Raw genomic sequence first — 121,896 nt, forward strand, 5'->3', positions numbered from 1 at the left:
GCCCCATCAAGTTGGCTCTGAGCTGATACACGGGACCAGACTGAAACATCCACTTGCGTGTGTACGGACATGCTGCCTATGCATCTGGCGCTCTTTGCGTCTTCCTTCCGCATTGCAATGAAAGCAGGATTTGGTCACATTCGTAATATCAACTTGTTGCAGCTTTACAGCTGCTGCAAGAGTACTAAACCAATACCGGCACAACGGAAGGAAACATGTGCCCCTCTCGAAGAACTCTCCTGTCTCACTTGGGTCACTCCAAATTCCAAACCCTTCACTGTCTCAGACAGCAGCTCTTGACAAACCAGAATTTCACATGGCACACACCAGGCCTCTTTCTACCCCTGTGCCCACCCAAGTGCATGAGTCATCCCTTGCTGCCTCCAGGGTACACCTCAACAGGACGATGGGTCGGAAACAGCCCAGGCGGGAATACGTGGTTCTCCAACCTTCCGGGCGAGCAGAAGTCTCGGCTGACCACGTCTGTGCCCATGGCCACAGCCCGGCTCTCACCCAGAGTGACCGAGGATGCTCTCCTGAGCGGGGCAGGCCAGCTGGGCACCAGGAGGACTTGCTTAGGGCTGGGGCTATTCAAAACAGTAGCACTGCCGCTTCATCTCTGAGTGACAGCTGTCAGGTGGGAGTCAGGCAAGGTGCCACTGACGGGATGTCAGCTGTCCTTCCCAGACATCGGCGGCATGCCAATCCTCTGGGACACTCGAGTTGCCATCATCCCAGGCTTGGAACCTCAACCTTCCGAATCTCCCTCTTTTCGTCTGTAGGCTCAGTATAATCACAGTGGCTACATCAGGGGGCTCTTAAAGCAGGAACGGAACGGATGACATCACATGTCAACGGGCAGACAGAGGGCTGCCACCTCCTACCCACAAGCACGCACAGGCAACGCACACACACACACACACACACACACACACACACACACACAGAGCTGCCACTGCGGCTACTCACGGCAAAACGTTTCGTTCCTCCAGGGGTACACGGTGGCCCCGGCAGCCTGGCACGCGGCAGCGTATGCCACCAATGTGTCACACGCCAGATCAGGTTGGTCTGGTACCAGGCAGAGGTCATAGACACAGTCGTGCACAGCGCCCTGGGGATCCAGGTGTTGGTGACACTCCCGGAAGGGACCGTCGGGGTCGGCCAGGATTCCACACTTCTCCTTCTTCTCCACCTGGTCGTTCACCATCTGGTCCAGGTTGGGACATTCCGGGGATCCAGTCGCTTCACAGCCCGGGCCCGTCTCCTCCTCCTGCCAGCTGTTCCCAAAGTCTGTGGCATCAGTCGTTTGGCTGCCATTCCGCAGAGTCAAGTCGTCGTTGGGGTCCTCGTTGAAGTTCCCGCACAGACCACACATGGCATCTGTGTAGCTGCTGGGCACCTTGACAGTCACTAGAGCATCCCAGTTGAAGGTGACAGTCAGGCCAAAGTCGGTGTGGACCACGGCGTTGTTGCCCAGGCGGTTCACCTGCACGCGCCCTCCAGCGGCCTCAAACGGAGGGTACTGAAGCACGCCATCCACCTGGGAGACAGGGGAGGAGACCAGAAGGATGAGGAGGGTCAGCTAGCTGGTCTTCCTGCATGCGCGGGTGGCTACCATGTGTCCGGGCTGTGCTCAGCCCCACCATGCACCTTGGCACCTGCTGCTGCTCCTGCCTGGAACCCCTGCCATCCAACCCCTCACTCTCCAGGCAGCACCTGAAACCCACACCTCTCAGCCAGCATGCTCTGCGCCTGCCTCCCACCACCCCACAGCTCGGCTCGCCCCGCACCTCCCCTTCCTCTGCTGCAGCCCTGCTACTTTCCTCACCAGCAGCAACTCTCCCAGCTCAGCCCGACCCAGGACCTTCACACCAAAATCCTTCTCCTTTCCCATTCCCTCACCCTTTCCTCAAACGCAGCGACACCCACTCACTGCCCCTGCAAGCCTGAGGGATTTGCCTGCCTTTGCCCTTAGCTTACCATCACTTGTCCTGGCTTCTGCCGGCTCATGACCAACTCCACGCCGTACACCTCCACCCGCACGGCGCCCGTGTAGCTCACGGCCTGGCTGCCCCGATGCTCATTCTCCACCAGCACCCGGAACTCGGGCAGCGTCATGTTTGAGCCGCACGTGCCCGCCAGCAGGTACACACAGGCGCCCATGAAGTCGTAGCGGCGGCCGTCGAAGGTCACGTAGTGTGGGTCTCCAGAGGCCTGGCAGGTGGCAGAACTCACGGGCACGCAGCCCAAGACACCATCAGACACCTGGCAGATCTCCTGTGGGCCACAGGAGGAGGGCTCGCAGGACAGCTGGCCTCCCGCCTGGCAGGTGCAGAGGGAGTCACACTCGGGGCCAGGGTAGAAGGTCTGGCCTGGCGGGTGGTAGATGCCATCGTGAACACAGCCACAGGATTCTGGGGCCACGCACGAGTTGCCGCTGAGCACAAAACCATCGTCGCACACACAACTCTCGTAGCACGCAGAGCCACAGGCTCCGGTCACCGTGAGGTTCCCGCAGGTGGGCTGGCAGCCTTGGGCACACACCTCGTAGTGGCTGTGTTCTGGGCACTTGGATGCTGTAGCAGAGACAGGGAGGCCATCCGTCAACACTTCCCGTTCCGACGTACACTCTGGGACCCTCACACCTCCGTGTGCACTCACACGCGCTCACACACGCAGAAACACTCACACCACGAGCCGCCCCATGGCCCAGTGCGGCCTGGGGAACACGCTTGACCGCTGGGACACTGATGATGACCGTTCGTTTCAGTCCAACAGCACTTTGGACTAACATCGTAGGCCCCATCAAGTTGGCTCTGAGCTGATACACGGGACCAGACTGAAACATCCACTTGCGTGTGTACGGACATGCTGCCTATGCATCTGGCGCTCTTTGCGTCTTCCTTCCGCATTGCAATGAAAGCAGGATTTGGTCACATTCGTAATATCAACTTGTTGCAGCTTTACAGCTGCTGCAAGAGTACTAAACCAATACCGGCACAACGGAAGGAAACATGTGCCCCTCTCGAAGAACTCTCCTGTCTCACTTGGGTCACTCCAAATTCCAAACCCTTCACTGTCTCAGACAGCAGCTCTTGACAAACCAGAATTTCACATGGCACACACCAGGCCTCTTTCTACCCCTGTGCCCACCCAAGTGCATGAGTCATCCCTTGCTGCCTCCAGGGTACACCTCAACAGGACGATGGGTCGGAAACAGCCCAGGCGGGAATACGTGGTTCTCCAACCTTCCGGGCGAGCAGAAGTCTCGGCTGACCACGTCTGTGCCCATGGCCACAGCCCGGCTCTCACCCAGAGTGACCGAGGATGCTCTCCTGAGCGGGGCAGGCCAGCTGGGCACCAGGAGGACTTGCTTAGGGCTGGGGCTATTCAAAACAGTAGCACTGCCGCTTCATCTCTGAGTGACAGCTGTCAGGTGGGAGTCAGGCAAGGTGCCACTGACGGGATGTCAGCTGTCCTTCCCAGACATCGGCGGCATGCCAATCCTCTGGGACACTCGAGTTGCCATCATCCCAGGCTTGGAACCTCAACCTTCCGAATCTCCCTCTTTTCGTCTGTAGGCTCAGTATAATCACAGTGGCTACATCAGGGGGCTCTTAAAGCAGGAACGGAACGGATGACATCACATGTCAACGGGCAGACAGAGGGCTGCCACCTCCTACCCACAAGCACGCACAGGCAACGCACACACACACACACACACACACACACACACACACACACAGAGCTGCCACTGCGGCTACTCACGGCAAAACGTTTCGTTCCTCCAGGGGTACACGGTGGCCCCGGCAGCCTGGCACGCGGCAGCGTATGCCACCAATGTGTCACACGCCAGATCAGGTTGGTCTGGTACCAGGCAGAGGTCATAGACACAGTCGTGCACAGCGCCCTGGGGATCCAGGTGTTGGTGACACTCCCGGAAGGGACCGTCGGGGTCGGCCAGGATTCCACACTTCTCCTTCTTCTCCACCTGGTCGTTCACCATCTGGTCCAGGTTGGGACATTCCGGGGATCCAGTCGCTTCACAGCCCGGGCCCGTCTCCTCCTCCTGCCAGCTGTTCCCAAAGTCTGTGGCATCAGTCGTTTGGCTGCCATTCCGCAGAGTCAAGTCGTCGTTGGGGTCCTCGTTGAAGTTCCCGCACAGACCACACATGGCATCTGTGTAGCTGCTGGGCACCTTGACAGTCACTAGAGCATCCCAGTTGAAGGTGACAGTCAGGCCAAAGTCGGTGTGGACCACGGCGTTGTTGCCCAGGCGGTTCACCTGCACGCGCCCTCCAGCGGCCTCAAACGGAGGGTACTGAAGCACGCCATCCACCTGGGAGACAGGGGAGGAGACCAGAAGGATGAGGAGGGTCAGCTAGCTGGTCTTCCTGCATGCGCGGGTGGCTACCATGTGTCCGGGCTGTGCTCAGCCCCACCATGCACCTTGGCACCTGCTGCTGCTCCTGCCTGGAACCCCTGCCATCCAACCCCTCACTCTCCAGGCAGCACCTGAAACCCACACCTCTCAGCCAGCATGCTCTGCGCCTGCCTCCCACCACCCCACAGCTCGGCTCGCCCCGCACCTCCCCTTCCTCTGCTGCAGCCCTGCTACTTTCCTCACCAGCAGCAACTCTCCCAGCTCAGCCCGACCCAGGACCTTCACACCAAAATCCTTCTCCTTTCCCATTCCCTCACCCTTTCCTCAAACGCAGCGACACCCACTCACTGCCCCTGCAAGCCTGAGGGATTTGCCTGCCTTTGCCCTTAGCTTACCATCACTTGTCCTGGCTTCTGCCGGCTCATGACCAACTCCACGCCGTACACCTCCACCCGCACGGCGCCCGTGTAGCTCACGGCCTGGCTGCCCCGATGCTCATTCTCCACCAGCACCCGGAACTCGGGCAGCGTCATGTTTGAGCCGCACGTGCCCGCCAGCAGGTACACACAGGCGCCCATGAAGTCGTAGCGGCGGCCGTCGAAGGTCACGTAGTGTGGGTCTCCAGAGGCCTGGCAGGTGGCAGAACTCACGGGCACGCAGCCCAAGACACCATCAGACACCTGGCAGATCTCCTGTGGGCCACAGGAGGAGGGCTCGCAGGACAGCTGGCCTCCCGCCTGGCAGGTGCAGAGGGAGTCACACTCGGGGCCAGGGTAGAAGGTCTGGCCTGGCGGGTGGTAGATGCCATCGTGAACACAGCCACAGGATTCTGGGGCCACGCACGAGTTGCCGCTGAGCACAAAACCATCGTCGCACACACAACTCTCGTAGCACGCAGAGCCACAGGCTCCGGTCACCGTGAGGTTCCCGCAGGTGGGCTGGCAGCCTTGGGCACACACCTCGTAGTGGCTGTGTTCTGGGCACTTGGATGCTGTAGCAGAGACAGGGAGGCCATCCGTCAACACTTCCCGTTCCGACGTACACTCTGGGACCCTCACACCTCCGTGTGCACTCACACGCGCTCACACACGCAGAAACACTCACACCACGAGCCGCCCCATGGCCCAGTGCGGCCTGGGGAACACGCTTGACCGCTGGGACACTGATGATGACTGTTCGTTTCAGTCCAACAGCACTTTGGACTAACATCGTAGGCCCCATCAAGTTGGCTCTGAGCTGATACACGGGACCAGACTGAAACATCCACTTGCGTGTGTACGGACATGCTGCCTATGCATCTGGCGCTCTTTGCGTCTTCCTTCCGCATTGCAATGAAAGCAGGATTTGGTCACATTCGTAATATCAACTTGTTGCAGCTTAACAGCTGCTGCAAGAGTACTAAACCAATACCGGCACAACGGAAGGAAACATGTGCCCCTCTCGAAGAACTCTCCTGTCTCACTCGGGTCAATCCAAATTCCAAACCCTTCACTGTCTCAGACAGCAGCTCTTGACAAACCAGAATTTCACATGGCACACACCAGGCCTCTTTCTACCCCTGTGCCCACCCAAGTGCATGAGTCATCCCTTGCTGCCTCCAGGGTGCACCTCAACAGGACGATGGGTCGGAAACAGAGCCCAGGCGGGAACACGTGGTTCTCCAACCTTCCGGGCGAGCAGAAGTCTCGGCTGACCACGTCTGTGCCCATGGCCACAGCCCGTCTCTCACCCAGAGTGACCGAGGATGCTCTCCTGAGCGGGGCAGGCCAGCTGGGCACCAGGAGGACTTGCTTAGGGCTGGGGCTATTCAAAACAGTAGCACTGCCGCTTCATCTCTGAGTGACAGCTGTCAGGTGGGAGTCAGGCAAGGTGCCACTGATGGGATGTCAGCTGTCCTTCCCAGACATCAGCGGCATGCCAATCCTCTGGGACACTCGAGTTGCCATCATCCCAGGCTTGGAACCTCAACCTTCCGAATCTCCCTCTTTTCGTCTGTAGGCTCAGTATAATCACAGTGGCTACATCAGGGGGCTCTTAAAGCAGGAAGGGAACGGATGACATCACATGTCAACGGGCAGACAGAAGGCTGCCACCTCCTACCCACAAGCACGCACAGGCAACGCACACACACACAGAGCTGCCACTGCGGCTACTCACGGCAAAACGTTTCGTTCCTCCAGGGGTACACGGTGGCCCCGGCAGCCTGGCACGCGGCAGCGTATGCCACCAATGTGTCACACGCCAGATCAGGTTGGTCTGGTACCAGGCAGAGGTCATAGACACAGTCGCGCACAGCGCCCTGGGGATCCAGGTGTTGGTGACACTCCCGGAAGGGACCGTCGGGGTCGGCCAGGATTCCACACTTCTCCTTCTTCTCCACCTGGTCGTTCACCATCTGGTCCAGGTTGGGACATTCCGGGGATCCAGTCGCTTCACAGCCCGGGCCCGTCTCCTCCTCCTGCCAGCTGTTCCCAAAGTCTGTGGCATCAGTCGTTTGGCTGCCATTCCGCAGAGTCAAGTCGTCGTTGGGGTCCTCGTTGAAGTTCCCGCACAGACCACACATGGCATCTGTGTAGCTGCTGGGCACCTTGACAGTCACTAGAGCATCCCAGTTGAAGGTGACAGTCAGGCCAAAGTCGGTGTGGACCACGGCGTTGTTGCCCAGGCGGTTCACCTGCACGCGCCCTCCAGCGGCCTCAAACGGAGGGTACTGAAGCACGCCATCCACCTGGGAGACAGGGGAGGAGACCAGAAGGATGAGGAGGGTCAGCTAGCTGGTCTTCCTGCATGCGCGGGTGGCTACCATGTGTCCGGGCTGTGCTCAGCCCCACCATGCACCTTGGCACCTGCTGCTGCTCCTGCCTGGAACCCCTGCCATCCAACCCCTCACTCTCCAGGCAGCACCTGAAACCCACACCTCTCAGCCAGCATGCTCTGCGCCTGCCTCCCACCACCCCACAGCTCGGCTCGCCCCGCACCTCCCCTTCCTCTGCTGCAGCCCTGCTACTTTCCTCACCAGCAGCAACTCTCCCAGCTCAGCCCGACCCAGGACCTTCACACCAAAATCCTTCTCCTTTCCCATTCCCTCACCCTTTCCTCAAACGCAGCGACACCCACTCACTGCCCCTGCAAGCCTGAGGGATTTGCCTGCCTTTGCCCTTAGCTTACCATCACTTGTCCTGGCTTCTGCCGGCTCATGACCAACTCCACGCCGTACACCTCCACCCGCACGGCGCCCGTGTAGCTCACGGCCTGGCTGCCCCGATGCTCATTCTCCACCAGCACCCGGAACTCGGGCAGCGTCATGTTTGAGCCGCACGTGCCCGCCAGCAGGTACACACAGGCGCCCATGAAGTCGTAGCGGCGGCCGTCGAAGGTCACGTAGTGTGGGTCTCCAGAGGCCTGGCAGGTGGCAGAACTCACGGGCACGCAGCCCAAGACACCATCAGACACCTGGCAGATCTCCTGTGGGCCACAGGAGGAGGGCTCGCAGGACAGCTGGCCTCCCGCCTGGCAGGTGCAGAGGGAGTCACACTCGGGGCCAGGGTAGAAGGTCTGGCCTGGCGGGTGGTAGATGCCATCGTGAACACAGCCACAGGATTCTGGGGCCACGCACGAGTTGCCGCTGAGCACAAAACCATCGTCGCACACACAACTCTCGTAGCACGCAGAGCCACAGGCTCCGGTCACCGTGAGGTTCCCGCAGGTGGGCTGGCAGCCTTGGGCACACACCTCGTAGTGGCTGTGTTCTGGGCACTTGGATGCTGTAGCAGAGACAGGGAGGCCATCCGTCAACACTTCCCGTTCCGACGTACACTCTGGGACCCTCACACCTCCGTGTGCACTCACACGCGCTCACACACGCAGAAACACTCACACCACGAGCCGCCCCATGGCCCAGTGCGGCCTGGGGAACACGCTTGACCGCTGGGACACTGATGATGACCGTTCGTTTCAGTCCAACAGCACTTTGGACTAACATCGTAGGCCCCATCAAGTTGGCTCTGAGCTGATACACGGGACCAGACTGAAACATCCACTTGCGTGTGTACGGACATGCTGCCTATGCATCTGGCGCTCTTTGCGTCTTCCTTCCGCATTGCAATGAAAGCAGGATTTGGTCACATTCGTAATATCAACTTGTTGCAGCTTTACAGCTGCTGCAAGAGTACTAAACCAATACCGGCACAACGGAAGGAAACATGTGCCCCTCTCGAAGAACTCTCCTGTCTCACTCGGGTCACTCCAAATTCCAAACCCTTCACTGTCTCAGACAGCAGCTCTTGACAAACCAGAATTTCACATGGCACACACCAGGCCTCTTTCTACCCCTGTGCCCACCCAAGTGCATGAGTCATCCCTTGCTGCCTCCAGGGTACACCTCAACAGGACGATGGGTCGGAAACAGAGCCCAGGCGGGAATACGTGGTTCTCCAACCTTCCGGGCGAGCAGAAGTCTCGGCTGACCACGTCTGTGCCCATGGCCACAGCCCGGCTCTCACCCAGAGTGACCGAGGATGCTCTCCTGAGCGGGGCAGGCCAGCTGGGCACCAGGAGGACTTGCTTAGGGCTGGGGCTATTCAAAACAGTAGCACTGCCGCTTCATCTCTGAGTGACAGCTGTCAGGTGGGAGTCAGGCAAGGTGCCACTGACGGGATGTCAGCTGTCCTTCCCAGACATCGGCGGCATGCCAATCCTCTGGGACACTCGAGTTGCCATCATCCCAGGCTTGGAACCTCAACCTTCCGAATCTCCCTCTTTTCGTCTGTAGGCTCAGTATAATCACAGTGGCTACATCAGGGGGCTCTTAAAGCAGGAACGGAACGGATGACATCACATGTCAACGGGCAGACAGAGGGCTGCCACCTCCTACCCACAAGCACGCACAGGCAACGCACACACACACACACACACACACACACACACACACACAGAGCTGCCACTGCGGCTACTCACGGCAAAACGTTTCGTTCCTCCAGGGGTACACGGTGGCCCCGGCAGCCTGGCACGCGGCAGCGTATGCCACCAATGTGTCACACGCCAGATCAGGTTGGTCTGGTACCAGGCAGAGGTCATAGACACAGTCGTGCACAGCGCCCTGGGGATCCAGGTGTTGGTGACACTCCCGGAAGGGACCGTCGGGGTCGGCCAGGATTCCACACTTCTCCTTCTTCTCCACCTGGTCGTTCACCATCTGGTCCAGGTTGGGACATTCCGGGGATCCAGTCGCTTCACAGCCCGGGCCCGTCTCCTCCTCCTGCCAGCTGTTCCCAAAGTCTGTGGCATCAGTCGTTTGGCTGCCATTCCGCAGAGTCAAGTCGTCGTTGGGGTCCTCGTTGAAGTTCCCGCACAGACCACACATGGCATCTGTGTAGCTGCTGGGCACCTTGACAGTCACTAGAGCATCCCAGTTGAAGGTGACAGTCAGGCCAAAGTCGGTGTGGACCACGGCGTTGTTGCCCAGGCGGTTCACCTGCACGCGCCCTCCAGCGGCCTCAAACGGAGGGTACTGAAGCACGCCATCCACCTGGGAGACAGGGGAGGAGACCAGAAGGATGAGGAGGGTCAGCTAGCTGGTCTTCCTGCATGCGCGGGTGGCTACCATGTGTCCGGGCTGTGCTCAGCCCCACCATGCACCTTGGCACCTGCTGCTGCTCCTGCCTGGAACCCCTGCCATCCAACCCCTCACTCTCCAGGCAGCACCTGAAACCCACACCTCTCAGCCAGCATGCTCTGCGCCTGCCTCCCACCACCCCACAGCTCGGCTCGCCCCGCACCTCCCCTTCCTCTGCTGCAGCCCTGCTACTTTCCTCACCAGCAGCAACTCTCCCAGCTCAGCCCGACCCAGGACCTTCACACCAAAATCCTTCTCCTTTCCCATTCCCTCACCCTTTCCTCAAACGCAGCGACACCCACTCACTGCCCCTGCAAGCCTGAGGGATTTGCCTGCCTTTGCCCTTAGCTTACCATCACTTGTCCTGGCTTCTGCCGGCTCATGACCAACTCCACGCCGTACACCTCCACCCGCACGGCGCCCGTGTAGCTCACGGCCTGGCTGCCCCGATGCTCATTCTCCACCAGCACCCGGAACTCGGGCAGCGTCATGTTTGAGCCGCACGTGCCCGCCAGCAGGTACACACAGGCGCCCATGAAGTCGTAGCGGCGGCCGTCGAAGGTCACGTAGTGTGGATCTCCAGAGGCCTGGCAGGTGGCAGAACTCACGGGCACGCAGCCCAAGACACCATCAGACACCTGGCAGATCTCCTGTGGGCCACAGGAGGAGGGCTCGCAGGACAGCTGGCCTCCCGCCTGGCAGGTGCAGAGGGAGTCACACTCGGGGCCAGGGTAGAAGGTCTGGCCTGGCGGGTGGTAGATGCCATCGTGAACACAGCCACAGGATTCTGGGGCCACGCACGAGTTGCCGCTGAGCACAAAACCATCGTCGCACACACAACTCTCGTAGCACGCAGAGCCACAGGCTCCGGTCACCGTGAGGTTCCCGCAGGTGGGCTGGCAGCCTTGGGCACACACCTCGTAGTGGCTGTGTTCTGGGCACTTGGATGCTGTAGCAGAGACAGGGAGGCCATCCGTCAACACTTCCCGTTCCGACGTACACTCTGGGACCCTCACACCTCCGTGTGCACTCACACGCGCTCACACACGCAGAAACACTCACACCACGAGCCGCCCCATGGCCCAGTGCGGCCTGGGGAACACGCTTGACCGCTGGGACACTGATGATGACTGTTCGTTTCAGTCCAACAGCACTTTGGACTAACATCGTAGGCCCCATCAAGTTGGCTCTGAGCTGATACACGGGACCAGACTGAAACATCCACTTGCGTGTGTACGGACATGCTGCCTATGCATCTGGCGCTCTTTGCGTCTTCCTTCCGCATTGCAATGAAAGCAGGATTTGGTCACATTCGTAATATCAACTTGTTGCAGCTTAACAGCTGCTGCAAGAGTACTAAACCAATACCGGCACAACGGAAGGAAACATGTGCCCCTCTCGAAGAACTCTCCTGTCTCACTCGGGTCACTCCAAATTCCAAACCCTTCACTGTCTCAGACAGCAGCTCTTGACAAACCAGAATTTCACATGGCACACACCAGGCCTCTTTCTACCCCTGTGCCCACCCAAGTGCATGAGTCATCCCTTGCTGCCTCCAGGGTGCACCTCAACGGGACGATGGGTCGGAAACAGAGCCCAGGCGGGAACACGTGGTTCTCCAACCTTCCGGGCGAGCAGAAGTCTCGGCTGACCACGTCTGTGCCCATGGCCACAGCCCGTCTCTCACCCAGAGTGACCGAGGATGCTCTCCTGAGCGGGGCAGGCCAGCTGGGCACCAGGAGGACTTGCTTAGGGCTGGGGCTATTCAAAACAGTAGCACTGCCGCTTCATCTCTGAGTGACAGCTGTCAGGTGGGAGTCAGGCAAGGTGCCACTGACGGGATGTCAGCTGTCCTTCCCAGACATCGGCGGCATGCCAATCCTCTGGGACACTCGAGTTGCCATCATCCCAGGCTTGGAACCTCAACCTTCCGAATCTCCCTCTTTTCGTCTGTAGGCTCAGTATAATCACAGTGGCTACATCAGGGGGCTCTTAAAGCAGGAAGGGAACGGATGACATCACATGTCAACGGGCAGACAGAAGGCTGCCACCTCCTACCCACAAGCACGCACAGGCAACGCACACACACACACAGCTGCCACTGCGGCTACTCACGGCAAAACGTTTCGTTCCTCCAGGGGTACACGGTGGCCCCGGCAGCCTGGCACGCGGCAGCGTATGCCACCAATGTGTCACACGCCAGATCAGGTTGGTCTGGTACCAGGCAGAGGTCATAGACACAGTCGCGCACAGCGCCCTGGGGATCCAGGTGTTGGTGACACTCCCGGAAGGGACCGTCGGGGTCGGCCAGGATTCCACACTTCTCCTTCTTCTCCACCTGGTCGTTCACCATCTGGTCCAGGTTGGGACATTCCGGGGATCCAGTCGCTTCACAGCCCGGGCCCGTCTCCTCCTCCTGCCAGCTGTTCCCAAAGTCTGTGGCATCAGTCGTTTGGCTGCCATTCCGCAGAGTCAAGTCGTCGTTGGGGTCCTCGTTGAAGTTCCCGCACAGACCACACATGGCATCTGTGTAGCTGCTGGGCACCTTGACAGTCACTAGAGCATCCCAGTTGAAGGTGACAGTCAGGCCAAAGTCGGTGTGGACCACGGCGTTGTTGCCCAGGCGGTTCACCTGCACGCGCCCTCCAGCGGCCTCAAACGGAGGGTACTGAAGCACGCCATCCACCTGGGAGACAGGGGAGGAGACCAGAAGGATGAGGAGGGTCAGCTAGCTGGTCTTCCTGCATGCGCGGGTGGCTACCATGTGTCCGGGCTGTGCTCAGCCCCACCATGCACCTTGGCACCTGCTGCTGCTCCTGCCTGGAACCCCTGCCATCCAACCCCTCACTCTCCAGGCAGCACCTGAAACCCACACCTCTCAGCCAGCATGCTCTGCGCCTGCCTCCCACCACCCCACAGCTCGGCTCGCCCCGCACCTCCCCTTCCTCTGCTGCAGCCCTGCTACTTTCCTCACCAGCAGCAACTCTCCCAGCTCAGCCCGACCCAGGACCTTCACACCAAAATCCTTCTCCTTTCCCATTCCCTCACCCTTTCCTCAAACGCAGCGACACCCACTCACTGCCCCTGCAAGCCTGAGGGATTTGCCTGCCTTTGCCCTTAGCTTACCATCACTTGTCCTGGCTTCTGCCGGCTCATGACCAACTCCACGCCGTACACCTCCACCCGCACGGCGCCCGTGTAGCTCACGGCCTGGCTGCCCCGATGCTCATTCTCCACCAGCACCCGGAACTCGGGCAGCGTCATGTTTGAGCCGCACGTGCCCGCCAGCAGGTACACACAGGCGCCCATGAAGTCGTAGCGGCGGCCGTCGAAGGTCACGTAGTGTGGGTCTCCAGAGGCCTGGCAGGTGGCAGAACTCACGGGCACGCAGCCCAAGACACCATCAGACACCTGGCAGATCTCCTGTGGGCCACAGGAGGAGGGCTCGCAGGACAGCTGGCCTCCCGCCTGGCAGGTGCAGAGGGAGTCACACTCGGGGCCAGGGTAGAAGGTCTGGCCTGGCGGGTGGTAGATGCCATCGTGAACACAGCCACAGGATTCTGGGGCCACGCACGAGTTGCCGCTGAGCACAAAACCATCGTCGCACACACAACTCTCGTAGCACGCAGAGCCACAGGCTCCGGTCACCGTGAGGTTCCCGCAGGTGGGCTGGCAGCCTTGGGCACACACCTCGTAGTGGCTGTGTTCTGGGCACTTGGATGCTGTAGCAGAGACAGGGAGGCCATCCGTCAACACTTCCCGTTCCGACGTACACTCTGGGACCCTCACACCTCCGTGTGCACTCACACGCGCTCACACACGCAGAAACACTCACACCACGAGCCGCCCCATGGCCCAGTGCGGCCTGGGGAACACGCTTGACCGCTGGGACACTGATGATGACCGTTCGTTTCAGTCCAACAGCACTTTGGACTAACATCGTAGGCCCCATCAAGTTGGCTCTGAGCTGATACACGGGACCAGACTGAAACATCCACTTGCGTGTGTACGGACATGCTGCCTATGCATCTGGCGCTCTTTGCGTCTTCCTTCCGCATTGCAATGAAAGCAGGATTTGGTCACATTCGTAATATCAACTTGTTGCAGCTTTACAGCTGCTGCAAGAGTACTAAACCAATACCGGCACAACGGAAGGAAACATGTGCCCCTCTCGAAGAACTCTCCTGTCTCACTCGGGTCACTCCAAATTCCAAACCCTTCACTGTCTCAGACAGCAGCTCTTGACAAACCAGAATTTCACATGGCACACACCAGGCCTCTTTCTACCCCTGTGCCCACCCAAGTGCATGAGTCATCCCTTGCTGCCTCCAGGGTACACCTCAACAGGACGATGGGTCGGAAACAGAGCCCAGGCGGGAATACGTGGTTCTCCAACCTTCCGGGCGAGCAGAAGTCTCGGCTGACCACGTCTGTGCCCATGGCCACAGCCCGGCTCTCACCCAGAGTGACCGAGGATGCTCTCCTGAGCGGGGCAGGCCAGCTGGGCACCAGGAGGACTTGCTTAGGGCTGGGGCTATTCAAAACAGTAGCACTGCCGCTTCATCTCTGAGTGACAGCTGTCAGGTGGGAGTCAGGCAAGGTGCCACTGACGGGATGTCAGCTGTCCTTCCCAGACATCGGCGGCATGCCAATCCTCTGGGACACTCGAGTTGCCATCATCCCAGGCTTGGAACCTCAACCTTCCGAATCTCCCTCTTTTCGTCTGTAGGCTCAGTATAATCACAGTGGCTACATCAGGGGGCTCTTAAAGCAGGAACGGAACGGATGACATCACATGTCAACGGGCAGACAGAGGGCTGCCACCTCCTACCCACAAGCACGCACAGGCAACGCACACACACACACACACACACACACACACACACACACACAGAGCTGCCACTGCGGCTACTCACGGCAAAACGTTTCGTTCCTCCAGGGGTACACGGTGGCCCCGGCAGCCTGGCACGCGGCAGCGTATGCCACCAATGTGTCACAAGCCAGATCAGGTTGGTCTGGTACCAGGCAGAGGTCATAGACACAGTCGCGCACAGCGCCCTGGGGATCCAGGTGTTGGTGACACTCCCGGAAGGGACCGTCGGGGTCGGCCAGGATTCCACACTTCTCCTTCTTCTCCACCTGGTCGTTCACCATCTGGTCCAGGTTGGGACATTCCGGGGATCCAGTCGCTTCACAGCCCGGGCCCGTCTCCTCCTCCTGCCAGCTGTTCCCAAAGTCTGTGGCATCAGTCGTTTGGCTGCCATTCCGCAGAGTCAAGTCGTCGTTGGGGTCCTCGTTGAAGTTCCCGCACAGACCACACATGGCATCTGTGTAGCTGCTGGGCACCTTGACAGTCACTAGAGCATCCCAGTTGAAGGTGACAGTCAGGCCAAAGTCGGTGTGGACCACGGCGTTGTTGCCCAGGCGGTTCACCTGCACGCGCCCTCCAGCGGCCTCAAACGGAGGGTACTGAAGCACGCCATCCACCTGGGAGACAGGGGAGGAGACCAGAAGGATGAGGAGGGTCAGCTAGCTGGTCTTCCTGCATGCGCGGGTGGCTACCATGTGTCCGGGCTGTGCTCAGCCCCACCATGCACCTTGGCACCTGCTGCTGCTCCTGCCTGGAACCCCTGCCATCCAACCCCTCACTCTCCAGGCAGCACCTGAAACCCACACCTCTCAGCCAGCATGCTCTGCGCCTGCCTCCCACCACCCCACAGCTCGGCTCGCCCCGCACCTCCCCTTCCTCTGCTGCAGCCCTGCTACTTTCCTCACCAGCAGCAACTCTCCCAGCTCAGCCCGACCCAGGACCTTCACACCAAAATCCTTCTCCTTTCCCATTCCCTCACCCTTTCCTCAAACGCAGCGACACCCACTCACTGCCCCTGCAAGCCTGAGGGATTTGCCTGCCTTTGCCCTTAGCTTACCATCACTTGTCCTGGCTTCTGCCGGCTCATGACCAACTCCACGCCGTACACCTCCACCCGCACGGCGCCCGTGTAGCTCACGGCCTGGCTGCCCCGATGCTCATTCTCCACCAGCACCCGGAACTCGGGCAGCGTCATGTTTGAGCCGCACGTGCCCGCCAGCAGGTACACACAGGCGCCCATGAAGTCGTAGCGGCGGCCGTCGAAGGTCACGTAGTGTGGGTCTCCAGAGGCCTGGCAGGTGGCAGAACTCACGGGCACGCAGCCCAAGACACCATCAGACACCTGGCAGATCTCCTGTGGGCCACAGGAGGAGGGCTCGCAGGACAGCTGGCCTCCCGCCTGGCAGGTGCAGAGGGAGTCACACTCGGGGCCAGGGTAGAAGGTCTGGCCTGGCGGGTGGTAGATGCCATCGTGAACACAGCCACAGGATTCTGGGGCCACGCACGAGTTGCCGCTGAGCACAAAACCATCGTCGCACACACAACTCTCGTAGCACGCAGAGCCACAGGCTCCGGTCACCGTGAGGTTCCCGCAGGTGGGCTGGCAGCCTTGGGCACACACCTCGTAGTGGCTGTGTTCTGGGCACTTGGATGCTGTAGCAGAGACAGGGAGGCCATCCGTCAACACTTCCCGTTCCGACGTACACTCTGGGACCCTCACACCTCCGTGTGCACTCACACGCGCTCACACACGCAGAAACACTCACACCACGAGCCGCCCCATGGCCCAGTGCGGCCTGGGGAACACGCTTGACCGCTGGGACACTGATGATGACTGTTCGTTTCAGTCCAACAGCACTTTGGACTAACATCGTAGGCCCCATCAAGTTGGCTCTGAGCTGATACACGGGACCAGACTGAAACATCCACTTGCGTGTGTACGGACATGCTGCCTATGCATCTGGCGCTCTTTGCGTCTTCCTTCCGCATTGCAATGAAAGCAGGATTTGGTCACATTCGTAATATCAACTTGTTGCAGCTTAACAGCTGCTGCAAGAGTACTAAACCAATACCGGCACAACGGAAGGAAACATGTGCCCCTCTCGAAGAACTCTCCTGTCTCACTCGGGTCAATCCAAATTCCAAACCCTTCACTGTCTCAGACAGCAGCTCTTGACAAACCAGAATTTCACATGGCACACACCAGGCCTCTTTCTACCCCTGTGCCCACCCAAGTGCATGAGTCATCCCTTGCTGCCTCCAGGGTGCACCTCAACGGGACGATGGGTCGGAAACAGAGCCCAGGCGGGAACACGTGGTTCTCCAACCTTCCGGGCGAGCAGAAGTCTCGGCTGACCACGTCTGTGCCCATGGCCACAGCCCGGCTCTCACCCAGAGTGACCGAGGATGCTCTCCTGAGCGGGGCAGGCCAGCTGGGCACCAGGAGGACTTGCTTAGGGCTGGGGCTATTCAAAACAGTAGCACTGCCGCTTCATCTCTGAGTGACAGCTGTCAGGTGGGAGTCAGGCAAGGTGCCACTGACGGGATGTCAGCTGTCCTTCCCAGACATCGGCGGCATGCCAATCCTCTGGGACACTCGAGTTGCCATCATCCCAGGCTTGGAACCTCAACCTTCCGAATCTCCCTCTTTTCGTCTGTAGGCTCAGTATAATCACAGTGGCTACATCAGGGGGCTCTTAAAGCAGGAAGGGAACGGATGACATCACATGTCAACGGGCAGACAGAAGGCTGCCACCTCCTACCCACAAGCACGCACAGGCAACGCACACACACACACAGCTGCCACTGCGGCTACTCACGGCAAAACGTTTCGTTCCTCCAGGGGTACACGGTGGCCCCGGCAGCCTGGCACGCGGCAGCGTATGCCACCAATGTGTCACACGCCAGATCAGGTTGGTCTGGTACCAGGCAGAGGTCATAGACACAGTCGTGCACAGCGCCCTGGGGATCCAGGTGTTGGTGACACTCCCGGAAGGGACCGTCGGGGTCGGCCAGGATTCCACACTTCTCCTTCTTCTCCACCTGGTCGTTCACCATCTGGTCCAGGTTGGGACATTCCGGGGATCCAGTCGCTTCACAGCCCGGGCCCGTCTCCTCCTCCTGCCAGCTGTTCCCAAAGTCTGTGGCATCAGTCGTTTGGCTGCCATTCCGCAGAGTCAAGTCGTCGTTGGGGTCCTCGTTGAAGTTCCCGCACAGACCACACATGGCATCTGTGTAGCTGCTGGGCACCTTGACAGTCACTAGAGCATCCCAGTTGAAGGTGACAGTCAGGCCAAAGTCGGTGTGGACCACGGCGTTGTTGCCCAGGCGGTTCACCTGCACGCGCCCTCCAGCGGCCTCAAACGGAGGGTACTGAAGCACGCCATCCACCTGGGAGACAGGGGAGGAGACCAGAAGGATGAGGAGGGTCAGCTAGCTGGTCTTCCTGCATGCGCGGGTGGCTACCATGTGTCCGGGCTGTGCTCAGCCCCACCATGCACCTTGGCACCTGCTGCTGCTCCTGCCTGGAACCCCTGCCATCCAACCCCTCACTCTCCAGGCAGCACCTGAAACCCACACCTCTCAGCCAGCATGCTCTGCGCCTGCCTCCCACCACCCCACAGCTCGGCTCGCCCCGCACCTCCCCTTCCTCTGCTGCAGCCCTGCTACTTTCCTCACCAGCAGCAACTCTCCCAGCTCAGCCCGACCCAGGACCTTCACACCAAAATCCTTCTCCTTTCCCATTCCCTCACCCTTTCCTCAAACGCAGCGACACCCACTCACTGCCCCTGCAAGCCTGAGGGATTTGCCTGCCTTTGCCCTTAGCTTACCATCACTTGTCCTGGCTTCTGCCGGCTCATGACCAACTCCACGCCGTACACCTCCACCCGCACGGCGCCCGTGTAGCTCACGGCCTGGCTGCCCCGATGCTCATTCTCCACCAGCACCCGGAACTCGGGCAGCGTCATGTTTGAGCCGCACGTGCCCGCCAGCAGGTACACACAGGCGCCCATGAAGTCGTAGCGGCGGCCGTCGAAGGTCACGTAGTGTGGGTCTCCAGAGGCCTGGCAGGTGGCAGAACTCACGGGCACGCAGCCCAAGACACCATCAGACACCTGGCAGATCTCCTGTGGGCCACAGGAGGAGGGCTCGCAGGACAGCTGGCCTCCCGCCTGGCAGGTGCAGAGGGAGTCACACTCGGGGCCAGGGTAGAAGGTCTGGCCTGGCGGGTGGTAGATGCCATCGTGAACACAGCCACAGGATTCTGGGGCCACGCACGAGTTGCCGCTGAGCACAAAACCATCGTCGCACACACAACTCTCGTAGCACGCAGAGCCACAGGCTCCGGTCACCGTGAGGTTCCCGCAGGTGGGCTGGCAGCCTTGGGCACACACCTCGTAGTGGCTGTGTTCTGGGCACTTGGATGCTGTAGCAGAGACAGGGAGGCCATCCGTCAACACTTCCCGTTCCGACGTACACTCTGGGACCCTCACACCTCCGTGTGCACTCACACGCGCTCACACACGCAGAAACACTCACACCACGAGCCGCCCCATGGCCCAGTGCGGCCTGGGGAACACGCTTGACCGCTGGGACACTGATGATGACCGTTCGTTTCAGTCCAACAGCACTTTGGACTAACATCGTAGGCCCCATCAAGTTGGCTCTGAGCTGATACACGGGACCAGACTGAAACATCCACTTGCGTGTGTACGGACATGCTGCCTATGCATCTGGCGCTCTTTGCGTCTTCCTTCCGCATTGCAATGAAAGCAGGATTTGGTCACATTCGTAATATCAACTTGTTGCAGCTTAACAGCTGCTGCAAGAGTACTAAACCAATACCGGCACAACGGAAGGAAACATGTGCCCCTCTCGAAGAACTCTCCTGTCTCACTCGGGTCACTCCAAATTCCAAACCCTTCACTGTCTCAGACAGCAGCTCTTGACAAACCAGAATTTCACATGGCACACACCAGGCCTCTTTCTACCCCTGTGCCCACCCAAGTGCATGAGTCATCCCTTGCTGCCTCCAGGGTACACCTCAACAGGACGATGGGTCGGAAACAGAGTCCAGGCGGGAATACGTGGTTCTCCAACCTTCCGGGCGAGCAGAAGTCTCGGCTGACCACGTCTGTGCCCATGGCCACAGCCCGGCTCTCACCCAGAGTGACCGAGGATGCTCTCCTGAGCGGGGCAGGCCAGCTGGGCACCAGGAGGACTTGCTTAGGGCTGGGGCTATTCAAAACAGTAGCACTGCCGCTTCATCTCTGAGTGACAGCTGTCAGGTGGGAGTCAGGCAAGGTGCCACTGACGGGATGTCAGCTGTCCTTCCCAGACATCGGCGGCATGCCAATCCTCTGGGACACTCGAGTTGCCATCATCCCAGGCTTGGAACCTCAACCTTCCGAATCTCCCTCTTTTCGTCTGTAGGCTCAGTATAATCACAGTGGCTACATCAGGGGGCTCTTAAAGCAGGAACGGAACGGATGACATCACATGTCAACGGGCAGACAGAGGGCTGCCACCTCCTACCCACAAGCACGCACAGGCAACGCACACACACACACACACACACACACACACAGAGCTGCCACTGCGGCTACTCACGGCAAAACGTTTCGTTCCTCCAGGGGTACACGGTGGCCCCGGCAGCCTGGCACGCGGCAGCGTATGCCACCAATGTGTCACACGCCAGATCAGGTTGGTCTGGTACCAGGCAGAGGTCATAGACACAGTCGTGCACAGCGCCCTGGGGATCCAGGTGTTGGTGACACTCCCGGAAGGGACCGTCGGGGTCGGCCAGGATTCCACACTTCTCCTTCTTCTCCACCTGGTCGTTCACCATCTGGTCCAGGTTGGGACATTCCGGGGATCCAGTCGCTTCACAGCCCGGGCCCGTCTCCTCCTCCTGCCAGCTGTTCCCAAAGTCTGTGGCATCAGTCGTTTGGCTGCCATTCCGCAGAGTCAAGTCGTCGTTGGGGTCCTCGTTGAAGTTCCCGCACAGACCACACATGGCATCTGTGTAGCTGCTGGGCACCTTGACAGTCACTAGAGCATCCCAGTTGAAGGTGACAGTCAGGCCAAAGTCGGTGTGGACCACGGCGTTGTTGCCCAGGCGGTTCACCTGCACGCGCCCTCCAGCGGCCTCAAACGGAGGGTACTGAAGCACGCCATCCACCTGGGAGACAGGGGAGGAGACCAGAAGGATGAGGAGGGTCAGCTAGCCGGTCTTCCTGCATGCGCGGGTGGCTACCATGTGTCCGGGCTGTGCTCAGCCCCACCATGCACCTTGGCACCTGCTGCTGCTCCTGCCTGGAACCCCTGCCATCCAACCCCTCACTCTCCAGGCAGCACCTGAAACCCACACCTCTCAGCCAGCATGCTCTGCGCCTGCCTCCCACCACCCCACAGCTCGGCTCGCCCCGCACCTCCCCTTCCTCTGCTGCAGCCCTGCTACTTTCCTCACCAGCAGCAACTCTCCCAGCTCAGCCCGACCCAGGACCTTCACACCAAAATCCTTCTCCTTTCCCATTCCCTCACCCTTTCCTCAAACGCAGCGACACCCACTCACTGCCCCTGCAAGCCTGAGGGATTTGCCTGCCTTTGCCCTTAGCTTACCATCACTTGTCCTGGCTTCTGCCGGCTCATGACCAACTCCACGCCGTACACCTCCACCCGCACGGCGCCCGTGTAGCTCACGGCCTGGCTGCCCCGATGCTCATTCTCCACCAGCACCCGGAACTCGGGCAGCGTCATGTTTGAGCCGCACGTGCCCGCCAGCAGGTACACACAGGCGCCCATGAAGTCGTAGCGGCGGCCGTCGAAGGTCACGTAGTGTGGGTCTCCAGAGGCCTGGCAGGTGGCAGAACTCACGGGCACGCAGCCCAAGACACCATCAGACACCTGGCAGATCTCCTGTGGGCCACAGGAGGAGGGCTCGCAGGACAGCTGGCCTCCCGCCTGGCAGGTGCAGAGGGAGTCACACTCGGGGCCAGGGTAGAAGGTCTGGCCTGGCGGGTGGTAGATGCCATCGTGAACACAGCCACAGGATTCTGGGGCCACGCACGAGTTGCCGCTGAGCACAAAACCATCGTCGCACACACAACTCTCGTAGCACGCAGAGCCACAGGCTCCGGTCACCGTGAGGTTCCCGCAGGTGGGCTGGCAGCCTTGGGCACACACCTCGTAGTGGCTGTGTTCTGGGCACTTGGATGCTGTAGCAGAGACAGGGAGGCCATCCGTCAACACTTCCCGTTCCGACGTACACTCTGGGACCCTCACACCTCCGTGTGCACTCACACGCGCTCACACACGCAGAAACACTCACACCACGAGCCGCCCCATGGCCCAGTGCGGCCTGGGGAACACGCTTGACCGCTGGGACACTGATGATGACCGTTCGTTTCAGTCCAACAGCACTTTGGACTAACATCGTAGGCCCCATCAAGCTGGCTCTGAGCTGATACACGGGACCAGACTGAAACATCCACTTGCGTGTGTACGGACATGCTGCCTATGCATCTGGCGCTCTTTGCGTCTTCCTTCCGCATTGCAATGAAAGCAGGATTTGGTCACATTCGTAATATCAACTTGTTGCAGCTTTACAGCTGCTGCAAGAGTACTAAACCAATACCGGCACAACGGAAGGAAACATGTGCCCCTCTCGAAGAACTCTCCTGTCTCACTCGGGTCACTCCAAATTCCAAACCCTTCACTGTCTCAGACAGCAGCTCTTGACAAACCAGAATTTCACATGGCACACACCAGGCCTCTTTCTACCCCTGTGCCCACCCAAGTGCATGAGTCATCCCTTGCTGCCTCCAGGGTGCACCTCAACGGGACGATGGGTCGGAAACAGAGCCCAGGCGGGAACACGTGGTTCTCTAACCTTCCGGGCGAGCAGAAGTCTCGGCTGACCACGTCTGTGCCCATGGCCACAGCCCGGCTCTCACCCAGAGTGACCGAGGATGCTCTCCTGAGCGGGGCAGGCCAGCTGGGCACCAGGAGGACTTGCTTAGGGCTGGGGCTATTCAAAACAGTAGCACTGCCGCTTCATCTCTGAGTGACAGCTGTCAGGTGGGAGTCAGGCAAGGTGCCACTGACGGGATGTCAGCTGTCCTTCCCAGACATCGGCGGCATGCCAATCCTCTGGGACACTCGAGTTGCCATCATCCCAGGCTTGGAACCTCAACCTTCCGAATCTCCCTCTTTTCGTCTGTAGGCTCAGTATAATCACAGTGGCTACATCAGGGGGCTCTTAAAGCAGGAAGGGAACGGATGACATGACATGTCAACGGGCAGACAGAAGGCTGCCACCTCCTACCCACAAGCACGCACAGGCAACGCACACACACACACACACACACACACACACACACACAGCTGCCACTGCGGCTACTCACGGCAAAACGTTTCGTTCCTCCAGGGGTACACGGTGGCCCCGGCAGCCTGGCACGCGGCAGCGTATGCCACCAATGTGTCACACGCCAGATCAGGTTGGTCTGGTACCAGGCAGAGGTCATAGACACAGTCGTGCACAGCGCCCTGGGGATCCAGGTGTTGGTGACACTCCCGGAAGGGACCGTCGGGGTCGGCCAGGATTCCACACTTCTCCTTCTTCTCCACCTGGTCGTTCACCATCTGGTCCAGGTTGGGACATTCCGGGGATCCAGTCGCTTCACAGCCCGGGCCCGTCTCCTCCTCCTGCCAGCTGTTCCCAAAGTCTGTGGCATCAGTCGTTTGGCTGCCATTCCGCAGAGTCAAGTCGTCGTTGGGGTCCTCGTTGAAGTTCCCGCACAGACCACACATGGCATCTGTGTAGCTGCTGGGCACCTTGACAGTCACTAGAGCATCCCAGTTGAAGGTGACAGTCAGGCCAAAGTCGGTGTGGACCACGGCGTTGTTGCCCAGGCGGTTCACCTGCACGCGCCCTCCAGCGGCCTCAAACGGAGGGTACTGAAGCACGCCATCCACCTGGGAGACAGGGGAGGAGACCAGAAGGATGAGGAGGGTCAGCTAGCTGGTCTTCCTGCATGCGCGGGTGGCTACCATGTGTCCGGGCTGTGCTCAGCCCCACCATGCACCTTGGCACCTGCTGCTGCTCCTGCCTGGAACCCCTGCCATCCAACCCCTCACTCTCCAGGCAGCACCTGAAACCCACACCTCTCAGCCAGCATGCTCTGCGCCTGCCTCCCACCACCCCACAGCTCGGCTCGCCCCGCACCTCCCCTTCCTCTGCTGCAGCCCTGCTACTTTCCTCACCAGCAGCAACTCTCCCAGCTCAGCCCGACCCAGGACCTTCACACCAAAATCCTTCTCCTTTCCCATTCCCTCACCCTTTCCTCAAACGCAGCGACACCCACTCACTGCCCCTGCAAGCCTGAGGGATTTGCCTGCCTTTGCCCTTAGCTTACCATCACTTGTCCTGGCTTCTGCCGGCTCATGACCAACTCCACGCCGTACACCTCCACCCGCACGGCGCCCGTGTAGCTCACGGCCTGGCTGCCCCGATGCTCATTCTCCACCAGCACCCGGAACTCGGGCAGCGTCATGTTTGAGCCGCACGTGCCCGCCAGCAGGTACACACAGGCGCCCATGAAGTCGTAGCGGCGGCCGTCGAAGGTCACGTAGTGTGGGTCTCCAGAGGCCTGGCAGGTGGCAGAACTCACGGGCACGCAGCCCAAGACACCATCAGACACCTGGCAGATCTCCTGTGGGCCACAGGAGGAGGGCTCGCAGGACAGCTGGCCTCCCGCCTGGCAGGTGCAGAGGGAGTCACACTCGGGGCCAGGGTAGAAGGTCTGGCCTGGCGGGTGGTAGATGCCATCGTGAACACAGCCACAGGATTCTGGGGCCACGCACGAGTTGCCGCTGAGCACAAAACCATCGTCGCACACACAACTCTCGTAGCACGCAGAGCCACAGGCTCCGGTCACCGTGAGGTTCCCGCAGGTGGGCTGGCAGCCTTGGGCACACACCTCGTAGTGGCTGTGTTCTGGGCACTTGGATGCTGTAGCAGAGACAGGGAGGCCATCCGTCAACACTTCCCGTTCCGACGTACACTCTGGGACCCTCACACCTCCGTGTGCACTCACACGCGCTCACACACGCAGAAACACTCACACCACGAGCCGCCCCATGGCCCAGTGCGGCCTGGGGAACACGCTTGACCGCTGGGACACTGATGATGACCGTTCGTTTCAGTCCAACAGCACTTTGGACTAACATCGTAGGCCCCATCAAGTTGGCTCTGAGCTGATACACGGGACCAGACTGAAACATCCACTTGCGTGTGTACGGACATGCTGCCTATGCATCTGGCGCTCTTTGCGTCTTCCTTCCGCATTGCAATGAAAGCAGGATTTGGTCACATTCGTAATATCAACTTGTTGCAGCTTTACAGCTGCTGCAAGAGTACTAAACCAATACCGGCACAACGGAAGGAAACATGTGCCCCTCTCGAAGAACTCTCCTGTCTCACTTGGGTCACTCCAAATTCCAAACCCTTCACTGTCTCAGACAGCAGCTCTTGACAAACCAGAATTTCACATGGCACACACCAGGCCTCTTTCTACCCCTGTGCCCACCCAAGTGCATGAGTCATCCCTTGCTGCCTCCAGGGTACACCTCAACAGGACGATGGGTCGGAAACAGCCCAGGCGGGAATACGTGGTTCTCCAACCTTCCGGGCGAGCAGAAGTCTCGGCTGACCACGTCTGTGCCCATGGCCACAGCCCGGCTCTCACCCAGAGTGACCGAGGATGCTCTCCTGAGCGGGGCAGGCCAGCTGGGCACCAGGAGGACTTGCTTAGGGCTGGGGCTATTCAAAACAGTAGCACTGCCGCTTCATCTCTGAGTGACAGCTGTCAGGTGGGAGTCAGGCAAGGTGCCACTGACGGGATGTCAGCTGTCCTTCCCAGACATCGGCGGCATGCCAATCCTCTGGGACACTCGAGTTGCCATCATCCCAGGCTTGGAACCTCAACCTTCCGAATCTCCCTCTTTTCGTCTGTAGGCTCAGTATAATCACAGTGGCTACATCAGGGGGCTCTTAAAGCAGGAACGGAACGGATGACATCACATGTCAACGGGCAGACAGAGGGCTGCCACCTCCTACCCACAAGCACGCACAGGCAACGCACACACACACACACACACACACACACACAGAGCTGCCACTGCGGCTACTCACGGCAAAACGTTTCGTTCCTCCAGGGGTACACGGTGGCCCCGGCAGCCTGGCACGCGGCAGCGTATGCCACCAATGTGTCACACGCCAGATCAGGTTGGTCTGGTACCAGGCAGAGGTCATAGACACAGTCGTGCACAGCGCCCTGGGGATCCAGGTGTTGGTGACACTCCCGGAAGGGACCGTCGGGGTCGGCCAGGATTCCACACTTCTCCTTCTTCTCCACCTGGTCGTTCACCATCTGGTCCAGGTTGGGACATTCCGGGGATCCAGTCGCTTCACAGCCCGGGCCCGTCTCCTCCTCCTGCCAGCTGTTCCCAAAGTCTGTGGCATCAGTCGTTTGGCTGCCATTCCGCAGAGTCAAGTCGTCGTTGGGGTCCTCGTTGAAGTTCCCGCACAGACCACACATGGCATCTGTGTAGCTGCTGGGCACCTTGACAGTCACTAGAGCATCCCAGTTGAAGGTGACAGTCAGGCCAAAGTCGGTGTGGACCACGGCGTTGTTGCCCAGGCGGTTCACCTGCACGCGCCCTCCAGCGGCCTCAAACGGAGGGTACTGAAGCACGCCATCCACCTGGGAGACAGGGGAGGAGACCAGAAGGATGAGGAGGGTCAGCTAGCCGGTCTTCCTGCATGCGCGGGTGGCTACCATGTGTCCGGGCTGTGCTCAGCCCCACCATGGACCTTGGCACCTGCTGCTGCTCCTGCCTGGAACCCCTGCCATCCAACCCCTCACTCTCCAGGCAGCACCTGAAACCCACACCTCTCAGCCAGCATGCTCTGCGCCTGCCTCCCACCACCCCACAGCTCGGCTCGCCCCGCACCTCCCCTTCCTCTGCTGCAGCCCTGCTACTTTCCTCACCAGCAGCAACTCTCCCAGCTCAGCCCGACCCAGGACCTTCACACCAAAATCCTTCTCCTTTCCCATTCCCTCACCCTTTCCTCAAACGCAGCGACACCCACTCACTGCCCCTGCAAGCCTGAGGGATTTGCCTGCCTTTGCCCTTAGCTTACCATCACTTGTCCTGGCTTCTGCCGGCTCATGACCAACTCCACGCCGTACACCTCCACCCGCACGGCGCCCGTGTAGCTCACGGCCTGGCTGCCCCGATGCTCATTCTCCACCAGCACCCGGAACTCGGGCAGCGTCATGTTTGAGCCGCACGTGCCCGCCAGCAGGTACACACAGGCGCCCATGAAGTCGTAGCGGCGGCCGTCGAAGGTCACGTAGTGTGGGTCTCCAGAGGCCTGGCAGGTGGCAGAACTCACGGGCACGCAGCCCAAGACACCATCAGACACCTGGCAGATCTCCTGTGGGCCACAGGAGGAGGGCTCGCAGGACAGCTGGCCTCCCGCCTGGCAGGTGCAGAGGGAGTCACACTCGGGGCCAGGGTAGAAGGTCTGGCCTGGCGGGTGGTAGATGCCATCGTGAACACAGCCACAGGATTCTGGGGCCACGCACGAGTTGCCGCTGAGCACAAAACCATCGTCGCACACACAACTCTCGTAGCACGCAGAGCCACAGGCTCCGGTCACCGTGAGGTTCCCGCAGGTGGGCTGGCAGCCTTGGGCACACACCTCGTAGTGGCTGTGTTCTGGGCACTTGGATGCTGTAGCAGAGACAGGGAGGCCATCCGTCAACACTTCCCGTTCCGACGTACACTCTGGGACCCTCACACCTCCGTGTGCACTCACACGCGCTCACACACGCAGAAACACTCACACCACGAGCCGCCCCATGGCCCAGTGCGGCCTGGGGAACACGCTTGACCGCTGGGACACTGATGATGACCGTTCGTTTCAGTCCAACAGCACTTTGGACTAACATCGTAGGCCCCATCAAGCTGGCTCTGAGCTGATACACGGGACCAGACTGAAACATCCACTTGCGTGTGTACGGACATGCTGCCTATGCATCTGGCGCTCTTTGCGTCTTCCTTCCGCATTGCAATGAAAGCAGGATTTGGTCACATTCGTAATATCAACTTGTTGCAGCTTTACAGCTGCTGCAAGAGTACTAAACCAATACCGGCACAACGGAAGGAAACATGTGCCCCTCTCGAAGAACTCTCCTGTCTCACTCGGGTCACTCCAAATTCCAAACCCTTCACTGTCTCAGACAGCAGCTCTTGACAAACCAGAATTTCACATGGCACACACCAGGCCTCTTTCTACCCCTGTGCCCACCCAAGTGCATGAGTCATCCCTTGCTGCCTCCAGGGTGCACCTCAACGGGACGATGGGTCGGAAACAGAGCCCAGGCGGGAACACGTGGTTCTCTAACCTTCCGGGCGAGCAGAAGTCTCGGCTGACCACGTCTGTGCCCACGGCCACAGCCCGGTTCTCACCCAGAGTGACCGAGGATGCTCTCCTGAGCGGGGCAGGCCAGCTGGGCACCAGGAGGACTTGCTTAGGGCTGGGGCTATTCAAAACAGTAGCACTGCCGCTTCATCTCTGAGTGACAGCTGTCAGGTGGGAGTCAGGCAAGGTGCCACTGACGGGATGTCAGCTGTCCTTCCCAGACATCGGCGGCATGCCAATCCTCTGGGACACTCGAGTTGCCATCATCCCAGGCTTGGAACCTCAACCTTCCGAATCTCCCTCTTTTCGTCTGTAGGCTCAGTATAATCACAGTGGCTACATCAGGGGGCTCTTAAAGCAGGAAGGGAACGGATGACATCACATGTCAACGGGCAGACAGAAGGCTGCCACCTCCTACCCACAAGCACGCACAGGCAACGCACACACACACACACACACACACACACACACACACACAGCTGCCACTGCGGCTACTCACGGCAAAACGTTTCGTTCCTCCAGGGGTACACGGTGGCCCCGGCAGCCTGGCACGCGGCAGCGTATGCCACCAATGTGTCACACGCCAGATCAGGTTGGTCTGGTACCAGGCAGAGGTCATAGACACAGTCGTGCACAGCGCCCTGGGGATCCAGGTGTTGGTGACACTCCCGGAAGGGACCGTCGGGGTCGGCCAGGATTCCACACTTCTCCTTCTTCTCCACCTGGTCGTTCACCATCTGGTCCAGGTTGGGACATTCCGGGGATCCAGTCGCTTCACAGCCCGGGCCCGTCTCCTCCTCCTGCCAGCTGTTCCCAAAGTCTGTGGCATCAGTCGTTTGGCTGCCATTCCGCAGAGTCAAGTCGTCGTTGGGGTCCTCGTTGAAGTTCCCGCACAGACCACACATGGCATCTGTGTAGCTGCTGGGCACCTTGACAGTCACTAGAGCATCCCAGTTGAAGGTGACAGTCAGGCCAAAGTCGGTGTGGACCACGGCGTTGTTGCCCAGGCGGTTCACCTGCACGCGCCCTCCAGCGGCCTCAAACGGAGGGTACTGAAGCACGCCATCCACCTGGGAGACAGGGGAGGAGACCAGAAGGATGAGGAGGGTCAGCTAGCTGGTCTTCCTGCATGCGCGGGTGGCTACCATGTGTCCGGGCTGTGCTCAGCCCCACCATGGACCTTGGCACCTGCTGCTGCTCCTGCCTGGAACCCCTGCCATCCAACCCCTCACTCTCCAGGCAGCACCTGAAACCCACACCTCTCAGCCAGCATGCTCTGCGCCTGCCTCCCACCACCCCACAGCTCGGCTCGCCCCGCACCTCCCCTTCCTCTGCTGCAGCCCTGCTACTTTCCTCACCAGCAGCAACTCTCCCAGCTCAGCCCGACCCAGGACCTTCACACCAAAATCCTTCTCCTTTCCCATTCCCTCACCCTTTCCTCAAACGCAGCGACACCCACTCACTGCCCCTGCAAGCCTGAGGGATTTGCCTGCCTTTGCCCTTAGCTTACCATCACTTGTCCTGGCTTCTGCCGGCTCATGACCAACTCCACGCCGTACACCTCCACCCGCACGGCGCCCGTGTAGCTCACGGCCTGGCTGCCCCGATGCTCATTCTCCACCAGCACCCGGAACTCGGGCAGCGTCATGTTTGAGCCGCACGTGCCCGCCAGCAGGTACACACAGGCGCCCATGAAGTCGTAGCGGCGGCCGTCGAAGGTCACGTAGTGTGGGTCTCCAGAGGCCTGGCAGGTGGCAGAACTCACGGGCACGCAGCCCAAGACACCATCAGACACCTGGCAGATCTCCTGTGGGCCACAGGAGGAGGGCTCGCAGGACAGCTGGCCTCCCGCCTGGCAGGTGCAGAGGGAGTCACACTCGGGGCCAGGGTAGAAGGTCTGGCCTGGCGGGTGGTAGATGCCATCGTGAACACAGCCACAGGATTCTGGGGCCACGCACGAGTTGCCGCTGAGCACAAAACCATCGTCGCACACACAACTCTCGTAGCACGCAGAGCCACAGGCTCCGGTCACCGTGAGGTTCCCGCAGGTGGGCTGGCAGCCTTGGGCACACACCTCGTAGTGGCTGTGTTCTGGGCACTTGGATGCTGTAGCAGAGACAGGGAGGCCATCCGTCAACACTTCCCGTTCCGACGTACACTCTGGGACCCTCACACCTCCGTGTGCACTCACACGCGCTCACACACGCAGAAACACTCACACCACGAGCCGCCCCATGGCCCAGTGCGGCCTGGGGAACACGCTTGACCGCTGGGACACTGATGATGACCGTTCGTTTCAGTCCAACAGCACTTTGGACTAACATCGTAGGCCCCATCAAGTTGGCTCTGAGCTGATACACGGGACCAGACTGAAACATCCACTTGCGTGTGTACGGACATGCTGCCTATGCATCTGGCGCTCTTTGCGTCTTCCTTCCGCATTGCAATGAAAGCAGGATTTGGTCACATTCGTAATATCAACTTGTTGCAGCTTTACAGCTGCTGCAAGAGTACTAAACCAATACCGGCACAACGGAAGGAAACATGTGCCCCTCTCGAAGAACTCTCCTGTCTCACTCGGGTCAATCCAAATTCCAAACCCTTCACTGTCTCAGACAGCAGCTCTTGACAAATCAGAATTTCACATGGCACACACCAGGCCTCTTTCTACCCCTGTGCCCACCCAAGTGCATGAGTCATCCCTTGCTGCCTCCAGGGTGCACCTCAACGGGACGATGGGTCGGAAACAGAGCCCAGGCGGGAACACGTGGTTCTCCAACCTTCCGGGCGAGCAGAAGTCTCGGCTGACCACGTCTGTGCCCACGGCCACAGCCCGGTTCTCACCCAGAGTGACCGAGGATGCTGTCCTGAGCGGGGCAGGCCAGCTGGGCACCAGGAGGACTTGCTTAGGGCTGGGGCTATTCAAAACAGTAGCACTGCCGCTTCATCTCTGAGTGACAGCTGTCAGGTGGGAGTCAGGCAAGGTGCCACTGACGGGATGTCAGCTGTCCTTCCCAGACATCGGCGGCATGCCAATCCTCTGGGACACTCGAGTTGCCATCATCCCAGGCTTGGAACCTCAACCTTCCGAATCTCCCTCTTTTCGTCTGTAGGCTCAGTATAATCACAGTGGCTACATCAGGGGGCTCTTAAAGCAGGAAGGGAACGGATGACATCACATGTCAACGGGCAGACAGAAGGCTGCCACCTCCTACCCACAAGCACGCACAGGCAACGCACACACACACACACACACACACACACACACACACACACAGAGCTGCCCCTGCGGCTACTCACGGCAAAATGTTTCGTTCCTCCAGGGGTACACGGTGGCCCCGGCAGCCTGGCACGCGGCAGCGTATGCCACCAATGTGTCACACGCCAGATCAGGTTGGTCTGGTACCAGGCAGAGGTCATAGACACAGTCACGCACAGCGTCCTGGGGATCCAGATGTTGGTGACAATCCCGGAAGGGACCGTCGGGGTCGGCCAGGATTCCACACTTCTCCTTCTTCTCCACCTGGTCCTTCACCATCTGGTCCAGGTTGGGACATTCCGGGGATCCAGTCGCTTCACAGCCCGGGCCCGTCTCCTCCTCCTGCCAGCTGTTCCCAAATTCAGGTGCGTTGGTAGCTTGGCTGCCATTCCGCAGAGTCAAGTCGTCGTTGGGGTCCCCATTGAAGTTCCCGCACAGACCACACATGGCATCTGTGTAGCTGCTGGGCACCTTGACAGTCACTAGAGCATCCCAGTTGAAGGTGACAGTCAGGCCAAAGTCGGTGTGGACCACGGCGTTGTTACCCAGGCGGTTCACCTGCACGCGCCCTCCAGCGGCCTCAAACGGAGGGTACTGAAGCACGCCATCCACCTGGGAGACAGGGGAGGAGACCAGAAGGATGAGGAGGGTCAGCTAGCTGGTCTTCCTGCATGCGCGGGTGGCTACCATGTGTCCGGGCTGTGCTCAGCCCCACCATGCACCTTGGCACCTGCTGCTGCTCCTGCCTGGAACCCCTGCCATCCAACCCCTCACTCTCCAGGCAGCACCTGAAACCCACACCTCTCAGCCAGCATGCTCTGCACCTGCCTCCCACCACCCCACAGCTCGGCTCGCCCCGCACCTCCCCTTCCTCTGCTGCAGCCCTGCTACTTTCCTCACCAGCAGCAACTCTCCCAGCTCAGCCCGACCCAGGACCTTCACACCAAAATCCTTCTCCTTTCCCATTCCCTCACCCTTTCCTCAAACGCAGCGACACCCACTCACTGCCCCTGCAAGCCTGAGGGATTTGCCTGCCTTTGCCCTTAGCTTACCATCACTTGTCCTGGCTTCTGCCGGCTCATGACCAACTCCACGCCGTACACCTCCACCCGCACGGCGCCCGTGTAGCTCACGGCCTGGCTGCCCCGATGCTCATTCTCCACCAGCACCCGGAACTCGGGCAGCGTCATGTTTGAGCCGCACGTGCCCGCCAGCAGGTACACACAGGCGCCCATGAAGTCGTAGCGGCGGCCGTCGAAGGTCACGTAGTGTGGGTCTCCAGAGGCCTGGCAGGTGGCAGAACTCACGGGCACGCAGCCCAAGACACCATCAGACACCTGGCAGATCTCCTGTGGGCCACAGGAGGAGGGCTCGCAGGACAGCTGGCCTCCCGCCTGGCAGGTGCAGAGGGAGTCACACTCGGGGCCAGGGTAGAAGGTCTGGCCTGGCGGGTGGTAGATGCCATCGTGAACACAGCCACAGGATTCTGGGGCCACGCACGAGTTGCCGCTGAGCACAAAACCATCGTCGCACACACAACTCTCGTAGCACGCAGAGCCACAGGCTCCGGTCACCGTGAGGTTCCCGCAGGTGGGCTGGCAGCCTTGGGCACACACCTCGTAGTGGCTGTGTTCTGGGCACTTGGATGCTGTAGCAGAGACAGGGAGGCCATCCGTCAACACTTCCTGTTCCGACGTACACTCTGGGACCCTCACACCTCCGTGTGCACTCACACGCGCTCACACACGCAGAAACACTCACACCACGAGCCGCCCCATGGCCCAGTGCGGCCTGGGGAACACGCTTGACCGCTGGGACACTGATGATGACCGTTCGTTTCAGTCCAACAGCACTTTGGACTAACATCGTAGGCCCCATCAAGTTGGCTCTGAGCTGATACACGGAACCAGACTGAAACATCCACTTGCGTGTGTACGGACATGCTGCCTATGCATCTGGCGCTCTTTGCGTCTTCCTTCCGCATTGCAATGAAAGCAGGATTTGGTCACATTCGTAATATCAACTTGTTGCAGCTTTACAGCTGCTGCAAGAGTACTAAACCAATACCGGCACAACGGAAGGAAACATGTGCCCCTCTCGAAGAACTCTCCTGTCTCACTCGGGTCAATCCAAATTCCAAACCCTTCACTGTCTCAGACAGCAGCTCTTGACAAATCAGAATTTCACATGGCACACACCAGGCCTCTTTCTACCCCTGTGCCCACCCAAGTGCATGAGTCATCCCTTGCTGCCTCCAGGGTACACCTCAACGGGACGATGGGTCGGAAACAGAGCCCAGGCGGGAACACGTGGTTCTCCAACATTCCGGGCGAGCAGAAGTCTCGGCTGACCACGTCTGTGCCCACGGCCACAGCCCGGTTCTCACCCAGAGTGACCGAGGATGCTCTCCTGAGCGGGGCAGGCCAGCTGGGCACCAGGAGGACTTGCTTAGGGCTGGGGCTATTCAAAACAGTAGCACTGCCGCTTCATCTCTGAGTGACAGCTGTCAGGTGGGAGTCAGGCAAGGTGCCACTGACGGGATGTCAGCTGTCCTTCCCAGACATCGGCGGCATGCCAATCCTCTGGGACACTCGAGTTGCCATCATCCCAGGCTTGGAACCTCAACCTTCCGAATCTCCCTCTTTTCGTCTGTAGGCTCAGTATAATCACAGTGGCTACATCAGGGGGCTCTTAAAGCAGGAAGGGAACGGATGACATCACATGTCAACGGGCAGACAGAAGGCTGCCACCTCCTACCCACAAGCACGCACAGGCAACGCACACACACACACACACACACACACACACACACACACACACACACAGAGCTGCCACTGCGGCTACTCACGGCAAAATGTTTCGTTCCTCCAGGGGTACACGGTGGCCCCGGCAGCCTGGCACGCGGCAGCGTATGCCACCAATGTGTCACACGCCAGATCAGGTTGGTCTGGTACCAGGCAGAGGTCATAGACACAGTCACGCACAGCGTCCTGGGGATCCAGATGTTGGTGACAATCCCGGAAGGGACCGTCGGGGTCGGCCAGGATTCCACACTTCTCCTTCTTCTCCACCTGGTCCTTCACCATCTGGTCCAGGTTGGGACATTCACCATCCGTGACGACATCACAGCCCGGGCCCGTCTCCTCCTCCTGCCAGCTGTTCCCAAATTCAGGTGCGTTGGTAGCTTGGCTGCCATTCCGCAGAGTCAAGTCGTCGTTGGGGTCCCCATTGAAGTTCCCGCACAGACCACACATGGCATCTGTGTAGCTGCTGGGCACCTTGACAGTCACTAGAGCATCCCAGTTGAAGGTGACAGTCAGGCCAAAGTCGGTGTGGACCACGGCGTTGTTACCCAGGCGGTTCACCTGCACGCGCCCTCCAGCGGCCTCAAACGGAGGGTACTGAAGCACGCCATCCACCTGGGAGACAGGGGAGGAGACCAGAAGGATGAGGAGGGTCAGCTAGCTGGTCTTCCTGCATGCGCGGGTGGCTACCATGTGTCCGGGCTGTGCTCAGCCCCACCATGCACCTTGGCACCTGCTGCTGCTCCTGCCTGGAACCCCTGCCATCCAACCCCTCACTCTCCAGGCAGCACCTGAAACCCACACCTCTCAGCCAGCATGCTCTGCACCTGCCTCCCACCACCCCACAGCTCGGCTCGCCCCGCACCTCCCCTTCCTCTGCTGCAGCCCTGCTACTTTCCTCACCAGCAGCAACTCTCCCAGCTCAGCCCGACCCAGGACCTTCACACCAAAATCCTTCTCCTTTCCCATTCCCTCACCCTTTCCTCAAACGCAGCGACACCCACTCACTGCCCCTGCAAGCCTGAGGGATTTGCCTGCCTTTGCCCTTAGCTTACCATCACTTGTCCTGGCTTCTGCCGGCTCATGACCAACTCCACGCCGTACACCTCCACCCGCACGGCGCCCGTGTAGCTCACGGCCTGGCTGCCCCGATGCTCATTCTCCACCAGCACCCGGAACTCGGGCAGCGTCATGTTTGAGCCGCACGTGCCCGCCAGCAGGTACACACAGGCGCCCATGAAGTCGTAGCGGCGGCCGTCAAAGGTCACGTAGTGTGGGTCTCCAGAGGCCTGGCAGGTGGCAGAACTCACGGGCACGCAGCCCAAGACACCATCAGACACCTGGCAGATCTCCTGTGGGCCACAGGAGGAGGGCTCGCAGGACAGCTGGCCTCCCGCCTGGCAGGTGCAGAGGGAGTCACACTTGGGGCCAGGGTAGAAGGTCTGGCCTGGCGGGTAGTAGGCACCATTCTGTACGCAGCCACATGAGGCAATGGGCACACAGGTGTTTCCGCTGAGCAAATATCCATCATCACACACGCAACTCTCGTAGCACTCAGAGCCACATCCCCCGGACCTTAGGACTTCTCCACACGTTAGCGGGCAGCCTTGGGCACATGCCTCGTAGTGGCTGTGTTCTGTGCAGTTGAACGCTGCAGAGAGAGGGAGGCCATTTTCTCAAAACTTCCTTTTTAGGGTGACCCATAGACCCTCACACCTCCGTGTGCATTCACATGTGTTCACACACACTGACACATTCACAGCAGGGGTATCCCCAGTGTTCAATACGGCCTTTGGACACACTTGACCGTTGGAACACTATTAATGACAGCTCATTTCAGTCTGGCTGCAATTGGAGTGATTTATCATATCTGTAAGTGCCCCGTTAGGTTAGTTGTAAGGTGTTAGCTGGGACATGATTTAATCATTCCCTTTCATGTACCTGCATGCTTCCTATGCATGTGGTACAGTTCTAGTTTTCTTAGCTTCATTTTCCACATGATAGTCAAAGTAGAATCTTAGTAATTTTAAATTCAATAATGTTAAAAGGATTATTGGATGAGTGATAAATAGCATGGTAAAGTGGAACAAACACCTGTCCTACACCTAAGACCTCTCGTCTTCCTTTTTTTCACTCCAAACTTCAATGGCTTCTATGCATCAGACAGGAAGTTCTGCAAAAGTAAAATAAACGCAGAATAAACCAGGCCTCTCTCCACCCCTGTGCCTACCCTTGCTTCTGCCTGGGGTGCATCTGAACAGGAAACATGTCAAACCAGAGCTGAGGCGGGAACATATGGTTTTTCAAACTTCTGGGTGAAAACTCCTGCACCAACAGCTGGATCCTGGCAGCTCTCATTAACGGAGCAGGCCACAAGTAGACCAGGACAGCTTGATCAGGGGATGGGGCTATTCATAAAAGTACCCCCGGAACCAGTGTGATAGTTCAATTGGCTTATTCTCCCCTTACCATGGCCAGAATTCCATACTGGTACTGGTTCCTGTTCTAGCTGTTGCACTTTCCATCCAGCTCTCTACCTGTGGCCTGCGAAAGCTATAGAGAATGGCCCAAAGTCGTGGGCCCCTGCACTCACTTCAAAGACTGGGAAGAAACTCCCAGCTTCAGATCGACTCAGCACCAACTTGTGGCCATTTGAGGAGTGAACCAGAGGCTAGATAGCTTTCTGTCTCTCATTTGCTCTGTAAGTTTGCCATCGAATAAAATAAAGTAAATCTTAAGAAAATAAGAAAGGAAGGAAGGTAGAAAAGAACAAGACAAAGTAGCACTGCCGCTTCCTCTCTGAGTGACAGCTGTCAGGTGGGAGTCAGGCAAGGTGCCACTGACGGGATGTCAGCTGTCCTTTCCCAGACATCGGCGGCATGTCCATCCTCTGGGACACTCGAGTTCCCATGATCCCAAGAGTGCCTCAATTTTCTGACCCTCACTTTCCTCATCTCTCAAAAGCGGATCCACAGTCCCTTTGTCATAGGACCACTGTAACAATGAACTGAATAGATGATATTTAAGTGTTAATGCATCCGCATAATGCTGGCCCCTCCTCCTCATAGTCACAGGCACACACATGTACACCTACTAATGCACACACAGACACACACACACACACACACGCCACGGCCAGTACTCACGGCAAAGTGTATCACTCCTCCATGGGTCGAGGGTGACCCCAGCAGTCTGGCACATAGCTGCATACGCGGCCAATGCATCACACAACAGATCAGGTTGGTCTGGTACCAGGCAGAGGTCATAGACACAATCACGAACAACAGCCTGGGGATCCAGCTTTTTGTGACACTTCTCAAAGGGACCGTCGGGGTCGGCCAGGATTCCACACTTCTCCTTCTTCTCCACCTGGTCGTTCACCATCTGGTCCAGGTTGGGACATTCCGGGGATCCAGTCGCTTCACAGCCCGGGCCCGTCTCCTCCTCCTGCCAGCTGTTCCCAAAGTCTGTGGCATCAGTCGTTTGGCTGCCATTCCGCAGAGTCAAGTCGTCATTGGGGTCCTCGTTGAAGTTCCCGCACAGACCACACATGGCATCTGTGTAACTGCTGGGCACCTTGACAGTCACTAGAGCATCCCAGTTGAAGGTGACAGTTAGGCTGAAGTCGGTGCGGATGGCAGCATTGTTACCGAGGAGGTTCACCTGCACGCGCCCATCAGCAGCATCAAATGGAGGGTACTGAAGCACGCCATCCACCTGGGGGAGAGAAGGGAGGTGACTAGGGTGGTTAGGAGGGCTGGGCATTCCTGCCTCCATGGCTCCCTGCCCTCAGCTCTCCTGGTCTCCACACTGTGCCATTGAACAAATCATGCTCAGTCCCACCATGGGCCTTGTACCTACTGACCCCCTGGCTGAACGCTTGCCATCCATTCCAGACATTGGCTTAAATTCACATCTCTCAGCGTGGGTGCTCCACCTTCCTTCCACCTCCAAAGTTCAGCTCACTCCACTCCGCAAAACCCCTTACAAGGACCTGAAAGCCCCTGGATGAAATGAGCCCTCACAAATGAGATATTAAATACCTCAGCACTGCCCCACCCACAGTTCTACAACTCCAGACATGGAGTAATCTCTGTCTCCCGAAGTTCTACCTGTTTCACTGAAGCTTCTCCCAGAATCACTGAAGCCCCGCCCAATCCTACAGAGGCCCCGCCCAATCTCAAGACCAGCAACTTCCCAGGTTGTGGTGCAAAGTCAGAGAATTGATACATGTGGATATAGCACATGTTGGTTAGTATGTGTTGGTTATTGTGTTTCCAGTCTCAGGCTAACTGTCCTCTGAGAGAGGAGTTAGTAAGAATACAAACTGATGATTCTGTCCTCTGTTTATCTGGAGTATTCTCTAAGATCAGAATTTCTTTTTTTTTTTCCCTATGTGTTTGCCAGGGTTACAAGTTTGCTGTCTCCCATTTCCCACTCTCCTGCTCAACCCTGATCCACATGCTATGCATCACTGCCCACAACTTCTCACTAATAAACACCAGCTATTGTGTCTCCCAACACTGTCCTTCTCCATTCTTACCTTTCTACTCAAAGTCATTGTTCTCTGCTTTCAAAGGAAAGAGACCCCCTAGACTGAATCCTTGGACCACTAGGCACCCCAGGAGGGTGAGAACCCCTGTGATGCATTCCCCTCTAGCTCCCCACATATCACTTGTCACCTGACAGGTTATACTGCTCCCAGCCCCACCCCCCCCAAAAAAAAACAGTGATCTACAAAAATGTACACATCTGAGATTCTGAGTCCTCATTACAACCACAATCACTGGCAACACTGACCAAGTGCTGGGCACTGCGGTGTCTTGCAAACCTCCCTCAAGTCCCCACCCCTGCCTGTGAAATGTCAGCTGCTCAGGGACCCCTTTCTCTTTTTATACCCTTGAGGAAGACAAGCCTAAGGCAGTGACCAAGTCACACAGGCAAGAAGAGGGAACCCCAGTTCGCTTGGGGACATGTCCCCAACCACCTACAATCATTTCTTCTAACAGGGACATCGAACTCCACTGGGAGCCTTAACGTTTTTCCTTTTCCTGCCCCTGCCCCCAGCACGGGGCCCAAATTGCTCACCATGACTTGTCCTGGGTAGTCCTTGCTAATGACCAACTCCAGGCCGTACACCTCTACCCGCACAGCACGCGTGTAGCTCACGGCCTGGCTGCCCCGATGCTCATTCTCCACCAGCACCCGGAACTCAGGTAGCGCTGAATTCTGGTTGCACGAGCCCGCCAGCAGGTACACACAGGCACCCATGAAGTCATAGCGGCGGCCGTCAAAGGTCACATAGTGTGGGTCGCCAGAGGCCTGGCAGGTGGCAAAGCTGCCTGGGTAGCAACCCAAGAGCTCATTCTCCACACGGCAGCTCTCGCCAGGTGGGCAGCCTTGCGTGTTGATGCAGCTGACTTCTTGGGTGGTGCTGTTGCAGGTGCAGCGCTGTCTGCATCTGTCGTCGGTCCACATCTCCTGGCCTGGTGCCAGCAGGTGGCCCTCAAACGAACAACCACATGATGACTGGGGGATGCAGGCGCCACCACTGGCCACAAAGCCTGGGAGGCACTCACAGCTCTCCACACAAGGGCGCTCAGAGCAGTTGGAAGGCGTAAAATCCGGGTTGCAGGTTTCAGGGCAGGCAGGCCCACAGGAATTATATTTGCTGTTTTCTGGGCATGACATGGCTGTGGGTGGAGGGCACGAGAGAGTAGGTCAGTGCTGTTGTGATGAACAGGGGAGCCTTCCCCTAGCCCTCCTGCCTACTCTGCATATACTGCCATTCAGGGACCGACATGTCCAACCTGCTCCTCCCCGAGGGCCCTACACCTCAGTACTGCCCTGATCAGCTTCCTTCTCACTTGCCAATGTGTCCCAGAAGCTTGCAGGTTCAACATCTATCCAGAATCTGCCTCTTGCCAGGACTCACACCTGCTCCCCCTGAGCAGCCAGAAGATCCAGGACACACCTGAATCGCAGGAGAGCTGACCCCTCTCAGTATTCTCCTGAGCTCTGGTCAGTGGCCCCGGAGGCCCGGCATCCTCTGCCTCTATCACTTCTCTTCCCTCATTTTCTCTCTGTCTCCCTTTGTACCTGCTTCCACTCCTGCCCAGGACCTCTGCACTGGTTGTTCTCTCAGAAGGTCGGTATGATATCCATACAATAAGAGTCCTGGAGCCCCAAAAGCCCAGGTTCAGACCCAAGCTTTGACTGCTTCCTAGTGTGTGATCATGAGCAAATGCCCCATATCCCCACTGTGACTCAGTTTCCCTTTTGATGAAGGGGATAGCCCAGCACTGGCCTCACAGGGTTGATGCAAGGGTAAAGAGGGTTCATCTACATTGAGGTCTTCCAGGAACATCAGCTGACTGCCTCGCCTGACCCTGCTCTCGGCACCTAAGACATGTGCCCAGAAAAGCCATTCCTGTTGTAGGCATCCCCCAGTTACTTCCACAGCGTAAAACCTTCCTTTCCATCACTCTCTGAAGACATTCAGCACTTGGACTGTGCACCACCTGTCTGTCCCTCAGCCCCCTGGGATGTAAGTGTCTTGGGAATCTCTCCAAGTGCCCATCTCTATCATCGCTGAGCCTTCAGCACCATGGACAGGGCCTGGCACACAGGGCATGCTCAGAAATAAAGCAAAGGCAAAAACACACCTGCTGTGGATAAATGGGGGCGGGGAGAGAATCGATGAAACCTCCACTTCCTCTTGGTGCTGGATACTGGAGGTATAGGGTGGGGGTAACAGCAGTGACCCAGACAAGCCCCATATACCCTCTGTGTTTCCCCTGGATTTAGTGACTCCTTCTCCTCTGCCCTCCCCCTATCCTTTCCGTCTCCTAAACATTTCTCTGGTGCAAGGGAAGATCTGTCATCGGCCCTCACTGTGTTAACATCACCAGTATCAGTCAGGGCCAGGCAGGGAGTCCAAGCAATGCTTGCTTAATGAAGGAGGCTAGAGGACTGGAACATTAACAGCAAGTCACAAAAGGGTGCTAAGTGGGGAGGGGACCTGCAAGTTTCTCCCCCTACCCCCCATCTGTAACCCCAGCCTGACCGCTCTGGGGTATCCCTGTCCAGTGTGCTATGTATGCTTGCCCTGACCTTGGACTCACTGTGGGACACAGCCCAGCGGGCTTGGCCATCCTTGCGTCCCCACTTGGCTCAGCCAAATGCTCAGATCCAAGAGGCACCTCATCTGTCCCTGCGTGCTCCCAGCATTCCCCACACCCCGTTCTTTTCCCCCACCCCCACAGCAGCATCACTCACGGCAGCTGGCATATGATCTCCAGTTCCCAAGTGTAAAGCCCAGGTCCATGCAGGCCTGGGCATAGGCACTCAGGGCACGGCACAGGCTGTTCTGATCCCCGCTGGCTGCACACAGGTCATACACACAGTCGCTCATAAAGGATGTGGGGTCCAGGGCTTCGTGACACGTGGAGAAGGGACCTTCGGTTGTGGTCAGCAGGCCACACATGAATTCGCCCTCATAGAAGTCAGTCTCATCTTTGGAGCAGGAAGGACAGTTGTTTAGGCAACCATCATCACACAGATAATCCCCGTCGTCCAGTTTCCAGCTGTTAGCCAACTCCACGGCATTCGCGGCCTCCACGCCGTCAAACGTGAGGAAGTCATCATCGGGGTTGCCATTGTAGTTGCCGCACAGCCCACACACCTGGTCTTTGAACTTGTCAGGCAGGGTCACGGTCATCACAGAGTCCCAATCATAGGTGACCACCAGTCCGAAGTCGAGCTCCACCACAGCCCGGGTCCCACTCTGATACACGCGCAGGCGGTTCTCATTCAGGGAGACCGGCAGGAGGGAGTGCTGGTTGTTGATCTGCAAAGAGGGTGAAATGTGGGTGGTCAGAGCCCTGCACTGGCTGGTCACTTGCACCTCATCTGCTCTTTCCAGCTCCTTCCACACTGAGCCTTCAGAGCTCTGGTCTTCCACTCCTGTGGCCTGAAACCATCTCACCCATCTTGCTCATCATGCACACGTGGCTCTCATCCTTGCCTTGATTCAAACATTTGCTCAGATGTCCTGTGATGCCACCCTCTTTTATTAATGTTACTGTTGCTTTAAAAAAAAAACTTATTTGAAGAAAAAGAGAGATCCCGTTTGCTGATTCCCTTCCAAAATGTCTACAACAGTCAGGGTTGGGCTGGAAGCCAGGAGCTCCCTCTGGGTCTCCCACATACACGGCAGAGATCATCAGTGCTTCCCAAGATCTTCAGGAACAGAAAGTTAAGATCGGGATCCGGATCTGGGGATTGAACCCAGGCACTTGAACACAGGGAGTGAGGATCTGGCTTGGCTTCTAAAACACTAGGCCCAACTCCCTCTCACAACCCTATTTCACACAGTCACACCTCTCCATTCTTTATACCCCTCCCCTATTGTCTTTCAGGAACAACTTCTAGCTTTCTTGACAATAACTTGCACATTCATGGTGTCCATCATTGGGCTGTGCTGCCATTGCTCCATGGAAGAACCTTGATCACTGCCCCTGGCCCAAGCAGCAGGTGCACCCTCAGTCACCACTGGATTACATCCACCTGCCCTGGACACTCACCTGGCACTGGGCCCTGGCCTTAGAGATCCAGTGTGGACCAAGACAAAGCTCCAGGCCCTAGCCTCTTAGGGCTCTCCGTCCCAGTGAGGACAGCCCCAGCAATAGTCAAGGGACAGTGCAGAGTTCAGAGAGGAAGCAATGGCTGTAGAAACTTAGAAAAAAGAGGGGAAAAATAGAAAAAAAAGTGGGGGGCCAAGGCCAACACAGGCTCACCAGAGGAGGGAACAGCTGAGCCTAGCCTTAAGGCACAAGGAAGCTGCAGGGACAGAGTGGGAAGTGTCTTCCAGCACCAACGTCCTGAGTACAGACAGATAGCGGCCTGTCCTTCCAGCCAGGTATTAAAGATGGGATGCTAGTGGCCTCTCAAAATTCAAGTGTCGACTTCCTAACCCATGACGTGGTGTTGGCAGCAGGCAGTGGGGAACTCGTGAGGTCGACCAGTGCTCTTACACAAGGGATCCCAGAGAGCTCTCACGTCCTCATTCCGTAACACTAGGACAAGCCCCTAATCATACTGCCTCCTCCCAGAGTCACTGTGAGTGTTAAGTGCACCCAGGCAAGGGGAGGTGTGGGTGCTAAGAACCAGATGGGGCACTTAACAGGTGCTCACCAAACTCTGTGGTTTATTCATCTTTTTTTTTTACTGCTCTAAAACCATATTAGCATATTTATTTTCCTAATTACCTATCTCAGCATCTTTAGAATTCCTAGGAATGGCTTCAAACCCTGCTAGTGGTTTTCTACCCCCTCTTCCTAATCTCCCATTCCCCACCCCATGGCAAAGACAGACACTGTGGACACGGATGCCCACAGCCTCCTGACACTCACCCGGGCGAAGCCAGTCTCCCCGCGGGCCAGCATCACAACCTGGCTGTAAGCGCGCACAGTGACCAAGCCCACGTAGGAGACAAGGCGGCTGGTCCGGTGCTCGTTCTTGGCTTCCACCGCAAAGGCAGGCAGAGTCGGGTCCATGCCGCACAGCTCCACCATGGAGTATGTGCAGGTGCCCATCATATTGTAGTGACGGCCATCGAAGGTGGTGTAGTGGGGGTCTCCTTGGGCACGGCACACAGCTTTGGACTCTGCCTCACCCAGGGCCACCGCAGCTAGGCAAGGAAGAAGAAGCAGAAAGTCAGATGCTGCCAGAAGTGGAGCAGGAGTTGGCCTACATGAGTGCCTGGTGAGATTGCCAGTGTGGGCTCCTGGCTCCACTCCTGGCCTGTACCCTGGGAAGTGGCAGAGTTGGGCTACCCCTCTCCCAGGTAGGACCCCGGCATGGAGTTGGGCCTCCTGGCTCCCTCGGGGCTCAGCCCCTGCCGTGTTGGGCTCTTATAAAGGGAACAAACTAGTAGATGGAATTTCTGCTCTCTTTGTTGCTCAGTCGCTTGTTCTCTCTCTCTCTCTCTCTCTCTCTCTCTCTCTCTCTCTCTCTCTTCTCTCTCTCTCTTGTTGCTATTCAGATAAAATAAAAAGTGTCCACAGGGAGCAGGGCCAAGAAGCCCATGTCTCTCTTGTCCTGGGGGTTGATTCACAACTGCCTATGCCCCGTTTTAGAAATGGAGAAGTTGAGGTCTGGGCTTTCACAGAGAGAGCTGCTCAGTCCTGGTTGTTGGATTCTTCAGTTTAACATGGGGCAGCCCAGAAGAATAGAAGGGAGTGAAGAAGGACTGAGGGAGCTGTCATTTTCATCATTCTTTCTCCCCTTCTCCCTCTTCCCCACCATCCTACCAGGCTCGAAAGGATAAGACTTTGTTTTTAGGAGCAGGAAACAGAAGGCAGAGCTTGCTCAGCCTGCTGGAGACGACTGGCGTGGGTCAGATTGTTTGGGCGGCAAGCCTGGTTCAATCATTGGGCTCAGTAACACAGACAAATGATTTCTCCATCTCTTTGTCTCTCAATTTCCTCATTTGAAAGATGAGAATGTATTAAGATAATGATCCCTTGTTCATCATAAGGAAATCTGGCAAATGTGCCAACATGATTTTTTTATTTGCTTTCTTAAAAAAAAAATAATAAAAGCTTTAGTTATTTTTGTCTGTTTAAAAAGCAGAGAGAGAAAGAGAAAGAGCTTTCATTCACTGGTTCATTCCCTAAGTGCCTATAATAGCCAGCGCTGGACCTGTTCAAAGCAGGAGCCCAGTGCTACATCGGGGCAGGGACCCGGGGGCTTGAGCCATTATCTACCCTCTCCAAGGGTGCATTAGCAGGAAGCTGGGGAGAAGTGGAGGTGTCGGGGCTCCAACAGATCCTCTGGTTTGGGAAGTGGGCACCCCAAGTCTCAGTTCCAACTCACACACCACACCGCAATGTCTGAAGAAACCAAAACCTCAAAAAGATTGGGAATGGAGCCCAGTGTTAAAGCTGATGTCAGCTACCCCAAGTGATCCTCGATTCCTCCTCTCCATGATTATTCAAGCCCCAGAGAGGCCCCTCGAAGTTGGGGTGGTTTCTGTGTCCTGAGAAGACTCAAGAAAAGAATGTCAAGGAAGATGGAGCCGCATAGCCCAGTGGAGCCACAGAGCCCCACGGGAGCGGCAGCAGGCAGCTGAGAAAAGGGTCGCCAGGGGTACAGAGGGTCACTTCCTGTCACTCACTGTGACTGCAGGCAGCTGCTGTCCCAAAGCCCAGTCTGACCCAGCCTGAAGGCAAGCAGCTCGATGCTGGTGTTGGCACTAACTGTGTGAGTCCTGTTAGCTATGCCTAGGTCCACTTCAGCATATGAGAACTCACTGCCTGGCACAGCCACCCAGTCAAGCCTGGCCTTTGGTGTGTCCCCATCCACGGTTAGCCCACTGACTAGCTTGGTCTAGGCCATCACTGCAGCCACACCCAGAGTGCCCGGAACACTCTGGACCATGTGAGTGTGACAGTAAGTTACCACATCTGGGACTAGGGCCAGGTAGGGGCCATAGGTCATATCATTCTTTATCACCATTGTGCCAAAGAGCAGGACCTGAATGCCCACATCTGCAGGCAGGTAGCGATGCCGGGACGGCCACACCTCAAACTGTACCATGTCCCCCATCTGGAGGCCCCAAGAGCCAGTGGTACTCCCGTGGTTATAGGTCAGCTTTGTGGCCTGGCTGACCACAACCACATAGGCTAGATCAAGGCAGCTCTGAGAGACCAGCAGGGGGACCACATACTGCATGCTCCAAGCAGACATGGGCAGCAGCTGCTCCACCACATGGTTGCAGCTGGTGCGCTTCTGGGCACAGCTGTGGCCAGAGAGGACAGCCACGAGGCTGCTGGCCATGACCTTGGATCCCAAGAGATCTACAGGGCTCTGTACCTGGGCCACCTCACAGGGCTGTAGCGTCATGCTCGGGACACCACTGGCTGGATGAATCTTGTGCTGGAACATCACTGCCCCCTCCAGGTTGATAGTGACCGACGCCCCGGCTGAGCCTGCCACTGCAGCAAACTTGAGGTGGAGCTGCCCAGGAGCGCCAGCACAAAGTGCTCCTTGCCCAAGGTGTTGACAGGCTACAGTAACCAGCAGCAAGACCTCACGGTCAGAGCGGACCACCATCGCGTGCTGGAAAGCAGTGCTGCCAATCATCTCAGCCGTGGCATTGCTGTTGACCACGGCTGACTGCCCAAGCCTGGCTATGACCTTCTGTAAGGTTTTGTCCACCTGGCTGACCACAGAGACCGTAGCAGGGCTCTCCAACAGGCAGGAAATGAGCAGGTGGAGGGAGGCGGCACTGTCCCCTGGCTGGTAGTTCTGCAGAAAAGTCATCAGAAATCCCTGTCCCCTTTGCGCTGCCGGGATCCACGGGATCCCCTGCAGCCTCCTGGGTCCATCCTTGAGAAAACGCAGCTGCGGGTGCACTGATCAATTCTGCCCCATCACTGAGCCAAACCCTTGTCCTGTGCCAGCAAGTGGGTTGACCAATGCGGGTTTGGTAGTGGTATTTTTTTTTCTTTTTTTCTCTTGGCTTTGTTCTTATTTGTGCACTACTTACTTTAAACCTTTCTGGCTTTCGTTTTCTAAAAGCCCACTCTTTGGACAGGGCAGGCAAGTCAGGCCAACGTGCCACACTGTTCGGATGGGACTGCGGGAGCTGGAGCCTGCCCACACCGCAGTGAGTGGGCAGTGGCTGCTGCCAGCTTTCTCTGCACACTCTTTTTAAATGCTAGATATTCCTGTATTCCAAGACACTGGCTCTCTGCATTTTGCTGTCACATCTTCAACCCAAAATTTGATTGCAGGACTATGGGGTCCACACTGCCTACACTTGGCTGCCAGCAGGTGATTTGTCTTAATATGACTCCAGGTGGGAGGGGGCCGGGGGTGTGGGAGGGGTAAAGGAAGGAGAAGGGTGATGGGGAGGTGAGAGCTGCTCAACACCCGCAACTAGGAAGACACTCCCCAGTGCCGAGAGAGAGAGAGAGAGAAGGGAAAGAGAGAGAATTGGGGGTGCCAGAAGGACAACTTGTCCAGTAAGGGGAGCCTGCAACAGTGTCCCCAGTGTCCTTCAGGGCCAGAGGTTCAAGGTCAAGGAGCCCTGAAACCCCAGCTTCCCCCAGTCCTTAGGGGCTTATCTAAAACTCTTGGCCACAACCCGGGGAGAACCGGAGACCCAAAGCCCTCCAGGAGCATCTTTGGTGATATCACCCATCACCTGGGCAGAAACAGACCCCCAGCCAAGCCTTGGCTGAGTGGCGCACCCCTCCCCCCACCTTGACTCTGGGGCTCCAGGGGTTTAGCCGTGTCGTCTCTCCAGAGAAGTGAGAATGGGCAGACCCCACCAGATTTTTCTGCAGAAACGTCAATTCTCTGTTCCATCCCTGCCGGCATGGGCTGGCTCTGGGAGATGCATGTGTGGACACATGCGCAAGAACAGGTGCTGACCCAGAAGGGCTTGGACCAGGAAAAGGGGAAGGGAGTGGGTGAGACTTACCCCATAGGAGGGCTGCTCCGGCCCAGAGTGACCACCAGCTCCTCAGGGAACCCATGGCTGCAAGTGGAAAAGAGAAAGAAAGGATTCTGGGGTGCTGGATTGTCACCTCCAGCCCAGGAGGAGAGAAGCAGCCAGACCTCGGTACCAGGCCCCCCGAGGTGTCAGGAAGGCTGAAAGACTGAGAGAAGCTAGCTGAGACAGGGTGGGCTGCATCCGGGGCCAGGGAGTATGCCGAGGAGATGGGTTCTGTAGCAGGTGTGGGGGCCAAGGTGGAGGACCTGCTGTTGCTCCCATCCCACCCCCGCCGCCCCTTGCAAAGAAGCCCCAGCCTTTCTCACCGGCAGGTCCCTGGAGCTGCTGGGTGAGAGCCCCACAGGCCAGGCTTTATAGTGGAGTCTGCCCCGAGGCCACACCCTGGGCCAGCTGCCAGGCAGAAGGAGTCTACTTCCTGGACGGCTGATCTGCCAGATGGGGAAGGGGAACCCCCGACAGCCTGGGAAGGGAGAGGAGCAGAAATCTCTGGACTCCTGGGTCCTGTGAGGGGAGTGTGAGCAGCTGGTGGCTACACCCCGGGGGCCTGCTGGTAAACTCACTCTTGGAGGGGCAGTGTTCCTGGAAGACAGCTGGGGAGCAGGGTGCCGGAAGCCTGGGTTCCCCTGGGGTGGGTAAAAAGGAGGAGGGGCGGGGTGGGGCACAGGCAGCATGGGCACCGGTCCTGTTGGCTGGCCCACTGGCCGAGTTCCGTCCTTCAACTTGTGCCAGGAACCACACAGCAAATGATCCACATCCAGCTCCTGGCTCCTCCCCAGTCCCCCCAACCTCAAGCTGACCCCCGTGTCCATGGCCACGCACAGTCTATTTCCCCTGGTGTTGGGGGGGCTGGACACAGGCTTCTGGGTACCAATAGGAGTGTGAGGCTTTGGTGCATGGATGGCACCCCTGAAGTGAGGACTAACCCCACCACCACTTCCCAGGGCTGCAGGTGGGCAGGCTGCTCCTCTCTGCTCCCAGGCTGGGGACCACAGTGGGTGCTTGGAGTCCCAGGCTGAGCATGAACAAGGATCCCACCTTTTCCTGGTTCCTGGAGATCTATTTGGTTTGGCAGGATTTTTGTTGTTGTTATGTTTTTGTGGTTTTTTCTGCCTTTTTTTTTTTCCTGCCCCACAGAAGGGACTGGATGAACAGGTTTTTGGTGACTCCCCAATGCCTGAGATGAGAAATGATGAGCGTTGAGGGGCATTCTGAGTCCAACAGGGGGAACAGAAGAGGAGCTGAGTGACTGAGTGACCAGTGCTATGGGTTTTCTGGGTGGAGTTGCATCCCTCACTCTTTACCGAGGAGTCACCTCTGGCAACAGCAGCTGTTGAGCCTGGGTCCCTCAGCACCCTGCAGCTGCTGCCCTTGAGCCAGTTTCCCTTATCTCAGGGGAGCCCTGGACATTGGGCAGTTGAGGAGGGTGGGGACCCTCCCCTCCCTGGAGCTCTGGCCACCCCATCCCCAGTCCCCCCTAACACACCCTAGTGTCAACTAGAAAATGAAGTGAGTCAACAGCAGACGGGAGAGATGAGCGGAGTCGGGGACGGGCCCTCGGGAACCGCAGATCAGCGGTGAGCAAGGACTGGGGGTGGGGAGGCTCCAGGGAAACGAGGGACCCCTGACATTGATGTGCAGTCAGTGCTTGGGGGCAGGGACCCCTCTCAGGGCCTGGGAAATGGACACAGACAAATAAGGGATGACAGGACAGAGCTGTGGGGTGAGTTTCCAGGAGTGACTCTGGAAGGCTCTAGAGGGTTCCTGCTTGACCCTGGAGATGTACCTGCCCTCTTGGAAAGGCCAGGGTCACATTGTACAGCCGGAGCCCCGAGAAGGCACACTTGTTGTAGCTCTAGGGGGTAACACCCCACTCTGTTCTGCCAGCCAAGTCAAACCTCTCACCCACTTGCTGACCACGAGTGGACATGTGTGGATTTTTTTTTTTAAGATCTAAATATTTTTATTACAAAGTCAGACATACAGAGAGGAGGAGATATAGAAAGGAAGATCTTTCATCCGATGATTCATTCCCCAAGTGAGCACAATGAGCGGTGCTGTGCCGATCCAAAACCAGGAGCCAGGAACTTCTTCCAGGTCTCCCACATGGGTGCAGGGTCCCAAGGCTTTTTGGGCCATCCTCGACTGCTTTCCCAGGCCATAAGCAGGGAGCTGGATGGGAAGTGGAGCTGCCAGGATTAGAACCGGTGCCCATATGGGATCCCAGCACGTTCAAGGCAAGGACTTTAGCCACTAGGCCATACCGCTGGGCCGACATGTGTATTACAACCAGGAGAGTGTGTGTATGTTCCGACACACCCCAGGGCCCTGCCTGGTGTTAACTCTGTTCTCAGAAACCCCATAGTGACCCTGGAATTCACCTCTGGGGCCACTTCCCTGTGGTTAGAGTAGCTATATCCATCCTTCATCACCGGCAGGCAGCCAGCCTCCCTTTGGGCGGGCAGGCAGGTAGAAGCATTTCCCTGCCCGAGGCTTGTCAGGGGCCAAGCAGACAGGAGAGCCGCAGCTGGAGAGGGCTGACCCTCCCCAGCTCCCCCCGGGACTGGCCAGCAGCTCCGCGGGTTCATACTCTGTGACCTCACTTCTGTGACAGTGAAATTCCCCAGTAGGGACTAGCTCCTTCTCTGTCACACTTGACATTGACATGTCCTCTTTGGGACTGACTGCTGTCCTGGCTTCCGGATCTTGGGCTACTCTAGTATGTTTTCTACAGCAGTTCGCCCTCCCCCACCCCACCCCGCCCCGCCAAGCCGCTGCTTTCCTGCAGAGAGAGAGACAAAGACAGAGAATAAATTGATTCTATGTGCTGGTTCATATCCCATATAGTCGCCCAAGCAGGGCCAGGCCAGGCTGAAGAGCCAGGAACCTCATGTGGGTCTCCCAAGTGAGTGGCAAGAGCCCCAAGTGCTTGGGCCTCACCTGTGGTTCCTGGGGCATGCCAGCAGACAGCTGGATTAGAAATGCAGCAGCCGGGACTGAAACGGACGCTGTGAGGTGAGATGCTGCAGTCACGAGCAATGGCACGACCTACTGCGCCCCGATTCCAGCCCGCTGTGATACCCCTTGAACTTTGGTGATTCTCAGCCTCCTTTCCTGGTCACCTCTTTACTCCCCTTAGGCTGTCCCCTAGACCTTTCCATGGTTACCAACATTTCCTCTGTTTTTGTAGTGTCCGTGTGGTAGGTCAGAGCTCCAGGGGGATACTGAGCACTTAAAACATGAGCAGCGTGGGCCCGGCTGCGTGGCCTAGTGGCTAAATCCTCTCGTTGAACGCTCCAGCATCCCACATGGGCGTGCCAGTTCTAATCCTGGCAGCTCCACTTCCCATCCAGCTCCCTGCTTGCTTGTGGCCTGGGAAAGCAGTCGAGGACGGCCCAAAGCCTTGGGACCCTGCACCCACGTGGGAGACCCGGAAGAGTTCCTGGTTCCCGGCTTCGGATCGGCGCAGCACCGGCCGTTGCAGCTCACTTGGGGAGTGAATCATCGGACGGAATATCTTCTTCTCTGTCTTTCCTCCTCTCTGTATATCTGACTTTGTAATAAAAATAAATAAATCTTGAAAAAAAACCATGAGCAGTGTGGTGGAGGGATAGAATCCTAGCCTGTACCAACTGGCCGTAGCAACCCTGCTGCTGTCATGGTGCCCATGGCATCTACTCGTCTGGCGACCTCACCATCTGCCCACCTGCCTCCCTGCGTTTGATTCTTCTTTCTACCCACATTCCCCGTTCCTGCTGCCTCCTGTATAGGCAACCCTGCCAATATGATTCATAAGAATGTTTTTTAAATCTTTTATTGAAATAGAATACACATATTCATAAACACAGAGATCATAAAGGTATACACCTCGTCAGGTTATCTCAGAATGGACACTCCCTGAGACACTTTGCCCAGGTCAGGTCTCTATGAGAACCCAGCAGCTCCCGGGAGCCCTTTCCACGTCACCTCCCAATCATGCTCCCTCCCTACCACCCACAGGTAACGACTTCCAACACTGCACATGAGTTTGCTACTTTAGCATTTTATATGACTAGAATCATACAGCTGTATTGGGACTGAATTCCCTCATTCACTGATGTCCTTGGACACGGGACTCTTACTCATTCTCATGGCCATATAGTACTTGATTATAGGAGAAAAAAACACTACAGTTACCCGTGCTACCATTGGGGAACATTCTGATGGCTTCTTTTTTTTTTTAAGATTTATTTATTTTATTACAGTCAGATATACAGAGAGGAGGAGAGACAGAGAAGAAGATATTCCGTCCAATGATTCACTCCCCAAGTGAGCTGCAATGGCCAGTGCGAGCTGATCCGAAGCCGGGAACCAGGAACCTCTTCCGGGTCTCCCACGCGGGTGCAGGGTCCCAAGGCTTTGGCCCGTCCTCGACTGCTTTCCCAGGCCACAAGCAAGCAGGGAGCTGGATGGGAAGTGGAGCTGCCGGGATTAGAACCGGTGCCCATATGGGATCCCGGGGCATTCAAGGCAAGGACTTTAGCCGCTAGGCCACACCACCGGGCCCCTGATGGCTTCTTGTTTGAGTTGATGCCAATGGTCTTAGGAACTGGTTTTTGATATCTGAGTTTTAAAAATTGTATCATGGGGACCAACATTGTAGCTGGTTAAGCCATAACTTGCGATGCCAGCAGCATATATGGGTGCCAATCTGAGTCCTGGCTGTTTCACTTCCAATTCAGCGCCCCAATAATGGCCTGGGAAAAGCAGTGGAAGATGGAAGCATTTGGGTCCCTGCCAAACACTTGGGAGACGCAGAAGAAGCTCCTGGCTCCTGGTTTCAGCCTGGTCTAGCCCTAACCAATGTGGCAATCTGGAGAGTGAACCAATAGATGGAAAATCTGTCACCCATCCCTCTGTAGCTGTGACTGTCAAGTCAATAAACGACCTTCTTAAACATAAGATAAAATTATAATCCTGGACCTTTTTGCTACTGTGAGAGAAGATTCTGGATTCTGGCTTCACATACAGGTTCTGCCTGCTTTGGCCTGCTGTAGTTCCAAGGAATTGAGTTTCCTTGTACAGTTATTCTGGTCTGATTCATTTGCCCAAGGTCGGGCTGGGCTTGCTGCCAGCTCCTGGGATTATCACCAATAGAGGCTGAAGTTATTTGCTCGGGACCACCTGGAACTGCTGAGTTAGGGGTACTAGCAGATAGAAAGCAGAGTTCTTGCTGGGTCTTTAAGATTTATTTATTTTTATTAGAAAAGCATATTTATAGAGTGAAGGAGACAGTGCAAAAGGTCGTCCATCCGCTGGTTCACTTCCCAAATGGCTGCAACAGCTGGAACTGAGCCAAACCAAAACCCGGATCCAAGAGCTTCTTCTGGGTTTCCCATGTGAGTGCAGGGTCCCAAGGCCTTGGACCACTCTCCACTTCTGTCCAAGGCCACAAGCAGGGAGCCAGGGTGGAAGTGGAGCAGGATGCCAGCACTGACGGCACAGCGCCAACCCCTGGGACTCCTGCCTTTGGTCTCTACGCCTGCTGTGCAGAATAGTGCCATCCTAGGGGGAGCGGGGGCTTCTACTGCGTGCTGAAGTGGGAGGCCCTGGGCCCAGGCCTCCTCTTGTCAGTGGGTGAGCAGTTGAGGGGCACAGTGCCAGTGTGGCATTTCTCAAGCTCTAAAGTTCCTGGCCAGCTTGCCCGCTTCAGGATCCTCTGAAGCATAAGCCATTGTGGGATCAACACTGTGACACAGCTGCTGAAACAACCATCTGCGGTGCAGGTATCCCATATGAGCACCAGCATCCTACGTCGGCGCCAGTTTGAGCCCCTGCTGCTCCACTTCCCATCCAGCTCCCTCCTAATGCAGCTAGGAAATCAACAGAGGATGGCCCACATGTTTGGAGGGGTCTGTACCCATCTGGGAGACTGGGAGGAAGCTCCTGGATCCTGGCCCAGCTCTGGCTATTGCAGCCAATTGGGGAATGAACCAGCAGATGGAAGATCTCTCTCAGTCTGCCTCTGCCTTAAGTTCTCCCTCTGTGTAGCTCTTTCAAATAAATAAGTAAACCTTTTCAAGGATACAAATGACTATTGTATTATTTCTAGGGTTTTTAAGCTGTGCCTAGCAGAACTAGGTATGTCATCTTGTCGAAGCCAAAAGTTACTACTTCTTATTGTAATAATTTAGTTAATTGTAGTTCTGTGTGGTTCCCTTTATATACAATCATACTGTGTGGGAACAATGAGTTCGTTTCTTACTTTATCATTTAACTTTTCTTTAGACTCCCCATAACACCACTAAGCGAAGGCAGGTGCAGGGCTCTCCCAGTCTTGCTCCCGACCACAAAGGAAATACTGTCAGTGTTTTGCTATCAAATAGGAGGCATGCAGTGGTAGTTTGTAAATGCATATTCTGGTGTTACAGGTCTTTCCATCTGCTTTTAGTTTTTGCAAATCTAAGTAGATGAATGGTTAGTTTACTAGACAATTCTCTGCACCTTTTTTTAAAAGAGATTTCTTTGTTTTTACTGCAAAGTCAGATACACAAAGAGGAGGAGAGACAGAGAGGAAGATCTTCCATCCATTGATTCACTCCCCAAGTGGCCACAATGGCCAGAGCTGCGCCGATCCAAAACCAGGAGCCTGGAGCCTCTTCCGGGTCTTTCAGGCGGGTGCAGGGTCCCAAGGCTTTGGGCCGTCCTCCAGTTCTTTCTCAGGGCACAAGCAGGGAGCTGGATGGGAAGCGGGGATGCTGGGGTAAGAACTGGCGCCCATATGGGATCCTGGCACATGCAAAGTGAGGACTTAGCCTTTAGGCTACCACTCTGGGCCCATTCTGCATCTTTTGACAATACGAACTACCCATTCTTTTTTTTTTTTTTTTTTTTTAAAGATTTATTCATTTTATTACAGACAGATATACAGAGAGGAGGAGAGACAGAGAGGAAGCTCTTCCGTCCGATGATTCACTCCCCAAGTGAGCCGCAACGGGCCGATGCGCGCCGATCCGATGCCGGGAACCTGGAACCTCTTCCGGGTCTCCCACGCGGGTGCAGTATCCCAATGCATTGGGCCGTCCTCAACTGCTTTCCCAGGCCACAAGCAGGGAGCTGGATGGGAAGTGGAGCTGCCGGGATTAGAACCGGTGCCCATATGGGATCCCGGGGCTTCCAAGGCGAGGACTTTAGCCGCTAGGCCACGCCGCCGGGCCCGAACTACCCATTCTTGATTATTGCTTAGCTCTAGAGTTACCAAATAAAATACAGAACATTCAGTGCAATGAAAAATAAACACTACATGTGCTGGCTAAACATTCCAACCTACCTACATACATTCTTTCATTAGTTTTACAAAACGGGAATTTCTCATTTATTAATAATTCTTCATTTGTTAGCTAGCTCCATGATACAAATTCATCGGTTAGTTGAGTTTTAACTAATATGGAAAAAGTGATTTAAATGCTTTGCTTTTCAAAGTTAGTCGTCTCTGAAAGTAGCTAAAATGTGTGTGTGTGTGTGTGATACAATGAATGCATAGAATTTGCAAGCATGTAGTTTAATTCCACTGCAATTCCACTTTAGACCACTGGGCGTCGCCTTGATTTGTGGAATAACAAAACCATTCAGGGTGTTTTGTTCATTGCTACCAGCCCAAATCATATTCCCAGCAAACTTTGGGTACTAGGGTAGGAATCGCCTTTTAGGGATTTTTGTTAGACATCTGCACAGTTCCAAAGCCAAAACTCAACAACTCCAGATCTTCTCAGAGTTCACCTCTGTCCCGTCCTTATGGGTGCCCCTCCCAGGTGAGTAACCACTCTTTATGGGGAGTTTAGTCATCTTTCCTTCCTTCTCTTTCAGAAATAGCTTCAGGGACTGTATGTACATACACGTGTGCATTTTATGTCCCTTCCTTGTTCACAAAGAAGATAGCATATTATACAACATACTCCATTTTCCATTTTTTTTTTATTTAGCATTTTATCATGGAGATCATGCCATTACAATACTATAAATGCTCCTCCACTGTTTTAACTGTAGGGTTTTTTTTTCTTAAGATTTACTTATTTTTATTGGAAAAGGAAATCAAATACACAGAGAATGGAGAGACAGAGAGAAAGGTCTTCCATTCGCTGCTTCACTCCCCAAGTGGCCACAATGGCCACAGGCTGAGCGGACCCAAAGGCAGACACCAAGAACAAGCTCTGGGTCTCCCACACAGCTGGAGAGTCCCAAGGACGTGGGTCATCCTCTAGTGCTTTCCCAGGCCTCTGGCAGGGAGCTGGATGGGAAATGGAAGAGCCAGGATGTCAGCACTGTGGACAGAAGGATTAGCCTGTTGAGCTATCATTCCAGGCCCTAAACTGTAGTTTTAAAAAGTGTAGCTCCACCACTGATGAAGTTTCCAGTGCTTCCCTGCCACAAAAAAAAAAAAAAAAAAAAAAAATGCTGTTTCCACAAACAGCCATGTGTATGCACTACCTGGAATTTTTGTCAGTGTTACCTTTGTGATCAAATCCAAAAGTGAGGTTTCTGGGTAAAAAGACTCATGTTACTTTGCTGGGAACTGCCCGGTCCTTCACCATAGAGTCTGGACTGTTTCTTAGTACCACTGGCCCTCTAGGGCTGCCAGACTCTCCACGACCTTGGCAACAGAGGATGTGCTCAGGCTGATGGGTGAGAAATGTCGCCTTGACTTGCTAAGGTTATGAATGAGGTCAACCATTTGCTGTTTTCTGTGAATTCCGCTCTTTAGGATTTTTCTTTCACTCGTGGTGTTTTTGTCAGCCAAAATTTCCAGCCACTAAGCAGTCAAATGTACTCATCTTTCTTTTTTTTTTAAGATTTATTTATTTTTATTACAAAGTCAGATATACAGAGAGGAGGGGAGACAGAGAGGAAGATCTTCCATCCAATGATTCACTCCCCAAGTGACCACAACGGCCGGTGCTACGCCGATCCAAAGCCGGGAACCTGGAACCTCTTCCGGGTCTCCCACGCGGGTGCAGTGTCCCAAGGCTTTGGGCTGTCCTCGACTGCTTTCCCAGGCCACAAGCAGGGAACTGGATGGGAAGTGGAGCTGCTGGGATTAGAACCAGCGCCCATATGGGATCCCGGCACGTTCAAGGCGAGGATTTAACCGCTAGGCCACGCCGCCGGGCCCTGTACTCATCTTTCTTTTGAGCCACCTTTGTATTCTGCAACATTCTGGTGCAGTTACCATGTCGACATGATAAAGAGATGTATCTGTGTTTTGCTTTGGCACATGCACAACATCACTGCTTTTAAATTTAGATCTCAAAGCTTTTTATAATTAAGATTTATTTATTTTTATTGGAAAAGCAGATCTACAGAGAGAAGAAGAGACAGAAAGATCTCCCATCCCCATTGGTTCACTCCCCCAAATGACTGCAATGGCCAGAGCTGAGCCGATCTAAAGCCTTGTCCGGGTTTCTCACATGGCTGCAGGGCTCCAAGGCTTTAAGCCATCCTCTGCTATCTTCCCAGGACACAAGCAGGGAGCTGGATGGGAAGTGGAGCAGCTGGAACACAAACCAGCCAGTGCCCATATGGGATCCTGGCAGTTGCAAGGCAAGGGTTTAGCTGATTGAGCCATCATGCTGGGCCCTGATGTGTTCTTTTAAAAAGGTTTTATAATCACCTTTCTAACTGTAGATTACACATCTTATGACATTTGTAAGCTAACTTTGAGTTATCTTTATTACTTGACTTGCCTGGGTCAGAAAGTCCTTTGCCTTTCCTTATCTGGTCAGTTCAGCCCTTCGGCCCTCGCTGGACTCGAACCTCCTGTCTTGATGAATATCTCCTCCTTTTTATTCAAGACAACACTTGACTCAACCCTTGTCCTAAGTAGTGAGGTTTTCTGGGTTTTTCTAATTTTTTTTAAAGATTTATTCTCCTCCTCTGTAGAGGAGGAGAGACAGAGAGGAAGATCTTCTGTCCGATGATTCACTCCCCAAGTGAGCCGCAACGGGCCGATGTGCGCCGATCCGAAGCCGGGAACCTGGAACCTCTTCCGGGTCTCCCACGTGGGTGCAGGGTCCCAATGCATTGGGCCGTCCTCGACTGCTTTCCCAGGCCACAAGCAGGGAGCTGGATGGGAAGTGGAGCTGCCGGGATTAGAACCTGTGCCCATATGGGATCCCGGCGCGTTCAAGGCGAGGACTTTAGCCGCTAGGCCACGCCGCCGGGCCCTAATTTTTAAATTTATTTAAAAAATTGTTTATATGGTTGAGAGGGATGCATGCCCACGCAGGCCTCTGATTACAGTGGGGAAGGTCAGGTTTGGAGGAAAGTAGGTGGGACAAATGTTTCACATTTGTTTTTCCTGTGTCCACAGGGGAGGAGGGCAAAGAGGGGCTGCTCCTTGCTGGCAAACTATATCAGCACTTGGGAATGAGAGGGGCCATCTTTTGATAATGTCTTAGAGACCCCACTGTGGGAAAGAGTGTTCTGAGGATGTTACTTAATTGGTTTCCATAGTTCTGAAGTTTCTGATTTCGTTGCCACAGGTTTGAGAAAAATCTTTCCAAGGTTTACTGGTTAACAAAGTTCACCTTAGTGCATCCAGAGCTCCAGGAACATGCTGCAAAGCTTGGCCAGGAGAGTGGTCCAACCTGTCCTCCAACGAGGTAGTCAGCATCCCTTGTTGGTCTAGATGAGCTGGCTGTCATGTACCCTGTACATCAGGGCATGCTGTCCACTGCACAGGCATCAGCAACTGAAGAGGCCCAGTCTTGATACAAGGACTCCAAGGTTGGACCACACATCCTCTGATTTTCCCTGGAGCCAGGGTCTGAGTCCAGCAGTCTAGCTGGGGATTCCCTCAAAAAGCCTCGCCTGCGCTTTGCAAAAGCCCGACCCGGCCGCCTCGGCTGGCGGCTTCCCGGACGCCCCCGATTCCCCGCCGGCGGTCGGTGCGCGACCCCCTGGACCAGGCGCCACGTGAAATGGCAGCACGCTCGTCCCGACTCAGGGAGGAAGAGAGATCGTGGCAAGGACGGCTGCAACGCGGAGAAGGATGGCGCAGGTGCCCGGCGGAGGCGAGCCGAAGGGAGATTAACAACAACAACAAATAATAATAAAACAAAACAGCTCTCTTTTGTCAAAAAAAAAAAAAGCCTCGCCTGTGGTGACCTAAGACTTGACTCTTATATGCGCCTGCCATTGCAGGGTCAGATTCAATCTGTCACCTGCACCAGCCAACGTACGCACTGGTAGATGCAGCTACTTGGTCAGTTCAGTTCTGCCCCAGCCTCACATCTCACGTGATCTGAAAGATGCTGTGGCCCAGTCCAGTCAGCCAGCCTGGCCTTGACATAGACCGAGCCCTCACACATACCAGTGACTACCACAGCTTAGCTGGGGTGACCCCCACTGATCCCCAGCAGGCCCACCCCCCAGCCTATGCTGCAACCTAGTCCAGCCCAGCCTGCATCCCATCTGCCTCTTGTGTGTACCCATGGGGGTCGTGGCTTAGTTCAGCCCAACCCACCCCCAAACCCAGGCTTCATATATGGCAGCAGGTGCTGCCTCCTTGTCCAGCCTGGTCTGCCCCCAGCCCTGGTTCTCATACTCACCAGCAGTAGGTACAGTCTAGCAGGGGAATGCCCACAGTTCCCCCTGCCAGGCATGTTTCCAGCTGCGGATCTCACATCTGCCAAGGGTTAGTACAGTTCAGCCTGGCAAAAAGAATAGTAAGTTGAACTTAAAGTCAAGAACTTCCAGGCCCAGTGTGATAGCCCAGTGGCTAAATCCTTGCTTTACATGTGCTAGGATGCCACATGGGCATCAGTTCGTGTACCACCTGCTGCACTTCCCATCTAGCTCCCTGCCTGTGACCTAGGAAAGCACTGGAGGATGGCCCAAAGCCTTGAGACACTGCTTTCACATGAGAGACCTAGAGGAAGCTCCTGGCTCTGGATCGACACAGCTTACATCCACTTGGGGGTGAACCAGTGGACAGAGATCTTTCTCTATCTCCTTCTCTCTATAAAATATGCCTTTCAAATGAAAATAAATTAAATCTTACATATATTTTTAAAAGAACTTCTAAAGACACTAACAAGAAAATGAGAAGGCAGATCATACACTGGGAAGATATTTCTGAAACACATACCTGACAAAGAACTTACATTCAAGTGTCATGGGCTGAGTGTGTCCCCCTAAAATCCGTATGCCAAAGCTGTAACCCCTAGTGTGATTATATTTGGGGATAGCACCCCTGAAGAGGTGTTAAGGTTAAATGAGACCTATGGGCCTGGCGCAATAGTCTAGTGGCTATAAAGTCTGACCTTACAAGTGCTGGGATCCCATATCAGCATTGGTTCTAATCCAGGTGGTCCTATTTCCCATCCAGCTCACTGCTTGTAGCCTGGGAAAGCAGTCAAGGATGGCCCAAAGCCTTGCGACCCTGCATCCATGTGTGAGACCCGGAAGAGCACTGGGCTCCTGGTTTCGGAATGGCACAGCTCCAATCACTGCAGCCGCTTGGGGAGTTAATCGTCAGATGGAAGATCTTCCTGTCTCTCCTTCTCTCTGTAAATCTGCCTTTCCAATAAAAACAAATCTTCTTTAAAAATTAGTTTTGGCTGGAAAATCTGAATTTTGACATCTCGCAACATGAGACCTAGCAACCACAAGCCCACATTCCAGCCTGACTCTCGTGGCTAGAGTCAAATTTCAGCAACCACCTGGGTTCCCTGCCAACCAAGACATCTTGAGCTCCAGGTCTCACAGGTTCCTGTGAACACCAAGCCTCACTTTGGTTCCGGAAAGTCCCAGATCTGGGAACACCTGCACTCAACACCAGAGCTGGGATTCTCTGAGACGATAATGGAGTTGAAAGGAATAACACGCTGTTCTTTAGCCAGAAGATGTGCATGTGTCGTTTGCCCACCTGCTCCATGGCCAACCTGGGTGTTTCTCAACAGAACAAGAGGAAAGGTCATGATAATAGGGATGGAGGGGGAGCAGATTAAGATAGCTCCAGATTAAGAAAAATCTCCCTCATGATTTGATATCATTCATGACTGGTTCACCTAAGATGTCTTATAGACCCAAAGTGCAACTATGACATCACTTTATGAGCTCAGGCTCCGAATTCGAATGTCAGCCGTACTGTTGACTGGCTGTGTCATCTTGGGCGAGTACCTTGCCTCTCATTCGTTTCTGTGGATACAGGAAGAAATAACACAGCCATTTCCACCCCCAGGTTCACCTGGGTCAAGAAAGCACATATGCATCAAGCACTCACAAACTCCTTGGCCTATGCTACAAGCTCACGGCCCAGTCTGATTCTTGCTGCTTCTCACCAGCAAGGTGAGGTGTGAGGCTTAACTGAGACACAGAGATGAGCTAGTGGCCCGGCCAGAGTTGTGACTAGTTATGATTAACTATAACAAGTCAAAAGGGATCACTGGCTGGTCCCTGCCAAGGCCGCCAGGGAGAGCTCGTCTGGGCTTGGAAAAATCAGGATGAAACTCTCACAGGGTTGAATCCAAAGGTTGGAAACTGGGAGAAGAGCAGGCAAAGGGGGAAGGGGACTTGGTCCACTGTGCAGACTCCAAGCCACAAGAAGAAGCTCTGGGGCCCGGCGGCATGGCCTAGCGGCTAAAGTCCTCGCCTTAAACATGTCTGGATCTCATATGAGCGCCAGTTCTAATCCCGGCAGCTCCACTTCCCATCCAGCTCCCTACTTGTGGCCTGGGAAAGCAGTCAAGGACATCCCAAAGCCTTGTGGGAGACCTGGAAGAAGTTCCTGGATCCTGGCTTAGGATCAGCATAGCACCAGCCATTGTGCTCACTTGGGGAGTGAATCATTGGAAGGAAGATCTTTCTCTCTGTTTCTCCTCCTCTCTGTATATCTGACTTTCCAATAAAAATAAAATAAATCTTAAAAAAAGAAGAAGAAACTCTGGGGGCCAGCACTGTGGCATGGCAGGCTAACTGTCCACCTTGGGGTGTGGCATCCCACATGGCTGCTGGTTCACGTCCCAGCTGCTCCACTTGTGACCCAGCTCCCTGCTTATGGCCTGGGCAAGCAGCAGAGGACTTAGGTTCAATTCCTTGGGACCCCAGACTCCTGTGGGAGACCCAGAAGCAGCTCCTGGCTCCTGGATGACTCAATCTGGGGCATGAACGAGCAGATGATTCACTCTCAAAAAAAAATTTTTTTTTCAGGGGCTCGGCGGCGTGGCCTAGTGGCTAAGGTCCTCACCTTGATCCCATGTGGCCGTTGGTTCTAGTCCCGGCAGCTACACTTCCTCTCTGTCTCTCCTCCTCTCAGTATATCTGACTTTGTAATAAAAATAAAATAAATCTTTAAAAAAAAAATTTTTTTTCACCTTTCAAGTAAAAAGAAATTAATCTTAAAAGAAGAAAAACCTGGATGCCTTTTCCATATTAGGTAGAGTCCCAGAAGACCATTTGTCCATTCAGAGGGAAAAATTTTTTTCATTATTGTTGTTTTTCTTATTTTGAGAAATAAAAACACTGGAACTTGAACCAAGGCAGGCAGGGACGTGATCCCATTCAGATCCGGGTTCCCGCAGCACTGGACCAGCACTGAGCAGCAGTCACCTTTGCCCTGTCTGCCGTCTGAGCCTTAAGATCAGGCTCCCCTAAGACCAAGAATACAGAGTTAGGGGACAGGTGCATTCGGACCCCCAACATCAGGTGTGTACACAGCTGGTGGGACGGTAAGAAAATACAGATGAGAGTGAATGTGCCTCAGCAAGGCTGCATTACGGGTTCCCGGGGACACACAGACCCGGGCTCTCTGCCCCGGGGCCTCCAGGATCATGCCCGGTGGCTTTGTGGCTCTCCACCTGTTCCCTGAGAGGAGTCGTACCTGGAGGGCTGAAGCTCAAGACCTAGCCCAGGTCTGTGAGTCTCCCGTGTGACCCAAACCCTGGGCACGCGCCACCTCAAAACAAAACAGCCCCAAAGAGGGCATCCTCGCGGTCCGCTGGGCTTGGGGCGCCTCAAGAGTCACCCTAAGGTGACTTGGCTTGGGCCTTCCAACCTCCGCGAGACACGCAATTCTGGGGGCAGCCCAAGAGGAGACTCTATAAAGTCCCCTTCTGAAGAATCCGATTCGAAGCTTCTGCTCCAGCGCTGCCGCTAAATGAGAGCGAAGAGAACTCGGCCGCGTTCCAATCGATTCCTGAAAATTCCCGGGGTTGAAACACCAACACACTCCGCCACCTACTGGCGGGAAAGACCAAGGCGGCATCACTGAGCACTACTGCGCACGCGCGCCGCACCGGCCCTGCCCTCGCGCTCGCGGGGTACGGACTGCGCATGAGCATGCCTTGGAGGGCGGAGTCCACAAGCCGAGGCCCTCCCTGCCTGTCACCGTAGGCAGCCCTTCCAGCCCTCTAGGCCCTACACCTTAGAACTACGTTTCCCAGAAGCCTCCTATCGCAGGGACTTCCGGTGTCGGCAGCGGAAGCCGTGACTGGCCCAGGCCAGGCCACACAGAGACCGGCTTGGTCACTATGGAGGAAATCGGCATCTTGGTGGAGAAGGCTCAGGTGCCGCGGGCAGGAGATTTGGACTTTGCGGGTTGGGCCAGGCTGCTGGGGGGAGAGAGCCGGACCTGAGTCGGGCTGTGCTGAGTCACGGTGTGGATCCCGGCTCGGGTCTGGGGGTGAGATGGGAGGAGGCCTCGATGCGGAGCTGGGGGCAGCGGGGCTGGGGTCGTGCGTGATGGTGGAGACTGATGGGCTGGCCCGGCGGGGGGCTGCTTGACTCGGGTTCTGTAGACTGTGGTGGCAGAAGAGGTACCCCGGTGTAGTGTGAGGTGGTAGCCCGTGACGTAAGGGATGGGAGGGAGGCTTGGAGGCGCGATGACGTCAACGACCCGCCCGGGAAAGAGACACGTGACACCAGGAACCAGTGGAATGAGGGTTGGGGGCACACTAAGGTCCTGTAAGGAGTTCGTGTGACAGTCTGACCCCAGTTGGAGGTTTTGGGGGACACTGGGGTGTGTTCCGAGCTTGTTGGGAAAGCAGAAGATGTGTATGGGTGAACGTGGAAGGGGCAGGTGTCACCCGGAGCCCATGGGGGCCACGAGGACTCCAGGATGTGCTTGTAAAGGACTGCAGGATTCCGGCATGTCCTCAGGGCTGGGCAAGTGGGAGGGTTCCTTCTCGTCCAGCCTGAGTTTTGTTTTTCTCCTTTGATCTAGGATGAAATCCCAGCTCTCTCCGTGTCCCGGCCCCAGACGGGCCTGTCGTTCCTGGGTCCTGAGCCGGAGGACTTGGAGGACCTGTATAGCCGCTACAAGGTATACATGGCCCCTGCTATGGGCCAGCCTGCCGTCCTCCGCTCCCCCAGCCCAGACCTGCTCCCTGCCCCAACCTCTACCCCCATCCTCCACTTCTCCAGCCTGGGGCCCTGCAACAGGCTGTGCCCATTGTCCTTTGCTCTTGCAGCCTGGCACCCATCCTCTGCTCCCCCTGCCCAGGGCCAGCCCAGCCTGCCCTCCTGTGCCCCTCAGAGCTGCCGCTGACCCCGCGGCCTCCTGTGTGTTGGCAGAAGCTGCAGCAGGAGCTGGAGTTCCTGGAGGTGCAGGAGGAGTACATCAAGGACGAGCAGAAGAACCTGAAGAAGGAATTCCTGCATGCCCAGGAGGAGGTGAAACGCATCCAGAGCATCCCGCTGGTCATCGGGCAGTTCCTGGAGGCCGTGGACCAGAACACAGCCATCGTGGGCTCCACCACAGGTGGGTCATGATTTTATTTGGAAAGGAAGATTTACATCTTTTATCCACTGATTCACTCCCCAAATGACCACACAACCAGAGTCAGGAGCTTCTTCTGGGTCTCCCACATGGGTGCAGGGTCCCAAGGCCTTGGGCCATTCTCTACTGCTTTCCCGGGCCACAAGCAGGGAGCTGGATAAGAAGTGGAGCAGCTGGGATATGAATTGGCACCCATATAGTATCCCAGTGCTTACGGGTGGAGGGTTAGCCAGTGAGCCTTTGTGCTGGCCCCTAGCATTTCTGTTTTTACTTCACATGTTTGAGAAGCAGGGACAGGCAGTAAGACTCATAGCTTCCTTTCTCTGGTTCACTCCCCAAATGCTTGCAACATCTGGGGACTGAACCAAGCTGAAGCCAGGACCCAGGAGCTTCTTCCCGGGTCTCCCAAGTGAATGGCAGAAGCCCTTCTCCCTTCCCCCATTCCTGTCCCCCTCAAGCACTTGGGTCATCTTCCGCTGTTTTCCCAGGTGCATTAGCAGAGAATTGGATTGGAAGGGGAGCACGCCAGACTCGGAACTGGTGCCCATATCGAATGTTAATTGTTGTAGGAGGCAGCTTAACTCACTACACCACGATGCCAGCTTCCCCCACACCCAAGCTGTGTTCTTATAAGGGTTGTAGGCAGCTCTATGTGACAGCCTGAAATTGAAATGCTGAGATGTGAGGAGAGGGAAATGTGGGAGCGAGTGGGGCTCTCCCTGCAGTGGTGCCTTGTTGGGAGAGTAAATATGGTAGGTGAGCTGGGGGGCAGTGCAGCAGGCCACAGGGAGGTGTGCAGCCTCCTGGGTGGCCAGGCTTGGCTATCAGAAGGGGGCTTGAACTTGCAACACTAGCATAAATGTGGAGGCCTGATGACCAGGAACTGAGCCCAAGAGGCTGGGGCTGAGTCAGGGAGAGGAGACTCAGAGCTCAGGTGGAAGATTATAGTGACTGATGGGCCATGGAGGACAAGGGAGGAAGGGTCAGGGTGAGGCTGGGGACCAGAGAACGGGGGTCTCCTTGACACAGATGCAAGAGCAGCTGGATGCTGAGGGTGTGTAGGGACCCAGGAAATGATAGAAACCTTGGGGATAGCCAGGAAAAACTCATTGGAAGGCAGGACAAGAGCCCAGCAAGAGCCAGGCAAGGATGTTGCCGGTATGCCGTGTGGGATGGACGGGAGGAGACCAGGTGGTGACTGAGAGGGGCCTGTCTGGCCATGAGTGGAGAGAGATGGGCAGGCTGGAGTGGAGTGCTGGCCCCTCCCATCTTCCCCATGTCTTCCCTTCTGCTCTCCCCAGGCTCCAACTACTATGTGCGTATCCTGAGCACCATCGACCGGGAGCTGCTCAAGCCCAACGCCTCTGTGGCCCTGCACAAGCACAGCAATGCGCTGGTGGACGTGCTGCCCCCCGAGGCTGACAGCAGCATCATGATGCTCACCTCAGGTCAGCAGCAGGGGAAGCCCATGCCCAAGGATCCTCAGGGATACTCTCCCTACCCAGGGCTAGTCCCAGAGCCCCAGCTCTGCTCTCCCCCCAGACCAGAAGCCTGATGTAATGTATGCAGACATTGGTGGTATGGACATCCAGAAGCAGGAGGTGCGGGAGGCCGTGGAGCTACCACTCACACACTTCGAGCTCTACAAGCAGGTGAGGTGGCTGAGGCCCTGCAGAAGCCGGGACTGAGGCTAGGGCTGGGATTAGGGTCAAGACTGAGGGACTGCCTCTCGTGCTAATCTGCCTCTGCTGCTCCGGGTTGCAGATCGGCATCGACCCTCCCCGAGGCGTCCTCATGTATGGCCCACCCGGCTGTGGAAAGACCATGCTGGCCAAGGCCGTGGCACATCACACGACAGGTGAGCGTTGCGTCTGAGCCCCATGCTCTGACCTGCCCTTCTCACCTGGCTCCCCAGGTAGCCCCCAGACACAGGATCCCCACTAGGGCACTGGGCCCACAGCACAGGCACGCCTCTCCCCTGGCTCTACAGGCCTGCTCGTGCCTCTGTGTCCTCAGGACGGATACCGAGTCTGTCCCATGACAGACAAGTCAGTAGTCAGAGTTGAACTTGGTGGGTCCCAGACAGCCTGTGTGAGAGCTGAGCTAGAATGGAAGATGGCCTGAGCTTGCAAGCTGGCTGCCCTGCCCACCACTCACATGCTGCCCCTTGAGTGAGTTCCCCCATGAGCGAGGGATACAGGTCACTGCAGCTCCTGTTTTTCAAGAGGGATCCATAAATCACGTGGATAATAAATCAGCAGGAGGCATGCTGGGCGTGTGGTGAGCGGGCAGGAGGCGTTGGCCATCGCTGTGGTTCCTTGTCTGCCTGGCGCTGTCTTCAGCTTTTCCTCTGCCGGCTCGTGCTAGAAGGCGCAGATGCCTCGGCTAGGGAACGAGACGTGCTTGCTGTGTGCTCGGATGTGTTCCAGGTGCTGGGAGCGCTGCAGCAACAGAGCAGCATCCCATTCCTCACAGAGGCGCCGCCCTCCACCATGGCAGTGCTGGAACGAACGGATGGGCGGGGCATGGCGATGTGTCTTAGGCCCTGGACGCATGAGAACAGCTCAGCCGGGCGAGAAGATGCAGAGTAACAGGCTGGGCAGGGGTCTCAGAGGTGATGCTTGTGTGACAGGGTGAGCCGCCGGGGAGGAGACCACCTGGCGCACAGGCCTCGGGGCAAGAGGAGGCTGGGACCCCCAGGGGCAGGAAATGAGGTCAGGCGGGGCGGCCTATGGAGAACGGAGGAGGGAGAGGGCTCTGAGCATGTATCCTCTGGCACCCAGAGGTGGGAAAGGACCATACTTGGAGGACCCCAAGGGCAGGACCTTCTGCGTGTCTCTTCTCGTTTGCTTGCCTGCCAGCTGCGGGTGAGCAGGTGCTCAGCCTCAGAACATGTGTGACTGCCTATGGAGAGGCTGTGCTGGGCAGGCTCCACGCAGAGGGACAAGAGGACTTCTGCCCCAGGGCCAGCCCCAGGCAGGAGCCCCAGGCAGGTGCCCAAGAGAGAAGGTAGATGCTCTCCTAACCGACCAGGCTTGGTGGGCAAGAGAGAGGTGGTGGCTCGGGTAGCTGGCGGGCCCTGGTGACCTCACGGCATCACAGGCAGGGGTGGGGGGAGGGTCAGGGACTTGAATTGGGGGATTTCAGGGGCAAGAGGCCCTCAACTGGAACCCCAGGCAGGGTGGTCTGTGTCTGTCCCCCAGCCAGCTGGGCCATGGGTGAGATCTGGAAGTCACTAGAGTGTGTATACCATAGCTCAGCCCCTGGAGTCTACCATAGCCAGACTTGGCAAAAGAAAGGCATGACATGAGGAGAAGCAGGAAGGCAGGCTGGTGGCTCCCTGGAGTGTTCAGCTCCTGACAAGATACAGGAACAAGTTGGTATCTACCAAGTGCCTGCCGTGCGCCAGCAGGCAACACTGAGGTCTCGTCCTTCAGGCGTTTATGTTACAAGGGAAAGGGGAAACCCAGAAGGACCACTTGAGAGAAGCAGTTCCCTGACTGGGGAAGGAGGTCTCTGGGGCACCGGGACTGAGCACCAGCGGGGTGGGGGAAGGGGGGAGAAGAGCTGTGGCTGCTGACAGGGAGCTGAGCTGTTCTGATCTTTGGGGCTGTGACAGTGGACAGTGGAGCTGAAGTGCCAAGGCCAGCGGAGAGGGTTTGCCATGGAGACAGGAATCCATGGTGGTGCCTGGCTGGCCTGTTCTCTGGCAGCCCTGTGGTGGCTGTGTGGGGTGCATGGTGGTAGGTCCTTAGCCACTGATGGTGGGAACAGGTGTTCCTGGTTAATAAGCAGCCCTCCAGCATGATGGGCATCTTACACATAAAAAGGCGAAGTTACAGAACTGGCTCAGGGCCACCAGATGGTAAACAAGGACCAAGATTTGGTCCCGCACTAACCACAGAGGTCAGTTTCATAACTGCTCTGTGGATTCCCTGGTCTCAGTGAACCCCAGGGACGGGGGTTGCCATGAGGGTAAGCAGGAAGAGTGGTGCAAGGCGTGTTGGGAAGGGCGTTGCAGGGGTGACCGACTGGCGAGGAAAGCCTCATGGGGGCACAGGCGGGGGGCTGTGGTTAGCGTCCAAGATGCCTACTAGTGGGCCCCCCCTTTTTTTTCTCTGCAGTGTAGTGTTTTATATGTGTGTGTTCTTTTGGTTTAAACATCTTCATTATTTGAGTTCTACGATCAGGCAATGTATCTAGTTTTTAAACTTTTTAAAAGTATTTCCTGAAAATAATTTGAAAGAGAATGAATTCTCTGTTACCCTTCTCCCACATTCCCCATTGTCCCATCACCACACTGAGTGGTGCTGCAACCCTGGTCACCTCTGATTTTCTCATTTTGCCGTCCGGTTCTTTGCCCTGCGCTATGTTCCAGGCTCAGCCGAGCAGGGATGAAAGTTGGAGGACTTGGACTCTGGGCTCCATCTTCTGTCTCAGGGCCAGAGAGCGACCAGTCTCTGGCAGAGGCAAAGGGGCCAAGTGGGGGCGGATGCTGAGTGCAGCCAGTTCCCTGGGATCGGGGCAGCTGGGACGGTTTCCTGGGAGAGGAGCCAGCAGAAGTCCTGCCCAGCCTGGGCAGGAAGGAGAAGGGACACACAGGCTGTGTGGGATGAGGCCACTCCAAAGGCAGAGATGTAAGTTTCTTGTGGGTTAGGGCAGACTCTGGCGGAGTGGCCGGTTGGCTGTGTCACAGCAAGGTGGCTGAGGCGTGCTTGGAGCAGAAAGTCTGAAACCCTGAGGTTGGGGTGGCCAGTGGCCAACGCAGGGACTGGGAGGGGGGACGCCCTGGTCCAGGAGTTTGGGGAGTGAGCAGGCAGGACTGCCACCTTACTTGGCTCCCAGCTGATGGCATGAAGCCATCCAGCCTGTGTGTGTTCACTGTGTCCTCTCCTGTGGCTGAGGTGAGTCCTGGGGCTGTCCCAGTCCACACACATCCAGTCACGGAGACAGCATGAGGCAAAACAAAGGGAAGGCCTAGGCCAGCCTGTTGGTCTTCAGTCGCCTGCCATGGACAGTTGGCAGTCACAGCAGAACACTGTGACTCCTTCAGGGTACAGAAAGCAACCTGGTACACAGTGGGATCTCGGAGCTTGTGAGGGGCTTGTGTGATGTCTTAACGTGTGGATCTCTGTTCAAGTAGTGGGTGAACCCTGCCCTGGGTGGGCGGTGTACGGTGTGCGCAGCTGCAGCACTGTGGGGGCCCAGGCAGGGGACTGCTGCGTGGGGCTAGATTTGTGGCCCAGCCAACCAGGAGTGAGTGCCCTGGGAGAATCTGGACATCTTGAAAGAGTTGGCAGCTTCAGGAAGAGGACAGGCCCCCACGGGTGGCTGGCCTGTCCCCATCTAACCCTGTCCTCCCGCCATCAGCTGCGTTTATCCGGGTCGTGGGCTCCGAGTTTGTACAGAAGTACCTGGGCGAGGGCCCTCGCATGGTCCGGGACGTGTTCCGCCTGGCCAAAGAGAATGCACCTGCCATCATCTTCATAGATGAGATCGACGCCATTGCCACCAAGAGATTCGACGCCCAGACAGGGGGTGAGTGACAGCCACGCCAGGCCTGGGGCCTCAGGCGACCCTGTGGGGCAGCCTAGGGATGCCCAAGACTGACTGGGGGTCTCGTGTCCAGCTGACAGAGAGGTGCAGAGAATCCTGCTGGAGCTGCTCAATCAAATGGATGGATTCGACCAGAACGTCAATGTTAAGGTTGGGGGTCGGGATGCGCAGAGGGAGATATGGTGTGGGCCCTGGAGGATAAGCAGGGCCTGGCACGTAAGGGGCAGGTCTCATGACCAGAAGGGGGATGTGGGTGGCAGCCATGTGAGCTGGCCTTTCCCCTCCCCCCATGCCAGGTGATCATGGCCACCAACAGAGCAGACACCCTGGACCCCGCCCTGCTGCGGCCAGGACGCCTGGACCGCAAGATTGAATTTCCGCTCCCCGACCGCCGCCAGAAGAGGCTGATTTTCTCCACCATCACCAGCAAGATGAACCTGTCGGAGGAGGTCGACCTGGAAGACTGTATCCTGCTCCGGGCGAGGGCAGGGGTCCCAGGTGGCATTCATCCTCCACTCTACCACTGCCATCACCACAGCCCAGCTGTGGGGTGCGGGGGCAGGGGGAACAGGCTGCCAAGGGGCTAGGAGGGGTGATGCCAGACGGGATCCAAGAAGCCTTCCCACCCCAGGTGTTCACCCCACCACGCAGGGAGCAGCTTCCTTAATGCAGCACCACAGACGTGGCCCGGCCGGATAAGATCTCGGGAGCTGACATCAACTCCATCTGTCAGGAGGTGAGCGGCGACCTCTGCAGCCCTGGGCAGAGGGCATGGGAAGGCCGCTCGTGGCAGCGCTGTCACCCTCTCGGGTGGCTCCCTTAGGCCGTGGGCCCTTTACTGCCCTCACACCCCCACTCTCACTCCCCAACAGAGCGGCATGCTGGCCGTGCGCGAGAACCGCTACATTGTCCTGGCCAAGGACTTCGAGAAGGCCTACAAGACAGTCATCAAGAAAGACGAGCAGGAGCACGAGTTTTACAAGTGACATCTCCCCACCGGAGCACGCCCAGGCCGGGAGCCGAGCGGCACTGCTCTGCCCCTCTCCTGTCTCAGAACTGAGTTCCCTTTCCGCAGGGTCGGTATGTCCAATAAACAAGACAAGGTCAGATCTGCTGCGTTCCTTCCGGGAAGCTTAACCCTTCAGAGAGCCGGGCTCTGCTGATCTCACAGAGCCCAGGCAACAGGTGCCTCATGTAAGGGGCCCCTTGAGAGGGAAGCAAGGCTTGTGACCGGGAGAGAGTGCTGGAAGACAGACCCCTGACCCCAAAGGAAAAACCCTGTGCGTGTCTCAGTGCGTCAGCTCAGTGACAACGGGGCTCTCGGGGCGCTCCTGACGTCCTGACCCTCGGAGGGTCTCAGGGACACAGAGACGACCCTGAGAGCCCCCCAGAGCAGGGTGCAGCGGGGCTGTGGGGAGAGTTGGGTCTGAGCTCTGATGTTTCCGGCTCCTGCCTGGTATGTTCGGTAGCTGAGTGAACAGTCTTGGCTGCCATCCGTGCCAGCCGTGGTGTGCACATGCCTGCCTGGTCCTACCAGGTGTGCCCTCGGCTCTGGAGAGCCGCAGCGACCTCTGACTACACGTGATGCCACAAGTTCCTTCTAGCAGCTCCCATGTCCTGCTCTGCCCACAACGGCTCCTGTTGCCCTTGACATACTTACCTACTTTGTCAGTCACTGGGGCAGGCTCATGTCACTGCTGCCGCGACGCCCCTTCCGCCCTGTGGACATATTCCACTCACCAGCATGCACCCTCACAGGCCTCTGCACCTGCTCAGGAACCCCATGCCTGGCGGGCTCCTGTGTGGACACCCCCTCTAACCCTGCAAAGGTGGGCACCCAGGCTGCTCCATCCCTCAGCATGGAATGTCTTCCACCAAGCTGTGGCCGCGGCCATCCAGCCAACATGTTCTGAACTACCCTCCGGACCCTGCTAAGGTTCTAAGCCCCAAATCCAGAACCACCTGTGGCTTTAGGACTGAATTCTCAGAGAGCAGAAAATGTGTGTAATTTCAAATAAGGCCAGTAGCATGACTGACTGCACAGGATCTTAGACAAGGTCCATGCTTTTTCCTCTTGGGAAAGTGGGAGTCGTGGGGTGGGTGGGTGTCTGGCCGCGTGGCTGAGACACCTGTGAAGATGCCTGCATCCCACCATCCACCTCTGCCTCGGACCGCAGTTTCAGGCGCATAAATGCTTCCCAAGGCAGCAGTGGTGGCTCCCGTGTTGGGCACCTGTCATCCCTGTGGGAGATCCGGATTGAGGCCCTGGCTCCTGGCTTCCAGTCAGCCCGGGCCCAGCCATTGCAGGCCTTTGAGGAGTAATCCTCACTAATTTAAAACAGTGACAAAATTAGGACTGGCAGAGTCGGACCCAGGATTTAAGACACCTGCCTCCTTCCGGACTCGGCGTTCGCCTCGTGCCTGGCCAAGCCCAAAGCTGCTGCTCCGGTCCATGTTTCAAACTGATCTGCCAACGATCCCTCAAAACACTTAAAAGTAGAACTCTTGATTTAGAATGTGCCTATGATCTGCATTGTTCTCTATTTACACAAAAAACTTTCCATATAAAAGACAATTTAATAGAGAAATTGCAAATCTTTAAGTAAAGGTGATGCTCCAAGAAGCTGCAGCATATTCTCTTCATTCCAGAGTAGGGTCCTGGCTGCACAAAGCCAGGGGCGGAGTCAGACCAGCCAGTGCTGCCACCATTCCGGCCCTGCTAGCTTGCACTGGCAGGCGACAGTCCCAGACAGCTGACCTTCCGCACACCCATGCCATCAGCACCTCAGTCCCTTACCACCAGGTTTGCCAACTCCCAGCCAAGCCTGTGAGTTCTCTGTTTCCCCATGTGGATCTTGGAAGGCCAGGCAGGAACTGGGTCTGCATCTGCCTGCACCTGTGAAATCAGGCTTAAAGGAATCAGCTCTCTGGTGTGGACTGTTTCCCAGAAGTCCCCATGGGATGTGCTAGCATCTGAGAACCTCTTCCTGTGTTTCATCTGGGGTGGAGGTGAGACAGAACAGCCGTTCAGGGTGAATTCATCTCAGCCACTAAAGGAGTGTATATTAGTAAGAACCAGGGCTGGGAATGGGCTTGGTAGGAGCACTGTGGGGACACCCCTGCTAGGCCGCCACACCCAAGCCTGCAAGAGCTGGGGCTGGGAGCAGGCATTGTAGCAGTTCACAGGGGTCACCGTGATTAGGCCACAGCACCCACAACGCACATAAGAACTGGGACGGGGGGTGGGCTGGACTGGTCTAGGCTGTAGTACCTGCTGGTTTGTGTGAGAACCTGGACTGGACGTGGGACTGACCAGGCAGCTACATCCACAGTACATGCATTGGCTGGTGCAGGAGGCAGACAGCCCGACCCTCGGCGGTAGGGAAATGTGTCTCATAAGCTGAAACCCTGCTTGGCTCCTCAGCGTGTGTCACTGTCCTGGAGTTCCAGATATATAAGCTGACGGGAGGATTAGAACTGGCATCCATGTGGGATCCCGGCACGTTCAAGGAGAGGACTTAAGCCGGTAGGCCACCGCACTGGACTGTATTTTTTTTTTTTAAGAGTTATTTATTTTTGGGCCCGGCATAGTAGCCTAGCAGCTAAAGTCCTCGCCTTGCACACACCGGGGAACCATATGAGTAGTGGTTCTAATCCTGGCGGCCCCACTTCCCATCCAGCTCTCTGCTTGTGACCTGGGAAAGCAGTCGAGGGTGGCCCAAAGCCTTGGGACCCTGCACCCACATGGGAGACCCGGAAAATGTTCCTGGTTCCCGGCTTTGGATCAGCGCAACACCAACTGTTGTGGTCACTTGAGGAGTGAATCATCGGACGAAAGATCTTCCTCTCTGTCTCTTCCTCTCTGTATGTCTGACTTTGCAATGAAAATAAAGTAAATCTTTAAAAAATGAATAAATAAATCAGTCCCAAAAGGAGAAATATCAGATGTTCTCTCTGATATAAGACAACCTTCATGAAAGCACAAAATAAATAGATATAGGTAATCAAGCGTATGCATATATTCTCACAGACAAACTATCATGGAGAGCAGCATGCAAAAAGACCTGCATATACTCCCAAATCAAAGTGGAACTCCCAATGAAACATTTAAAAAGACCTTTACAGTGCAGGATTGTCTACCTGCCTGTACTCACCATGCTGTTGCAACTAACTATTCGACCACTAAAACAGAGTGTTACACTCACCATAATTTTATTACATTGAGAGATAAAGCAATCGACCAACCGACCAGGACCAACACCCCTTAATGGGGTGTGGCCCAAAATAACAGATTTGCAGGGTTTTTATAGGGGCGGTTTACAAAAGCTTGCTGTGGGTGTACCACCCTTGCCTGGCTCTTCTCCAATCCAGTAGTCAAGATAACCTGACTGAGGCCTTGACGCCGCCTGTGAGATAACCAGACCCAGCCCTCGGTTCCTGGGAACCGAGAGCTCTGTGTGCCGAAGGCCAAGTAGAGGGCCCAGCCTGTGAGCTCACACACTCACCACAGTTGCAGAGCCAAGCAAGCAAAGCAGAAGTTACCAAAGCCAAAGGTATTGCAGTTAGCAATGAGCCATGTGAACTCCATTTTGTTTTCAAATCTACAATGCCGTGATACATGTAAACAGCAGAAAGTTAAATTTGTAACTGTTCCTAAGAGATTATACTACTGTGATAAGTTGGGGGGGATGGGGAGAAAGGAACCCCTGTGCCTACAAAACTGAATCATGGAAAATAACAATAAGAATTTAAAAAGAGGGCCCAGAGCAATAGCGTAGCAGCTAAAGTCCTTGCCTTGAATGCACTGGGATCCCATATGGGCACCGGTTCTAATCCCGGCAGCTCCACTTCCCATCCAGCTCCCTGCTTGTGGCCTGGGAAAGCAGTAGAGGATGGCCCAATGTCTTGGGACCCTGCACCTGCATGGGAGACCCAGAGGAGGCTCTGGGCTCCTGGCTTCGGATTGGCACAGCTCCAGCCATTGTGGCCACTTGGGGAGTGAATCATCAGATGGAAGATCTTCCTGTCTGTCCTCTATTTCTAATTTGACTTTCTGTATTTGACTTTCCAATAAAAATAAATAGATCTTAAAAAAAAAAACAGGCCAATACCTTAACCACACACATCTCGATTACTGAAAATGGAATATAAGGAAGAAATAAGATACAAAATTTTTAAAGGAACAGAAGCTTCACTTACCCATGAATACTAAGTGTGACATCATATGTGTAGTTAGAATCCCAGAAAGAGGATACACAGTGACAACTATAAACTCTGACCTGAGAACAGCACTGAGACATCAAAACATTGACTTCTGAAAAGCTACATTTGGACAGAAAATCTTAGAAGCAGCCTGAGAAAAATACGCACATTAGGTGAAAAGGAACACAAGATTAAAAAAAAAAAATACTGAAGACTTCCTGTTAGAAATGATGACGGTCGGAAGTGGAGATGGCGCCTTGCCAGTGATCAGGAGGGAGGACCTTATGGGCACTAATTCTAATCCCAGCTGCCCCTTTTCCCATCCAGCTCCCTGCTTGTGGCCTGAGAAAGCAGTTGAGGACGGCCCAAAGCCTTGGGACCCTGCACCTGCATCGGAGACCCTGCACCTGCATCGGAGACCCAAAAGAGGCTCCGGTCTCCTGGCTTCGGATCGACACAGCTCCGGCCGTTGTGGCCACTTGTGGAGTGAACCAGTAGATGGAAGATCTTCCTGTCTATCTCTCCTCCTCTCTGTATATCTGCCTTTCCAGTAAAAATAATAAGTCTTTTTTAAAAAGCCAATGGAAACTTGTTCCCTTTTTAAGACAAAAGCATAAAGCAATAACTATAAATCTATGTTAATGAACACTCGGTGTTAAAGATGTGAACAATATACAGGAGAAAGGTCATGAAGATGTTTCGGGGCACCTCGGGGTGTCTGTGGAAATGGGGGATGAATAGGTAAGTTCCTTTGGTGCAACAGTATTTTGAGAGGCGGCATTGGAGCACAGTGGGTGAAGTCCCCGCTTGCAATGCTAGCCCCCCGTATGGGTGCTGGTTCATGTCCGGGCTGCTCCACTTCCAGCTCTCTGCTGACTGTCTGGAAAAAGCAGTAGAAGTTGGCGCTAATGTTGGGGCCCTTGTCACCCTCATGGGAGGCCAAGATGAACACAATGAAGCTCCTGGCTTGGTTGGCCCAGTGCTGGCCGTTTGAAGAGTAAACCAGTGGGTGTCTATGTGTGTGTGTGTGTGTGTGTGTGTGTGTGTGTAACTCTGACTTTCAAAGTAAATTAATCTTTAAAAAATAAATAAATAAAAGCAGGGATCAGTGGCACAGCAAGCTAACCCTTCCCCTGTGGCGCCGGCATCCCATGTGGATACCACTTCATGTCCTGGCTGCTTTACTTCCCAGTCCAGCTCTGCTAATGGCCTGGCAAAGCAGCAGAGGAAGGCTCAAAGCTTCGAGCCTCTGCACCCACAAGAGACCCGGAAGGAGCTCCTGGTTCCTAGCTTTGGACTAACCAGGTCATGTAGGCTGGACACGGAGGTGGTATCGGCAGGAGAGGGCTGAAGTTTGCCAGACCCATCTGACCTGGTGACACAAGATAGTCTGGCCCACATTGTTCAAGTCACTCCCACTTCCCTAGACCACCCAGATACACTTTTGGGTGCGCCATTCGTTCCTCACCCTTCCCTGGAGTCAAGATTCCAAGTTCTGCCATGTTGTGATGTACAACCAGAGCCATCTAGAAAGATCCAGTACAATTACACACTGTAACCCCAGGCTGACCCTCGCGTCCTCCTGACCACGTTCCCCTCAGCCACTCTAACATACCTGGTGCATGACATTTTTTTTTTTAATTGGAAAGGCAGGCGTACAGAGAGGAGGAGAGACAGAAAGATCTTCTATCCACTGGTTCTCTCCACAAGTGGCCACCACAGTTGGAGCTCACCCAATCTGAAACCAGGAGCTTCTGGCCTCCTATGCAGGTGCAGGGTCCCAAGGCCTCGGGCTGTCCTCTACTGCTTTTCCAGGTTGTAAATAGGGAGTTGGATGGGAAGTAGAGCAGCAGGGATACAAACTGGCACCCATACGGGATGCCAGCACTTTCGGGCAGAGGATTAGCTAGCTAAGCCATTGCGCAAGCTCCCTGACTTGCGTTTCAACAGGAGAAGCACCCATAGGGGTAAGAGCAAATGTGGAACAGAGAAGAAGCCACATGTGTCCTGCTCGCCTGCCCCCACCACTGCTTAAAATAGCTCATGCAACTGTTCTGTATAAACCTCAGAGAGTCATCCGTCAGGGCCCAGCTGTTACAGAGGAAACTGAAGGTTCTTCTCTCAGCAAGTGGCTAAGTGTCTCTGGGGGTCAATTTCCATAACACCTGCTCCCACTGGAGCCTTTTATAAGGGCATGAGTCTACTCCAGGATGACTCAGCCTTGTAATCTAAACAGCTCCCTAGAGCCCCCGCCTCCCCACACATATCCAAGGATCGATTGTCCAACACATGAATGTGGACACACCCACGTGGACTCGGCAAACTCTCCACAGGCCCAGCTCTGGTTCCTCCCACAGGGCCCACCCCTAACCTTGTGCCCCAGGCTGCACCCCTTCTCTGCTCCCAGGAATCCCAATCCCAACAGGCCCCATCAGCACGCCATCTATGGTTATAGAAAACCATGAAACTGCATTTCATTTATTATAGACAGGCCCTGGGGATGCCGCAGGCCGACTTTCCACAGGCCTGATTTTGAGAAATGAGAACAAGATGGTTTTTATTATTATTACTAAAATCTGCTATAAGCACTTCAGAGAGGCCACAACGAGCCAAGCCAACCATGCTCCACCTCATTTGTAATCAGAAAAAATTCAAAGTCAACCACAACCTCATGCTTTTGGACCACCCAGCCAATTGTCAAAGAATTAAAAGGCTCGTGATAGTGCGTGTTAATCCACAAATAAAACGAAATAAACATGCTTTCATCCTGAGCTAAATAAATGCACGAATCCCAGGGAGGAGACAGGGCTGAAGTATCTTCATGAAGGTTGACTTCCAGCAAAAGCCGCAGGGCTAACCTGCAGACGAGCTGCGCCAGCAATGCAGCCATTGGCAGGCAAGAGCTGGAGGAGAAGATGGCCTTGGGGCGACCCAGAGGTTCGGGGATATTGAGTACAAAAAGGAGAGACATAAAGTTTACAGGGGAGAAGGGCGGCACACATCACTCCCAAGTAATGGGAAGCAATGTGATCAGTCTTAGGGCAAAGGGTCCCCTCGGCCTCCCACCACAGTGCACTAAACAGGACACAAGGTCGCTCCTAGCAAGGAAAAAAAAAAAGTATGAGTGCCTTCCGACCATGAGGAGCGGTCTGCAACGTTACTGCTGTGCAAAAGTGCTTAGGTCACGAAAGACAAGAAAACGCAGAGTTTCTGATTCCGTCTCCAGGAGGCACGAGGACTAAATGCAGTGTGGGGAAATGGCCTGTGCCAGTAGGGAATGCAACACCCGACCAGCACTCCTCCCACTGGTGAGGAGTGAGGGACGAGAGTGTGATGGGCAGAGCCGGGGAGAGATGCGATACTCATTGGTTCCAATAGAGGTCGGGGCTCAGAAGAGAACCAACCCAGGGGTTAAAACCATCAGCTGATCAGAGTGATGGACGGTGGCAAGCACTGTGCTTACTAGTAGCACATGTAGGAGCCTAGACTGGGAATGCCTCAAAGTTTTTTTTTTTTAGGGGGATTCCTCTGAACAAAATGGAGGAATCAAAGCATTAACCAAGAAAAGATGGAAAATGGAGTAGATGAATCAACCACCTCAGCTTTATGCTTCCAGCGGAAAACTGGACAAGGGGAAACCCTAAGACGGACTATGTCAATCAGTGGACTCTGCACCAGCCTCATCATACCTGGACTGTTGCTGATGATATGTTGGAGCTTCTAATTGATCGAGGTGACGCTCTGCTGGCTCTGCCTACAAACCTGAGAGGGCCTCCCTAAGAGGCCGTTGAACTTGAACTGGACAAGTGGGATGCTGGACTCTGTATGGTGTAAACTTTTAATTAGGGAATCTCAACGGAACTTGAGCTGTGGTTATGCATCAAGGTGAAGGAATTCATGATGGGGGAAGGGTTTGGGGTGAAGGGGGAGAATCCCAGTACCTATGAAATTGTGTCATGTAATGCAATGTAATTAATGAATAAATGAATATTAAAAAAAATTGAAAAAAAATAATAAATGCAGTGTGGGATCCTGGATCAGACCTTGGAATTCAAAAGTTGTTAAACTGGTAGAAAAATTGTTTAAAAATATCAGTTGGGACCAGTGTGATGGCTTAGTGGCTAAATCTTCACCTTGAATTCACTGGGATCCCATATGCGAACCAGTTCTAATCCCGGATGCTCTACTTCCCATCCAGCTCCCTACTTGTGGCCTGGGAAAGCAGTCGAGGACGGCCTAAAGCCCTGGAACCCTGCACCTGCTTGGGAGATTTGGAAGAAGCTCTTGGCTTCAGATTGGCTCAGCTCTGCACATTACAGCCATTTGGGATGTGAACCAGTTGTAAGAATATCTTTCTGTCTCTCCTCTCTGTGTCTGTCTCTACCTTTCCAATAAAAAATAAATAAATCTTAAAAAAAAAAAAAAAAGACAGGGTCCAGTGCGAAAGCCTAGTGGGTAAAGCCATCACCTTGCAAGCGCTAGGATCCCATATGGGCACCAGTTCGTAACCTGGCAGCCCCGCTTCCCACCCAGCCCTCTCGGGTGGCTCTTGGAAAGCCAGGTCCAGTCGTGACGGTATCTGGGAAAGTTTGCCTGCCACCACACGGCCCCGTCTTCCAGGTGTGAGAGAGCCACGCTGACACAAGCTCCTCCAGCCCCCTTCAAGCTCTGATGGCAGGGGCTCTGGCATGTTCCGTCTGGAATGCCTAAGGCTCAACGTTGGGGGATATTAGATGTTCAGGCCCTTGGCTTCAGATGTTCCTTGAAAGAAGAAAACCGCTGTTTCACAACGTGGCCACTAGATGGCGCGGGAATGTTCCTTGAAAGAAGAAAACCGCTGTTTCACAAAATGGCCACCAGATGGCGCGGGGATGCCAAGGACAGAAACGGAGGCTGTCAAAAAGAAGTTAATGCCCCAATCCCCAAGTTATTTATAAATGAATAGAAACCCCAATTTTGGTTGAGAGCTAGACAACGTGACAATACGCTTCATTTGAAAGCAAAACAAGTAAAAATATAGGGTGATAAAAGAGGTCGTTCCTTGAGCTGTGGTTATGCATCAGGGTGAAGGAATTCACCATGGGGGAAGGGTTTGGGGTGAAGGGGGGGAATCCCAGTACCTATGAAATTGTGTCATGTAATGCAATGTAATTAATGAATAAATGAATATTTAAAAAAAAAGAGGTCATTCCACCCAGTACTGAAAATACAGTGGAAGGAGGAAGCGTTTGGCCAAAGATCCCTAAAGATACAGGCTAGTCCACCACTCGTCACATCAGAGTGACCCGCTTGGATCCCTGGCAGGTAGAGGCGGTGGCTCAAGTCCTCAGCTGCCTGTCACCCACAAAGGGGACCTAAACTGAGTTCCCAGCCCCCAGCGCTCGCCCCAGTCCAGCCCTCACCACCACAAGCACCTTCTACTTTCTGTAGGCAGCGCTGCGGGGAGCCAGGGACTCTCCCACCTGCTGCTGGAATATCAGAAGGCAAAACTCCACAGAGAACTTTGCAGTGTTAGCAAATTTGCCCTTTGAGCCAACAAAACCCTGTCTTTGTTTTCAGCTTTCGATCGAGTGATTTGAAAGGCAGGGTACAGAGACAGAGAATCTTCCTTCTGTGGGTTCACACTCCAGATGAGTGCAAGGATCAAGGTTGAACCAGGCAGAAACCAGGAGCCTGGAACTCCATCTGGGTCCCCCACTTGAGCAGCAGGGGCTCGACCATCCTTCTCTGCTTTCCCAGGTGCCTTAGCAGGAAGCAGAATCAGAAGGGCAGTATCCGGGACTCAAACCGGCACCCTTATGGAGTGTCAGCGCCACAGACGGGGGCTGAGTCTGATACGCCACTGCTGGTCCCAACACGGATGTCTTCAAAAGTTTCTTTTCATCTTTTATTTCCTCGAAATGGAGACAGGAGATTTTTTCCACCCATTAGTTCAGTCCCCAAACACCCACAGCAGCCAGGCCTAGGCCTAGCCAAAGCCACAAGCCAGTAATTCACCCCGGGGCTCCCTGCAGGGCGGCAGGGGCCCCAGCAGGAACTGATCCCGGAGCTCCCTGCAGGGCAGCAGGGACCCCAGTGCTTGAGCCGTCACCATCCAATACCTGCCAGGATGCACAGGACCAGGAAGCCTGGCTGCAAGCAGACCAGGGACTCCCGCACCCTCTTCCAACCTTTCAAGGCCAAGACTAAAGCAGGTACCACGCACTGGGATGAGAACTCACCACGAAGACACACAAGACCACAGTGTCACGGATGGAATGAGAGAGATCAGACCCGACTGGCTACACGCGCGGCTTCTAGCTGGCTGGCCAACTCTGTTTCTTAAAACTCTGAATGTACTTACAAAAGGTTCACCTTAAAATAACACGATTGGGTTTCCTGCTGAATTTCAGAAATTCCTATTTTAAGATATTCAGATGGTTGGAGAAATATAGAACCTAGTTTTTCTTTTTCTTTTTCAAGATTGATCTATTTACTCGAAAGCCAGAATTCCTGAGACACACACACACACACGCACGCACACACAAGTGTATCTACTGGTTCATTTCCCAGATGGCCGCGGTGGCCTGCACTGGGCCAGGCTGATGCCAGGAGACAAGAGCTCAATCTGGGTCTCCCACATGGACGCATGCCAGGGGCCCAAATACTTGGGCCAACTTAGGCTGTTTCCCCAGGCCATTGTGGGGAGAGAGGGGCTGACTCAAAAGTGGAGCAGCTGGTGTTGTGCCCTGAATTTGAGATCCCCAGAAATGATCAGGAGTCTGAAGCCGAGGCATAAGGGCGGTTTATTCAGGCTAACCTGGGTCCCAGCCGAACCCCAGTACAGCAAGTTCAGACTGGGCAGCCCCAAGGTTGGACAGCACAGGGCTTTTACACACTATCAGCGAATTCCCCACAATTCCACCGTCACGATTAATCAATTAAACTGTTAACTTTTAAAAAGAGCAAGTCAACAGGCTTCTATTGGTGGGTTCGAAGTGAGCAACTTTGAAATAGTACAAACTGGCAGGCTGTGGGGTAGTGAGCAAGTCTTCTCTAAAAAGCACACCAGGGGCTCCTGCCTGAGGAGGGCTCTGCCTGCGTGACCTGCCCATATGTCACGTAGGCTGTCAGGCCTGGAGTTCACGCAGCCCCCCACAGCCAAGCAAGCAAAGCATAAACCACAAAAACGGAAAACACCGCAGCCGGCAAGGAGCAAAGGGCAAATGGTTGGGGTTCTGATGCTGAGGTCCTCACCGGGACACGGAGTAGCACCCTTAGGGGCTACCAGCCTCGCAGGTGGCGACTTACCTGTTACGTCACAGCGTCAGCTTCAAGCAACTACTTTTTCAAAAGGGGGGTTTTTATAATATAGCTAAATCTTCCGATAAACATGGAAAAAATGCTTTTTTTTTTTTTGAGAAAAGATCTGTAAGCAAACAGATCTGTCTTTGTTCTACAAATAATATACCATCAGCGTCACAGAGTCCGATCCAAATCAGAAGCCCGTGCGGGTTTGGAAGAGCCGCCTATTTGGAGCTTTGGTTTCCTCGTTGAAAATGAGGGAGTGTTCCGCAGCACGCCCAACAGCGCCACGAATGCTATTTTGGGTCTCTAAGATGTGAATAACTTCTTTGTGTCTTTTTTACTTTTCTTCCAGCCCAGCCATATGCTAGCTGTGAAACCAGTCAAGATGCAGCATTTCCTGAACATTCTGCAGGTCCTCCCTGCAAAGCTAAGTCGCTGAGAAACGGGCGCGAATCCAAAGGAAACTTACCTGTGACACACAGCCCCAGTGGGGGTTGGGCGGGGGACGGACAGGACCCTCTAGAAGCAGCCAGAAGGGTTCAACTGTCTCTCTTTCCGGATTTTAGTGAGGCCATGCGTGGCAGGTCCTTAGCTGTTTACTCCCCATTATATTTCCTTTTTAAAAAAGTATTTATTTATATTAGAAAAGCAGATCAGATTTACACAGAGGAGAGACAGAGAGAAAGATCTTCTGTCCGCCGGTTCACTCCCCAAGTGGCCACTGTGGCCAGAGTTAAGCTGATCTGAAGCCAGGAGCTTCTTCCAGGTCTCCCATGTGGGTGCAGGGTCCCAAGGCTTTGGGCCGTCCTCAACTGCTTTCCCAGGCCACAGGCAGGGAGCTGGATGGGAAGTAGAGCAGCTGGGCCATAAACCGGTGCCCATATGGGATCCCAGCGCATGCAAGGCAAGGACTTTAGCCCTTAGGCTACCGTGCTGGGAAAGTTCTGGAAAGCTGGGAGGAGCTCCCCACTCAACTCCTGCAGACTGCTGGCAAACCTGCTTACCAGACCTAACATGGAACCATGTGGCAAAGCAGGGATTGCTCCCAGCAGCGCAGGCGCGGCAGGGTGGGAGGATTTTGTGTTAAGGGAAACATCGCTTCCCAATGGACCGTGAGGTTTCTAGGCTGCCATCACAAGCAGCTTTCTACGTAGATAAAATGGGTCCTTGCAGGCTCTGGTCAGCCAGTTGCCCATCAGCCAATCAGCAGGTGAAATTTCAACCGAACCTTCTGTTCCCCAAACAGAAGCAACTCTGCATTATCAGAAAGTGAAGCGTGGCTTCTGGTGTCTCTGTGTGAACACTCTATTCCCCCATCTGGATGAAACAAAAGAAGAAGAAAAGAAAAAAGAAAAAGCGTGCCTCCAGAACTTTCCCAGCTCTAGCACTTGCTAAGGGCTCATTCCAGCATAGCAAGAGGTCACCTTAAGGCCATTGGAAGCAGAAGGACCCGTTCTCCTGAATGCCTGCTGTGCTGTAAATGTCATCATTATAGTGGGAGTGGTGGTGTTATCTCAGAATAGTGGGGCAGGGCCTAGCCATCATGACCTTTGGGGAGTGAACCAGCAATCAGTACTCTCTGTGTCTATTACTCTACTTTTCAAATAAATAAAATCTTTAAAAATAAAGTATCTATTATTGGGCCCAGCGTGACAGCCTAGTGGCTAAAGCCCTCGCCTTGCATGCACCAGGATCCCATATGAGCACCAGTTCATATTCCGACTGCTCCACTTCCCTTCCAGCTCCCTGCTTGTGGCCTGGGAAAGTGGAGCAGGAAGGCCCAAAGCCTTGGGACCTTGCACCCATGTGGAAGACCCAGAAGAGGCTCCTGGCTTCTGTCTTCAGATCGGTTCAGCTCCAGCCATTTTGGCCACTTGAGAAGTGAACCAGTGGACAGAAGGTCTATCTCTCTTATCTGTAAATCTGACTTTCCAGAAAAAGTAAATAAGTCTTTAATATGTATCTATTAATAAGACATATCCTTTGATATTCATGTAGCATGGGCTCCTAGACCCCCAGCAGATACCCACATGCCAGGATGTTCAACTTCCTTATATAAAGTGGTGTTGTTTCAGCAGACAGCCCGCATGTATCCTACAAACACTTCAAACCATCTTTACACTGGTCACAACACCCTGTAAGAGCTGACGGAAAGAGTCATCACAGCATATTGTTTAAGAAACAGTGACAAGGAGGATACGTCTAGGATCTGCCCACGGCTCGTGTGTGTGTGTGTGTGTGTGACCACGCTGTTCGAGAGGCTCTGCCTGCAAACCCTATCTGGTCAAGGTCATTCTGCTGCCCACAGTCAGAGGGGGACCCGACTTGGCGACATGGGGCAAAGGCCGTCTTGCCAACAATGCTGTTTTACAAGGAGCTGCATGCATGGACAGAAGGAAACAGAAAAGGATTCCACAGGGTCAGCACACAGCTGGCGTCTTCTACACACCTCTCCTGGGGCTCCCCACGCACCCCACCCGGCAGGGCCTTCATCACCTCTCTTACGGCCCCTCCCTCTCCAACACCACCTTTTTAGTCCAGAAGTGAGTTTCAAGGTTGCACACAGGCCCGGGCTGGACAAGCAGAGAGGGCTAGACTCTGTCTCACTCGCCCTCATGCCATCTGACATCCTCTCTTTGCTCCCTTTCAAGACCCCCTGAGATGCGAGATTCACGCAGGCCCGAGGGTGTCCCACCTCTCCCTCAGGCCGCCTCCGGGCACCTTTTCCTTGCGCTCACCCCCAAGTCCTCTCAAGCAGGCTCATCCGCGGAAGTCTGGCTCCCCCTCCTGGAAGTGCCCTGTCCTCAGACCCATCGCCAAGGGACCCTAGGCAGTGACACCCCAAAAAGAGAAGCAAAAGGAAGCGTGGGTGGGGCGGTGCCCTGGGCCCGAGGGTGCTCCTTCAGTCTGCGTGCTTCGGGCACGATGTGCACAGCTTTGCAGGCCTTTTCCGCAGTCCCCGTCCCCACCGCGTGTCAGATCACAGCTCCTCCCTGTAGGCTAAAAGCGGGTGTGAACAACTACAGCGTTGGAGGAGGCTCCGTTTGTCAGCTCTGGTGGCTTTGGCAACCGAAATTCACTTTCTGGGGTTCTGAGATGATGCTTGAAGACCAAGATCAAGGTGTGTGTGGGCTTGGTCGCCTCTCTCCGCTGCCTGCATTCTGGCTGGGTCTTCACTCTGTCTTGCCCCATGTGCTACACAAAATGTGATCACTGTTCAGCCACATTCCAAGGGACTGGGGCGGGGATCAGGGCACCACTCAGCTGGCAACAGGGACAGCCAGTCCTTGGTTGTGTAGACTTCAGAGTTCTCAGAGTAAGAGGATTCACTACCCGATATAGGACTGAATCCATTTGCTGTCAGTGAATGCTAGGGAAAGGTGCAAATCATTCAATATATTTATTTATTTATTTTTATTGGAAAGGCAGATTTATAGAGAGAAGCGGAGACAGAGAGAGATCTCTTCCATCCACTGGTTCACTCCCCAAATGGCCGCCATGGCTGAATCCAAAACCAGGATCTGCCATGCGGGTGTAGGGTCCCAAGGACTTGGGCTATCCTTTGCTGCTTTCCCAGGCCACAAGCAGGGAGCTGGGTGGGAAGTGGAGCAGCTGGGAGAGGAACCATTTAGGATGCTGCCACTGCAAGGTGGAAGACTAGCCTGTCGTGCCATTGCACTGGCCCCTGGACAGAATTTTAGCAGACCAGTTAAATAGTCTCACACACCCATAATATAAGCAAACACTAACTGTGCAAGAAAATGCATTTTATTCTTCTTTTTACAATCTACTTTTATTTCTTTGAATCCGGAGAGCTCTTCTCTGTTCACTCCTCAGGTGGCGGCTGCTGGGGCTACAACACGCTGGAGCCCGGAACTCCATCCTGGTCTCCCACGTGGCTGGAAGAGGCCCAAATGCTTGGATCATCTTCCACTGCCTTCCCAGGCACACTAGCAGGGAGCTGGATGGGAAGTGGAGCAGCCGGGTGAGGATCTGGTACCCAAATGAGATGCCGGTGCTGTTTCACTTGCCGTGCCACGACATCGGCCCCTAGATGTGTTCTAAATGCAGAGTGTAAAGGACTTGCCACTGATAAGATGACAGGACACATGAGTTGAACTGCTGAAAGTTACTAAGCATAGTGGGTGGTCGAAAGGTTAGGACCGCGGTTAGAACACTCACATATCAAGGTCCCTGGGTGTGAGTCCAGCGCTGCTTCCAGGTCCAGCTTCCGGCTCATCCAGACACTGGGACGCAGCAAACGCATAGCTCCTCAGGCTACCCAAACAGGAGACCTGAGACCTGGATCGGGTTTCTGGCTTCAGTTCCCTGCTTTGGCCTGACCCCGCAGACTTGAGGGCTGTTTAAAGAGTGAGCCAGAGGGTGGGAGTGTATCGTCTCTTTCTGTTCTCTCAATTCCTGAATCATAAAACCCCTAAACAAACATGGAGACAGACAACATAATCACATGGACTTATCCCTGGTTGTCACAAGCATTTAGGGAGTGAACCAGCATTAGGAAAATATGTGTTTGTAAGTGTGTGTGTGTAACACTCTGCCTTTCAAATATCAATACATAAAACTTCGGGGAGCGGGGCCAGCATGGGAGCCTAGTGGCTATAAAGCCCTTCTCTTGTAACCACCAGGATCCCATATGGGCACCGGTTTGTGTAGAGACAGCCCCGCTTTCCATCCAGCTCCCTGCTTGCAGACTGGGAAAGCAGTCAAGGATGGCCCAAAGCCTTGGGACCCTGCACCCGCGTGGGAGACCCAGAAGAGCTCCTGGCTCCTGGCGCAGCACCAGCTGTTGTGGCCACTTGTAGAATGAATCATTGGAATGAAGCTCTTCCTCTCTGTCGCTCCTCCTCTCTGTATATATACCTTTCCAATAAAAATAAAATGAATCTTTTTTTAAAAAGATGAAAAAATTCTGGGGATCTAAGAAAGAATGATGTGTGGGGCTGACTAATCCTCCTCACTGTGGCACCAGCATCCCATATGGGTAACGGTTCATGTCCCAGCTCCTCCCCTGCTGATCCACCTCCCTGTACAGCCTGGGAAAGCAGTAGAGAGGATGGACCAAGTGTTTGAGACCTGAATCTATGTGGGACACCCAGAAAAAGCTCCTGGCTGTAGGCTTTGGATCAGCTCAGCTCCAACTGTTGCAGGCATTTGGGGAGTGAACCAGCAGGTGGTGTATGTCTCACTCTCTTTGTCATTCTATTTTTCAAGTAAATAAATAAATCTTTTAAAAATGCTGAACAAAATAGAAATACAGTTAATATCATTTTTATAAATTTAAATCATAGACACAGGAAAAGCATGTCAGTTTTCTAAGAATCTATAGATATCTGAGAACTACAAAATAAACATGTTAGAAAATGACCATGGGGCTGGTACTGTGGTGTAGTAGATAAAGTTGCCTCCTGCGACACCAGCATCCCGTATGGTCACCAGTTCAAGTCCTGGCTGCTCCACTTCTGATCCAGCCACCTATGTGGAGACCCAAAAGTCTCCTGATTCCTGCTTTGGCCTGGCCCAGCCCCTGAGGTTATTGCAGCCATCTGGGGGGATAAACCAACCTTTCTCTCTCTCTCTCTCTCTCTCTCTCTCTCCTGCCTTTCAAATAATGAAGACACTGGGAGGAAACAAGGATGGCTCAAGCAATGGGATCCCTGCCACCCAGCTCAGGTTCCTGCAGGTGCCAACATGTGCAACAGTCTAGTCCAGCCCGTCCTGCAGCCCATTCAGCTCTCATATACACCCATGGGTGCTGTGGCCTTAGCTCAGCCCAACCCACCCCCAGACCCAGGTCACACGTATGCAGATGAGTGTTGCTGCCTGGCCCACCCCCAGTCCTGGCTTGCATGCTCATCAGTGGGAACCATAGTCTAGCAGAGGAGTGCCCACAGTTGCCCTACCAGGCCCACCCCCAGCCCCAGATCTTGCACCTGCCCAGGGTTACTGGAGTCCCCAAAGTTCCCCTACCAGGTCCACTCCCAGTCCCAGGTCTTCCATATGCCAACTGGTGCTGCAGCCCACTCTGAGATGGCCCATCCCCTGACCCAGCATTCATTAGTAGTTGCTGCAGCCTGGCTCAGCACAACCCATCTCCCAGTCTAAGCTATTGCCAGCAGGTGCAGCAGCCTAACTTAGTTTGGCCCAACCCTAGCCCTCATGTGAACTGGCAGGTGTTGTAGTCCAACCCAGCATGGCCTGCACTCCATCTTGTTTTTCACTGATGCCAGTGTGTGGTGTGGACTGGCCCAGCCCAGCCTACCCTAGACCTAGTCCACACATATGCCAATGAATGCTGCAGCATAGCCCAGCCTGCCCTGACCGAGCTCCAGCTTTCACACTCATCAGTTGTGCCTAGGAGTAGAGTTCCCAAAGTTTTCCTACCAGGCCCATTCCTAGCCCCCAATTTTATGAGTACCAGCAGGTGCCATGGCCCAAGTCCTGACACTCATTGGTGGATACTATGTCCTAATACCACTGGCCCGACCCATTCTGGCTCTCACCAGGGGGTGCTACAGCCTAGCCAAGCTCAGCACATACCCTGGCCCAGCAAGTCCTACAGCCTAGCTTGACCTGTCTCACACACATGCTGGCTCTTGCAAGCACCAGCAGGTTTTGGAACCTAGCCAAGTCTGGCCCACTCCCAGACCCAGCACACACATGCCTTGCCCAGCCTACTCTGCCCACAGCCTCAGTTCTCACACTTGCCAGTGGAAGGTGCAGCCTAGCAGTAAAGTCCCCAGAGTTCCCCAGACCAGGCCTATTCATAGCCCCAGGCCTTACATATGCTGGCGAGTGCTTCAACCCAGCCTGGCATGGCTGTCCGCAGTCTCAGCTCTCACTGGCAGATGCTGCAACCTAACCTAGCCAGGTATAACCCACAACCGATCCTGGCTCTCATGTGCCAGCAGGTCCTGCGACCTGGCCCTGCCTGGCCTGCTCCCAGATCCAACCCACACACACGTCAAAGTGCTACAGCTTTCCCTGGCCTGACCCACCCCCAGTCCTGGCTCTTGTGCTCCCCAGGGGGAGCTGTGACCTAGCAGTGGAGTTTAAGTTCTCCTGCCAGGACTACTCCCAGACCCAGATCTCACATGTGCTGGCAGGTGCCATGGCCCTGCTTGGCATATTTGTTTGCCCTCAGCCCTGGCCTTTGCACGTGCCAGCAGGAACAGTAGCCTGGCCCAGCCCAGCTCCCTCACAGCCCCACCTCCAACAACTGTCAAGTGAGTTCCATGATCCACCCTGGCTCAGCCCTTCACCCCTAGCTCTCATCCAAATCAGCAGGTGCTGCAGTCCCACCGAGATGAACCTATAAGTCCTCCATAGAATCTGCCCCCAGATCCAGTTCTCAGATACAACTGAGTCTTAAGAAACAACAGACATAAAGCTATGCCAATGAACATCAAATCCTAGGTCAAAAGGAAATACCTCGAGCTGTTGTTGTGACACATAAGGGTGCTAGTCTCCCAGAGGAGGCTGGTTCAAGCCCTGGCTGTTCCACTTCTGATTCAGTTCCCTGCTAATGTGCCTGGCAAAACAGGAGAGCCTGGGCTCCTGCCACCATTGTGAGAAACCTGGATGGAGCTCGAGGCTCCTGGCTTCAGTTTGGACCAACCTGAGCTATGGCAGCCATAATCTATCTATCTATCTATCTATCTATCTATCTCTACTCTATCACTTCCTCAATGTAACTCTTCTTTTCAGATAAATAAAAAATGAATTTTTTAAAAAGTGATTCACTCCAAGGTGGGAATTCAGCCTGGCAGCTTGGCACCACACCCACCCACTCTCAACAGGATGCCAGGCTTCCACACCTGCTCCTACCTCCTGATGCCAGCATCCTGCTAACCACACCCCGGGGAAGCGGCAGTGGTGGGCTGCGTGATTGGATCCCTGCCACCCAGCTGGGAGGCCTGGATTGAGTTCCCAGCTCCTGGCTTCAGCCCCAGCCACCGCCTGTGAGCCTCTGCAGAGTGAATCAGCAGATGCAAATGCTCTGTCTTGCTCTAAGATATCAACATTTTAAGGACTTTTAAATTTTTTTTTTTATTGGAAAGTCAGATTTACACAAGAAGGAGACACAAGGATCTTCCATCTACTGGTTCACTCCCCAAGCGGCCCCAACAGCCAAAGCTGAGCTGATCTGAAGCCAGGAGCCTGGATCCTCTTCCTGGTCTCTCACACAGGTGCAGAGTCCCAGGGCTTTGGGCCATCCTCAACTGCTTTCCCAGGCCACACACAGGGAGCTGGATGGGAAGGGAGCAGGATGCTAACAAACCAGAGCACATATGGGATCCCAGCGTATGCAAGGCAAGGACCCCAGCACCAAGTTACGGTAGAGGGCCCCCATCGTCAACATTTCCAGACCAGCATTTCCCATCAGGAGGTACAAATCCCACATCTCAAGGTTGCCACATAGTGCAGAGAGCAAAATGGCCCATGGACGTCCTCCTTCAGCATCACTTTTGGGGTTTCAGGCACCCTGCTATCCAGCCACATACACTGTGAGGTAATCCCTCCTCTGAGATCCCCCACAAAGCTGAGTGCCCCAGGGTTACAGCTGAAACCCCTGCACTCCAAGACAAGCCACTGCTTCCGACAGCCTTCTGGATGGATCCTGGATTTCCCTGAGGGGCAGTCAACGCCTTCCTCCTGACACGGGGACAGCTCAGTGAAGAATCCAAAGCCCCTCTTCTGGGGTCTCCAAACTCCTCTCCCCTTCTTCCTCAAGTGAAAACCCACAGACCTTGAGTCACCAGGAAGCCCCCGCAGAACTCAGTTTTCTTCTTTAAATAGGAAAGCAAGGTTTTGTTTTTTTTGTTTTTTTGTTTTTTTTTAAATCTTGGTGGCACTGCATTTTTGATTCTGGGACAAGTGATTTCAGCTCTCAGAGTCATCTGTAAATTGGGTGGAATGCACGAAGAGTTAATGACCCCATGTCCATAAAGCAGTGGCACAAGATACACAATAAGACCTGCAGAAATTGAAACTCGATGGAGAAGGAGCGGGACGGTGAGACTGCTGACTGCAGGACTCATGGTGTGGCCAGCACTGTGTCGCCTGTGACAGCGTCCAGCAGCTTCATCTTCCCCATAGAGGCTCGCCACGGGCCGGGTAGACCCTCTGGCCAGCTGGAACCACAAACCTGCTCCTCTCAGGAGGTCCAGAGTGGGGTGGGGGTGTCTACGGGGGCGGAGGGGGTGGGGATGTCGGTTCCTGAGGATGGACTACATCTCCCGGTATGCAGATCGAGTCCGGGCTCCAAGGAGCCGCGAGAACCTCATCCCGGCGGGTTTCGGGGCTCTGTCATTCATTCATCCAGTTCACATTTTCCTCTTGGCCAAGTGCAGTCCGTTAGGGTTCACCTCAGCTCCCTCCGTAGCGTCTGTGAGGAGCGCCGGTGCCTTCCTTCAGGCGTCCGAGGGCGCGTCAGGGGTCGGGTGTTTCTCCCCGGGAGGGCTCATTCGGCCCCTTGGGGGTCCCCCTGAGACCCCCGAGGCGGGCAGCCAGGCTCTGGGCTGTGTGTGTGGGGGGGGCGGGGATTGCTGGCTCCGGGCCCTAGGCCGCGCGGCCGGAGACTACAACTCCCAGGTGGCACCGCGGCGGCGAACGTCACTTCGGCACCGCCGGCGGCCGGTGGAGGGCGGGGGGCGGCCAGGGGCTGGGGCCGACCCGGGAGGCCCTGTGCCGAGGATGTGGGCCGCCCGGCCACCCCGCGCCTGAGGAGGCCGAGGGGCGCGCCAGCCCTGCCCCACTCCGGGGCTGCCGCCCTCAGGGCCCCGCTGCTCACCGCCCCCGCCCGAGCCGGCGGTGGTGGCCCGGGATGCGGAGCCGGGGACCGCCGGTGGAGCTGCGCGGGGTAAGAGGCGCGGGGAAAGGGGGCGGCCTGCTGCCCTCCCCGTCGACCCCGCCGGCGGGCCCCGGCAGACGGCGGGGGAGCTCGCGGCCAGGCCCTCTGGGCGCCCTGACGACGTCTCGGGGAGGAAGGTGAACCTGTCGTCCTGCCCCACCCCGCGCCGCCTGGACCAGAGCATCCGAGGGGACGAACCTGCCCTGTTGACCGAGGCTGCTGCTCGCTCCTGCGGAAGGCCCCCCTCGAGCCATGGCCCCCAGGAGCCCCGTACAGCCCGCAGAGACTGCCCCCCATCCCGGCTGCCGGGGCCTGCCCTCTGCATCCCGCGGGCAGCCTGTGTGAAGCGGCCTGCCGGCAGCCCCCGGGCCGTCCCCCCATGGAGGAGGAGGAGGAAGGGGCGGCGGCCAAGGAATGGGGCGCGACCCCCGCGGGGCCAGTCTGGACCGCGGTGTTTGACTACGAGGCGGTGGGCGACGAGGAGCTGACCCTGCGGAGGGGCGACCGCGTCCAGGTGCTTTCCCAGGACTGGGCCGTGTCCGGCGACGAGGGCTGGTGGACCGGGCGCCTCCCCAGCGGCCGCGTGGGGGTCTTCCCCAGCAACTACGTGACCCCCGCCACCCCGGCTGCGCCCGCGGGCCTCCAGCTGCCCCAGGAGATCCCCTTCCACGAACTGCAGCTGGAGGAGATCATCGGTGTGGGGGGCTTTGGCAAAGTCTATCGAGGCCTGTGGCGAGGCGAGGAGGTGGCGGTCAAGGCTGCCAGGCTGGACCCTGAGCGGGACCCGGAAGTGACAGCGGAGCAGGTGCGCCAGGAGGCCAGGCTCTTCGGAGCCCTGCAGCACCCCAACATCATTGCCCTGAGGGGCGCCTGTCTCAGCCCCCCACACCTCTGCCTGGTGATGGAGTATGCCCGAGGAGGCGCCCTGAGCAGGGTGCTGGCGGGTCGCCGGGTGCCCCCTCACGTACTGGTCAACTGGGCTGTGCAGGTGGCCCGGGGCATGAACTATCTACACAATGACGCCCCCGTGCCCATCATCCACCGGGACCTCAAATCCATCAACAGTAAGTGGCGTGTTCTCCCCCAAGACTTCCTTTCCACAGAACCTGGTCAGGCTGGGCCATGGTGGTGGGAAAACAGATGACATTGGTTAGGGGGCAAGAAAGGGGTGGCCACCCGCAGGCACCTGGTGGACACCTGGCAGCCAGGCAAGGCAGGCGTTGCACCTGGTCTGGGAGGAAAAGGCTCCCCGCCCCACCCCAAGCTCCCAGTTGCTTCATCAGTGAACACTGGGGAACATGGGGATGGTCCTACGTGGCCTGCTGTGGACAAGACAAGTGCCACCCATGCCTGCCTGCCTTCAGGGTGCTTGCTGTGCAGCCAGGACGCCAGAGGCCGTCAGGGTCCATTGCTCCAACTCTACTGACAGCGGGGCCAGGAAGCTCTAGGGGGGCTGTGCATTGTAGGTTTCTTTTTTTTTTAAAAGATTTATTTATTTTTATTACAAAGTCAGATATACAGAGAGGAGGAGAGACAGAGAGGAAGATCTTCTGTCCAATGATTCACTCCCCAAGTGACTGCAACGGCCGGTGCTGCGCCGATCCGAAGCTGGGAACCAGGAACCTCTTCTCTTCCAGGTCTCCCATGAGGGTGCAGGATCCCAAAGCTTTGGGCCATCCTCGACTGCTTTCCCAGGCCACAAGAAGGGAGTTGGATGGGAAGTGGAGCTGCCGGGATTAGAACCGGCGCCCATATGGGATCCCGGCACGTTCAAGGCCAGGACTTTAGCCACTAGGCCACGCCGCTGGGCCCACGTTGTAGGTTTCTTAGCATCCTTCCTAAGCCTCCAGCCCCTACAGATGCTACTAACACCCACCAGTCCCTGCAGCTGAAATGTCTCTCCAGGATGCCAGGTTTCCCCTAGGAACAGAGCATTGGCCCCCACAGAAAACCATGTCCCAGAGTCCTCCTGGGCCTCTGGGCAAACCAGAAGAAAGGAGATGTGACTGGTGTGAAAATTTCTGGGCCGCCTATCCTGTGGCAGGTTCTCAAAAGTCAGTTGGTCAGTTGGCTAGACAGTGGGGCCAGGTGGAGCGCAGGCGCCTCATCCTAGACCAAGAGGCCTCAGCGGATGTTAGCTGAGACCTGTTAGGTAGGGGTCCCACAAGGACGGACACAACCATCGTCTCTGCTGGACATGCCATCTCCTCGCTTCCTGGTCCAGCTGCCTTCACTCTGTCCCCTCCTGTTCCTTCCACCTCTCCTTTCCTTGGCTATTCACCAGGGCTGGTCATGGGCCATTCAGGAGGGATCCACAGGGAGGGGGCATGGATGTCCCTTGCCCTAAACCGGAATTACAGGGGTCCCTGTGCCCTGGGTGCTCGTGTCTCATCGGCTCTGGCTCCTGAACATTCATGTTAGCTCTCTATCCTGGGTTGTCCTTGAACCCATCTCCCCCCCCCCACTTTTTAAGATTTGTTTTACTTTCATTGGAAAGGTAGATAGACAGAGAGATTTTCTGTCCGCTGGTTCACTCCCCCATGCCTGCAACAGCTGGAAGTTGTTGTGGGCTCCACTGGAGCTGGACTCCGGCAGGAAGTGAACCAATCAGGAGCTTCTTCCGGGCCTCCCACACGGGTGCATGGTCCCAAGGCTTTAGGCCATCCTCCACTGCTTTCCCAGGCTGCAAGCAGGGAGCTGGATGGAAGTGGAGCAGCCCATATGGGATGCTGGTGCATGCAAGGCAAGGATTCAGCCACTAGGCTATTGTGTCGGGTCCCATCCCACCCATTTGTATGGATATCGCTGAATCTCCACCAGCGATTGCGAACCCCTCGGCTCAGCCTGCCTCTTTTCCCATTTACCTCCTGGCCAGACAGCTCCCACGTGCCTGACAGGGGAACTGAACAGGGTTCCTCCAAAAGGCCGGGTCGCTGAAGACAGGAGCTCCTGTCCTGTTCCCCTAGAAGATGTGGACCCCCTCCCTGCACATCTCGTGGCCCCAAGTTTATCCGTGACCAATACTGCCTGACCAAGGATCAGCGGATGTCTTAAAGTCAGGCCTTTCTCCTGGGACAGGGCCCCCGCTGCCCTGCCGTCCCCAATTTCCCTTCCCCAAGGGTGCTCCAACAGGTACCGTCCACTCGCTGGTTTATTTGCCCCGTACTTGAGGGCACTGTCCGTAGCTATGGAGTGCAGGCAGGGGGAAGACAAGATTCTTCCGTCCTGTTAGGTGTTTCTGTTGTAGTGAGGAGGAGCAGGTGGTGCGTGCGTGGATGGCAGCAGATTGACGCAGTCACACAAAGCACAAGGCGGAGCGGCGCTCAGGAGAATCGGGGCCGATCAAGGACCGGTCTGTGGGAATGCTGAATCAGGTGGCCATGGAAGATATTTTTTAATAAGATTTTTAAACTTAATTTGGAAGGTGGGGTTACAGAGAGACAGAGATCTTGTCACTGGCTCCCCCAAATAGCCGTGACAGCCATGACTGGATCAGACGGAAGCCCGGAGCTTCATCCTGGTGTGCCACGTGGTTGTAAGGGCCCAAGCACTCGGGTGGTTTTCCACTGCATTCCCAGGCTCCTTAGCAGGAAGATGGATGGGAAGTGGAGCAGTCAGGACTCCAGCTGGCACCCACATGGGATGCCAGTGTTGCAGGGAGCAGCTTAACCCGTTATGCCACTGCACCAGCCCCATGGAAAACAACATTTGAGCAGAGACCTGAAGAAACAGGAGCTGGGGAAGGCAGGTGAGCAGCTGAGTGAGCGTCGTGTGGTGGAGCGAGTGGGCCGGTGGGGGATGCGGCACAGAGCCCAGAAGTGAGAGATGAACCCAGACAGGGAGGTGAGGACTGGATGGTGACAGGTCCCAGGCTTACTGTGAGCACTTGGGCAGGAGGTGCGTTCCAGGAAACGGAGTGACAAGATCTGGGGCAGGAGAGGCAGGCACACAAGAGGCACTCCCAGTTTCTGCCCCAGAGGATGGGGTGGCCGTCCTCGAAGCAAGGTCTGTGCAGGTACAGTCCCAGGCTGGGAGCTGCAGGCTTCCGGGTGGAGGTGGTACTGCAGCTAAGCTTAAAAGAAGTTTTCTGAGGGTCCAGTGCTCTAACCTAGTGGCTAAAGTCCTCGCCTTGCACATGCTGGAATCCCATATGGGTGTCAGTTCTAATCCTGGTCATCCAGCTCCCTGCTTGTGGCCTGGGAAAGCGGCTGAGAATGACCCAAGCCTTGGAACCCTGCACCTATGTGGGAGACTGGATGAGACTCCAGGTTCCTGGTTTCAGATCAGCTCAGCTGCAGCCACTGCAGCCACTTGGGGAGTGAATCAGCAGATGGAAGATCTTCATCTCTGTTGCTTCTCCTTTCTGTATATGTGACTTTCCAATAAAAAGTTTAAAAATTGGGCCCTCCGCCATGGCCTAGTGGCTGAAGTCCTCTGCTTGAACACGCCAGGATCTCATATGGGCACCAGTTCTATTCCCAGCAGCCCCACTTCCCGTCCAGCTCCCTGCTTGTGGCCTAGGAGGGCAGTCGAGAACAGCCCAAAGCACTGGGACCCTGCATGGGAGACCTGGAAAAGCTCCTGGCTCCTGGCTTTGGATCGGCGCAGCACCAGCCATTGCGGTCACTTAAGGAGTTAATCATCGGACGGAAGATCTTTCTGTCTCTCTTCCTCTGTATATCTGACTTTGTAATAAAAATAATAAATCTTTTTTAAAAAGCTTTAAAACCTTTTTAAAAATTATTAAAAATGAAGTTATCTGAAAGGTGGAAAGACAGAGAGAGACCTTCCATCTGCTGACTCACACCCTAAATGGAAACCACAGTTGGGAAGGTTCCAGGCCAAAGGCAGGAGTCCAGAAGTCCATCCAGGTTTCCTACACGGAGGACGGGAGCCCGAGCTTGTACCATGTACTGCTGCCTCCCAGGCACACTGCTGTGGTACGTAAATGTCCCGAGCAGTAGCTCCACGTGCTACGCCACAAGCAAAGCTGTGAGAGATGGACAAGATTAGGAGCCCCGGGGCCCTGAGCGAGTTCCTGACCTGTCCAACGCTGAGCCGCTTCATCTGCTCACTGCAGAGCAAGGGGGAGAGGGAAAGGCAGAGAAGTGAAGGACACTCCTGGCGACATCACACACACAACACGCCAGAGGACCTGCTGTGCTCAAGCACTGTTACCATCCCCAGTTCATCTTAGGGGGAGGAACGGGAGAGAAGGGCCAACATCATGGCACAGGTGCTCGGGCCTCTGCCTGTGTCGACATCCCATACGAATATGGGTGCAAGTCCCAGGTGCTCCACCTCCAGTCTAGCACCCTGTGAAGGTGCCTGGGAAAGCAGCGGAGGACGGCCCCAGGGCTGGGACCCCTGCACCCATGTGAGATACCCAGGTAGAGTTTCAGGCTGCAGCCAATGCCAGCCATCTGGGAAGTAACCCGGTGAATGGAGGCTCAATCTCTAGATGACTCTGTCTTCTGAATAAATGAAGTTTTAAAAGAAAGATGCAGTAAAGTTATGTCCAGTTCTGTCACTAGTGAAGGACTGCCACCCAGGAGGGACTCTGCACACGCAAGGGCTGTGCGAGGGCCGGAGGTAGTGAAGTACAGCAGTGGAGACCCAGGAACCCGCTCACAGGACGAGTCTAAGTCTTCACCACATCGTAGTCTAGTTGTGTCATCTTGGCCACGTGACTTCGCTCCAAGCCTCAGTTTGCTAGTCAGTAACAACAGATTCCTTTGCAAGTCACTCACTTAGCCTAGGGCGAGCACTAGTCAAGGATTATAGTTTTGTCTGAGATATCCCTAGGTGACAGGTAACTACAGTTCTTTGCAATACTCCATAGATATTTCAAATTTTGTGCCAGTAACTGCCCCAAGATTCAGCATCCCAAAGCAACAGTCGGTTACTGCGCATGCATCTTCAGGCCATGGGGCATTGAACTGGGGCTAGGCCTAGCTGGAGAGTCCTTGTTCCGAACAAGTGCCTCGCTCTTCCTGAGACCTCGGGCTGCCCCTGGAGTGTTGTCATGGGGACAACAGAGGCACAGGAGGCCACTGAGGACCCAGGCTGGGGTTCCTGGCCAAAGCAAGTCACGTGGCCATGGGCTAGAGCAGCGCTTGTCCCCTTCAGTGGAAAGCCATCCTGGCATGTGCCAAAGTGTGTGGACACAAGTCAACAACATGCTGACAGAAGCCAAGGGAAGACCACTGCCCCTTACACAGAAGGCCGCAGGCCCTGCTGCCAGGCTGCTGTGGGAGGCGAGGCCTGACCAGGGTTCCCGCCTGCTCTGCTCCACTTCCTCCATCTCATTTGCCTGGAGGATTTCAGTTCACCCCGCAATGCTTTCTTGCATGCATCCCACCTCTTTTACTTCTTTCCAAGATTTATTTTTTTCAAACTTATTTGAAAGGCAGAGCAATAGACAAGTGGGGCCAGGTTAAAGCCAGGCACCTGGAACTGGATCTCCCACGTGGGTGCAGTGGCCTAAGCCCTTGGTCCATCCTCTGCTGATTTCCCAGCCTGGAAGTGGGAAGCTGGATTGGAACTGGAGCAGCCAGGACTGGAACTGGCACCCAGTGCTGCAGACAGTGGCTTAACTTGCATGCAGAAACTCCTTTCAAACCTCAGACAGAATGGAGTTCCTTGGTCTTTTTCTTTTTATGACACCACACGGTGTTACAAGTGATATATTAGGCTTATCTCCCAGGCCAATAAGAAATACATTGGTCTTCCTTAAATGCTGGTGTGCATGTCATTTGTCATGGTGCTCAGCGCAAAGTCAGCGCTTTTTTTAATGTTCTTGAATGAATGAATGTTATCCAAGGCAACGGAGGTGGAAGTGTAATTTACTTTTATTTATTATTTAGAAATAATAATTGCTACCACTCTGTGTTCATGATGATACAAAGACTGTTTCATTTATTCTGGGAGATAATCCCACAGGGTGTGGTGTTGCCATGACCTCTGACAGTGGCATCCCACATGGACACCCAGTTATCGTCCCAGCTGCTGCACTTCCTCTCCAGCTCCCAGTCAGTACAGCTGAGAAGTCAGCAGAAGGTGGCCCAAGGCTCTGGCCCCCTGAGCCCACACAGGAGGCATGGTGGAGCCCCAGGCTCCTGGCTGGCCCTCGCAGCTCTCTGGGGAGTGGACCAGCAGGAGGAAGATCTCCCTGGTTTCTCCATCTCTGTCTCTAACTCTGCCTTTCAAATAAATGAATTAATTTAAAAATAATAATCTCACAGGATGTTGTCATCCTTGCTGTACTGAAGAGGAACTGAGGTCAAAAGAAATAAACACACCCATGTCTTAAAATTGCTCAATTAGGGAATTTGGGTGACATCTGCTATACTGTCATTGCAGTATCTGAACTGTACCTTGACCATTGATTGGGTTTTTGTGCTTATGTGTGTGTGTTTTAATTTTTACTCATTTTAAAATGTATTTGTTTGAAAGTGAGGGAGAGGGCGCTCCCATCCACCACGATAAAGGCACCATGTGAGGTGTGAGTCTTCCGTAGCCAAGCATCTGGATCCAAGTCCCATCTGGGCTCCGACTCCAGCTTCCTGCTGATGTGGACCCTGGGAGATGGCAGGGCACGGCTGCAGTGATTGGCTGTCTGTCACCCATGCAGCTGCAGTGATTGGCTGTCTGTCAGGGCACGGCTGCAGTGATTGGCTGTCTGTCACCCACGCAGCTGCAGCTCCCGGCTTCTGCCAGGCCCCGCCCCCAGCTCTGAGTGAGCATGTAGCAAATGAACTAGTATCTAAAGCAGCACTTTCTTTTTTTTTTTTTTTTAATGTTTACATAATTGAGAAGTGGACCACTCATCAGGTTGGGAAGGGCCAAGGAAGATATATGGGACAACTGTTTACAACTTTTTACAATGTGGAAAGAGCAAAGGGAGGAGCCACTCCTTGCTGCCAAACTGCATCAGCACTCACCACTCGATGTCATCTTAGAGAGCCCGATGTGAGGAAGAATGTTCCAAGGGTGTTTTGCTTGAGTGGTTTTGATAGTTCTGGAACTTACTGCACCAGGGTTGAGAAAATCTTTCCAATATCTGTTGGTTGACAAATTCCACCTTAGTGAGCTGGCTGTCATGTGCCCCATGTGCACCAGGGCATGCTACGCCCTGTGCAGTGACAGAGGCATCAGCCACTGAGGAGGCCCAATACCAATACATACACTCCAAGATTGGACCACGTATCTTGTGATTTTCCATTTGGCCAGTGGTCTAGTTGAGGAGTCCCCCAAGAAACCTTGCCAGACCTGACTTGTGTGCACTGGCTAGTGCAGGTTCTGGCTCAGTCTCTCACCCACATCAGCCTACACACATACCAGTGAATGCAGTTGCTTAGTCATTTCTACTCCCAGTCCCACCTCCTACACAAACCAACAGGTGCTACAGCCTAACCCAATCCAGCCTGCCACAAACCTAGCCTTTATGCACACCTGCAGAATAATCAGGGTGACTCCCAATAACCTCCACCCAGCCCAAACTCAGTTTCCCCACACCAAAACCCAGGCCACACATGCAGATGGGTGCTGCCGCCTTGTCCAGCCTGGCCTACACCCAGCCCTGGCTCTCCTATTCACCAGCAAGAGCTTCAGCCTAGCAAAGGAGTGCCCACAGTTTCCCTGCCAGGCCCACTACCAGCCCTGGATCTTGTCAGGGGATACTGAAGTCTAGCCTGACATGACTTGCACCCAGCCCTGGCACTTGCCAGCAGGTGCTACAGCAAAGCCCAGCCTGCACTTATTCTGACTCTTCCATGTGCCAGTGGATGCGGTGGCCTAGCCTAGCTTGACACTCCCCCCAAACCCAGCTTACATGCAGGCCAACAGGTGTTGCAGCCCCACCCAGCCTAATCCACCCCCAGTGCCAGCTCTCACACTCACAAGTAGGAGCAGTGGCCTGTCAGGCTTGTCCCCAGCCCAGGGTCTTTCACATGCCTGTGGTGCTACAGCCCAGTCTGGCATGGTGTGCTTCACCTTGGCATCTGCCAGCATGTGCTACAGCCTGGTTCTTCCTGTTCTACCCCCAGTCCCAGCAGGTGGGTACTGCAGCCTAGCCCAGCCCAGCCAGCCCCTAGTCCTGATCCTCACGTGAACTGGAGGGTGTTGTGGCCAAACGCAGCCTGGTCTGCACCTTGTCCTGGCTCTCACACTTGCTAGTGGGTGCTCTGGACTTGCATAGTCCGACCTGCCTTCAGACCCAGCCTTCACGTTTGCCTGTGTGTACTGTAGCCTGCCCTGGCCTGGGCTGCCCTCCAGCCTCCTTTCTCACACTCACCAGGAGAAGCTGTGTCCTAACAGGGAAGTTCCCCTATCAGACCAGCTCTGTCACGGATCTTACACACACTGATGGGTGTTTGGCCCATCCTAATGTGGCCTACCTCTAATCCCAACATTTACCAGCAGGCCCTCAAGCAACATTTGGCTGCCACACTGCCACTGCCCTAGCCATTAGTTCTCAACTGTTCATTGTTGGAGTCAGGAGGGCAGAGGACCCAGGGGAGGTTCCTTCTTCCCTCCTTGGGGCCTAGGGCTGGGATTAGATGGCTGTGGGAGGCTCACAGGTGTTCCAGGCCAGGAAAGGAGCTGCTACAGGGTGGAACAGCTTAGGACAGCAAAGAGAGAGGACAGGGCAAGGGCCAGAATGCTGGAGCATGTGGCCCCGCACATGGGCAGTTTGGGTAACCCCGTTTCTTCCCACCCCGCAGTCCTTATCCTGGAGGCCATTGAGAACCACAACCTCGCAGATACGGTGCTCAAGATCACAGACTTTGGCCTCGCCCGCGAGTGGCACAAGACCACCAAGATGAGCGCCGCAGGGACCTACGCTTGGATGGCACCCGAGGTCATCCGTCTCTCCCTCTTCTCCAAGAGCAGCGACGTCTGGAGGTGCTGAGGGGCGGCCAGGGGGCCTGTAGGAAGAGGGACAGAGAGGAGGGAGTGAGGGCACGGTGGGAGGGAAGGCCTGCCAGGAAGGGCCTGGCTCAGCAGAGGGGCCTGCCCATAAGACCAGACCACCATAGGGGTGCCAAACAGTTGCCTGATTCACTAGTAGAATGATCCAGATTAGAACAAGAAATTTTAAAAATAGGTAAATAGGATATGGGTGTCAGCACCAAAGGGCTCCTTAGGCACCCAACACCGCACTCCCATTTGACTGGCAGGAGATGGAGGCTTTTGAAGACAAATAACCATCCATCAATCCATTCATCCATCCATGTATCCCTCCCTCATCCATCCATCCATCCATGTATCCATCATCCATCCATACAATGGTGTTGGCTTTAAGAGACATGGCATTGAACAAAAAATAGTAAATATTTTCAAGTGCAGAAGTTCAGAGAATAAGCAATGTTCTAAGTGAAGAAAACTGTAAGAGAAATGTTGAAGCGACAGTAAGTGCGTGTGCTGGATAAAGGGCCGGTGCTCCAGATGAGGGGCTGATGGTGCAGGTGCCAGGAAAAATGCTTCACAGGCAGGGGGAGCAGCTGCCCCCTGGGAGGGGCCCGGGTAGGGGAAAGCATGAGGGCCTTGTGGCCAGAACAGAGAAGGTGGGGAGGAGACGCTAAACAGAAAGGCTCGGGCTGAGGGCCTAGGCTGGTGTTCTGTCCCAAGTCACCAAGTGAATTTAGGAATGACAAGATCTGATTCCAGGTTTCGGAAGTCCCCTGGGTTGCTGGGAGAAGGGTTAGAGGAGGTGGAGGGAGGTGATCAGGAGGGGTCTACTGGCTGGCCGTGGAGCAGCAGCTGTGCGAGCCACAGCCTCTTACATGATTGGAGCCAAACTCAGGCCTCCCCACATGAGGTCCCTGGCTGAGTTCCAGCAGGTGGGGGGCAGGAGCCAATCAGAGCGGAAGTGTCCAGCTCAACCTAGACATCCAGTGGGATTCAGGTCAGGTCTCATCAGTGGTGGGATGTGCACTGGTTCTGTGTGCATTACAGCTGCAAAGAGGAAACACCCAGAATAAAAACGAGACAGAGGTTTTACCCGGGATGCCCAGGCCTGCCCCGGTGCCCCCAGGTGAGGGGCTCAATCACCCATGTTGGGTCCCTGTGGGGAGCTGCCGACACTGGGCAGGATGAGTCATTGTGGTGGGGTGCCAGCCTGCACTGTTCCATAGCATGCTGTGATATTTGTCCCCACAGCATTGCAGGGAATGGGGGGGGGGGGTTCCACCCTCTGTGTCCACATTCTAGCCAGTAGGAGTGAGGAGGAGGAACAGAGCACTCGTTGGTCTTGAAGGACACTTCCTGGAAGCTAGTTGCCTGTGACTCACCCCCACCCCCCGCCAGGACCAGGGGATGGGTCGTGCGGGCAGACAGAGCTGTGGAGGAAGCTGGAGAGTGAGTGCAGCAGCGACTACCCAGCTCCTGTCCGCCTGACTCCCGTCCGCCCGGCTCCTGTCCGCCCGGGCACCTGCAGGAGAAGCGAGGCCACAGCTGCAGGAGGGCAGACGTCATGTCCGTGGCTCCGGTGCTGGGCACACGCTGGGCACTTCATAGGCGTGCATGGGAGCTGGGAGAGTTCAGGCGTCGGCTGCAGGCTGGGCACTGTGCAGGGCAAGACAGTCAGGCTCCAGAAGGTTCCAAGGGGCCCTGGGGATGAGGCACACGTGGTTCACTAGCACAGAATGGACTTCTGAGGTCCCAACGCCAGTGTCGTATGGATCTGCACCCCAGAGTGGCCCTGCCACCTCCCAGCTGTAGGACCTGGACAGACAGCTCCACCTCTCTGATCCTGCAGATAACATGGGGGTCCTGTGATACCTTTGGCCTCAAGGGCGTTGGGAGGATTATCAAGAGCGCTTTACACAGGGCCTGGCCTGCAGTGTATGCTTGAGTAATGTTGAAGCAAATTACTTTGCTGTCAGGGGTCTGTGGGAACAAACTGGAAGGGCTTTGCGTGGTGTGGGAGAGCATATAGGGTGGGAGGAAAAGGTGGGGTGTGCCCTGCAGGCAGTGGAGATAGAATTCAGGCAGGGCTTGGGGAAGAAGCAGTGAAGGGACATCAACCCCAAACCAGCTGCTTTGAAAGGGGAGGTCAAGCCAGCCAGGGCTGGGCACGGGGCCAGGAGCAGGGCAGGGGCATGGGTGAGGATGGCTAGCAGAAAGCTGTGGCATCACCCTCCTCTCCCCTACCTGCAGCTTCGGGGTGCTGCTCTGGGAGCTGCTGACGGGTGAGGTCCCCTACCGTGAAATCGACGCCTTGGCTGTGGCGTACGGCGTGGCCATGAACAAGCTGACGCTGCCCATCCCCTCCACGTGCCCTGAGCCCTTTGCCCGCCTACTGGAGGGTGAGCCAGGGCCCCCTGGAGTGGGTAGGCTCAGTTTGGGGTGACAGGGCCCTCAGGCCCAGGAATGAGGGAGAAGGGCCTGGGCCCCCACACCGCTGTTCATCCAAGTCCAGTGCTCTGAAAGGCAGGCAGCCTGCCAGACTTGAGGGACTTGGGGTTCCTGCATGGGCCATAACCCACAGGACCCCACCAACCCACAGGTTTCCCTCCGTGGACTGTGGCTGCCTCGCCCTCAGTTCCAGGGAAGCTGGTCGCCTGCAGTCCCCAGATGTCCCCACTTTACTGTGAGCTGGCTCAGGCCCCTGCTGGGACCCCTGTCACCCTCATTGCCCATGGCTCTGCTCTCCCTCTGCGACCCCCAGAGTGCTGGGACCCTGAACCCCACGGGCGGCCGGATTTTGGCAGCATCCTGAGGCGGCTGGAGGCCATTGAGCAGTCAGCCCTGCTCCAAATGCCGCTAGAGTCCTTCCACTCGCTGCAGGAGGACTGGAAGCTGGAGATCCAGCACATGTTCGACGACCTGCGGACCAAGGAGAAGGTGAGGACTGGGGGAGGGGAAGGAAGGGCAAGGAGAAGGTGAGGGCTGGGGGGAGAGGCAGGGAGAAAGGGGGGGGGTGGGGAGGAGCAAGAAGAAGAGGCGAAGAGAGGGAGGGGCAAGGAGAAGGTGGGGCGGACAGGGAGGGGCAGGGAGGGGGCAGGAAAGGTAAAGGCAGGTGCTGGGACAGGGTTCCCTGGGGATCTCGGCGCCCCTTCATCTGAGTGGCCTTGGGGTCCACGCAGGCTCAAGGGAGCCTGTTTGCATGTTAAGGAAAGCTGCTCGGTCGGTGGCTGAGTAGAGGAAGGCCTGCCCTGGAGTACTCCTGGTGATACAGAACGAGGCCTGGGGTTGGTTTTCAGACACCACAGCCAAGAGCAGGAGGAAGAGGGAAGGGGACGGGGTGCATCGTGTGCGTGGGTGCCTGGGAGCCTGCTACTGTCGGTTTGCGTGGATGTTTTCCATATTGAAGAGTTAAAAAATATATTTTAATAAGAAAAAAGGGGTAGTTCATACAGTCCCCTGCCCTGGCTCCCAGAGTGTCTATTGAATTTGAGGTGGACCTAGCCTCCCAGGGCTCCTCCCCTTGCCCTGCACCCCCAGCTCCAGCCTCTGCTCCCCAGGAGCTCCGCAGCCGGGAGGAGGAGCTGCTGCGGGCTGCCCAGGAGCAGCGCTTCCAGGAGGAGCAGCTGCGGCGGCGGGAGCAGGAGCTGGCTGAGCGCGAGATGGACATCGTGGAGCGGGAGCTGCACCTGCTCATGAGCCAGCTGAGCCAGGAAAAGCCCAGAGTCCGCAGACGCAAGGGCAACTTCAAGCGCAGCCGCCTGCTCAAGCTGCGGGAAGGCGCCAGCCACATCAGCCTGCCCTCTGGTACCACCCCCACCCTGATGGGCCGTGCCCCTTCCCCTCCATTGTTACAATTTAGTTGTCGATGTTGCACAAGTAGAAACACCCAGTTAACTGCACTGCTTAGTTATTCCCATCACACGCCCCCATCCCTCCACTGCTAGCCCCCTCCAGACAAGGTCTCACGCCCGTGAGAGTGGCCTTCACTAATGGCTTGGTGCGGTCACTTCTACACCGGAATCTTATCTGAGAGGCAGAGAGAACAGCGGCAGGCTGGGGCTGGGTGGGTCTTGGCTGGAGGTGGCAGTCACCTGGCTGAGCGGCATTAGTCGCAGGCATTTCCTGTGTGCCCCCTCCGCCTCAGTCCAGGCTAAGACCAGGACTGCCTGCACAGCACTGGTGGCGTGAGCCCAGGGACATGGCTACACCTTGACCCTCCAAAGCAGAAGGTTCGCAGGGACCAACCACAGAACTGGATGCCAGGCTTAATCAGTCAGGTTCCGGTTTGATGTCTGTTTCTAGTTTCACAAAGATGGCTTCCCAGGCCATGTGTTCCCCCACCTCCCCACAGAGGGACGCACAGTGCGTCCCTCTCCCTGACAGCCAGGCCCTGAGCCACTGCTCCCAGCAGTGCTGACCCAAAGAGACCTTTCCCATTAAGAGAAGCAGGTGGCGGCAGCTTACATGTATGTAGCCCCACTACCTGTGCAGTCAATACCCCCCAAAATTAGTTTCTGATACATTTTGCCTTCTTTTTTTTTTCACATGCAATCTTTGAAACCCAATGTGTATTTTATAGTCACACCACATTCCATCAAAAGTAGCTAGACACTGCATGGGATGCCTGCATCCCATGTCATAGGGCTCTGTTCAAGTCCCAGCTCAGCTGCCAACCCAGCTCCCTGCGGGTATGTCCACAGCGGACAGCTGGCACCACCCACGCAGGAGACCCAGCACAGCCACCAGGGAGCGACCCAGCGATGGAAGATTGAGTGCTCCCTCCCTCTGCCTTTCACATGAAATGAAAATAAATAGAAAATTTAGATATATATATAGAGAAAACTGATTTGTACTTAGATTTCATAATATTTGTAGCTGACAAATGTAGATTCACACACTCAGGTTGTCTCAGACACACTTGAACCCTTCCATCCCCACCCAGGGTAGATGAGTTCATTGTCATTCAGCAGAGAAAGATTAAACTCCAGTGCCTGGGTCACACACATTATGTAGTCAGCGCCCGAGGCTCCTGGCGGACACCTAGGAACTCCAGAGGCCGTGTCCTCTGGCAGCTGGGGTCCTGACAGACTCAGCTCCACAATGCTGCCAGCTCAGGCACTGACAGCCGCCCCTTCTGCAGCCAGGGTCTGGCGTCTTCGTGCTTGTCCTCAGCCTCCATGGCTCACACAGTTCTCCTCCTCGCAGGCTTCGAGCATAAGATCACAGTGCAGGCATCTCCCACCCTGGACAAGCGGAAAGGATCCGACGGGACCAGCCCCCCCGCCAGCCCCAGCATCATCCCCCGCCTGAGGGCCATTCGCCGTGAGTACCGCCCCAGGTCCCCACCGATCATCCATGTCTCGGCCAGCTGCCCTTGTCAAACTGGCTGCTGGAAGAAGAGGTGGCCAGGGTGCTGAGGGGGCAAAGAAACGTGGCTGCAGCCCACTTCGTCCCAGGGCCACAAACCCTGGGGTTTGCCCACAGGTGGCTGGGTGCACCCCAGGCACCTGCTTTGAGTAGGCCCAGGACGCCATTCTGGCAGGGGACCCAAAGACAGCAGAGGCAGATGCACCTACCAGGGCTTGCCACGAGAAGAATGCAGCCGGCTCTCCAGGGAGCCAGCCGCCCTGAGAGGGTGCTGAAGGGCAGGTGGACTCCCCAAGTAAGGGGTCAGCTGTGAAGAAACCCCCAGCATGGGGCTTACAGTAGGGGGAGCTGCCTGGGGTTTATGGGGAATCTGCGACTTGCAGGTGGAGGGTGGATGAGGCCAGAGGCCAGGTGGGGAGAGCCTCATGCCCAGGACCTTCTCTCGGCCCAGTGACCCCTGTGGACTGCGGAGGCAGTAGCCCTGGTAGCAGTGGCAGCAGCGGGACGTGGAGCCGCAGTGGGCCCCCCAAGAAGGAAGAGCTGGTTGGGGGCAAGAAGAAGGGCCGCACGTGGGGGCCCAGCTCCACCCTGCAGAAGGAGCGCGTGGGAGGAGAGGAGAGGTACCTTTGGGGTGCGGGGAGGCACCACCCTGTCTCCAGGCGCAAGGCGGCAAGGTGGCTAACCCCCTTACCCCCAACTCTACGGGTTCCTGCAGGCTGAAGGCCCTGGGGGAAGGAAGCAAGCAGTGGTCATCCAGCGCCCCCAACCTGGGCAAGTCCCCCAGACATACACCCATCGCCCCTGCCTTTGCCAGCCTCAACGAAATGGGTAAGAGGAGGAAGGTGTGTGGTGGGGAGGGGAGCCCCTCTCTGGGCTGGGGGTTACCAGCCACGCCCAGAAAGCGGAGGAGCTGCTTCCCCTTGGGAGCCCACCTTCCCCCTACCCCCGTTTGCGGAGGAGAAAGATTCAAGTGTGATGGGGTGGCAGTCCCTTGTCGCAGAGTCCAGCAGACAGGGCTTGGGCGCCAGGGGCTACCCCCACGCCGGTGACGGGTCCATGGCTCTCCACTTGCAGAGGAGTTCGCCGAGGCGGACAGAGGCAGCAGCGTACCTCCCTCCCCCTACAGCACCCCATCCTACCTCTCGGTGCCGCCGCCCGCCGAGCCCTCTCCGGGGGCGCGCACGCCATGGGACCCCGTGCCGGCTGCTGCCCCCACCCGGGCCGGGCACAGTGCCCGGCGACGCTGCGACCTGGCGCTGCTGGGCTGCGCCACACTGTTGGGCGCTGTGGGCCTGGGCGCAGACGTGGCCGAGGCGCGCGCGGCCGACGGCGAGGAGCAGAAGCGCTGGCTGGATGGCCTCTTCTTCCCCCGCGCCAGCCGCTTCCCAAGGGGCCTCAGCCCACCCGGGCGCCTCCCGAGCCGCCGCGATGACACGGCGCCCTGCCCGGGCCTTGCGCCCTCGGCCACCCTCGTGTCTTTGTCCTCCGTGTCTGATTGCAACTCCACGCGCTCACTGTTGCGCTCTGACAGCGACGATGCTGCCGCGCCAGCCGCACCCTCCCCGCCACCCTCCCCACCCACGCCAGCGCCCACCACCAACCCCTTGGTGGACCTGGAGCTCGAGAGCTTCAAAAAGGACCCCCGCCAGTCACTCACACCCACACACGTCACAGCCGCACGCGCGGTCAGCCGTGGGCACCGGCGGACACCGTCAGACGGGGCGCTGGGGCAGCGTGGGCCTTCGGAGCTCGCAGGCCATGGCTCTGGTAAGTGCGGGACCCAGTCCACACGGAGAACGCCCCATCCTGGCTTTCCTCAGGCCCCTTAGGCAGTGGCTTAGGGGAAGAACGGTGTCCCCATCTCATCACTTCTGCACCATCACGGGTCTCCAAGTGACAGGCTGGGAGGGGCAGGCCTAATGTAGTACCCACAGGGACTGGCGAGCCTCCCAAGCCTACACAAACCACCGCCTCCCATGCCACCTGCTGTGAGGCAGCCCTCCCCATCGGGGACAACCCCAGGCCTTGGTCTCCTCTCTCCCATAGTCCCAGGCCGACCTCAGGTGCTTCAGGGGCCCCAGGGTTTGGCTGGGAACTGCTGGGCAGGATCCAGGCCAGGAAACAGTGGCAGGATTTGCAGGTTTATCCAGGGGAGTGGAAATCCCACGTTTTAGGTCAAATCTCCCTGCCTTGAAACACCACCCTGGTCCCAGCCCACCCTGGCCACCCCACCTCCCATCCTCTCTCCACAGGCCCTCGAGACACCCTGGACTTCCCCCGCCTGCCTGACCCCCAGATCCTATTCCCAGCCCGCCGCCGGCCCCCTGAGTTCCTTGGCCGCCCCACCACCCTGACCTTCGCCCCAAGACCCCGACCGGCTGCCAGCCGTCCCCGCCTGGACCCCTGGAAACTGGTCTCCTTCAGCCAGACGCTCAGCATCTCACCCCCCAGCAGGCCAGCCACTCCTGAGAGCCCCAGGCCACCCGGCGTGCAGCCCACGCTGCTGGACATGGACATGGAGGGCCAGAGCCAGGACAGCACCGTGCCCCTGTGTGGGACCCACAGCAACTGCTGAGGCCTGCCAGTCCGGTCTGCTTGGGCAGCCATGAATGTAGCGCCCCAGGCCCTGCCCGGCCTGCCCCTCCCACGGGGCGGGGAAACCCTGGGCAGGACACTCACTCTATTTATTGGGGAAGGAGGGGAAGGGACATTTAATTTATTCCTTTATACCCCAGGGGTGGAGCCCTGGGCCCCACCCTGCAGTGGGGGAGGGTGGGCAGGGATACTCAGGGACAGGGCATCATGGGGGATTGGCACAAATGGCAGCATTAAAGTAACCCCTGCCCCTACCTCTCCTGGCTGTGCGTCCTGCCTGGCCCTGGACATTGGGCTGGCCCCCACACTCTGCCCAGGCCACTCTGGGTTTCTGAGCTCCAAGGGATGAAGCCCAGGCCCTCGTCACCACAAAAACTCCACACAGAGAGGTTATGGTCACAGGTGCTTTACCAGCAAACACAGGGAGGAATCTGATGGGAGGGGGCTAGGGTGCAGCCTCCACCAGTGGGCATCAGCCAAGCACACCCCGGGGCCGGGCCCCTGCCCCGCTGTCCTCCCGCTGGACGCTGCAGCGGTTCATCTTCAGCTGAGTCAGCTGGATGTAGCGGAGGACGTTGGTGTCTGGGAGGAAGAAGGGAGGCAGGCAGGGTGCTGTCGGGGTGTCCTGGGGCAGCAGGCGACTGCCACATACTTGTCATCCTGCTCCCCTGTCCCCCCGCCCCGCGCACACATACACACAGCCATGTTGCCAGAGCTCCAGGGCTGGTCAACAGAGCGGGACGGGCACTGGCATCTCACACCTCCAGGCTGGTGTCTGCTGCACTCCTGCCACCTTCCACCGTGCAGTGACTCCTGCCAGCAGCCTGTCCTCCCTGTCCTCCCCATATGGCTCGGCAGGAAAGCTCACAGCCCCTCTCTGCTCCCTCAGTTGTACACCTGCTGGTCTCCCTTCCCACCAGCCCCTCCTGCAGCCCTGCATGCACTGATTGCCCCACCCTTGGTGGGGGCATGGTGGGCTGATGAACTGAGCAGGTGCATCTATAAGTGGAGGAGTGTGAAGGGGAAGGGGACCGAGATGAGCAGGTGGATCCGGAAATGGTGAAGTGAATGGATGGGACCGATCAGGTCAGCGACTGAGCAGCTGGGAGACAGTTGGTGACGGGGTGGGTTGTGAATGCTGGGTGACTCAGTAAGCAAGGAGCAGGTGGGGGAAGTGGGATGCGATGAGGGCGTTACAGCAGCCCCTGCAGGCTCTGTGGAGAACAGTGTGCTACCTTTCCTGCCCTGGGCCCCGCCCCAAAACTCACCTGTGGGTTCCCGGCTGCGGGCTTCCTGCAGGTAACGCAGCGCGCGTGGGTAGTCACCCAGGTGGTAGAAGGCGATGCCCGCGCGGTATGTGGCCTTGAAATTGCCCTGCTGCTTCTCCAGCACCTTGAGACAGTACTCACGCACGCGCTCATAGTTCACCAGCTCCGACTGCAGCAGGCAAGCTGCAGGGAGAGAGAGTGGCCTGCTCAGCCACCCCGCCTGGCTTGGCCTCCAGCTGCAAGCACTTTGCTTGTAGTGGACCCCTGCCTCAGGGGATCGCTCCGCCACCAGGGGGCACCACGCGGCCAGACATCGGACTGAAACCCATCTGCGCCGCCGCTAGGGGGAGCCAGTGAGCTAAAAAACACCTGACGGCAATTAACCCCGGGCGGCTCAGGCAGGAGGGTGCAGTGCAACCCCACAGACAAGGACGCCTCCTCCAGGTGAGCCTTTCTCACCTGAGGCTCACACGTGGAAGGGGGAGAAAAGAAGGACTCAGGGCAGGCGGGGCCCAGAGACGCAGCCCATTTCCAAGCAACACCCCCAGCCAGCTCCAGGCAGAGACCCTCCAATCTACCCACCCAACCCCTTTACTTATCCAAATTCTGAAATCCTCCTCAGCCCTCACCCCTGCAGCCTTGAGGCCCTGCGACTGGCCCTTAGACCTCCCCGCCTCACACACGCCCCTGTGTGCTCCCCGACGGCCCCGTACCCGTGAGGGAGTCATAGCATTCCACCTCGGTGTTCTCCACCAGCCGCTGCTGCTCCTCGCTGAGCCGGGTGGGCCCCGGACTGCTGGAAGGCCCGGGGGCAGGGGTGGCCAGGCCGCCAGGACGAGCCCCCTGCGCCGCCTTCAGCTGCAGCAGCGCCCGGTGATATTTGCCGATAGCTTCCCGGAACTTCTTCTCCCGGTAGCAACGCTGGCCCTCCGCCTTGAACGCCACGGCGGCCCGCAGGCTGCTGTCCAGCGCCGCCGCCAGCCCCCCCGACGGCTCTGGGGCAGGGGCTGGGCGAGCTGAGCCATGGCGGGAGCCGGGGCCCGGGCCAGGCGGGGAAAGGGCGGGAGGCGGGCGCGGCGGAGGCTCCGCGGCGGCGCTCAGCATCAGGACCGGGGACAGCGCTCCGCGCTGCATTGTGGGAAACTCCTGCGGCCGCTGCTGCAGCTACCGCATCGCCCCCCGCGGGGCCGGTCCCCACCCTTTCTCCGCCCCCACACCTCCGACAGCCGACTCCGGCTGCCCCCTATGGGTCTGGAGAAACCCCTGGAGACCTCAGCCCCCTCCCCAGGTCTCGGTCCTCCAGCCGCGGCTCCCCGCTGCCTCAGGCCCACAGCTCTCCTCCTCCCCGGACCCAAGCTCCCGGAGGCGTCTAGCCTGTTTCCAGCCCACTGGCCATTTGGCACATTGGAGAAGAGCACAAGATGCGGATGCGAGCTGGCCAGATCCGAATCCCCGCTTGTTTTCTTCGCCAGGTCTCAGGATGCCATCGCCTGCAACTCTACATCCCGGTGGATAGCAGGGCACACTGCACCGTGGATAACTAGCTGCCACTCCAGGTGCATCCGTGCATGTTTGGCACCGTCGTTCCCTGGGGTCTTCCCCGGGCTCAACTCTGAGCAGGATGGTGCGGGGGCCGGGTACACACTGTAGGAGCTTCTGGCTCCACGGCCCAGAGTGGCTTAGCCTGGCAAACACAGGCAGAAGGGTCCACCAGAGGCAGCACCGGTCCCCGGCCTCCTTGGGGGGTGTGGGGAAAGGGCCAGGTCCCCACCTGGGTGACACAGCCAGCGAGAGGCCAGAGTGACCGCCTCTGAGAGGAAGACCCAGGGCGAGCAGGGTGATACCCCGGCTCACCCACGCCCTGTGAGCCTCCCCGTGGTCTCACCCAACATGGCCCTCATCTCCCGCACCCACTGAGAGACATGGATGCCATGAAGAGCCGCAAGGGCGTGCGCCTTGCCCGTGCGTCCCAGGTCCCTTGCTTGGGTCTCAGCCACGAGCCCCCCACTTGCATCCCACCACTCCCCTCACTCCTGCCTAGAATCCCCACCCTCACCAGGGGAATCCAACCTTGAGACGTGAAACAGACTCTGCCTCTCCAACCTCCAAACCCAGGCTCAATTGGGAGTTAAATCCCTCACTTTCTACATGAGCTTTTTACTTATTTTTATTTGAAAGGCAGGTTTACAGAGAGGAGAGACAGGAAGATCTTCCATCCACTGATTCACTCCTTAAATGGCCGCAAAAGCTGAAACTGAGCTGATCCAAAGCCAGGAGCCAAGAGCTCCTTCAAGGTCTCCCATGCAGGTGCCGGGGCCCAAGGCCTTGGACCCTCCTCTTCCTGCCGCCCTCCCAGGCTATAAGCATGGAGCTAGATGGGAAGTGGAGCAGCCAGGACCTGAACCAGCACCCATATGGAATGCTGGTGCTTGCAGGTGAAAGATTAGCCAGTTGAGCCACCGTGCTGGCCCCCCTGGTGTGTGTTTCATTCTTACTTAAACCATTGAAACCCGCTGATCATAACCAGTTTCCTAACCTAGCAAAGGCCAGAGGCAGGGGCAAAGGTGGCTAACTCAGTCCCATTCTATGCAATGCTGACAGACACCTGCTTGCTAGAGGCAGCCTCGCGCCCAAGTTCTCCTCGTAGATTATTAACTCTCCTCCGACCCACGCCGGGTCTACGCTGCAGCTGCCACTAGCCCATTGCCACCTGTGGCACTCGGGGGAGCTCAGACTCCTCCGAACACACTCCCGGGCACAGACGGGCGACCCCCTCCCCCGCGCGTGGTGTGCGGGCCACCCGTGACAGCAGACGTGCTAATGGCATCGCGGGGGGCGGCGTGCAGCTTCGTGCAAATACCATCCAAAAAACCCGTCAGCACGGGACACGTTCCTCACATCCAAGGCTGGGGCCCAGGTTCGGTTCCCCGCAGCACCCGCAGCCCCTCGCCTCCTCGAATGGAAGTCCGCCGGCTCCCCCTCGCGGACGCGCCCAGAATGTGCAACGCTGCAAACGGACTTGAGAACATCCAATCAGAGGAGAGCGAGGCCCCGCAAAGACTAATCAGCAACAAGACCGGGGTTGGCGTTCGGCGAATAAGGATAGAGAACGCTCAAAGTTAAAAAAAAACTTTATTGAGAAGTTCTGTGGGTTGGGCTCCGCCGCTCCCGTCGCTCAGGGCCGGCCGGCTCCGGGCGGCCGAGCAGGCAGACGGCGGCCAGGCTGGTGCCCTGGCGCTGGGGCCGCGCGTACTTGAGGAAGACAGCGGCGCGGCCGGGCTCGGGGCCACGGAGCGCCGCGCGGGCCATGCAGGGCTCCAGGGTGGCCAGCTCCGCGGGGCTGCAGCGGGCAGACAGAGAAACTGAGAAAGCACAGCGACCTGGGTGCCCCGGCAGGATCGGGGAGCCCTGGGCAGTAGGGTAAGCCACGGGGAGCAGTGGGGCCTGGAGGTGACACTACACCCCGATACCTCGGGCCATGACCTGGGTCAGCCCACCCTCCACAAGTAGGGAGTTGGGAGACACTTTCCTGGCCTGCCTTGGCACACATCGAGGGCCTCCCGGGGCAGAAGAGGCTCCACCCTCCACCCTGCGGCCAAGAGGCAAGGGACGGGGCAATTCTAGACAATCAGGCTGGTCCGGAGGACACCTTGCGGTCCCTCCCATACGGAGACCACCAGCCCGCACGCTAAGGTTGTAGAGGCAGCGGCCAGCAGTGGCCATCCAGGCCGTACCTGTAGAGCATCTGCGCGGGCCAGGAGCTCGCCCCGTCCACCACGCGGTGCGCCAGGCTCAGAGCCGCGGCTGCGCGACGCCCCGGCTCCCAGCCCGCGGCTTCAGCCTCCAGCAAAGACAGCTCCAAGAAATAAGAGGCCAGTCGCAGCACCTGCCCCGGGGGAACGGAGCGCAGTCAGACCCCGTCTCCGCCGCGCGGGCCCTGCTCCCCGCCCCACCTCTCCGGATGGCGCACCTGCGCGCTGCTCCCGGCCAGCGCGGCTAGCAGCTGGAGGCACAGCAGCGGACCCGGGTGGTGCAGCCGGAAAGCCAGGCGGCCGAGGATGTGGCGCTCGGCCCGCAGCAGCTCCGCCCGCGAGAACGACCAGGCGCTCAGGAGACAGAGGGAGGCCGGCTGCAGGTCGAAGAGAGAAAGATGGAGGGGCCTGAGGGCTCCCCTGACTATCACTGCTGTTCGCCAGCCGGGCCTCCGTTTCCCGGATGGGGTCCTGGTTCGTTTCTGTGGTCTCGGGGGCCTGGGCATGCATGATGCCCCTGGGACGTTTCTCCTGGGCTCGGTCTCAGGTCCCCTGCTCCCCCTAGGGCAGGTATGTGCAGGCAGGGCACTGATGGACAAGAACAGCAGCCACGCAGCGACTCCAGCTGCCGGCCCTCAGCTTCTTTTTGTCCTCGCAGTCCAGCCCCCGGGGGTGAGGAATAGGATGCCCGCAGCGACTGAACCTCCTGTGGGGAGTACCTCGGGAAGCACGCACTCCTCCACTTTGCAAGCCACGAATAGGCAGGCCATGCCCAGCAGCTGCAAGCGGTGCAGGCGCACTCGGCCCGCGCGCAGGTAGGCATCCAACAGGTGCACGGCCAGATAAAGGGTGTCTCCCGCCAGATCCAGGTACTCCTAGAGAGAGGGGCACCGGGGAACCGATGGGGTTCCAGGCGGCAACACGCATCTCCTCCCTCTCGCCGTGGCCCGGTACCTACGTGCACCTGGACCAGCCAATCCACCACGAGCGCGCGCATCTCCGGCGTCACGGGGCGGGGCAGGGAGCTCCTGGGCAGCGCGGGGCACACCTGGGGTCAGGCAGGGAAAGCCTCACTCACCACACTTGTGCCTGGGTCTCTACCTGGGTCCTGGGCTCAGCCACTTCCCATGAGACGGTCCTACAGGCAGAGCAGCCTCCAGCAGGGACCCATCTGAAATCCTAGACTTAAGAAACCTTCCTGCCCAACTGGCTGGAGCGAAGCACCCCCTGGGCTTTCCAGATGTCTCCCTCTAAGACCCCAGACTGCACTCTGTCACCAGCCCTCAGGCCACTTCCCCTCCAGCACCCACGAGCTGAGCTCCTTAGCTGCAGACCCCATAAAGTGCTGATGCCTCTCTGGCTCTCCCCTCCACATCCCACACTCCGTCCCCCTAGCTGCCATTAGCTGTTAGAATGGCTGAGCTCCTCCCAACCCCGAGACCTTGCACCCATTCTTGCCTCCACCAGGTTGGTCCTGCCCCAGCACCCTACCCTCTCCCATGGCATCTCCGCTGCTGGCTTTTTGTCGTTGCTGTTCCCCACCCTCCCAACTCCCATTACTACCTCCTCACTGTGTTCCACCCAGCGTTACCCCCGCTCTCCTCCCAGAAGATCTAGGGCAGCCCCAGGTGTTCTGTCTGCCCAGCTTGACTGTCCACACCCTGGCGGCAGGGTTTCTGGCCACAGGGCAAGGATGGGACGTTGGCAGATGGAGCACTCACAGATGTGTGTTGGATAAACCTGCCCTTTGGGTAGGTCCTGGAGCAGTGCCTGTCTCATACAATCTCCACCATCACCTGCAGCTGCTCCTCTGTGGAGGCGTTTGTTGACAGTCACTACTTGGGAGTTGGTTGAGCGAATAAACTGAGTACCAAGTACAAAAGGCTCTGAAAGGTCGTGGGGCACAGCTTGAGGGCTGCGGGAGGGGGCAGGGGAGAGGAAGTCACGGCTCACCATGACCTCAGTAAAGATGTCCCCCGCATACTCGCGCTCTCCCTCCAGCCCCAGCGCGCTCAATGCCTCCTCCAGCCCTGGCGGCTGCTCGGGGCATCCCAAGGAGACACGCGAGCCCGTGGAGACAGGGCTGCTACGAAGCTCCTGATCCAGGGAGGCAGGGGGACTCTGCAAAGGACAGGAGCTGGAGGTCAGCGTCTGGAGGGAAAAGTCTGGGCGCCAGGAGGGCCCCTCCGCCCCCGGATGCTCACCAGCATCCTCGGGACACGCTTCACGTCACGTACGAAGCCACGCGCCGGCGACCGCTTCCAGCTCGGGAGAAACCCGCAGCGCGGGCGAGTTAAAAGCACCTGCGCGCGTGCGCACTGAGCTCGCCTCGGCAGGTGGCCGCGCCCTGCAGCAGCAGCTGGAGTCTCCAGACCAAGACTCGCTTTGCCCAGCCCCGGAGGTCATTTCAAAACGCGGCCGGCCGGGCTGGTCGTCCTGTCCATTTCTTCAGATGGCCTTTCAGGGTCCAAGGCGGGGCCCAATGCACAGTACAAACTACCGCAGTTTGTTCCCTACCCCCAGGCCTTTGCATCAGTCACTCGCGAGCAACACTCTCCCCTCCCGCAGCTTCCATTCTGCCTCCAACAGCTTATCCAGAAGCCGCTGCCTCCACAGCCAGGGCTGCCTGCCAGTGATCTCCTGTCATTCCCTACTCTCCAACTAGCCACTCAGGGTCTTCCCACTGACTGCCTCTGTGCCTGGCACGTCAGCCCCACCAGAGTCAGGTTTGGGCATTTTTTTAATGGTTTTTATCCTAGTGCTGAGAACTGGACCAAACTGCCGAGGCTGGCTCAGTGGCTGTTTGTTGAATAAATGGAAGTGATTGCCAGCAGCTGGGCAGGGCTGGGCCCTTTCCGAGGAGCCAGGAGAGTGCAGGGAGAAGGGAAGAACTTTCCTGGGAGTGTTTGTGTGTGTGTGGGGGGGTGGGGGTTGCAAGAGCAGCATATGCAAAGACCCCAAGGCAGGCCAGGATCCGCTGTGTGCAAGCGGTCAGTGCAGCCAGAAAACTGAGCTTGAGGGGTGAGGGACAGTGAAAGAGGCTGGCCTGTCACCATGCCCAGGGGACACAGGAGTGTCAGCATCCTGCACTGACAAAATCCCAACTTCCCACATGCCACTCGCCATGGCCTGTTGCTACCTCTCCTCTCATTTCCTCCCACTCTCCCTTTCCCTGACCTCACTTAAGGGACCCTGGCCTCTCTAGGGTTCTTGGACGCTAAGGCTAGGATGCTGCGTCCTTGGAAGCTTGGAACACCTGCAATGCCCCTCCGCCACCCCAGAAATCCCCCGGACTCTGTGCGGCTATGACTTCTGCATTCGAGGTGGTGGTCAAGTTCAGGGCCAGTGCTCAGCCATTCCAGTCCTTGCTCGCCCGAGAAAGGGATGGCTCTGGTGCATCCTTGAGCCCCTGCAGCTGGGGCTCAGCAGGGAATGGGGCCGCCCCCGCCCTAGAGATCAAGCATGAGGATAGGGTCAGAGCTCAGCCTGAGGTCCCACCTGCCCCCCCCCCCCCCCGTCGCCCCTGCCCCACCGCTCCTTGCCGGTTTCCTGCTCTGCAGCTCCTACCTGTGAGAGCAGCAGATGGCACCATGAAGCGGGGATACCTGCTTTGGTGTGGATGGCTGGGGCCCACCCAGGGGAACAAGGTGCGCCGGAGCTCCCAGCCACAGGAGGAAATGGCCCAGGTCTCAGGAGGTGAAGGGAACCAAAGTTACTGCTCACGCAACAAGACCAGAGCAGGGTGCAGTCTCGCCAGGGAATAACCATCAGGAAGGCAGACTCAGTGAATGGCAAAGAGGTGTAATCTTTGCTAAGGAGTGAAGACATTGGCGGGGGGTCGGGGGAAGCAGGATGGTGGTGGAGGGCACACCCGGTGATTCTTTGCACCAAACGGCCTGTGCCTGAGACTCAGAAAGCTACCAAGATGGTGGCAGGCAGGGCGGAGGGGAGGGAGGAATCCTCACACACTCCAAGCTTGGTCCTGTCACAGCCCAGGAAGAGTGGCCATGCCTGGAAATCCTCCGCCTCTCCTGGGCCAAGACCCGCCCTCAGTACCCCGTGCCTGCAAGCCTCCCCCAGCTGTCCCCAAAGTTCTAGAGGCTGCGACAAAGGACAGGCAGGCAGCTGCGCTGAATCCACCATTCTTCCAGTCACACTCCCCAAGTGACCGCAACGGCCGATGCTGCGCTGATCCCAAGCCTGGAGCCAGGAACTTCTTCCAGGTCTCCCACATGGGTGCAGGGTCCCAAGGCTTTGGGCCGTCCTCGACTGCTTTCCCAGGTCACAAGCAGGGAGCTGGATGGGAAGTGGAGCTGCCGGGATTAGAACCGATCCCATATGGGATCCCGGCGCACTCAAGGTGAGGACTTTAGCCACTAGGCCACCACACTGGGCCCTCCTATTCTCCCTCTCAACCAGGCCCCCCCATTCTGCTGCTTACCGGGCTCTAGCTGTGGTCACCGCGGCCTCTTTCTGCTGCTCCTGGCTACCTTGTGGGACCCATCGGGGAGGTTTTGTGTTCTGGTTTCTCCAAGTGGTTCCTTGCTTCCAAAATGTCCCAGACCTATCTCACAAGCTCTACATTGATTCCATGATCATCACAGTACTATTTTTCTAAAGTTTCAACGTTTTCACCAAGCCTGTTATTTTAAAATGTAAACTGTGAACCAGTGCTTTTAAGATGTATTTACCCTGGAAATCAAGAGTTAGAGAGGGAGAAGGCATCTTCAGCCCAGCGGCTCACTCCCCTGAGCGGCCACACTGGCCAGCACTGGGCAAGGTCAAAGCTGGGAGTTCTATCCAGGTCTCCCGTGTGGGTGGCAGGGGAACCTAAGTTGTCTGCTGCTTTCCCAGGCCACCAGTAAGGAACTGGGTTGGAAGCAGAGCAGCCAGGACACACACTGGCATGCACGCATATGGACTCTGGCTTGGGTACACCACGGTGCTGGCTCCAAATCATTGTAAAAGATCTGCTTATGCTCATCTGTGCCTTAACTGTTTGAAAGGCAGAATGAGAGAGACAAGGATACAGACACGCCCACAGATTCCCTGTGATGGCCCGGGGCGGGCCAGACCAGGCTGTGCCTTAGCAGGAAGCTGGACTGGAAGTGGAGGCAGACCTCTCAATGCACCATGGGGTGTGAGTGGCTCATCCACAGCCCTTGCACAATGTCCACTGACATCTCAGTGACAGTCCTGGGTCGGCGGCTGCAAGTGTGACAGAGATGACAGTCGGTTCAGATCAATTCGTTCATTAAAGCACCGCGTCCATGAGGGGCTCCCCAGGTGTCGTCACTGCCACTGGCACCAGCAAGACATGCCTCCGGGCCTGGCAGTCACGGGGGTGGGGGGAGCATCTGCTCCCGTAACTGCAGACATCAGCAAGCACAGGGAGGCCCTGGGCCCGCGCTGCTCCCTACGCTCTTACACTTGCTGTTTTTACTCGTGCTGCTCAAGGCACACAGGAACAAAACTCACACGCAAAGGTTGGACTCACCTACTCACAAGGGTTTTTTGCTTTGGAAGATTTATGAAAGGCAGATCGACAGAGAGCTTCCACACCAGTGCACCCCCTAAATGGCCACAATGGCCAGTTCTAGACTAGGCTGGAGCTAGGAGCCTGGAACTCCAGTCTGGTCCCCTGCATGAACGGCCCAAGCCTGAGTACTCAGGCCTTCCTCTGTCTCACAGGCTGTTAGTAGTGCGCTGCAGGCTGGCAGCAGAGCAGAGTTGGGCGCAGGAAGTTGGCTTTGTAGGCAGCAGGCTATACTTGCCGAACCTGAACCGTGAACGACTGGACGGTTACCTGGCAGAAATGCCAGCACACGTCTCCAGCCTCGAGCTGGCTCTGGGCATAGGTGGGAGTAAGAGACAGCAGTTCATCCAAGGGCGTAGGAGGGAGCTTTCAATGTTCACAGGAAATGGAATTACAAGGTTCTTTTAAAATTCTACGTATTAGTGGGGGAGACAGAGGAAACGTGTGTGAACCCCACTTGGCAGCTCTCTCTCCAAATGCCTACAAAAACAGGCTGGCCCAGGCAGAAGCAGGTGCACAGCACCCAGGCTGGGTCTCCCTTAAGGGTGGCAAACCCCAAGTTCTAGAGCCAGTGGTTTCCCAAGGCGTGTGCCAGGAGGAGGCTAGAAGCAGAGACGAATGCTCCAGAAGACGGGTGTGCCAAGCAGTACCCTCCCCTCCGCCCCCTGCAAGTCTCCAAATGCACTCAGTGCAAAAGCCACCCGCAGGACCTCCAACTTGGGGAAAATGTGTCTGGCACACAGATTTGAAGATTTCTTGTTGCATACAATTAAACGTCTCTGAATTGAATTTTCTCACAAAACCACTGAAAACACCCTCTTATTAAAACTGCAGGGAGTGGGCCTGGCATGG

General features: G+C 56.5%; 5 protein-coding genes across 5 annotated transcripts in view; 2 read left to right on the top strand and 3 right to left on the bottom strand.

The window, feature by feature from the left end:
* FCGBP (Fc gamma binding protein) overlaps positions 1 to 48,059 on the bottom strand; it is a 67,789-nt gene extending 19,730 nt beyond the window's left edge. Inside the window, exons 1-31 of the mRNA XM_058673924.1 lie at positions 47,916 to 48,059; positions 43,837 to 44,114; positions 41,702 to 42,272; positions 39,512 to 40,116; positions 37,570 to 38,140; positions 35,479 to 36,074; positions 34,468 to 35,038; positions 32,672 to 33,267; positions 31,661 to 32,231; positions 29,871 to 30,466; positions 28,860 to 29,430; positions 27,074 to 27,669; positions 26,063 to 26,633; positions 24,285 to 24,880; positions 23,274 to 23,844; positions 21,490 to 22,085; positions 20,479 to 21,049; positions 18,699 to 19,294; positions 17,688 to 18,258; positions 15,926 to 16,521; positions 14,915 to 15,485; positions 13,125 to 13,720; positions 12,114 to 12,684; positions 10,352 to 10,947; positions 9,341 to 9,911; positions 7,553 to 8,148; positions 6,542 to 7,112; positions 4,780 to 5,375; positions 3,769 to 4,339; positions 1,981 to 2,576; positions 970 to 1,540 (exon numbers count right to left, since the gene is read on the bottom strand). Of these exons, the coding sequence (XP_058529907.1) occupies positions 970 to 1,540; positions 1,981 to 2,576; positions 3,769 to 4,339; positions 4,780 to 5,375; positions 6,542 to 7,112; positions 7,553 to 8,148; positions 9,341 to 9,911; positions 10,352 to 10,947; positions 12,114 to 12,684; positions 13,125 to 13,720; positions 14,915 to 15,485; positions 15,926 to 16,521; positions 17,688 to 18,258; positions 18,699 to 19,294; positions 20,479 to 21,049; positions 21,490 to 22,085; positions 23,274 to 23,844; positions 24,285 to 24,880; positions 26,063 to 26,633; positions 27,074 to 27,669; positions 28,860 to 29,430; positions 29,871 to 30,466; positions 31,661 to 32,231; positions 32,672 to 33,267; positions 34,468 to 35,038; positions 35,479 to 36,074; positions 37,570 to 38,140; positions 39,512 to 40,116; positions 41,702 to 42,272; positions 43,837 to 44,114; positions 47,916 to 47,970 (17,251 nt within the window). The 5' untranslated portion in view covers positions 47,971 to 48,059. The remainder of the gene's footprint in view (positions 1 to 969; positions 1,541 to 1,980; positions 2,577 to 3,768; positions 4,340 to 4,779; positions 5,376 to 6,541; positions 7,113 to 7,552; positions 8,149 to 9,340; positions 9,912 to 10,351; positions 10,948 to 12,113; positions 12,685 to 13,124; positions 13,721 to 14,914; positions 15,486 to 15,925; positions 16,522 to 17,687; positions 18,259 to 18,698; positions 19,295 to 20,478; positions 21,050 to 21,489; positions 22,086 to 23,273; positions 23,845 to 24,284; positions 24,881 to 26,062; positions 26,634 to 27,073; positions 27,670 to 28,859; positions 29,431 to 29,870; positions 30,467 to 31,660; positions 32,232 to 32,671; positions 33,268 to 34,467; positions 35,039 to 35,478; positions 36,075 to 37,569; positions 38,141 to 39,511; positions 40,117 to 41,701; positions 42,273 to 43,836; positions 44,115 to 47,915) is intronic.
* Positions 48,060 to 63,330: 15,271 nt separating this feature from the next.
* Positions 63,331 to 71,381, top strand: PSMC4 (proteasome 26S subunit, ATPase 4). Its single transcript, XM_058674534.1, has 11 exons — positions 63,331 to 63,487; positions 64,144 to 64,242; positions 64,494 to 64,680; positions 66,000 to 66,146; positions 66,241 to 66,350; positions 66,463 to 66,556; positions 70,069 to 70,236; positions 70,328 to 70,404; positions 70,551 to 70,719; positions 70,935 to 70,990; positions 71,127 to 71,381. The coding sequence occupies exons 1-11, from the start codon at positions 63,452 to 63,454 to the stop codon at positions 71,238 to 71,240; spliced, it is 1,257 nt and encodes a 418-aa protein (XP_058530517.1). The 5' UTR covers positions 63,331 to 63,451; the 3' UTR covers positions 71,241 to 71,381.
* Positions 71,382 to 92,363: 20,982 nt separating this feature from the next.
* MAP3K10 (mitogen-activated protein kinase kinase kinase 10) lies at positions 92,364 to 110,740 on the top strand. Its single transcript, XM_004598019.3, has 10 exons — positions 92,364 to 93,678; positions 102,340 to 102,520; positions 104,777 to 104,925; positions 105,288 to 105,463; positions 106,084 to 106,330; positions 107,732 to 107,848; positions 108,345 to 108,513; positions 108,609 to 108,721; positions 108,968 to 109,660; positions 110,146 to 110,740. Exons 1-10 carry the CDS (start codon positions 92,994 to 92,996, stop codon positions 110,466 to 110,468), a joined length of 2,853 nt encoding a protein of 950 aa, XP_004598076.2. The 5' UTR covers positions 92,364 to 92,993; the 3' UTR covers positions 110,469 to 110,740.
* Positions 110,741 to 110,891: 151 nt separating this feature from the next.
* TTC9B (tetratricopeptide repeat domain 9B) lies at positions 110,892 to 112,915 on the bottom strand. Its single transcript, XM_004598018.2, has 3 exons — positions 112,470 to 112,915; positions 111,757 to 111,939; positions 110,892 to 111,070 (listed from the first exon to the last, which is right to left on the bottom strand). The coding sequence occupies exons 1-3, from the start codon at positions 112,888 to 112,890 to the stop codon at positions 110,961 to 110,963; spliced, it is 714 nt and encodes a 237-aa protein (XP_004598075.1). The 5' UTR covers positions 112,891 to 112,915; the 3' UTR covers positions 110,892 to 110,960.
* A 1,973-nt stretch (positions 112,916 to 114,888) lies between these two features.
* CCNP (cyclin P) lies at positions 114,889 to 119,100 on the bottom strand. Its single transcript, XM_058673925.1, has 7 exons — positions 119,076 to 119,100; positions 117,462 to 117,730; positions 116,467 to 116,556; positions 116,228 to 116,383; positions 115,727 to 115,885; positions 115,491 to 115,642; positions 114,889 to 115,096 (listed from the first exon to the last, which is right to left on the bottom strand). The coding sequence occupies exons 1-7, from the start codon at positions 119,098 to 119,100 to the stop codon at positions 114,889 to 114,891; spliced, it is 1,059 nt and encodes a 352-aa protein (XP_058529908.1).
* Between the last annotated feature and the right edge of the window lie 2,796 nt (positions 119,101 to 121,896).

This window comes from Ochotona princeps, chromosome 16 (assembly GCF_030435755.1).
Source record: "Ochotona princeps isolate mOchPri1 chromosome 16, mOchPri1.hap1, whole genome shotgun sequence".
Lineage (NCBI taxonomy): Eukaryota > Metazoa > Chordata > Mammalia > Lagomorpha > Ochotonidae > Ochotona > Ochotona princeps.

What these genes read in the sequence shown, in the direction of transcription:
- PSMC4 (XM_058674534.1), top strand. Translation starts at nt 63,452, where the DNA reads ATGGAGGAAATCGGCATCTTGGTGGAGAAGGCTCAG. An exon ending in TCTTGGTGGAGAAGGCTCAG is followed by an intron (nt 63,488 to 64,143) that starts GTGCCGCGGGCA and finishes CCTTTGATCTAG; the next exon opens with GATGAAATCCCAGCTCTCTC. An exon ending in CATCATGATGCTCACCTCAG is followed by an intron (nt 66,147 to 66,240) that starts GTCAGCAGCAGG and finishes CTCTCCCCCCAG; the next exon opens with ACCAGAAGCCTGATGTAATG.
- MAP3K10 (XM_004598019.3), top strand. Translation starts at nt 92,994, where the DNA reads ATGGAGGAGGAGGAGGAAGGGGCGGCGGCCAAGGAATGGGGCGCGACC. An exon ending in CGCGTGGGAGGAGAGGAGAG is followed by an intron (nt 108,514 to 108,608) that starts GTACCTTTGGGG and finishes GGGTTCCTGCAG; the next exon opens with GCTGAAGGCCCTGGGGGAAG. An exon ending in GCTCGCAGGCCATGGCTCTG is followed by an intron (nt 109,661 to 110,145) that starts GTAAGTGCGGGA and finishes CTCTCTCCACAG; the next exon opens with GCCCTCGAGACACCCTGGAC.
- TTC9B (XM_004598018.2), bottom strand. Translation starts at nt 112,890, where the DNA reads ATGCAGCGCGGAGCGCTGTCCCCGGTCCTGATGCTGAGCGCCGCCGCG. An exon ending in ATGCTATGACTCCCTCACGG is followed by an intron (nt 111,940 to 112,469) that starts GTACGGGGCCGT and finishes CTCTCCCTGCAG; the next exon opens with CTTGCCTGCTGCAGTCGGAG. An exon ending in CCGCAGCCGGGAACCCACAG is followed by an intron (nt 111,071 to 111,756) that starts GTGAGTTTTGGG and finishes TCTTCCTCCCAG; the next exon opens with ACACCAACGTCCTCCGCTAC.
- CCNP (XM_058673925.1), bottom strand. Translation starts at nt 119,100, where the DNA reads ATGGTGCCATCTGCTGCTCTCACAG. An exon ending in GCCATCTGCTGCTCTCACAG is followed by an intron (nt 117,731 to 119,075) that starts GTAGGAGCTGCA and finishes CGTGACGTGAAG; the next exon opens with CGTGTCCCGAGGATGCTGGT. An exon ending in ATTGGCTGGTCCAGGTGCAC is followed by an intron (nt 116,384 to 116,466) that starts GTAGGTACCGGG and finishes CCCTCTCTCTAG; the next exon opens with GAGTACCTGGATCTGGCGGG.